Raw genomic sequence first — 131,138 nt, forward strand, 5'->3', positions numbered from 1 at the left:
CATTTGAATCTTCCTTGAAGTTTCTCTGTCGTGAAGATAGTCCAATTTCATTATATGTTATCCTTGATTTTGTACTGTGTAAGAAAAGTTTGTCCACTCCATGTATATCTATACGAACGAGAACACGTAATCGTTTGTGAATGATGATAAAGATAAATAAAAAAAATAAAAATAAAAAGAGAGAAACATGAATGAATGAACACATCGTTTGCTTTACATGTCAGCATTATTTCATTCAGACTTCCAGTAGACCTGAAAAGAGATTAAGTTAAAGAAAAATGCTAGCGATGTTATGAATGGTACTCAAATAATTAACTACTTTATTGTGTGTGTACCAACTACACATCAGCATATAGTATATATATTATAATATGTTAGGAAAGGCCAACATATATATAAACATATATCAAGTTTCACTTTTTTTTTTTTTAAACGATAGTTTCCACTTGGATGTGAACTTATGGTGTAAGACTTGAACTACACTCATGACATCTCATGAACAGTCAATACCAATTGGTTTTCTAAAACTTGGTTTTCTGCATTTAATTATTCACGTTTAAGCCATCAGATGTTTCATTACACTATTTTATTCAATTGATTTATTACAAAATTTCCCTCAAACTCTTACGCGATTAACAAAGTGCAATTCGTCCTTTGAATTTGTGACAAAATTTTACCTTAATCGCTTAAAAAAAAATAAACTTAACATGTTACAAAAATGCTTATGTATAACATGAGGATAAAATCTTAAGAACTAATATTTTCTTCGGAATCTTTCAATTTGTTATATTCTTTTTCTTCTCTCTCCCTCCAACCCATAATCCTCCCATGTTCTTCCTCACCGTCCCACCTTATTCCACACTTACTCTTCTTTTCTCTCTCACACTTCTCGAATTTGCTATCCCCAATCTTATCATTAGCTCATTTTCTTCTCCCCATCGTCCTTTTCGGTAGACTAGCTTGGCCATATTAAACCAACGGTCGACCTCTATTTTTCATGGAAATTTTGGGGTTCATATGGCATTATAGAAAAAAGAAAGAAAGATAGTTTAGATATTCGAGCTAGCTCCGTTAGTATCGTGACAGTGATGCTTATGTCCACCTTAAGCGGGTTTTTCACGACTGAGCTTCGTCGAACATTTGCAGAGAGATTTTCGGGGAAGAAATTTAAAAAAGAAATATTCTTCATTAAAATAAAAAATAATGATTACAGAGGTATTTATAATATTGTGATATAAAACAAACGACAAAGAAAGAAATAAAGGAAATAAACGACCATTAACTAGCTAAAACGACCTAAACCAAACTCTCTATTCCAATACTCCCCCTCAAGTTGGAAGGTAGAGATTTTTGACAGACAACTTGGAAATGATAGATGTCAGAGCCGAAGATGGCAGAGGTTTGGTAAAAGCATCAGCTAGCTGGTGGTGAGTTCTCACAGGCAAGAGTTTCAAGTCTCCTCGAACCAAATGATCACAGACAAAGTATAAATCGACCTCGATGTGCTTTGTACGCTCATGAAACGAAGGATTTGAAGCAATGTGCATTGCTGCCTGGTTGTCACAGTATAAGACTGGAGAACTAGGACATGGGACCTTGAGATCTCGGAGAAGTTGCTGCAACCAAACCATCTCAGAAGTTGCAGCAGCCATTGCTCGATACTCAGACTCTGCTGAGGAGCGCGAAACTGTGTTCTGTTTCTTCGACATCCAAGACACCAACGCTCCTCCTAAGAAGATGCAAAACCCAGTGACCGATCGCCGAGTGTCTGAACAGGTCGCCCAATCAGCATAAGAAAAATCTTGGAGCTGAGTTGATGAATGAGCCGGGTAAAATAAACCAAGTCCTGGAGAGCCTTTAATATACCTGAGCAAATGATGGACAACTTGTAAGTGAATATCACGAGGCTCTTGTAGAAACTGGCTCAAAGCATGAACAGTATAAGTGATATCAGGACGAGAAATAGTCAAATATAACAAACGTCCTATTAAACTCCTATAATGCTTAGCATCATCTAATAAAATGCCAGTTTCTGAGTTCAAGGAGTGTCTTGGATTCATAGGAGTATTGACTGACTTTGAGTCCAAGAAACCATAATCCTCAAGGATTTGTAAGGCGTAATGTCTCTGATTCATCACGATGCCACTTTGTGACCTAGCAATCTCGATGCCAAGAAAGAACTTCAGAGGACCAAGATCCTTCAGCTAAAACTTGGAATGCAAGTAAGCTTTCACGTCGGCAATGACCAAGGGATTCGGACCTGCAACGATAATATCATCAACATATAACAAAATAGCAACAAAGTTATCTGACACACCCTTAGTAAAGAGTGAATAATCAGACTTTGATTGAACAAACCCATGGTCAAGGATGGAGTTGGTGAAAGTGATATTCCACTGTCTTGAAGCCTGCTTTAAACCATAGATAGACTTATGCAATTTACAAACAGGTTTAGAACCAATATCTCTTTGCTCTCCCTGAATAGAACAACCTAAAGGCACATCCATATATACTTCTTTAAAAAGGTCACCATTGAGAAAATCATTATTGATGTCTAGCTGAGCTAAAGACCAATTCTGAGAAGAAGCTAAAGCTAGAACAACATTAACAGTAACTAATTTAGCACGAGGTTGAAACTTAGTTCTATGAGCCTTCAACGTAGAAGCAAACACAAGACAACCAAAGACTCTCTGTAAATCATAATCAACATCCTTTGTATACAAAATTTCATAAGGACATTTTTGAGATAAAAGAGGACTTGGAGTCCTATTGATCAAGTACACTGAGGTAAGAATGCACTCAGACCAATAATGAATGGGAACCTGAGATTGAAAGTAGAGTGATCTTGCCACGTTCAAAAGGTGTTGATGTTTGCGTTCAACCACTAAATTTTGTTGGGGCGTCTCTACACAAGAAAATTGGTGAATAATACCTGCCTTGGAGAAAAAATCAAAGAAGATTAACTCTTTGGCATTATCAGATCGAAACTGTTTAATAGTAGTGGAAAACTGGTTTGAAATCATAGCACAGAAACGAGGAATAATATCATGAACATCTGATTTACTTCTCATTAGGTAAATCCAAGTTAACCGACTACAATCATCCACTAAGGTCAAGAAATACTTATAACCTGTATGAGAAGTTACAGAGTATGAGCCCCATACATCACAGTGTATGAGGTCAAAAGTTTTATTAGCAAGATTGTTATGAGAAATAAAAGGAAGACGTCTCTGCTTAGCTAGATGACATATGTAGCAGGGTACATTTTTATTTGCAGTGGTAAAATGTAACTTGTCATGCAAGATATCAAGTCTTTTGAAGGAGAGATGCCCTAATTTGTTGTGCCAGGTGTTAGATGAAACATGGTTGATGTAATGTTGTTTCTCACTGTTTAGCACATACAGATCATCAACGGTCTCACCCTTGCCAATCGTCTTCATCGAATTGATATCTTGAATCATGAAACCAGTGTCAGAAAATGTTATGGTGACCAAAGAACTTCGTGTCAAGGCACTGACTGATATCAAATTAAACTTGAAACCAGGTAAAAACAATACATCCTTGAGCACTAAATTCTTAATGTACACATCACCATAACTATGTACAGGGATCACAGTATGGTTGGGTAGAGTCACTGTGGAATTGTGTAGAGGCTTAAAGGTATGAAAAAAGGATTTATATGCACAGATATGTCTAGAGGCTCCTGAATCAAGTATCCATGATTTATAGGAGTGTTTAGAAGAACCTGTAATGTTAGAATAACAGTATGAACCTGTAGAGAGAGTGGTCATGTTGATGTTGTTGGATCCTTCAGGTGCACTTGGTGCAGTCAGCTGGTTGGAAAGAGCACTGATCAATTGGTGAATTTGATTAATGTTGAGATTTGCTATGGCATTGGTTGTCGATCCGGGATTGGCTTCAAAGGTGTTGCCTGATCCATCAGTTGTATTTGCCTTGAATCTTGATTTGTATCCTGGTGGAAAACCATGGAGTTTGTAACACTTGTCCACGGTGTGACCAACTAGCTTGCAGTGACTACAAGTTGGTTTGTCCTTCTTGTTGTTGAACCGTTTTGGATCATCTTTGACCGCCATTGCTGTCGAGTTTGACAAATCTTGGCTTCCAAGAACATCAGTGCTGAGAGATCTTTGCTTCTCCTGTTGTGTGGCCATTGCGAAAACCTTGTTGATAGAAGGCATTGGATCCATGAGAAGAACCTGGCCTCGAACATTGCTGAAAGACTCATTAAGTCCCATCAAAAACTTCATGACATATTCATCTTGAACAAAATTGACCAAATCCTTTGCTCCTCCACATGAGCAAGGACAATCCGGCCTGAAATCAGCAAGTTCTTCCCACAGGCTCTTCAATTTAGTGAAATACATGCCAACAGTCATCTGATCTTGCGTGAGATTCATGATCGCTCTTCTCAGCTCGAAAATCCTCGGCGCATTACTCTGTTGGAATCGTTCTTCAAGATCTTTCCAAATTGATGCGGCTGAGTCGTTGTAGATCACACTTGATGAGATTTCCTTGGATACTGAGTTGAGCATCCACGCAATGATGATGTCATTGTTTCTTTTCCAAGAATTGAGGCGATTTGGATTGGAATCACTTGGTTTGGGGATAGATCCATCAACAAAGCCAAATTTATTCTTCACAGAGAGTGCGATCTTCATTGATCTCTTCCATGTCGGATAATTGTCTCCTGTGAGCGCATTTGTAACAAGAATTTGTTCAGTTGTATCGGTGTGATGCAGAAAGAAAGGATCTAGGGTTTCTTCATTGTGAAATCGTCACGATGTGATTCCCGTCGCCGGAGATTCATTCTCAGATTCTTGAGTCGCCATTGAGGAAAAGAAAACGACGAAGAAGAAGAGGAGAATAACCGAAAGTCTGCTTTAGACGGAGGTGGAGATGAACGGAGCGAATTGCTCTGATACCATTTCACGACTGAGCTTCGTCGAACATTTGCAGAGAGATTTTCGGGGAAGAAATTTGAAAAATGAATATTCTTCATTAAAATAAAAAATAATGATTACAGAGGTATTTATAATATTGTGATATAAAACAAATGACAAAGAAAGAAATAAAGGAAATAAACGACCATTAACTAGCTAAAACGACCTAAACCAAACTCTCTATTCTAATAGGGTTCAAAGGCAAAACCTTGTATTTATCATTAAGTGCTCCTATAGTATTCAACACTTCAAAAGAGGAAAAAATAAATTGGCAGAAAAGAGAGAGATATAAATAAAATAAAATAATTAATTTTCAAGTAAATTTATTCGAAGTTTTACAAAATGTGTTAAAATTTAGACAGGTGTGATCTAACTTTGGAACAATTTCAAATGTTTAAGATAATCGTTTGATACGATTACAAATTCAGGGGTATATTATTAGTATTCTATGTGGTACCCAAAAAAAACTAAAAAAAAAAAAAAAAAACCTTAAAAGCTTCAGGTTTCCATTGGTCTTTTGAGCTTATTATTATTTCTACGTAGCTATGTCGTCAGCTAGCACTATATTTATTCAACAATAACGTCCCATGAATTTTGACTATATAACCCTACTATTATATTCATATATCTCGTTTTTTTTTGTTTTTCTTTTTAATTTTTTTTTTATTTAAGCAACCCAGTTGTTGATTTTCTCGTACACAACAAAATTTTCATAAGTATGCTGTGCAATAATAATACACACCTGAAAAATAAAAAAAATCAAGCCTTTAAAACTAATTTGAGATTACTGCAAAAGTACTATTATTAAAACAATGATTTACAAATCAACAACTGGGATTTGAGCCTTTATAAGTTATAAATAAACTATTTTTACTGTTCACCGTTTCATTTAGAATAAGGGTTGCTTATAGTTGTAATTTAGAAAACTTGTATTTACGATTTTTTTTTTAATCAGTATTTCGGGAATGACCATCAAAATCGTTATCAAGAATTTTTTCTCCTATATAAAATTTCTAACTCGACTAACAAATAATTAAGAAAACAACCAATTAAAGTAACCACGGAGAATTAGAGAGTTTCTTTTAATTATAAACTAGAAATATTTTAGTCAGACGTATATCAAAACTATATTTAAAAAAAAAAAAAAAAGCACATGATGCAAGCAATTTTTTTATTTTTATTAATTATTTAAAAAATATCATCAAATTATGACGACAACTATTTATTACGTTTCAAATACAACAATACCATTCGAAGCTTCGAAGTAGTGTCTCAAACTTCCTCAAGTAAATAACAATTAGGTTTCTCTAAGGCGTACATAATTGATTATACGGTTATCCATATGTAGAGTACTGGATATATTAAATGTACACTAATATTTTATTGGTATTCCTCTTAAAAAAATGTGGACTTTTGTAAGTTTCCTCTAAATTTCTTTACGCTCTATAATTGGTGTGCAAGCAATATCAGCATATAAAAGCAGACTGCTAGCTCCTAATTCTTAAATAAACCTCAAACAATATATGATCAAAGACATGAAGTTCACAGAATCTTTTCGCCCATTATATTCTTTCGCTTTGAATCTCCTTTCAGTAATCTTGATATGTTCTTCTTTATCTTCATTTGGCTCATCTATACACGAGTTCATCGTCGCGGTCAAGTCTAACCCCGTGGCGGTGTATTTCGTCCTAAATGTCATCGTTGCGGTGATCTTCTTCGGAAGTTTTAATAAGCCATTTGATGATAATAAAGACTTCTGTGATCAAAGCTGTTATATTCCCATCTCCGGCCTGGAAAAAGAAGCGACGAACTCTGATGATCACGAAGAACACGACAGTGATTATACTGATAGTGGTGATGATGATTATTATGAGTATATTGATTCTGATAGTTATGATGATGATGATGATGGATATGATGTAGATGATGATGATGATGGATATGATGAAGATGATGATGAGGATTATGGTTATGATTATGATGATGATGATGATGATGATGATGAAGGAGAAGAAGAAGATTGGGACTTGGTAGTGAGAATTGAGGATTTTATAGCGAAGAACATAAACATGTGGAGAGAGGAATCAAAGCAAGAAAGCTTATTTCCTTGGTGACATCAAAAGGTGGATTTATATTGCAATTCCATTTCCATGCAATATGTTATAATATGTCCATGGCAAGAGTTTTACCTTGTGTGAATATATGTAAATTATGTATACCCTTTTCGTCTAGATTTTTAATTTTTTTTTAGGTGGAGCTTGATAAGAGTAGTTCTGTTGTTTTAGTAAGTACGCTTTTATTCACGACTCCGATAATCATCATGTGCTATTTTTTCAGAACTTGTGTAATGCATGTAGCTCAAGTTTTTATTTAAATGTTATGAAATGCTTTTTGACAGTCATAAACTTTTGTTCATGCTTGAATTCAGATCCTCTCTTACATCTTTGTGTCTCATTCTTTGTATATATCTAATCAAATTATGACCACTTATGTATTTTTAATCTTATTTTTTCTATTATTCACACAAACACGCACAATGATGTGAATATTTGGAATAAGACAAAAAAAATAAATAAATAAAGGATCCAAATTTTGCGTATTTATGTGACGCTCATTTAATTACTTTTGGCATTCAACCTTCCATAATACGGAATTTTTTTCCACTGCGTTTTGGCGTTTAACTTAATTTTATTTGTGTACTTGCATCTTAATTTAAAATCGTTGCAGATTAACCCATATATTTTATTATGTATCACAGTTCCAAAACTTTAAAAACTCATCACTCTCTGTCCTGATCCCAAGTCCGCGACCCATAAAATTGTCATCTAATGTGATTTCAACAAAACTTCAATCCATTGATCTTCTTATGTTTCGCTAATCAATTAAAATCGATACTTTTATAAAACTACATGAACTTGCCGCTTAACACTATTTGAGATCCCGTGTATCAAATTGTTAAAATTCAAGGACTATTTATTAACTAAAAAAAAAGACAAATTCATAAAAATAATAAATAAATAATAAATAATAAATAAAAAATTCATTACAATCAATAACATTGAAAGAGCACGTACACCCTTCAAAAAAAAAAGAAAAAAAAAAGAAAGAGCACGTACAAAAGTAAGCCTTTCATTTAACACCTATCCTCGTCAACCTAACAGTTATCCTCGTCAACAAACTAATCGCAGCAACTTAATATTGTAGCATTCATAAAAAATAAGTACTAAAACATCTAATTTAAAACGGGCTTCCTTAATTTGTCGCCACTTTCATAAGGTCGTATGTTTTCTTTTGCTTGGTTGTATATTTTTTGTGAATTTCTTTCTAAAGGTAATGGGCGTAGAAGAAAATTTCAAATGTACATATTTGTGCACACGATAACGTAAGCCGACATTTTGAGAAGAGAGAGTATATATTGACAATGACTTTGGTCTCAAATGATTTACAAAGCGGTTACTTAGCAAGTTCAAGGAAGACAGTGTATATATTATACATAATGACGTTGTCACTTGTTATATTAACTTGCTCCTCCTCCTTTTTATCAACTCTTATTCGTTATTCCCACTCCAATTCTCTTCCGTGTGATGTAAGACAATGCATTATTTTTTTTAGTTGACATTGACACAGATGAATTATTAACGATCGATGAGATTGAAAGTGATTTATGTGATGTCAATAAACTCTCCTCAAGTCCAACGATGATTTCACCCACATGGACTAAAATATTTTAGGAAAGTTATTGTTTTTTTTTTTAAAAAAAAATTTAATTTTAATTTTTTATTTTTATTTTTTATTGTGTTATAACTAATTAATATCATTTTTTTAAAGTTGTTTCACGACATTACAACAAACTCCCCCTTCAGACACGAGTCATGATAATAAACAGACGCGACAAGTCACGTCTATTTAGACGCGAAAACGTGACTCGCGTATGTATCTAAAATTTCTCACAAAATTTAGTTGCGAGATTTGTCCCCACTTTTGTGAAACTCGTCTTAGAATAGAAGCGACTTGTCACGTCAATATTATGAAAAAATTATAGACGCAATAAGTCGCGTCGATATGAAAATTTCATAAAGAGATAAAAGATCAATTTACCTCTATTTTAGCACTGAATTGCAAGCACGATAAGTCACGTCTGTTCTCTTTTGGGCAAGGACCATCAAACGCGACCAATGTCGCATATGAAGTCACGTTTATTGAATAAATAGACGCGACTTTTGGGGCATTAAACGCCATTTTTGTCGCGTCTAAAACCTCTTTATGTCCATGTGCGAGGAAAAGTTAACACTAGGTAAAATAATAATGTTAATCGCAAGCAATCTCTGCACATAAATTTCTTTGCTTGAATTTTTTAAGGTACATTTGGTCTTCATAAAAACTTCAAATGGGTGAGAAGTGGTTAACCTAATTTCCATATTAAATCTTACTACTCTAAGATCTAAGTTTTCAACAAAATGCTCGAAAGGCCCAATGAAGACGGAGAATCTATGGAGTCGATCATGGTTAGGGTCAATTCGAACACCCCCACTCCGCCTAGACACGGATTCCTCATAAAGAGCCATATAGTGTCGTAATATCGTCATAATGCGTCATAATTTTGTCTTAAAATCTAAAGATTGTCCTAAATATAAAAATCAAATTATAAATTTAAGGAAAATAATACAATTATGAATAAACCTAGCTTAGCGGTATTAACCGCTAGTCCCGCTCCCGCCCAAGCCCGGACTCCCGTTATTTGGCCAAATGGGAGCCCCGTCCCGTTAACTAACGGGACGGTAGCGGGCTCCCGCCTAACGGGATTCGGACCCCGTTAGGCGTAAAAAAAAAAGAAAAAAATTTAAAAAAATGTTTTAAATGAATTTAAATAATTATATACAAGGACTTAATTCGAAAGATTTTAAATCCGGTTTGACCCACTTGTTCCGATCATACTCTTGGATCTCCGGATGAGACCGTGTGTCGGCTGGGCTCGACCTCGTCTGACTTGTCCCAGCTTTTTGTGGTTGAGGCGATGAGCTGTAAGCGGGCGCGTTGATGAAGACATTCGTGTATTGGTGTCTTCTTGGATACTGCGTCTGTGATTGATTTCCTTGTGCTCGATATTGCGGTAGGCGTTTCGCCTCGTATACCCTGAAAATATCATAAAAAGCTTGCACGATCTTCACGAGATCAAGTGCAACGTAATCTTGGTCCTCGAGATGGTTTCTAATGTACTTAAGAAATTTTTTTAAACCACCAATTTTACATCGGTAGTCTAGAATGGCTCCAAAACCGTATAATAATGGAACCTTTCCAGCTCCCCAATATTTTAGAAACTTGGCTCTCATTGCTTGAATACAATTTTCAAAAATTGTTTCGTTTTTGTATTTATCAAAATGCACAGCAATTGCGGTCATAGTATGAAGATTGAGAAAAGAAGTAGGAGTGTAAACAGTAGAGAGATAACAAGTTTCTTTGTAAAAAACGTCAAGAAAAGAAACAAATGATGCAGCCATCCTAATATCATATTCGGTGATAGCGTCATCGCTACGTTCACTGTTAATGTAAGAAACAATAACATTGACATAATGCTCGGATAAAAAGTTGGTCAACATGAGAAATGTAGAATTCCACCTAATTTTGTTATCTAGGTGATAGGTGCGCTCTTGGAGACCGTTTAGTCTAAGGCGTCTCTTAAGCTCGTCTACTCTAGAGTTGAACTATTTATCCAACTAATGTAATTCCTAATCTTGTTGATCGAAGGGTCATAACTAGCGGCTCCATCTTGAACTATAAGGTTTATGATATGGGTAGCACATCGTTGATGCAAAAGGGTATCGTCACAATGAGGTTTCTCCTTTAACTCTCTAATCATGGCATTGTTGCTTGTGGCATTATCTAAGGTTACATATATAATTCTATCGGTCAAACCCTACTCAGCTATAACACTAACTATAATGTCTAAGATGTTTTGACTAGTGTGAGAACCTTCGATCCCCCTAAAGACTATGATACGTTTGTTGAGGTTCTAATCGTCGTCTATATTATGCACTACAACACTCATGAAATCCATCTTTGATTGACCAGTCCAGATATCTGAGGTTAAGGCTACGCTATACCTACCAGATGATATTGTGTCTTTCATTTGTTCCTTTTCTCCTTAAAACCATTTTAGGATATCGGATCTCAAGGCTTTCCTAGACATTATTTGAACGTTTGGAATTATAGAACTCATGAATCTAACGAAGCCTTGAGATTCAATATGACTAAAAGATTGATCGGTGGAAACAAAATATTCTACTAAATCACGTCTAAAGCTTACAGGATCGATGTAACTTACAGCGCTTGTCGAGGCTCCAGATTGCGTCCCCTGACAGTGCCTGTGATGACTCCACAATAACGACGTCCCGACTCTTGTGTTGTGGGCGCTGAAGATTTTGCCACAACTGTGACATTTTCCAACTTTTTTGCCGTTCGTCATCACCTCTTCAAAGAAAATCCACACAACGGACCTAGCACGACGTCGTGGTGGTTGTTGTGATTGTTGAGGTGGTTGTTGTTGTTTAGGTGGTGGTTGTTGTTGTTGAGCACCTTCATGTTGTTGTTGTTGTTGTTGTCGTGCTCGTCGTTGTCGTCGTTGTTGTGTCTTCTCTTGTTGTTCATATTGTCGAGGTCGTGGAACTTGACTTCAACGTTGAGGTGGTGGTGGTGGTGGTACGTCTTCTTTTTCTTCCTCCTCCTCTTCTTCATTTGGATTTTGGGTTTCATCGTCATCTTCTTCTTCATTTGGATTTTGGGATTCAAACACATGTTGCTCGAATTCTTGAAATGTTTCATAAGCCACTTCGGATGGCGGAATTTGAGCTTGATAGGCTTGCTCGGGATCCATTTGAGGGTAGTATGGCACTTGGGTGTTTGGAATTTCGGTGAATTCCGAATGGCCGAAAGTAGGAGCAGCATAATTTCGATCGAAAGAGTATTCGGTGTTTAGGTCGGGGGCGTTTTGAGACAAGTGCAACCAATTTTCTTCAAAACACTGCATTTGTTGACCTCGGAAAGCTCTTCCCCTTCGACCTCCTCGGTCGTGGGATGAGGATGCCATGAAAAATTGAGAGCGTTTGAGAGAATTTGAGATTAAGATTGAGAGAATTTGAGATTAAGATTGAGAGAGTTTGAGAGAATTTGAGATTGAGATTGAGAGAATTTGAGAGAGTTTGAGAGAGTTTGAAGGAAATGTGTGAAGAAAATGAATGAAATGGGGGGTATTTATAGATTTTAAAAATAAGTGGGAAAAAAATGGCCGAAATGCTTCAAACGGCTATATTCAAACGTTTAAAAAAAAGAGTCTTTTTTTTTCGGCCGCCGGGACTAACGGGATCACCGCCACCCGTTAGTCCCGCTAACGGGACTCCCGGTAGCGGGGATTCCGTCCCGCCCCGCTACCGTCAGGCCAGGATTAATTATGAACATTACAACATTATATGTAGTGCGGTACTCTTTATTTCTATTTAAAAATGTTATTTAAGTGGGAAAAATAATATTCGGTTTGGAGCTTCAACCTATTGAATTCTAAGGAATGCAGTTTGATTAGAGATGCTCTGATCATTTGAGTTTTATCAATACATAAGTTTCTTTGCTTCAATTCTTAAAATTCCTTATGCCTAAAACACACATTATTATGACTTAAACAGATCTAAACTTCATTAATATATTTAATATATTTTTATTTACCTCATGTCTGCAAGGGGTTAGACTTAGAGCAATGGGTAGATCTGTATTAATGACGAGAAATCGGTTTGATGACACTTCATCGTCTGCGAGAATTGCTCTCCTTGAATCCTCTCTTGATCTGAAGTGTGCCACAACCTTAATGGGCCAGTGCAAACTCGATCTGGCTCGGCGGCGAAGGCCAAACTTTGGCCTCGAAGCCTAATATTTTTTGCCAAGTATTTTAGAAGACGAAGCAGACCGGGTTATGATTTTTGTCCGCTGATTTTTTCATTAAAATTTAGCTTTTCGAAGAAAAAATCAAAATTATTCTGCATCTGGTGGAAAAGCAGCATCACATCCATTTTCTCGGTGAAATTTCGTCGACATCCTGTAAAAAACATGCCTGCCAATAATCACCAAATATCGAAGTTTCGACAAATTTCAGCTATCTTCGGTGACATTCTGTACATTGGCCGGTGCTTATAGTTGGAATGGCTAGTCTCAAAATAAATTCAATCATTTGGTAACAAGTCCAATATACTTGGTACAGGTTGTATCTGTCTGAGAAACCAAACCAAGGGAATCATCAAAATTGCGTTGACAAATAATGTTAGCGAAGCATTTCCATTAAAGAAAAGAAAAATATAAATATATGAGAAATGTCTTTGTCTTCAAACTAAAAAAAATACTATAGCCGTCCACTCTTAACCACCATACATAGAGTTATGAAAGCAAATGGATAAAAGAGCTTATTAACATGGCAGATTCAAAATCTGGCCATACATTTACAGTCACGGTTTCGTATCGTTGATATTCCCAGTCAACCTATAACGAAAACTAAGGACCAAAATGCCCCAAGCTTTCGGTATAAGTAACATTGTGAAAGCAGTGAAGGAAAAAACTTGCGCCGAGCACATTCCATAACAGCGAAAAATGTTGGATCAGTCATGTTCATCGTCTAGTGTTAAGAGCAACCTGACATAAATTCATAGGAGAAAATAATATGGAATTAGCACAACCCCAAAGGAAAAAAAGCATTAAAAACAAAAATCGGAGAAGAGCATGATGAAAGTGTGGATTTAGCAGCACAGTACCAAAAGAGAGAAAACACAAAAAGGATAATGAGATATCCTATCTTGAAATAGCGTATCTTTTTCTCTCGATTTATCTGACGGAAGATCTCGGTCACATCTACGAGGTATTGTCTTCGAAAGTACCTGATAATCAAGTCATAGTTCATTTCACTAGTCATTCAAAATCATAGCTTATATCTTATTATTTGAAAGCTATAAATGTTGGCTTTGATTTTGAACCCACATTTATTCCAAACAAATTAACAACAAAAGAACTAAAAAGAGACATCGAGTATATATCCGAAGCCACTCTCTAAAATCATAAACCAAGTTGTTTTGAAAAAAAATCAGCTGAATATATCCAATTGTTTTCCTACTAAGTCAAGTACATGTCGAGTCGTAAAAGCAAAATACAAAATGATCACGATATGTGAAACGGGGTATCGATTACGAGACGAAAAATTTCAAGAGCAGATTTAAGAGAGAACTCACAGGTTGGCGTTGTAGTAAAGATACGGAAGCGATAAGAAGCACATAAGCCAATGCCCGGTGACAAGGTAAATGATACATAAAACTGCTTGAGTTATAAACTCAGGCAACACCAACATGTTTATCCTCGAAGCCGTGTCGTACGGGTTTATATAATCATACTCGAGGTCGATTAAGCACACGAGCTGCGTCGATAATAAAAAAAAAATATACATAAATCATCAAAAAGTGTCTATTAAATATAAGAAACTCAGTAGTTCATGAGACTCTGCAAATACTGCCAATTTTTTTCCATCATCTCAATATCACAACTTTAAATCCCAATCCTGGTTGCTGGTCAACGAAGGGTTTCAATTCAATCATGTAATTCAACAATCAAATTGTCAAAGTATTTCCTGATAGAGGTTTGATATGAATGATTAAATATTAAATTAAGAGTTATAGGAAAGAAAAAAAAAATGAACCTGAAAACCCAGCATCAAGAGGATAGCTAGAACGAAGAAGAACGAGAAGAGCCAAGTCCACATAGCCCACATCGTGTTCTTCGAATCTATTACACCACAGAGCTTCTTTGTCTGTCCTCCTAATAAATGACTGACTCGTTGTCGTCGATCCTCTTTGGAGTTCGGAGATGTGGGTGTGGCTGTGTATTTTTTTTATAATTTTTTCGGGCAGCTTTTGCTGGTTTTCATTTCGAATCTCTGTTCTTCTTTGAGAGACCGAGTTTCGATTGTTTGGTTCGAGAGTTCAAATTTACCAACAAAAAGAAAATAAAATTATAATGAAACAAATGGAACAGGTTTTGGTTCTCGGCTGTTTCGTTCAGTTTGCTGGTACTTGTACCACGTTCGTGAGTTGACCAGAAACTAATGCACCTAGATTTGTTTCAAAAGGGAAAATCAGAGGTTTAGACTTAGAGCATCTCTCCAATGCTAATATTAAATTTGATATTAAATTTGGTGTAATTTTTACATCAAATTTGCTTATTATTCCAATGATATTATGCCAAATCTCACACTAAAGGGAATATTTTGGAAAATATGCTTTTTGATTAAATTTCTTAATCTAAGATACTTTATCTTTAGTATCTTAATTTTATTAGTTGTGGCTAATTAGATATATAAAAATGTAATTGTATTTTATTTATCAATTATAAATAACATATAGTATAAATCAATAATAAATTATCTTTGTATTTTGTATTTTATTTGTAATGTTAAAAATTTTGTGGTAATTAGTATTTGTAGTAGTATCTTTTAATTATTAAAATAAATAGATTTGATATCTATAAAATATTGTTATTAATTATTTGCTTAATTTGGTTTGATATTTATAATTTTTTAATTATTGGTTTAATTTAAGTGGTATAGAGGAAATTAATTTGGATTATAAATAAAATTTCAAACAGTTAAAAATATATTGATTAAAGTTGAATTAATTAAAATATGTAATTTTTTGCTTAAATATTTGGGATAATCTTGACATCAAATAAATAGTGTTACACTAAATTTGGTGCACCACTGTTCATTTGATGTAAAAGCTGCACCAAATATAAAGTTTTAGAATTTTGGTGTTTTTATTATTGAAAAAAAAAACTCTAAATTTGAAGTTTTAGAATTTAGCATTGGAAATGGTCTTAGTATTTCCCATTGGTTATTTTAAATTATTTCAAAATTTTTAAAGATTATTTACATTGTTTCCGTCATAAAAACTTAAAACATAAGTTTTAATACATACTATATCACATCTTCTAAAAAAAAAAAAAAAAAAGAGCTCAGGATTAAAAGCCCAAACTAAAACGTGGATATACTACTACTATTCCGAATATATATTATTTTAATTATTTCTTCTTTATTATTTATAGTTTTATTGACTTATTTCTTTAATTTTAGTTTTTTTTTTATTTAATACTTGATTTTTTTTAGCTGTTTACTATTTTATTTAACTATTACTTGGTTGTTTACCATTTTAATTAAATAACTAAAAAATCATTTGAAATTAAAAAAGAAATTGAGATATGAAATATTTTAAAATTTCAGAATTTAGGGAATTTTCAAATGAGATATCTGTGGAATTTCTCAACTAAAACTCTATCTGGACCCAGTATTCATCCAGGAACTTTGTTTTAAAGCCCATAAAGCAGCCCAATAACTTACTCCCTCCCTTTCCTTGGAGCAGAAGACAATTTTTTCTCTGACAGAAAATAGAAAAAAAGAAAATAAAGCTCACGCTCAGATTTCGAGCCCTAACTCTCTCCCAGTTCGATCTTCGCTTTACCTCGAATCGCCATGCCTAAGCAACAAGCTAACTGGTCTCCTTACGACAACAATGGAGGGTAATAACTATGTCTGTGCGTGGTTGTGTGTGTATTTTTGGTGACTGAAAGCGTTTTATTTTCGGAAATGACTTTTGCAGATCCTGTGTGGCAATCGCCGGAGCTGATTACTGTGTCATCGCCGCCGATACTCGGATGTCGACCGGTTACAACATTCTCACCCGTGAATACTCCAAAATCACCTGCTTGTACGTCAATTTCATTTCTTAATTTTTGTTTTTTTTTTCAAGTTGTCTAGCGATTTTAGGTTTAGCTTTTAGGATACTGTTCCGATTTTCTTCGTGAATGAGAAATTGGTGCTCATAAGGTATGGGATTGTTTGATAATCCGGCGGACGTATCTTATGGGTTTTGGACTCGAGAGAAAGTACTATGTAGTTTTCTCATTTCATACAGAAGTAGGTATAAGCCCAGCACTAGAAGTCTCTTTGGACAGTGATCATGTATTTATTTTCGGATATCAAGCTGTGATCTTGTGCTATTCTGTTGGATTTTTAAATAATAGGATATATGAAAAAGAGTGATTCTCAGACTTGTCTAGATTTTGGGTGTTTTTTTTTTTTAATTTTTTTTTTATGTGTTTGTGTCATTGTGTGTTATCTTGAACTTGCAGGGCTGACAAATGCGTGATGGCATCGTCTGGATTTCAAGCTGATGTTCGAGCTTTACAAAAGCAGTTGGAAGCTAAACACGCTGTAAGTGAAATCTCAAGTGTATAAGTGTCTTCAGTTAAGTAGCTAACAATCAGATGAGGTTCTGGGTATGAAACTCAGAAGCTGTTTCCTCTTCGTTATTCTCGAGTACCTCTTTTATGATATCATCGACAAGAGCTACTCCTTCGTCTATGGTATAAATATCAATATGAATATTATGTGAAGAAAACATATATTGTGATAAACCAACACTTGAACGGGTTGCCATGTGTGCATGATTTCTCCCCAACCAGGCTCATATGTTTGTAGCTAATAACAATGCTTTTCAAAATATCACATATGCTATTTTAAAAAAAAAATCATGTGTCTGCTGTGATTTACAGTCATTTGTTACACATATTTAAATATCATCAACTCACTTCAGTGAATTTTTCTCTTTTTATTTATGTATTTTGAGGGTTTTACTAAAGACTTGTGTCGAGATACTCTTTCTGATGGGCATTTAACTAAAATACTAGCTTTCTTGAATTTGATACACATTGAATATATCTCAATCAATGTAATAATTTAGGATATAGAAATGGGTTCTGATATGACACCAGAAAGGTGCACATATTTGTTTTAGAAAAGTGCATTTTCAGATATAGAATTATGGAAGGTGTTTAATCAGATTATAATTAGCCAGCATAGCAGAACATAACCGCAGTAACGTATTATCAAAGCTTCCTGCTTCAATCATTATAATGTGCTCAACTGAATAGATATTCCCTAATTTATTATTCTTGAAGAGAGAATTCTTAATTCCTTCTTTCCAGGAAATTATTGAAATATACTAAATGTTTGAAATTTTACTCTGTGGATACATTGAAAAACAAACAATTCATTTATTTCAAGAAATTTGTCACGGATCGACATTTTCTGTGATTTGTTAGAAAATGATATGTGTTATTTGAATTTCTCGGTTTTGTTTTTGTTTTTTTTCTCTTCTGAAGCTGTTTCCTATTCACTTGTATTTTGTCAGGTTTATCAGCACCAGCACAACAAACAAATGAGCTGCCCTGCAATGGCTCAGTTGCTCTCAAACACTCTCTACTACAAACGTTTCTTCCCTTACTATTCCTTCAATGTTTTAGGTGGTCTTGATAATGAAGGTTAGTTCTTTTATAACCTTTAATCTTTCCACTCAAAACAATCTACACGGTCTCATCGATGCTTATTTATTTATTTTTTTTAGAAAAACTAAGATCTTTATATAGAATGGTGTACAACCCCTAAAACATTGAAAGCCTCAATACAAAGATAGATTTGATCCCAAAATTGTTCCGGATTCCGATAGTGGAATACCAATAATGCGCACGAATCATTGAGCACAGCATCAGCTCTTTGAAAAAATCTATGTAATTGAGTGAATTCGATCAACCAAGATCAAGAGATTTGAAAGAGAGCCTCAAACCTGCATAAACCTAAATCTGACATGAACTCTGAAAATACCACAAACAACACAGGAAGAAAAAAACAATCAAAGCAGCAAAATACTTACAAATAAAGAGCAGAAAGAAATAAAGGCCTGATAAAATATATCTTCTTTCTAACAGGAAAGGGTTGTGTCTTCACATACGATGCGGTTGGATCCTATGAGAAGGTTGGGTATAGCTCTCAAGGCTCTGGTTCCACACTCATCATGCCTGTTCTGGACAAGAGACTCAAGTCTCCAAGCCCTCTGTTGTTGCCTGCTCAGGTATTCTGTTCTATAAAGAGTTTGTATATTTTTTTGTACGTATATTCATATATTACGAGCAGGTTCTTCTATACCAACCCATTGTCTAATTCACGAAATCGTTTAATGTTCAAGGATGCGGTCACGCCGCTTTCTGAGGAAGACGCCATTGATTTGGTGAAAACTGTCTTCGCAGCTGCAACAGAGAGAGACATATACACTGTGAGTTCTGCTTTATTTTTCTTCTTTCTTTTATATATTTCTTTATAAACTTTTTCCGTAACTATTTCATGAATGTTTTTTCAGGGAGACAAAGTGGAAATTGTCGTCCTCAATGCTGGAGGCATTCGGAGGGAATTCATGGAACTCAGGAAAGATTAGTCGGCTCGGAACATAACCATTATTCGACCGGAACTAGACGTCGTACTTTTTTCATTGATGGTTATTGTGAGTCCCATTCAAATCTTCTCATCGGTTTTACTCGTGGTTTTACCTTTGTGATGAGTGAATTACATCCATTAGTTACATTTCCTTTGTACCAGACTATTATAAGACATATAATGGAGTCAGCGATATCCATCCCTTGTGTACGTGCTCTAACAGTGTCTTGAAAGAGACTGGGTCCTGAAATTTTCAGGTGCTCTTTAGTGGTTTATTTATTTGGATCTCTGAGATGTTCATAACTCTAGTCGAGATAACGTATTCAAAAGTTTTATCTTGGTCATTAAAAAAAAATAATAATTATATTGTCTTGTTTTTAAGAGCATCTCCAACCTAGAGGCAGTTTTTGGCTTTTCCTTCTGGGTTGGTCTGCTACGTAGCATTTCTTAGTCGGAGGCTAATTTATCCTGAAAACTGAGTTGTGCCAATTTTGGCACAATATGATGCATTTTATTTTCTCCCCCTAAAATTATTGCATAGTTTTATTTTGTTTTATTTTGGAAATCGCAAATTTAACAATAGAAGTAGTATGGGCTTCAAGTTGAAGTCAAATATTTTATTCAGTATAATATTAGTTTATTTATTATGTCTCTTCTACATGTTAAAATTCAATAATATAGCTGATGTTGAGAAGAAGAAATTTTTTATTGTTGTCAATCCGTTGCACAGAAATCGCATGAATGCAGTGGAGATGCTCTAAATTTGCATATCACCGGGTGATTTCGAATCAATAAAAATGTGCCAATATATATTCATTTTTAAACAGTAAGGTCGAGTTTAATTGAAAACAAATAAAGATGAAGGAAATAATAAATAAATATAATCACTGTATGTTGGAATGGGGATTTTGTTAGTTTATCTAGAACTAACAACTATCTTGAGATCAAGAACAAGTCATTCAAATATTCCGAATGCGTTAGAAAGTATCTTGAGAAGTCCATCCTTTCTTTTCCAACTCTTGTCGTAATGCCTGAACACAAGCAATAACACAAAATTATTTAAATAGTTCATTTCTCCAGCCAAAAAAATAAAATTAGCAGTGAAACCGGACAATGAGTCAGTGTAGTAACCTTGATTCTCTTTCTGTTATAATCGAAGTCAAAGGAGCCCAACCGCGACGCCGATCGATACTCCACCGTTGAATCCGTTCCCGGTGGAAACCAAAACTCCACATCATCCACAAGCTTCAAAAAAAAAAAAAAATCTAGTTATAGCATATTCAACACAATGCTTAAAGATAATTTCTTATATATACTCACCCCAAGAATGGGACTTTGGTACTCGACTCGAAGATAGTCATCTTTCTTCTCCGCTATCTTCGGCGTGAACTTGTCTGGCTTTGTTGATTTTATCTGCAACAACAAGAGCATATTATTAACTGACTTATAAAGCATATCCCAATCTCAACACTGTTATAGAAAGTAGAGCCATATATTTACCACTTGGATAAGCTCTTCCATGGCCACTTCTCTGCTCACTGGCTTCTTCCTACCACTGTTGTAGTTCCTAGAACACCAATAGAATAACAAAGTCAATGGTCGGAGTCAAAGGTCAAACATAATTAGCGCACACGGTTCGTGTGTAACAAAAAGCATTCAAAATTCGTAGAAAGACATTAATTAAGATTTTAAAAAAAATATCAATAAAAAGCCGGCTTATGACCCACCACGACCATAGTACTTTTTTTATATTTACTTAGACCACAACACACGACTTTCTTTGCTTCTTTTACAGTTAGGCGTTTTGCCAAACATAAAAAAGAAAAAGAAAAAGATATAGATGCAGTTTAATCAATCAAAAACCAAAAATATATATATATATATATATATATATATATAAATAAATAAAAACAAATTGGTGTGAAGCCAACCAGGGTGGAGTGTAATGAGTAAGATCAGCGATGTTCTCAGAAGTTGAAATGCAGTTTTTAGTGGCTGGACACAGAGCCAATGCTGGTTGGCTTTTTTGTACCCCAAGATAATCAGGCTTTTTCCCACTGCAGTTTCAAATACAAAACGCACCGTTCAGAGACGAAATGAAATTACGATCAGATTGGACAGAGAAAAAGAGAAATAAGAACCTCAAGTTGAATATAGCTCCGATCACGGCCAATTCGCTGCTTCTCAGAACTAGTTCTCTGCATTGGAATGGTTTTCGTGTTATGAAATTGATAATTGATGATAAAATGAAAGCGAGGACAATTCGGGAAACGGGAAGGAGAAGAGGAACCTTCGTGTTCGAACAGTTTGATCACTGACTTTGTCGTTGTCATCATCGTTGTTGTAAGAAAGTCGGATTCTATGCGCTTTCGAAAAGTTTCTTGGCTTTCTTCGGTGGAATTCGAAGCGAGAGTTCATGCTCGAAGACGCCATGGAAGCCATTTCTTAAAGAGCTTTGAAGCTTCGTTTTCGACTGCGTTTGGTTCTTTGAGAGTTGTTCGAGTTTTCCTTGCGTATTTAATCACCTCCACTCATAAAAACTGCGCAGGTTTAGAAATCGCAGCGACGTCGTTTTGATCCACCGTCCAATATTGACACGTGGACCAGGTCGTGTTATTATTACTTTTTTATGTGTTTCTTTTAAGAAATTGCCGTGTTCTTTTTAGCAAGTGCGTTCAATGTGCGTTTAATGTCATTCCTCGTTCTTATCAAATTTTAAAGAAGGAATTGTTTAAAAGCGCAAACTTTAATCTATATCATTGACTCATCACCTAAACATAGATAGATGTCTCTATGAGATAATATATCATTGACTCATCACCTCTAGATATAATTCTTTAGGAGGTGATGGGTTGGATTGATAAGAAAGGATTGAGGTAATAGAATTAATCTTGTTAGATAAAGATTATGAAAAATAAGATGAAGATTTTACTAGGAAGGATTGATTTTCTTTGGGTGCACTAAAATTTGTCAATTGTAAATGCATTGGAAGGGACGAAAAAAATATATTGCAAATACAACCTTTATAAAATATGAAAGTAATATTGTAATTTTAGTATAAAACCTAACATTCCTCTCTATTTTTTTTATATTAAATAATTAAGAGATGAATTCTAATTTTTGGTATAAAACTATACCGATCAATTTTTAAAAAAATTATAATTCACAATTTTCCTTCTATTTATCTTTTATCAAATTATTTGGCAGGGAAGAGAGAAAAAAGATGTGGATGAATTAATTATGATGGAAAAGAAAAGAAAGCAAAACGGTGGATTATAATATTTTTTGTATAATATAAATAAAGATGATAATTTATCTCTTTGTAATTTGGTATAAATTAAATATAAAGATGAATGGTTGATTTTTTTGGCCTTAATTATTATTCGACTGATTTATTTAGGATGAGATCATTCATAAGCTATGACTTACTCAATAGTTTTGGATCAAAATCTAATATGTTCAAATTAATCCAAAACTATGACTTATCATTTGATGTAACTACTCTTTTAACCATTTTTCTTTCCCACTCATTTGACATTTCATCTCTCTCTCTCTCTCTCTCTCTCTCTCTCTCTCTCTCTCTCTCTCTCTCTCTTATTTGCACTATTCATATTCTTCTTTAATTCTTTGCTCAACAAAAATGACAAAGAACCCTAAAATCCAAATCCAAATCCAAATCCAAACTTAAAGTTAAATCTAGAACGAGTTGGAGTTAACGCTGATGCCGGCGAGCTCGGATACCCAGCAATAACGCTCCTCCGACGAGCTCAGATCTGCGACAACTGCTCCTCCGACGCCGCCGCCGTCAGCTGCTCCACCGAAAGTTTGGAAGAACCAAATTTTAGCAGCGGGAACTTGCTCGACATTGGAGATCAAGTTTGGAAGTAGCAATAATTCAGTCCAATAGTAATTTATAAAAGATCTTGGGTAAGAACTACATATCATAAATGCGCTTGTTTGTTCTTCACCACAACCATGACGAAGATCGAGTTCACTAGCTCTTACAAGTCCCAAATTGTGTGAAGATTTATTTTTATTAATGTCAATAAAGTACATAATTTATTGACATCAATATCAATAAATTTGGAAACGTGAGTTCTTTAAAAACTCAGATTTTCGTAACTTTTTTTTTTAAGATTCTGATAATTTTTTTGAAGATTTATTAACATCTAGAAATTTTATTGACAACGATGTCAATAAAATGTTCAAATGTCAATAAATCTCTAAAGATTTTCTCAGAATCGTTTGAAGATTTATTGACATTCATGTCAATAAAAAAGACAAATTGTCAATAAATCTTCAAACGAATTTTCAAATTCATTAAACAATTTTTTTTTTCAGATTAAAAAAAAAATCGTTCTTTTAGACTAGTTTGGTCTGGTTTGGATTTTTTTATCCGATCCGATTTGAAATTTTCTAGACTGTTTAAAACAGTTTGGTGCATTTTTTTTTACTGATTTTTAATATGATTGGACCGTGCACAATCCGACCCTTAGTTACAACTTGAGGACGAGGTGATTTTTTATGGAGGCATTAATGATAGGGAAATTGCCCTAAATAGGAGTAAAAAAAGGGGTTTGACTTTTTTGGACCTTTTTTCAAAAAGGTCACAAATAGGACCTTAGCCATTTTTTTTATTTATGTAATTACAATTTTACCCTTACTTTTACTTTTTAATTACAGTTCCCTATGTTTTATTTCATATTTTTTTCCTTTCCTTTTATTCATTCTTACTGTCTCACTTTCTCTCTCTATCCACCATTTTTGTTTCCACTGAGTTTGTTTCCACTCAAGTCTTGCAGAGCAAGTTGGAGGCAGCCTATATGCAAATAAATCAAATCAACCACTATACAACTCTGTATGTACAAGATTGCCTACACTCTCCTTGCTCGCCCATCTCCAACCGTCGGATCAAAGGGTTTGTCCAAACATCTGGCTACCGTGACGGTGTTCCCATCGGACAACCGATAATATATACATCTCACTCTCTCTCTTTCCCGTCATCGTCGATGTCCGCTCGAGCTCCATCTCAGGATTATCTCCCGGGTCGTCGCGTCGGAAGACAGAGAACGCCGCCGATCCATTCTTCCCTCGAGAGCGAAATCCCACCGTCGGATCGCATGAGGCACCGATCGTCGCCGCCGCCACCGCCGCTGATGGCTTTGTTTTACGATGACGCGAACCTGCCGCCGATCTCTGCCGTCTACGAGAGCGGAGGGCCGATGGTGGGCCCGCTTGGGGTGATCTGGCCCCCGGGCTGGGCCGAGATGATGCACCGAACGAGCATCAGCGCGTGGGCTTCGGAACCGCCGAGAATGTATGGTGGGGACAGGAGGTTCGAACCGGGCCCGGGCGCGGGCACGCCACCGTTGGCCTATCCTCCGGGCTCGTACTCGCGCCACGGTTCGGGTGGTTGGTTGGACTATCGTCCTCCGGGTTTTTAGGCTCAAACCAGCCCTTTTTTTGGTAAATCCAATCCAATGCTCTTTTTTTTTTGTAGTATCTACAAACATAAGACCATTGTGAAGAATGACTTGGACTAGACCCTAGCATTTTGAATTAGCCTATTGTTTTTTGTGGAAATGGTGATATTTGGCTAGTAGCTACGATTTTTTGCTTCTAGCACTTGGTGAAAGATTGTGTCTTTTGTCATTTGCTAGACATGTTTCCTTTTGCTCTTTTGCCAAAGACGTCACGAATTCTCAGTCAATTACGTGAAACATGCTGTCTTTTGCTCTTTTGATCTCGTTTGTTCATCATAAACTTGCTTCTAGACTGTTAAATGAGTTGATTTGGAGGACTAACAACGCTAATACATGAGTTATCAATCAATTTCCACGTTAAGGATAAGTTAGAGGGGAAAACGACATGTCGGACGACATGACGTTAAACCTCATTAACCTATGTTCATATGTTTAGACTACTTGACATTCTTTGTCCATTTGAAATGATGAAATTGTACAAATTAATGTGTGTCAACAACACTTCACAATAAAGGACACTTATGTCCTCATAATCTTCTAGGTAAGTAAACCTCATTCACCTATGTTCATATGTTTAGAGTATTAACATTCTTTTCCCATTTGAAATGATGAAATTGTAAATATTCTAGGTAAGTAAACCTCATTCACAATGTACTGTTTCGTGACTTGAAGAGTTTTTTTCGCGACAGCTACGTCACGAAATCCCAATGTTTCGTGACAGAAAATTCATGAAATCCCCATTTTTCGTGACAGAAAAGTCACAAAATCCCTATTTTTCGTGACAGAAAAATCACAAATCCATTTGTTTAGTGACAGGAAAGTCACAAAATTTTATTGTTTCGTGTTATTATTTATTAAAAAAATTATTTTAAAAAATAAAAAATGTGTCTATTTTATTAATTATTTATGTGTGTACTTTATTATTTTAATGAAAATTAACACAAAATTATTTTAAAAAAGAAAAAATGTGTCTATTTTATTAATTATTTATTAAAAAATAATTTTATAAAAATAAAAATAAATGTATCTATTTTATTAATTATTTATGTGTGTACTTTATTATTTTCAAATTTTTATTTTTATATTTATAATAACCATTGGTCTCTACGCCGTATTTAATGAAATAAACAAGAGTTTTATCATTAAATTCCATCGAAGTGTCACGAAATTCTAATTTTTTCGTGACAGTCACGAATTCCCATTTTTCGTGATAGATACGTCACGGATTCTCAGAATTCTCAGAATTTCGTGATAAAAAAATGTGTCTATTTTATTAATTATTTATATGTACTTTATTATAACATATAAAGACCAATAATAGAGAGAGAGGGGAGTAGGTAGGGATGGCAATTTGACCCGTTACCCGCGTTCCGGCCCGTTACCCGATTTATTCGGGTCGGGTAATACCCGTTCTTTTTGGGTAAACGGGTAATAGCCGTTAAGGTTTTAACGGGTCCGGGTACGGGTAACAGAATAGCCATCCCGTACCCGGTTACCCGGGACCCGACCCGTTAACTTTTAAATATTTAAAAATATAATAAATCATATGTTTACATAATTAGATGATATATTTTAAACATTGTTTTTAAAAAAATATAATAAATCATATGTTTACCTAAAGATGATATATTATTTTTAAACTTTATATTGTTGATAGATTTTTATTTTATAAACGGGTAAGCGGGTCTACCCGATCCGCTACCCTTTTTTTAAACCGGGTAAACGGATAACGGGTCCAACATTTTTAACCCGTTTACCCGGCGGGTATCCCCGTTACCCGGCCCGTCTCAAAATCCGGGTAAACGGGTCCGGGTAATGGGTAAAAAATTATAACGGGTACGGGTAACGGAATAGGTGTACCCGGCCTTACCCGTACCCGTTGTCATCCCTAGGAGTAGGTGAGAGTGGGGTCCATGAGACATTGACATTTAGAAAAAGTAAATAAAGAAGGATATAATGGTAATTACATAAATGAAAAGAGTGTCAGAGGTCCTATTTGTGACCTTTTGAAAAAAAAATCCAAAAAAATCATTTGCATTTTTTTTACTCCTAGTTTTGGAAAACTCCCTTAATGATACGTGCACGACACCTATGGTGGAGGAAGAGCCCATCCCAACAGACAAGCCAATCTAGCCCGAAGAAGTAGAATTGGGCCGTGGTAACCGAGAGTCCAAGTAGCCCAAATGGTTGTAGGAGTACATGTATTGAAGATCTGTCATTGACTGAGCATAAATTATTCTAGAAGAATTTTTAATTATCATAGTTGACTATTTAGTAACAGTAGATTTGAGAATTATGTTAGAAAGTTTTGTCCATTCCGAGGAGTATGTAATGGACATGAGGTGAAACGTTTGAGCCAATTTATAAAGATTTCATCATCTTCTTGAATGCACTGAGATATTTTGCATCTCATAATTTGAGTGTGATTCATTTTATAGCTACCAACAGTCACCGAGTTCATCTATGTTCGATTCATTTACCATCATATTTTGCTTGTAGCGTTTGAACTTTTATTTCGAATTGAACATAGGCCTAGGTACTATAGTTGCTACTTGAAGGTCTTTTAGTAATAGGTCATCGTGTATATTTTATTAATGTGTGATTCTCTCAAAACTAAAGTTTGGAATTGTTGTTCTAATTCTTCTACATCTGCACTATTGTAAGTTGAATTATCACATTTTTCATATCAATATGTTGCCTGAAATAACTAGTTTCGGCTATTAACTTAAGCTTCGTTAGTCTGTTTTGAATTGATCTATTTATTATTATTATTATTATTATTATTATCAAGTTTAAAAGCAGCGGTAGCAGAGATTTCAAAAGGTTTAAACTTTAAACTTTGAATAAGGTACTTGGTATTCAATACCCCTTTCCTGGGGATAGAAATGGAAGCGAGAAGATTTGGCTGAATATTATAAATAACTATTCATCCCTCAAAGCACGAGAACATTTCTCAGGATTTAATTCAAAGCATGATTTATTAAAAGAATGAAGTAGCATTTAATTTCTCTAGTCTTGTTTGTTGGCCATAGCTTTGGGCCGGGATTCCTTTTATTTTACAGTAGGCAGTAGTGTAATTATTTATTGGGGTTTTTTAAAATCTATTTAATCTTAAACTAAAAACCGAAGTTTACAAATATGGATGGGGATGTAGCTCAGATGGTAGAGCGCTCGCTTAGCATGCGAGAGGCACGGGGATCGATACCCCGCATCTCCAAATGCTTTTTCTTTCTTTTTATTATTTATTTATCACTGCCGTTATTGTAACGGAACCGTAGCTTGAAATTATATGCATAGATATTTTTTTAAACAGTGTAGCTTAAGACTATATATATACAACTATTATAATGCTGCAACAACTATCATACCTCACATTTACTTTTGGAGTTTGTATACCGCAAAAAATACATAGCTATAAAGCATTCAAAATCTAAAGATTAATTAATTTTTTTAAAATAATATATATTTAACGCCGCAAATAAAATGTCAATTATGCTGTAAATGTTATAAATAATATCGAACTTCACGCGGTTAATTATCAATTTTTTCCAAGAAAAGAAACAAAGTATTTTCAACCATTTATATAAGTAAATTCTAACATGGATATATGTAACATATTTTGACGTTACCCAGCAATACAAACTACAAAGTATAATACATTGTAGAGGATAATGTCACTTTTGGATGTATGTATGTATGGAAACAATTATTTTTAAAAATTTTGAAATATATGTCGATATATAATTTATCCGGTCACCATTTTTTTTTTCCAAATTAAGTGATACATCCATAAAGTCAAGAGGTGACATATCTGTCGGTAGAAGAAGAACTCAAAACTTGATTTTATATGTAGGTTCGGCCACAAGAGGCGTCTGTGTCACTAACATCACTGATTGATTCGTACCATTATGTAAATGGTATGTACAGATCATGGGTATATTAATTAGTTGTTGAATCAATCGCAATAAAATATCACAATGTTATATCGGATATTTACTACTTAATTAGTATTTTATTTAAAAATATATCGAATATGCTCGATGTGAAATTGTGAATGGATCACCCATTGTTACTAATTTCATGTTCTCTACTATTTTGTGGCTTATTGGACATTATAAGTTATATGTTTTTGTTTCCTTATAAAATAGTGGTGGTATGCGTGTATTTTCGTCTTCATTTTTGTTCTGGTAAAAAAATATAGAAAATAATTATCAAATGCCAGCTTAATAAATCTTCTAGCTACAGAGAACAAAAAAAGAATAATAATACTTATGATCTTGACATAAAAAACTGATTACATAAAAATATTAAAGTTTAGGTGTCTCTACAATAGATAAATCTGATTCCAGAGAGAAAAATATATAAGCTACGAAAGAGTCTATGATAGATGATACTAAACGGCGAGGGTTGTGTGTTCTTTGTCTTTAGTTAAGTCCTTATTTTCTTTTATTGTGGGTTAATATTTAGACTCACGATTAGCATTAACATGCTGATAAAATGTCATATGTGTGATTTTGTGCTATCTTTTGAGTTATGATTGTGACTTTATGACCTATACTTTATTCACGAGTTCGTGGTCGTGTTTTGATATTTGTTTGACTAATCTGTATATATATAGTCGTCACTTCTCCGATATTTTTTTTATTACGCTTGGTGAAATGCTTGTTCTTAGCTTATGAACTAGGTTTGTCTAATATAAATTGTCATCCTTGCCTTATCTCATATATCTTTTAGCGGTATATAGCTGAATTGAATCAAATATTAATAATTTACCATCGTAACATATATATATATATATATATATATATATATATATATATATATATATACTAGATAGTAACACGTACGCACGTGATTAAAAAAGATTTATTTAGTGTGCATAATGCAATTTTTTTATTAACAATCGAGGCACAAAAAATAGATTCAATATCAATAATAAAACAAATTAACTACAATTTCAAAATTGAAGATATAACGTAAAAACAAAACGAATGCAATATTTGAAGATTGGGGAACCATCTTGATATCTGATAAATAAATCGCAAAGACGATTAAAAAAAATATGTAAAAATGTACAATATAAAGAAGTCATTGTGTACACACTAAACATCAAGAAAGTTGGACCCCCGAGATCAATAGGTAGAGGAATGGTAACTTTAAATATATAATGGCAAAGTTAATTAAAAATAATACATATTTGTTATTGAAATTACCTAGTTCTGAGTAATATGTTTGCAGAACTACATTTGAACGAGTTTTAATGTATTCATCAATATATTAACGCAACAAGAACCTTACAAAAGAAAAGAGCATATAGAAATTTCATTAGCAATCTACGACCTCAACACCATCGCCTGTTTCATGCCTCCCTCGCTAAAGAGCCCTCCTCTCCTCCCTCGCTCATATTTCGCCTCTTCAACGTCGTGGCGTCTCATCTCATCCCTTAAGATTATAAGTGGCATATGTATACCAGGGGAATCAACTGTGAAGACGACACTTAGTAATGAAGAGAAAAATCCAACCAACAAGCTGCACGCAACCGAACAAGATGGAAATTTCGGTACTTTGCTCCTCAACTACTTTACCCACTTAAATAACTGCAGTTCACAATACTCTACCGATTAATATAGATAGATGTTCTCGACTATATATATATATATATATATATATATATATATATATATATATATATATATATATATATATAAGCTATCCTCGTGTCCATGTACATTCTCTCTTTTTTTCCCCTACGTGAATGCACTCTGGGCATACTATATGATATAGTCATTCATTTCTAAATTTTCAAGGAAAGTAATAAAAAATAGGACACCGAAAAAAAGAGAGGCATAAACTCACATCAGTCACATGTGGATTGGACATATTAAATAAATTAAAAAGAGAGAAAAAAAAAACAAACATGAATTTGCAGGAGCTTATTTAGAAAGTATATATATATGACTACATTCTCTATCAATTAAGCAATGTTATCATATATTAAGCAATGTTATCATATATATATGATAACATTGCTTAATTGATAGAGAATGTAGTCATTTATTTAGTAAACGATAACAAAGAGTGAAATTTGGGTCATGGTGTTAGTGTTTATCAATTGATGTAATTTTAGGATCTTTTCCTAATAAAAGTTTATACTTTGAGCATAGGTATTCATATAAAACTTTATGTTGTCTAGGATGGTGCTTGATTGAAAGAACGATTTGAAGCGTAAAGAGTATAAATTTGACCAATTTTGTAGTAAGAAACAGAGGGCAGTTTTGAATACGATGACAAGACTTAGTTTTAAATGTGGTTAGTTTGCTATCATTGTTTTTGAAGCATATATCTACTACTTTTCTTGTTTCGCACTTGACATATGTTGAAAACGAGTATGTGATGTATATATTTCAAGATATGTTTTTGTTACTTGTGGATACTTGCAAGTGTGAATGATAAGAACATATTTCTGTTTCCTTTTGATATTTGTTGTATATAATTAGCTTACTTTTCAAGTATGTTTATCGATTATAAGCTTTGAAAGATACAATTTGATAAAAAAAAAAATCTGAAATGATTCTGCGCAACTGTTTCATAACAGGTGGTATAATAGTCGTTGAAATTTAGAGAGCAAAAATATTCAAAATATTTTGCAGAAATAATAAATAAACACTAAAATCGATAACCCAGTTCGGCAAGTCATGTCTACATTTTGAGAGCCTTTGGCTGTTGGAAAATAATTTACTATAGATGGCGTGGTCCAATAAAAATTTACACTCAACGACTCTCGCTAGTTACTCAACCTACGTCTATTCTCTTCAACAGCAACTTAGACTTCTCATAAGCTCGAGATCCCCTCGATTCCCACAGAATATCTCTCCCGAGTCTTCTAAACGCGTTTCCCAAAAATTTAAATGGAAAAATCTAACCTCGTGCTTCTAATACAATCACTCGAATATAGGCAACAAAACAAAGGTAAAAGAAACATTTAAAAGCTTGAACACATGTCGTTTTAAGTTCAGCTAATTACTAATCACTCGAATAAATCTCTCAAAAGGCGTCATGTGATAAATGTGTGGTTCTGACCCATTTATTAAAAAAAAAGTATGTCAAAATGAATCTTAAATTCGGATTAAGAAGCTCCAGCTCATTATCTGATCATCAATTCACGTTGTAATTCTACTTTAAGTCGAATAGCAAAGCCCATAATTTAATGGGCCGAAACTGTTGCACAAACTGTTACGACGCTTTTAGCGACACATCCATAATCGTAATACGGCCCAAGGTTTTTTGAATATATAATCCACGATTATTTAATTATTTTGCCAATATTAAATTGCCAATTAATGTAACAACATAAATATTTATATCTGTTTGCTTTTACAAGACAGCAGTAAATAATTTTAATTATTTTTGAAGAAAAAAGAGCAACAGTAATTGTTTCCGATTGGACCCCAAAATTTTAAATATAGGTACAAGAAAAATGGCTCCCAAAATTCCGAAATTTTAGTAGAATTATTTTTTATATTTAAATTTTTATTATTATCAAATTGGTGCCTCTATGTATCCATGCTGGAAATGGAACTTGACATCAATGATTTACACAAGAGCTGTAATCGTATCCAAATCTTACACCTCGCGCTGTGGAAATCATTGATTTTGTGGACCTTTATAATAATAACCGCACAAGCGATCGAGTTTTGACGTCGGGACATCTCTCATGGGCTTGGTCAGGTAGTGCCAAACAAGCTCTTAAGCTTTCAGTCTGACACTCTGACTCATGAATAAAATCCTGCCGTTTTCATATTGAATGCTTTTATCTTTCAATTTCATTACAATACGTGTCATAAATATTAATTATATATATATATATATACTAGTTTTTTACATCGCGCTACGCGCGAATGATTTTAGCATATTATAATGATAATAACAAGTAAAATTTGTAGAGGTTAATTTGTGTTGTCAAGATTTGTAAACAATGGACACCAAAGAAACCGGCAATTAAGAAAAAATCTTTAAAAATAATAAACGAATAATAAAATGCAAAAAATTTATTTTGTACATTGATTAGACTTTCATGGGTAAATAAGATTTGCGCTCGCTTTCCAATGAAATATGGAGACACATATAAGGTGAATGAAAATAAATATCGAAGAGAAACTAATAAAGAAAATATAAAACTGTTGTCGCTGTTTTTCGTACAACGATTTAGGAGTCGTAGGCGGTTAGACCCGAGGCCGGACCAAGTGGTCTCGCCTCGACTCGAGCGTGTCGGACTCGGTGTCCCGAGTCTTCCCTTAGCTGTCAGTGGTGTTTGAGCTCGCCGGCCCACCTGGAAAAGATGAGAGAACCGTGAGCTAAGAAGGGAAAACAGAGGGGGTGCCTCTGTTTACCTCTCCGACGCTCAACATTAGTGGGATTGAGGTGGAGTATAGAGGATTTAGAGGGTGAGAGGCCAAAGATGAGTGAAACGAGAGAAATATGAGTTCTACAGTGTTTCGGGACTCAAAAATGGGTTACCTTTTGAAGACGGTGGGCTTCTTGTATTTATAGGCGACCAAGGGGTCATTGGTGGGCCCCTTGGCCGAGGATAACATAGGCTCGGCCATTGGCCAAGGATAGCCTAGGCTCGGCCGAGGATAGCATATGGTGACCGAGGATAACATAGGCTTGGCCGAGGATAGCATAGGATGGCCGAGGTCGAGCTCGTGAGGCCGAGGTCGAGCTAAGACCGAGGTCGAGCTCATGAGGCCGAGGTCGAGTTGAGGCCGAGGCCGAGCTCATGAGACCGAAGTCGAGCTCATGAGGCCGAGGCCGAACTCATAAGGCCGAGGTCGAGCTGAGGCCGAGGTCGAGCTCATGAGGCCGAGGTCGAGATGAGGTCGAGGGCGAGCTCATGAGGCCGAGGTCGAGCTGAGGCCGAGGCCGAGCTCATGAGACCGAAATCGAGCTCATGAGGTCGAGGCCGAACTCATGAGGCCGAGGTCGAGCTCATGAGGCCGAGGTCGAGCTGAGCCGAGGTCGAGCTCGTGAGGCCGAGGTCGAGCTCGTGAGGCCGAAGTCGAGCTCATGAGGCCGAGGTCGAGCTGAGGCCGAGGTCGAGCTCCTGAGGACGATGTCGAGCTGAGGCCGAGGCCGGGCTCATGAGGCCGAGGTCGAGCTGAGGCCGAGGCCGAGCTCATGAGGCCGAGGCCGAGCTCATGAGACCGAAGTCGAGCTCATGAGGCCGAGGCCGAACTCATGAGGCCGAGGTCGAGCTGAGGCCGAGGTCGAGCTCGTGAGGCCGAGGTCGAGCGCGTGAGGCCGAGGTCGAGCTGAGGACGAGGTCGAGCTCATGAGGCCGAAGTCGAGCTCATGGGGCCGAGATCGAGCTAAGGCCGAGGTCGAGCTCATGAGGCCAAGGTCGAGCTGAGGCCGAGGTCGAGCTGAGGCTGAGGCTGAACTCATGAGGCCGAGGTCGAGCTGAGGCCGAGGTCGAGCTCGTGAAGACGAGGTCGAGCTCGGGAGGCCGAGGTCGAGCTCGTGAGTCCGAGGTCGAGCTCGTGAAGTCGAGGTCGAGCTAAGGCCGAGGTCGAGCTCATGAGGCCGAGGTCGAGCTGAGGCCGAGGCCGAGCTCATGAGACCGAAGTCGAGCTCATGAGGCCGAGGCCGAACTCATAAGGCCGAGGTCGAGCTGAGGCCGAGGTCGAGCTCATGAGGTTGAGGTCGAGCTCGTGAGGCCAAGGTCGAGCTAAGGTCGAGGGCGAGCTCATGAGGCCGAGGTCGAGCTGAGGCCGAGGCCGAGCTCATGAGACCGAAGTCGAGCTCATGAGACCGAGGCCGAACTCATGAGGCCGAGGTCGAGCTCATGAGGCCGAGGCCGAACTCATGAGGCCGAGGTCGAGCTGAGGCCGATGTCGAGCTGAGGCCGAGGTCGAGCTCGTGAGGCTGAGGTCGAGCTCAGGCCGAGGTCGAGCTCATGAGGCCGAAGTCGAGCTCATGAGGCTGAGGTCGAGCTGATGCCGAGGTCGAGCTCGTGAGGACGAGCTCAGGCTGAGGTCGAGCTCATGAGGCCGAAGTCGAGCTCATGAGGCCGAGGTCGAGCTGAGGCCGAGGTCGAGCTCGTGAGGACGAGCTCAGGCCGAGGTCGAGCTCATGAGGCCGAAGTCGAGCTCATGAGGCCGAAGTCGAGCTCATGAGGCCGAGGTCGAGCTCGTGAGGACGAGCTCAGGCCAAGGTCGAGCTCATGAGGCAGAAGTCGAGCTCATGAGGCCGAGGTCGAGCTGAGGCCGAGGTCGAGCTCGTGAGGACGAGCTCAGGCCGAGGTCGAGCTCATGAGGCCGAAGTCGAGCTCATGAGGCCGAGGTCGAGCTGAGGCTGAGGTCGAGCTCATGAGACCGAGGTCGAGCTGAGGCCGAGGCCGAGCTGAGGCTGAGGCCGAGCTGAGGCTGAGGCCGAACTCATGAGGCCGAGGTCGAGCTGAGGCCGAGGTCGAGCTGAGGCCGAGGTCGAGCTGAGGCTGAGGCCGAACTCATGAGGCCGAGGTCGAGCTGAGGCCGAGGTCGAGCTCATGAGGCCGATGTCGAGCTGAGGCCGAGGCCGAGCTCATGAGACCGGTCTTTGGCCCCTCGGCCATGGGACCCGCGGGCGCCCGCGGGCGCCGTCGACTCGGAATGGACCGACAACAAAAACTAACATACACTCAAAAGAATGTATGTTATTGATATAGGCTACGTTTGTTTGAGATTAAAAACCCTTGTTTTTGTTTTTAGAAAAAACAAAACTGGTTATCCGGTGATTGGCAAAACTGTTTTACAAAAAATTTCAAAAACGTTTTTAGATTTTGTACATGAGATAGAAAAGCTAGGATTCTTAACTTTTAGAAAAAGTGTTTTTAAGTTTGCTATATAAATTACTGTAATATCATCGTACAAAATATTATTTATATATATATATATATATGTATATAAATAAGCATATCAGTAATTATTATTTAATTATTAAGAACATGTCTATTTTAGTTTTTTTACTATAATATATTTATTTTATCAATCGCTAAATCAGTTTTTGTTACCAGCAACAACTGTTTTATAAATAGTTTACCAAACACTTTGTCATTTTTTGAATTTTTATTTTTATTTTTATAAAAACACTTTTTTTAAAAACAAATCTATGTCAAACGGGGTCACAGTATAATATAGCATTAGTAATTATGATTATAAAATACATAAAATAAATTACACAAAATATATTGATGAGAGGGGGAGGAAAAAAAACAATATATATATATATATATATATATATATATATTACAAAATAGATTGGAAAAAAAAACGAACCAATGAAATATGGAGACACATATAAGGTGAAGGAAAATAAATATCAAAGAGAAACTAATAAAGAAAATATAAAACTAACATACACTCAAAATAATGTATGTTATTGATATAGACTGCGTTTGGTTGAGATTAAAAAGATTTGTTTTTGTTTTTAGAAAAAACTAAACTGTTTATCCGGTGTTTGGCAAAACTGTTTTTACAAAAAATTTCAAAAACGTTTTTAGATTTTGTACATGAGAGGGAAAAGCTAGGATTCTTAGCTTTTAGAAAAAAATGTTTTTAAGTTTGCTATATAAATTACTGTAATATCCTCGTACAAAATATTATTTATATATATGTATATAAATAAGCATATGAATAATTATTATTTAATTATTAAGAACATGTCTATTTTAGTTTTTTTACTATAATATATTTTTTTTACCAAACGCTAAATCAGTTTATGTTACCAGCAACAACCGTTTTATAAACAGTTTACCAAACACTTTGTCATTTAAAAAAAAAAAACAATCTAAAAACACGTTTTTAAAAACAAAGTTATGTTAAACAGGGCCATAGTATAATATAGCATCAGTAATTATGATTATAAAATACATAAAAAAAAAATTATACAAAATATATCGATGAGAGAGAGAGGAAAAAACCAATATACATAAATTTTTTTTTACAAAATAGATTGAAAAAAAATTTAAAAAAAAGAACCAATGAAATATGGAGACACATATAAGGTGAAATGAAATAAATATCAAAGAGAAAAAGAAAGTATATTATAACATTAGTAATTATGATTATAAAATACATAAAAAAAATTATACAAAATATATTGATGAGATAGAGGGAGAAAAAAAAAACATTAAAAAAGGATTTACAAAATAGATTGAAAAAAAAAAACCCAACGAAAGGCAAAGTAAAAAGGAAAAAGAAAAAAAAAAAAAAACGAAAAGGCGCAGGGCCAAAAAAAAAAAAAAAAAAAACCGTAAAGGCACAGGGCAAAAAAAAAAAAAAAAAAAAGGCCGCCACGTGTCGCCGCCTGGCGACGCCACGTGGCGGCGTGTGGATGAAAGTTGAAAATGCTCTCATCTTTATTATCTATGTTATAGATATGTACACATGTGCGGAGGAAGGTAAAAAATTATACTCTACCTCTATTTATATTATCTTTGTTTGTATTTTTAACTCATATAATATTTTTATATTTCCTCCTAAAAATCAAATTTCTTACACACCCCTGTTTTTTTTTATTATTTTTTTTACATTTTTTTATCTGATAAGCCAAATATATATTATTAACCATTAAATGTATCATATAAACACATTATTGAAATAGAGTATACAAATGCAAAATTTTCAAATAATTTTGAACGCTTGTTTAAGATTTGACTTAAAAAAAAGAAAAAAAAAAAAGAAAACGACAACCCATGCAGTCATGCAGAGACTTAGCGTCCATGGTGTCTCTTTGGCCCATTAATGCACAGATAGAAGAGAAGCTAATGTAACCACACATTTCACGCCTGGTTTACGTCGACATCTATTTTCTCTATCTTTTTTTTATATATAAATGATATATTCATTATTTCACCTTCAAGCTCTCTTTCTTTTTCTTTTTCCTTTTTTTTTTCTTTCTTTTTCGGATTAAAGATCGATCGTGACAGACTTTTTAATAAACCACAGGAGAGAGTGATCAGAACAAAGAAAAATGTTGCCCTATCACACTGTAGAAGAAGCAGAGAGAGCTCTGGGAAGAGCTCTCAGTGTCGCTGAGAAAGTGTGGGTGAAATACACGGCTCAAAAACCAGACTATATACTTCACTGCCACAACACTCTCTTCCTTTTCTTATTCTACACGCTACTTCCTTTGCCCTACGTTTTCATCGAGCTCTATTTTCCTAAGGACGTCACTCGGAAATATAAGATCCAACCAAAGTTCAGGAGGACTTTCCGTGACATGTTTAAGTGCTATAAAGCTACTGTGTGCAATTTCGCTCTCTCAGTTGGTCCGCTTCAAGTTCTCTCAGCTCCCACTATGAAGGTACGTACGGTACATACTATCTGTATCTATGTATTACGAGTTTATTTTCATATATTATTTGATAAAATTAGGATTCATCTATTAACGAGAAAAAAATGTTGCACTATGGTTTCATATATTCGTTGTTCTGGTCTTTGTGAAAGTATAGACAACTAGCAAGCATATCAAGCCCCCTTTATTTTCCATTATATATGTATAATATATATATATATATATACACACACACATAGGATCGAGCACTGTGGAACCAGGAACTTCAAATCACGGTGGCAACGACGTTTTTTAGCGTCGTTTGAAGCCTGTGATGTTAAAAATATTACTCGGTGCTTTTTAAAAGCGTCGTCTATTCTTACGCTACGTAATATTTACGTAGAATAAACGACATAAAAATATAGAAGGCGCTTAAAAGTGTTGCCTATAGATTCTATACCAATAATGACTCTCTATAGGTATAAATTTGGTCATTTTTAACCTGCCAAATTCATAAATTAGCTCCTATGAACTTCTTTGTTATTTTTATATTAGCCTCCTCTAGTTTAGATTTTTGACTACGTCCCATGTGGACAATGCCTTTGCTAATTTTTCCTACAAAAATCTATGGTTATTTTACCACTCTTTTTGAGCCACGATTTCTCACAACACCCCTTACTTTCAATTTTGACAGATTAATAACTGAGTTTACATGTCTCACGGCGATAAATAGAAATCCGGTTAGACCATTAAATTTGAATGTGTGAGTGAGTCCCACACGAATTATAACCCCAAAGCGAGCTATCATTTTGAACACTAAACGGCTTTTTTATTGTAAATTTTCCCTTACTCTGCCTGACCATACAATTGCTCTCACACTTTTTATGTATGCAGACTTATAAGTTATATATAACAGAGATTGACGGCACATTTTCTTTGATTTTTTTTTTTTTTTTTTAAATTTGCAGTGGCCAGAAATTCGGACTGATTTGCCCTTGCCATCCATTTCAGAGATAGTTTGTCAAGTATCGGTGTACTTGATTATAGAGGACTTTATCCATTACTGGCTCCACAGGTTGCTCCACTGTAAATGGGCATATGAGAAGATCCACAGAGTTCACCATGAATACACAGCTCCGTTTGGGCTTACTGCCTCGTATGCTCATTGGGCCGAGCTTATAATTCTTGGTTCCGGCTCTTTTGCTGGCCCAATCATTGTTCCATGTCACATGGTCACGTACTGGTTGTGGTTCATACTACGCCATATGGAGGCTGTAGAGACTCACAGTGGGTAAGAGCCTCATTTTAATGGTCATTTGCTTAACAATTGGATGAATTTGTTAGTAAATAACAAAAGTTCTAAACTACTTATTTAACCATTGTTTTGTATATTAGCTATTGATTTAGCTTAGCAAAGTAGCTCTATAGAACAAATTGGTTAACCATTAGCTTATAGCAAATAATGGGACCCGTTTTTTTTCTTCAACCAATGAAAATTATGTGATATGATAAGTTAATATGACATTTAACTTACCATTAAAGATGCTCTAAGAAATAACAAGCGAAATGGACGGATCTATTAGCATTTGATAATCTATTTTTTTATAACCAATTTTATTAGTGGGTTCAGTGTACATATACGATTTTTTTTCTCTGCTTTTTATTTTCTATCTTTCTCGCCCACACAATTGGTTTCCATCGTAAAGCTCGCGAGTATTCGGTTTCTAATTCGATCTGTTCATTTCCCAAATAATAATGCACAATTCTCAAATTGAAGCATATATTAAAATGTGAGACAAATGTGAAATGTGTTTTTTTTTTACTTTTATTTATTTATATATCTGCAAGGTATGACTTTCCATGGAGCCCCACAAAATACATCCCATATTATGGAGGGGCAGAGTATCATGACTACCATCACTACGTTGGGGAAAAAACCAAAAGCAACTTTGGCTCAGTTTTCACATATTGTGACTACATTTATGGAACTGATAAGGTGGTCATGAAAAACCAGTAACCATGGTCCATGCCTATCTCTATTTATTTTAATGGATAATCCATGCCTATACATTAACTCTATTTATTGCATTTCCAGGGTTATCGGTTCCAAAAGCAAACGCTAAAAAAGGTAATAATGACAGAAAATCACATCGCCTTTACTAGAATATTCTAAACTAGTAAAAATAATTCAAACTGGTTACATTTATAAAATGTAGGTCATATACAGATAGCTAACAATGGCCATCCGATTTTGCGCTTTAACAGATAAAAGAGGAGTCACATCGTTTATAAATGCTTTTGGCTTCGTTTGGATCATGGAGCTGCATGAGATCTTCCAACATGTGATTTAATTTCTAGCTACAAAATATAAAAAATAATGCCATGCACCGAAACTGTTTTCCAGTTTCTACGTGCGAAGTATGTAATCCGTGGAGTAGTGTTGCATATATCTGAATCATAAAACTGATGTATTGTAACGATTATTTGTTTTTGAGAATAAGACAGATATTTTTATTTCATTTTTGAAAGTTATACAAAAAAAAAAAAATCATTGCATCTATTGGTTTTTCATCCACAAGTATACAAACTTTCTTGCAACAATCTGTTAACTAACACGGAGTTGTCCATGTTTGAAAAAAATTGCAAGTTGTGGGAAGGCAAAATTTAATGAGATTTCATGCAAAATAGCCCAAAAAAGTATTTTCCAAATAACTAGTACGCCAATTTTGTTAGCTAAATAGTTATAATTACATTAATATATATATATATATATATAGCATAAATTCATTATAGAGCATTATATATATATATATATATATATATATATATATATATATATAGCATAAATTCATTATAGAGCATAAGAGATTGTCAACACAACTCGTGTTAATAGTGATATCTGCAACACCAAAATATGGAGATAACCATTGAGATCGTGAAACACTATAAATCTCTATAAATTTGTGTTGTTTTGTTCTTTGAGATTATAATTGTTTTTCTGTTCAAGTTGGATTTGATGTTTAAATCCTAATAATACCATGTCCTATAATTGTTATATTCTTTTCAGGGTATGTTTTTCCGTAGAGTCCCACAAAATACATCCCATATTATGGATGGGAAGAGTATCATGACTACCATCACTAAGTTGGAGACAGAGCAACTTCGCCTCAGTGAAAGTCCCACCGGAATTATAATTATGTTTTGTTTATGACCCATAATCAAAATTTTGTTTTTAGTCCAACCAGAACGGAGATTTCTGTTCGGTGAACAGGTGGCAGAACAAAACTTCTTGTTCGGTTTTAGTTATTTTTATAGCATCAGAACGAATGTTCCGTTGCTGTTTGTCCTTCACCCTTTGTAAGATTACGAGTACTTTACTACTACCACATGAGATAATACAAAGCTATCCGTTTATTATTATTATTATTATTATTATTATTATTATTATTATTATTATTTATCTACGTGACCACAAATTTAAATTTCGGTGGAGCTTCACAAAGTGATGATATTTAGTGGTAGCGCCGTTCAACTATTCCTCATCGGTATTGAAAATGGCATTCTCAAATAACACATCTTCTAGTATATCTAGTTAAACTCATCAAATAGAGAAAATACATAAATATATAAAAACCTTTCACTTTCACTATCATATATAGGTATTCAACGTTCCCTCATCATGCATATGTTGAATATTAGATAGAAAAAAGAAGCAGCAAAACTCAACTCTGTTCCATGCAAAAATTGGGGTACTCAAGAAGTAAAAGCATAGAAGCTGCTTTCACATTTGAACCGAGTGTAACGAGAGTTGAGGTTTCTCACCGGTATTGGCTTGAGAGCTCTTCCATATTACAAGTGATATGAAGAGTGCTCTTATGAGGAGGGTGATGGAGGGGCCCACAGCTTCACCTTCTTGTCGACGCTCGATGTGGCTAGCAACATGGTTTGAGTATCACCTGTAGATATATATATTATGGGGAGCTCGAAAATTAGGGAAACTGTTCAAGTGGGCCCCGCTATGCTCATTCGCTATTTGAATTTCGGTACACTGATTTCATGATTTACAATTACCACTTTTTACTATCACAACGACCATTCGAACATTAAACCAGATTACGGGTAGGTTATGTTCATTAGTAAGAATCTTAAAGTCGTTTCTCATCTTAAAGTTGGCTTTCTGAATACCTAGACTTGAAAATTTTACATTTTTGGCAGGTTGGTTTTTTTTTCCCAGTCTTGACCGTTCTTTGGGTAGAAATAGAATCTAGTAATGAACCTTAGGCCTAAGAAATTTAACATTGACTAGGAAACAGTCTAAATATAAAGATAGCATGAGCAGTCTAGGATTTCAGACCTCGAACAAATGTTTTCAAACACACGGGTGAAGAATTTAATTGAATATTTGAATGTGAAAAACGTGACTTACCCATCGGGATCTTCCTGGGTGCCCATGAAATGGCAGTGATGTCCCCTGAGCAAATGTACCAAAGAAATAAGTACTGAAAGAATCTCTAAGTCGTGGCAAAATGTTATGAAGATATGATATCACATGTGACAGTTATGTCATGTTCTAGAGCCAATTTATATTTCCATTTGAAAAAATGAAGGCATACCATCATGTGCCTTCTCAGCTGTGTCTAAAACTTCACCAGTTTCTACGGATAACCACTGCAATGTTGAACCATGGGTCGCTGCAAGAACTTTACCATCGGGGGATATACTGAGACGGTCGTATTGCAAAACAGCACCATTTGAATCATGAAGTGGAATTGGAAACACCTTCAGTGTTTTCGGATCCTCATCCATTTGATACCGAACTTGAATGGAATCAAAAAACAAAAGATGCAGAATCAGAACAGGAAAATAAAAATTGTAAAAAAAGAATTATCCGATGTTATAAGAAACAGACTCATGAACTATACCATTTATATTCCAGATTCTTATTGAGCCATCTTTTGATGCCGTGATTATTTGCTCTGAGTTCGGAGCAAAGCACAACCAAGTGACAGCACTCTAAATAACAAAGAGGTGAAGAAAAATTCAGAAATCATGTCTATCAACAGGGGAAACAGAGCATGATGAAGAAGCAGAATTTCAAAAAGCTCTTGAGAGGAAAGAACTATGACCTTATGCCCTTTAAGCTGCATAACTTTTGTAACCTCCTTGACTGAGCCATCCTTCGAATACACAATCTCCCAAACCTGCCAGAAAATTTGAACAAATGGGGGGGTGGGTGGGTGAGAATAATACAGATTTTTTATAAACAAAAATCATACAAAAAATAGAAATTAAAAAAAAACTCAACGAAATACATGAAAAAAATAATTAAAAAAAAACCTTCTCTTTTATGTTTTCAAGACAGTAACTGAATAAGACTTTTATATCCTAAATTCCTAATATTTTACAGGCCTGCAGTACGGGCACATTTATCCTAAACAGGCAAATATCATCTAATGGAGAAATTATTAGGTTTTCGTTTATACTAATGGCGATAGGGGGGGTTTTCACCTTCACATCAGCAGTAAAAGCTGCTGCTGCAACAAAACGACCATTCGGTGAAATAGCAGCCATGTTGTTTTTCAACTGGTTTGTGTCGACATTTCCAACAATTTTGCCGGTTTTACCATGCCAAAGTATAATGTCGGTGCCTGAAAGTAACAAAGCAATCAGATTCAGACTTTATAAGTAAGAATCTATATCAATTTGGACATGCTTATACTGGTGAGAATATAACCATACAAATTTGGACAGTAGAAATTTATGGGAACTCCAGAGTTAAAAGGGAAAAGAGAGTCACTCCAGGTCACATGTATGCCTTTAAGGGTAAGAAAATTAATAGTTGGATGCTCTTAAATGTACACTGCACAATATTGCTCATCAATCCAGTTTTACTTTCCCTCTCCCCAGCTCTCGTTGGTGATTTTGCACATCAATCTCACATGATCTCGGAAAGACCTTTACTAGTTATCTAGATAAGCCTCTGAAACGCATAATACTCAATTCACGAACATCTAGTTTGAACAGCATAAGTATTAGCAATACCTTCAGAACAGGAAGCGATGATCGTACTCCCATCAGCACTGCCATAAGTGGCGGTAGTTCCAAACATATTCAGGATACCCTGTTTTCCGTGGACTTTGTGATGTTGCCACTTCATTTCCGGAAGAGGAAGCTTGGTTTGTTGCTTGTTCCCATCAGAATTGTTGGGCTTCTCTTCTGCGTACATGTATAAGGAACCAGTACCCGCCAGAGCTTGAGAAGCCACCACAACAGAGGACGAGTCGTCGGTGAACGTAACCCCCACAGGATGACCTCCAACAGGCAAATTGATCCTCAGAAATCTGGAAAAGGAAATCACACAAAATATTAGGATCAGAAAAAGGAAAGCACATAAAGCCAAAAGACAATCCATACTTGAAACTTTTGCTTGAAGCATCTTCCATCTTAAACACTCTGATGATCCCATCGGCACAAGCTGTTTCGCAGGAAAGAAGCAATATAAAAAAAATATATAAAACAAAAAGAATAATCTACGAAGTTCCGGATTTTCCATTACAAGTTACGAGAGTTCGTCCATCGGAAGAGAAGGACAATCCCGTCACTGCATCTCCGTGGCCTTTCAAAGTATTCACATCCAACGGATGGTGTCGCTTGTTTTGATCCTGCAAAACGCACGAAATTCGGAATAATCGCGAGTGCATATTTCAACACTCGAAAATGTTTATCGATTCATCAAAAAACTGACGAATTTTAAATTTCCATCACTTTCTTAGGAATCAAAGGATACAGAAGCCTAAGGCCGTACCTTATCGGCGGCGTGGGAGTGAGATTTGAGATGAGACTTTCTGGCGGCAGCGGAGTTGTGAGGCTTGGAGGAGCGTTTCTTCGGATCGGGGTGGAGCTCCGGCGGGGAAATGGATTGGACCTCCGATCTTCTGTTACGGAAGTAGTTGGCGAAGAAAGCGGCGGCAATGAGAGCTCCGAGGACGACGGAGATCGCCGGTATGAGAACATTCGGATCCATTGCAAGAGACATTCACGGCGACGAGAGAGAGGGAGAGAGAGAGTGATTTTGGTGAAGTGAAATTGCTAATGAATGGTCAAGTACAAAGAAAATTAGAAAATGGACCGGTGACGATGAGAGAAAAAACGACACTGATCATTAAACGACGAGTCTGGTTGATCAAGAGAATAGTATACTAAAGTAGAAAATTGGCATTTATGGTCCCTAATTTAGAATGGGAAACTTGATAAAGCATGTGATTTGAAAACCAAACCATGTTTTGGTTCTCTTAGGAAAATCAAGCATCTCACCATGTAAAATGTTCAAATTATCCTTAAATGAATTTTTTTTTTCAAAATCAATCCTTCACTCACTCACTCCCCTTCCCTTCCCTTCCCTCACGTGTGGTTTTTCAATTCTGAAACAAAAAAAATGCACAGCCCTCCCATACCTTCCATTTTCAATTCAAAACCCAAAAAAAAAAAACCCCGCTCATCCCGTCCCAAACCCCCACGCACGGCCAACCTCCACGCACGGCAAACGGCAAACCCCCACGCACGAATGGGTAAGTTTCGATCCCTAATTCGACGATTTTTTGTATTTTATGTGTTTGATTTCCTGAAAAAAAAAAGAGTTTGAGTTCGTCATGTTGGATCCAGAAAAAAGTTCGAAATTGTTGTCTGTAATTTCAAACTTTATAGCTGTTATTTCGATTGCATTTCGAACTTTATAGTTGTTATTTCGATTGCATTTCGAAGGTTACGATGCCCATGCCCTAATTCGTTTAAACTCAAATTTTTTGAGCCTTCTATGTAGTTAAACAGTTGAGAGAAGAAAAATGGGTAAGTTTCGATCCCTAATTCGATGATATTTTGTAAGAGAGATGTTTGATTTCCTGAGAAAAAGAGTTTGAGTTCGTCAGGTTGGATCCAGAAAAAAGTTCGAAATTGTTGTCTGTAATTTCGAAGTTTATAGCTGTTATTTCGATTTTATTTCGAACTTTTTAACTTGAAATTGTTGTCTGTAATTTCGAAATTTATAGCTGTTATTTCGATTTCATTTCGAACTTTTTAACTTGAAATTGTTGTCTGTAGTTTCGAAGTTTATAGCTGTTATTTCGATTTCATTTCGAACTTTTTAACTTGTACAGATTTGACTTCTAATGTATACTTTTTAACTTCTTAACAGGTTCAAACGTTAATATATGTTGTTTATTTCATGGTACTTGGGTGAACAAATGTACAAAATGGGAATATACTAATGAATCGCGATTCGAACTGCGTGCACTCGCGAAAGACATATCTCGGGCGGAGCTATTAATCGCTATGTACGAAGATTTTTGTGTCGATGAGTCGTTATACGATTTGAAACTTGAAGCTGCGTATGTTTGGGCTGGAAGACCAATGCCTCCTCTCATTTTGGCATCGGACGCTAGTGTGACGTCATTTATGTTAGAGAATTCTGGTCACTCCAAGCTGAGGATTTCCTTGTGCGTAACACCCGTGAATTTCAGTAATTTTTTGTCAAGGATTTCAGAGTTTTCAGTTAGTTTATGTGCTTGATTTCAGACATTTCAGTTCATTTTTGTAATGGATTTCAGACATTTCAGTAATTTTTTGTCAATGATTTCAGAGTTTTCAGTTAGTTTATGTGATGAATTTCAGACATTTCAGTTATTTTATGTGTTTGATTTCAGAGTTTTCAGTTAGTTTATGTGATGGATTTCAGACATTTCAGTTATTTTATGTGTTTGATTTCAGAGTTTTCAGTTAGTTTATGTGCTTGATTTCAGACATTTCATAGTATTTTTGTAATGGATTTAAGACATTTCAGTTATTTTATGAGTTTGATTTCAGAGTTTTTAGTTAGTTTATGTGTTTGATTTCAGACATTTCAGTTCATTTTTGTAATGGATTTCAGACATTTTAGTAATTTTTTGTCAAGGATTTCAGAGTTTTCAGTTTGTTTATGTGATGAATTTCAGACATTTCAGTTATTTTATGTGTTTGATTTCAGAGTTTTCAGTTAGTTTATGTGCTTGATTTCAGACATTTCAGTTCATTTTTGTAATGGATTTCAGATATTTCAGTTATTTTTTGTCAAGGATTTCAGACATTTCGGGTTATTCATGTATACATTACAAACCAAAATATCATCAAAAAAACTAGTCTAAAAAACTACCAAAGTAATTATCAAGAAACATTACAAACCCAATTTTCATCCAAAAAACTAGTCTCCAACACTATCAAAGTAATTTTCATCACCCTTTTTTCAGGCTTTTCAGTTTGGTTGTGTTCAACGGAGTGTAATCATCATGCTTTATGGGCCGCTTGCTCTTTCTCTTCGAAATTACACAATCCAACATAAAATAATTAAAAAACACATAAAAGTATACATTAGAAGTCAAATCTGTACAAGTTAAAAAGTTCGAAATGAAATCGAAATAATAGCTATAAACTTCGAAACTACAGACAACAATTTCAAGTTAAAAAGTTCGAAATGAAATCGAAATAACAGCTATAAACTTCGAAACTACAGACAACAATTTCAAGTTAAAAAGTTCGAAATGAAATCGAAATAACAGCTATAAACTTCGAAATTACAGACAACAATTTCAAGTTAAAAAGTTCGAAATGAAATCGAAATAACAGCTATAAACTTCGAAATTACAGACAACAATTTCGAACTTTTTTCTGGATCAAACATGACGAACTCAAACTCTTTTTCTCAGGAAATCAAACATCTCTCTTACAAAATATCATCGAATTAGGGATCGAAACTTACCCATTTTTCTTCTCTCAACTGTTTAACTACATAGAAGGCTCAAAAAATTTGAGTTTAAACGAATTAGGGCGTGGGCATCATAAAGTTCGAAATGCAATCGAAATAACAGCTATAAAGTTCGAAATTACAGACAACAATTTCGAACTTTTTTCTGGATACAACATGACGAACTCAAACTCTTTTTTTCAGGAAATCAAACACATAAAATAAAAAAATCGTCGAATTAGGGATCGAAACTTACCCATTCGTGCGTGGGGGTTTGCCGTTTGCCGTGCGTGGAGGTTGGCCGTGCGTGGGGGTTTGGGACGGGATGAGCGGGGTTTTTTTTTTTTTGGGTTTTGAATTGAAAATGGAAGGTATGGGAGGGCTGTGCGTTTTTTTTGTTTCAGAATTGAAAAACCACACGTGAGGGAAGGGAAGGGAAGGGGAGTGAGTGAGTGAAGGATTGATTTTGAAAAAAAAATTCATTTAAGGATAATTTGGACATTTTACATGGTGAGATGCTTGGTTTTCCTAAGGGAACCAAAACATGGTTTGGTTTTCAAATCACATGCTTTATCAAGCTTGCTTTATCAAGTTTCCCTTTAGAATCGGTAAGCTTCTATTAGGGCTGAAACTGGATCGGTTCGGTTTCTTACATTTTTTATATCCGAATCCGAATATTCGATTTTCAACAATTCGGTCCAATATCCGGTCCAGTTTAATATAAAACCGAAATTCGGTTATCCGATTTCTTAAATCAAATATCCGGTCCAATATCCGTTTTTCAAAATTCGGTTATCCGATTCTTTAAATTTCGGATCCAGTTTTATATCCGGTTTAAACAAACCGGTTATCCAGTTTTTAAAATACATATCTAGTTCTAAAATTATTACAATAATTTAAGTACGAGTACAAAACGAGTCATATAAAGCTCTAAAATAATAATTCATAGTCTAAAAAATAAAAAATAAAAGTTAGGTAAAAAATGTTTTGAAGTTTTTTTTTTTTTTTTTTTTTTTTTTTTCTTTTCAAAATCATGGTCTAGGTGGTTGTGAAAGATCTATGTTTAATTATTTTTAATTTAATTTTTTAAATAAAAAAAATTCGGTTATATAACCGATATCCAAATTTGTCTAAAATCAAATCCGATATCCGGTCCAGTTTTTGAAACCGGATCGGTTATCCGACTCCGAATTTCGGTTATCTGACGTGGCTCCAGATTTCGGTTTCGGTTCGGTTTGGATATCGGTTTTATCCGATTTTCAGTTCGGTTTTGTACGGCCCTAGCTTCTATGCCCGCTCCATTTTTTTCTCTTGAAAATGCCCTATAGTTGTATAAAATTTTAGACTAAAAATTAGCATTGATTTGAAAACAAATGTAAAATAGAGCTCATGCTGTTCAAAAAAATGAGGCAATCCCTACTGTCCTTATTTCTTCTTATTTTTTATTTTTATTTTTTTACGGAGGCCTTTTTTTTTCTTTCTAAAAAAGACATTATTTGCTATGAAATTGGTAAGTCTATATGCCATTTTATATGTTTTTATTATTGTAAGTCTCATATTTATATATAATTTTACGACATTGATTTGAAAATAAATTTGAAATGAGTAAATAGTGAATGGGACATTGTGTCCATTTCACTCTTTTTTTACGCAGATTTGGACGCGGATGTCATATTTTTTTTTCTTTAGTATTAGGTTTTTTTCTTCCTTTCCAAATATCTCTTTTTCTAAAATCAATATCAATATTTTGCGTTAAATTATATGTAAACGTGAGTCAAAATGAGAATAATATGAAAGGAGCATAAAAACTAGTGTTTAATGGTGCTAATTGCAAATAGACCTTAGGAATTACCATCTTCAAGTGTTTATTTCACAGTAGTGGTTAACTGGTCTAATTTACCTAGTGTTTCTCATTTGAAATTATCAATATTATAAACGTTGCAACTATACTATACGATCCAAAAAACAAAATATTATAAAATCAACAACGGTCTTGTTGAGATGTCTACTAGATAGATTTTCGGGGTCAAATTCGTGACGGAAAAATATATTGATCTCTTTAATCCTCTAACCCGGATCCTTAGAAGAACCGGTGGGAGATGCATGGGCTTCAAGAATTTCTTTTAGAAAGTATTGTCGCTTCTCTTGATGGGTCGAGCGAATTCTTTTAACAAGTTCCGACCGATAAGCCTATGCAATTTTAGCTCGAAAGTGATCACGGGCAAATTTATTGAATGGGTTCAGCGCTTCCTTGACTCGATGTGATTATTGGAGAATACTACTCCTGCTAGAGAAGCGATAGATAAGCGGATGAAAAAGAAAAAACGTGGAGGACTCTTAGGGATAAAATTTATACGAGTAAAACGTATGATCGAACGGAGTGAGGGCTTATTTTTTTAAGTGTTTGAGATGGTTTTGGTTCTCAGAGAATATGTATGAGATCATAAAAAAATGTGTGAGTTGGCCTCTCTCAAGACGTCAATCTTTTGAAACCTTAATCCATCTCTTCTTGACGTGTAAAGCCGTGGCTCGGTATTGGGACTTCTCAAGCATCTCTTCATTCTGCCCAAATTGGGAACTTATACTCTTTATTTTCTTCAGTTTTAGCTTTGGTGTTTTGTTTTTCTTCTATTCATTTTGTCTATTAACTAGTTACATCTCAAGGTTTGTAACATGGACACAAAGAATCATTTATAGACAGTCGATAGTCATTTTCTGTTATGATATGTAATACATATAGTTGATACAATTTAATACACTAACATGAGTTTCGTAAATTTCCTAAATCAATCGTTACAGTTTCTAACTTGAGTCCTTGATCATTACATAAACACAAAGCATATGTCAAGCTCTAGAGAGCCAAGAGCTGGTTTCTGATCTTTGCTACAAAAGTTCAAATTTTGAGGCCGTTGAGCAATAGATTCCCATCCAAGAGCATCTTCAATTTCTGCAACACAAAATTAAATCATAATATTAACGATAAGTGTCCCAATTATTTGAGATCCAAATAATACCAGAATGATAGATGCAAGGATAGGTGTAGTTCTTCTTACTGTAATGTACTGTGGTGGGTCATCGAAACTCGAAGAGCCCAATATTACTTCCCTTTTCAATTTCGCCGTAAGCTTGTGACAAACTCGAAGCTGATAACATATATATATATATTTTTTAAATGGATCAAAAATCAGTAAACCTGGACTAAGAAAAAAAAACACAGGGAGTATATAATAATACCTCAGACCGAGTTGCCCCGCCGATGACGAACACGAAAATGCGCTGCCCCAACTTACTAATATCCGCTGACGTATTCTTCGAAGTCATTTCGCTGAGAAAACATTATCTCATTTTTATTTTTTTCAAAACGGGGTCCTAAACACGCCCTTTAATACCGCGCGTTACTTCTTGTTTTATATATATAAGCATAAACCAACTCGCAACGAGATGAATAACACGTGATCTTATTAACTTTATAAGTCCTTTTTGTTATCCTTGACGAAAAGGGTTATATACCTTGTGCTTCCATTGGTCTCAGCGTTTCGGGAGCGAGCCCAATTGGCTGTACGCCTCGACCTACTAGAGTGAGGGCCCACGGTCTGACCTGGCGGCGATGGTGAGCTTTGGGTGCTAATCGTGTTTTCTTCCTTAGCCTTCGTCGTGTTCTCTGTAGGTTCGTTCACACACGAATACTCGCTTTTCGGCAATTGACCTTTGGAAAGATTCTCAATCACCTCCTGTATAGTGTTTGCACTAAATTATGATAAAAGTCTTGAACAAAAGAAATATGTAACAATTAAATGAAAAAAAAAATTAAATAGAGAAAATCAATCATAATTCATGCCTCTATCATCGGGTAAAATCTGAAGAGTTGCCACGCTTCTTCCTCGCCAGTGCGATCCTTTCTCGCGGATGCGGTTTTCTGTAATTACTCCAAATGTTAGGACTCACTAATTATTTTGTTACTAAATAAGTGTTTTTTTTTAATTTATTTTGTGACCTTATGGGCGTCGAATTTGAGAGAGAAGCTGCTGGCTGATTTCTTCTTCGAAGGTGCGCCGAGTAGCCTCATATTATGGATGATCTTCATGTCGTCGCGTGATAATTTGGCCAACTTGTTTAATTCAAAACAAAATGTCATAATGGAAAGCAGATGAAAGAAACATGATCATATAATATTGTGTGTTCTTCTAGCTATATAACTTTTTGTTTACCTGCATCAACATGGTGGCTTTGTCGCCTTCAAACTTCTCAGGGTACACCGACGCGAAAATCATCAGTAGTCGTAGCTTATTCTCGGGACTCGTGTCCTGTATAAGAACAACAATTATATTTTTTTTCATATATATATAGATTTTTTTAATGTTTTTCTCTTAAAATAAATTTCAAATAATGTAACTTGCTTCGCAAGTCACCTGCTTTGTCCGCAGAAAATTGATCACTTCCTTGGCTCCAGCGTCTCCAAAAACAAGATCTTGTTCGAGTTGCCCTAGTTCTCGAAGCCCCGTATCCCTAATTATTTTGTTGATTTTCCCAGCTATCTAAATATATAGAAGAAAAAAATATTGTACATCTACTCATTTTTTTGTCTATGGCAATGTGTCGCAACATGGCTCAAGATAGAGAGAGAACTACCTCTACATGGAGAGAGATCTTCTCAACCTGCTCTGTATATTGAGGCAAAGCTTGAACCATTTTTTGCAAGTCTCGCGTAGATAGTTCGTTACCCTCTCTGCTCACTCGAGAAAAGCGATATTGAATGGCCAAAATGTTTTTTTTTTTAATTATAAACTAAAATTCAATGCAGTGATTATGAGACCAACCTTGCACTCTGTTGCAGTTTTGCAGCTTTGTTGTTTGATACAAAGTTGGTCATCTTGTCATGCAATCTTTCACTAGCCTGATTTTTTTATACTCATAATATGCATAGTGTATATCGCAATTGATCAAAACAAAAATTACAAACTAGAAATCATACATCTGCTATGTGAGCATGTCTAAGTTCAAGCCAAATTGAATCGTTCTCTCCCAGAAGCACCTCTTTTTTCTCAGGCTTACCACCTGTTTTACTTGGAACCTAATTCGAAATATTTTTAATGTATAACAATAATAGTTATTACAATGAAAGCAAGAGAAGGAAAGTCATGGAAGACATACCTCAACAAAGTATTTGTTTCCATCGACGACGTCCAATAAGTCGCGAATCATGGCATCGTAAGTCCATTCGTGTATCACAGGTGCGATCTGTGTCAAAATGTTTATTACTCATTTCAAATTCAGCTGAATCAATTCTAGCATGACCAATATTTTTTATATCGCAAACCTGATCGATAGACCTATCCAAGATAAGGAGTTCACAAGTTTTTGTCTTTGGGAAATTTGGAATAGTGGATTTGTACTTGGAAATACAGTCCCAAACCGCGGAAGCGAGTTTGCTTGGAACTTGATCGCGTAACATCGCTGACGTGGACTCATCGACTCCCCTGGCTGCACGAAACCTTACACATGGAAGCTCCTGAAAAGTGGGCCCAATTTTGTTGTTTTTTTTTTTTTTTTTTTTCTAAACTGAGAGTGTTAAGTATCAAGATGGCGACTCTTTCAGATCCTCGTCATCTTTTACTAGTTCTCGTTTTAGGTTTGTGGGTTTGTAAACTATATTTAGTATCGTGAGGTTCTTATACAATAAGCCTCGTTAATTAGTTCATTTAGAGAAGAATAATAAATATATAATTATACCTTCAATGAAGCAAAAACCGTAGCGATTCTGCTAGCCATCGTGTTCAAGCAGGCATCGAGTTTTCGTGTATTCTCAACGTCGCCGAATAGATCCTCCAATGCCCTTTCATGGTCCGTGACAAAGGCCTGCGTCGATAAAAATATATTACCTTATTCCTAATGAATATATAATCAAGAGATATTAAGTAATTAGTCAAGTACCTGGCTATCGATCGGAAAATACTCCAAGTTCATCTGCCAAAGGAAGAAGGAAAAGAAATCAAGCAAGCTAATCAAGAACAGAGCTACTAATACTAGAGAAATGTAGTGAAAATAAAATTCTAATCATACCTCTCCCATTGCTCCGATTCGGGGCAATACGCTTGTGTCGCTCTTGATGCGATTCACAAGTTCCTTCGGCAAAGGCGAGCTGAAGAACAAGAAGGCCCTAAAGCAAAAAAAAAAAAAAAAAAGGTAAAAATAATGACAACACTTGAACAAATGAAAATCTTATTACTTTTTTATTTTTATTTTATTTTATAATATTTCTATGTTCTTATCCTTTACTTTCTGTACAACGGCTCTCTTCCGGACATGTCCGACAAGAACATGACAATGCTGCACATGAAGCACCAAATAATTTATGAAGAAGAGTTAAGTTAAAGCGCGGAAAAAAAAAATATTGAGCAAAGAAAAATATATATATATATATATATATTATGGTACTTTTCTTTGGATGGTTGAATGTAATAGACAGCATCCATGGACGGCAAAGGCTCTCTGCGCCGGAAAAGGTCTTCTACCACTGTAAGTACAAACAGAATATCTTTATTTAATTATTAGTGAAATTCTATTAATCATTTAGAGCCTGATATATATGAAATTGATTGAATTTTGTGACTGAAATATATGCATACATGAAACTCCTTGGTCTGTAATATCTGACATTTTGCATGAATGGGACATGACTTTCACTGTAACTTTATCCATGATGAGTACCTACATAAAACAAAATATATTAATCAAATGTGTGTTGGTGCAGACAAAAAAACCTATCTATAAATTGTAGTAATGCTTATAGGTATACCTTCCAAGATCTCGAGTCTCCTTTTTTGGTCGATCCGAGCATTTCAAGCAATAGTCCTGTAATATTTACAGGACCAAATTTATTCCAAGAAAACGAATATATAATTATAATGAGAGCAAGAGAGAGAGGGATATAGAGCTCACGGTCGCGACTGAATTGACCAAAGATTTTGTAGTCTGTGGAACCGCCATTAGAGGAGGCATCGAACTCTGAGGAAATAACAAATGCTCTTATGAAGAAATGGGAATAATACAGAAAGATGATGTTGCGTACGAGTTAAGAAACGAGAGAGAGGTCTTCGTATTTTGACACGTGGATAACGGTAACGAGACCCCACAAACTCTATATATTTTGACCAAAAAAAATATTAATAAGGGTCTTGGTTTATTAATAAGGATCTATTAGCTATATAGTCATATTTATTGTTGGGTCTTTTAGCTATATAGTCATTTGACTTATCGCGTTTTGTATAATAGCCAACCTTTTGTTAATTTTCTATATATAGCCACCTCAACTTATTTACGGAACTAAAAAAGACAAAAAAACCCAAAATATGCGGGAATGTTTTTGGGTATTTTTGTCTTTTTGAGTGCCGTAAATAAGTTGAGGTGACTATTTACAAAAAATTTATAAAAAGTTGGCTATCTAGCAATTCTTATACTTACGGTGGCGTATTTGGCTATTTTTTTGTTTATTGTTTCACGTTGTTATATAGTCAATGTTTCGTAAATCTTAAGTAAATAGTCACATTCATATATTTACACGTGTAAATTGACGTAAATACCCCACCATTTTATTTCAATGAAAGGATAAATCAGGAATGTCACGTCATCTTCATGACTATTTATCTAAGATTTATGAAACGTTCACTATATAGCAATCTCAAACGTTTTAGTGGACTAACTACCTAATTTATTGCATTAATAATCGGTGTCATGTGGTACCTAGTTAAGGGTCAAATTGGTTATTTTTCTTACATCTCCCCCCAAGATTCCACGTATCATATACATCCTAAAATAAAACTTTAAATACTAGAAGAAAAACACCTATACCTAACAAGATTAATGAAATACCCAAAATTGTAGTCATTTTATTTCTATCTTTCCATACGTAACCAAACAAATGAAAAAAATTCATCAAGAGTTTAAGGGCCCATAAGTGCATGATAAATACCACCAAAGCTTCGATGAAAATAAAAGATTTTTTCATTTATTTTGGTCGATAATTCTACACTTCAAGGCTAGCCCAGGCATATATATTGTCGTGCGCAAATCTATTGATGAGTTTATTTGAAATCTTAAAATAAAAATTTAACGTTGGTAATAATTTAATTATAATTGATGAATTTTTTTCCCCCATGTAATTAGTAACACAAACACATCCTCTATACAACTAGCTTTGCGTGCATCAAAACTATTCTAAATCAACATGGAATTGCGCAGAAGGTTTTTAATGCACAAACACACGAGATATTTTTCACGATGACTATTTTGCATAAATGTCATATACGAGAAAATCAATTGCAAGGAAAATAATCCCAACGATATAAATTATACATAAATTGAATTCGTTAGAGATAATAAGCAATAACATTAATTCACTTAATAAAAAAAAAATCCAGAAAGCCGAGAAACACATACCTCCGGACATAATAATCAAAAATAAATTTTGTGAAGGATCACCCAGACTTTCAAAACGATTTGTTCTAAGACCTTAATCCATGCAACGATGGTATTGACACGGTTTCGAATTTGCGTTTATTTCTTGTAGTTTTTTTTACTTTTCTTTTCGAAAGAAATAAAAATTAACTTGACGTGGGTGGTTAACTCTAGTTCCATGTGTCACAAAATCCACAACCTAAGGGAAATTATTGCCACAAATAAAATAAAATTATACTTAAATATATCAGAGGAGAAAAGGGAAAAAAAAGCTTAATGTGTTTTTCGGTCGTTTGATCACACAAAATAAATGGAATTTGGATAAAAAATAAAAAAATTAAAAAAATAATGAAAAAAATTCAGTGAGTTCTCGATGGATGGAGTTCAATTTTGAATCTTCTTCCCATAAAAAATGAATTTTCATGAAACAATCAGTGACATTCCAACAAAAAGTGTCATTTTTATTTTTATTTTTTGAAGAAAGAATACTTTTATAAGCAATGGGTATTTTTCATATTGATAATTTGCTTCCTTATAAATAAGCGACAACTAAACTCCTAGATATGTAGACAATGTACTAGTTGCATCCAAACAAAAATAAACGGAACCAGACTCATTTTATTTTTGAGTGTTTATCAAGAGCTTGCATAACAACCTTAGCATATTTGATTCCACAAAACAAATAGACAATTTAGATGTTCATGATAAACTACGACGAAGACGTAAGAGACTCGACTTCTTTCATTGTAACTTTGCCTATAAGGTTTGACCCAAGACAGTCATGACAAAGCTAGATGAGTTGTGAATTTTTCGGGTTTGAACATTGACGTTGAGCTTGAAATAATCACAACTTGGTGTCATCCATCTTTCTTGGGATATAATTGGTACATGACCTCCCTCCAAACTCAGAGTATATGCTGCCTAGTTTCGACATATTGATATTTCGCTCACTTAGTGATTTGATATGGCTCCTTTTTGGCTTCAACAATGATTCTCTAATTCTTAACATTCCAAATACACCCATAATTCAGTAGCGGAGAAAGTATTCATCAATGTTTTCTTTACGATCTTGCTCTTTTTTATGTGGAAATTCCACAAATTCCTTGTTTGAAGATGGTGAATATCTCGTATTTTCAAACCTTAAATAAGCACCTCGTTTTATTATTTTCAGTCAATTTTTTTCTTATTATAAATGAAACTATATACAAGGAAAAAGAAAATTAAATGAAGTGGTAGCTAGTTTGGTCTAATGGTACTCCCATATATCTTGGTTGAGAGGTCTTGGGTTTGAACCTCATGGGCTGCAGAAATACATGCCCCTTTACAGGTGGAAGATTTATCCTCTTTCAGTTTAATGATCCCTAAATCATGTAATCGTGTTTAATAGTACTACATACGCTTGCACTACTAATATATCATGGAAGGTGCCAACAATGGTACAGTAAAGATACGTGGAAAGATAAAGGAACATGGAAGGTGCCAACAAGGGTACAAAAGAGTCCAAGCCAACAATCATCATTCGCAACGATGTACGTTAAACTCTTCTTCATAGCAATTATATCATTAATTAAAGGATCCCTTAATTAAACCAAATTAGATTACTAGGGTTTCACTAAACTGTTTTCAATAATAATCTCTTGCTTAGATTGGAAGAATACTGCTTAATGCGTTTCTCTATTTGAGAATCAAAGTAAATACGCAAAAGGATTCCATTCTCGCAATATTCCATACCGCGGTATATTATATCTCGATCCTGGTTACATTTTTGTATTTTCTTTTTTCGAATATTCATTGCACAAGCGATTTCTCTTGGTAATTTAATATAGGGATATGGTGATGGGAATGACATGTCGCTCGGACGTTCTTGATCTGAATGAAATCTAAGGACGACCGTAATAAACTAGCCACGAGGATTCAAGAGGATGCACCATCATTAAGAGAATTTATAGCTTAGGCTTCGCTTATGTACCGATAGGTAGCTTGGGATTTTTGCAACCGATATATAAATATATTTATTTTTTGTTTCGGAAGAGAATTTTTGTTTGATGTTATTCATAGCTTCATGTGCTATTATGAGGTCTCTATAAGGGAAATTTTTTTTTTAAAAAAGGTACTTTTCATGGAAATTATTCATTATAAAGTTCATGTATGTTTTTGAGAGCCTACTGATCTTTGTTTTTGCATGTAATAATAATATATAATTAGCACTCAGAAACAATTTACCTATCTCTATTGTGATTTGCTTTGATTTATTCCAGCAATGATATTCTTTTCTCCTTTTAACCAAAGTTATGATGATCGAAATCAGTAGACATGTCTTGTTTTCTGATATTGCTTGTTTGATACAATACATCTATAGAATCATTATAAAATCATATCCAAATACAATCTACTATCGTAACAATGTAAGAAAACACATTAAATTGAATATTTACATTACATATCTTATAATTTAATTTATCATTGGATGATAGAGACCAATTCCGTGATCACACAATCCTCGGCCTCATGAGTACTCAATTCGAAGTAGTCTTCACCCCTTCGACTCTCGTATCAGTTACGTCCATTGCATGTGAAACTTTTTCTCTGTAACTAGTCATGTCAACCGCAAGGCGATATATATCCTAAATAAAGAGCAAGTTGATAATGTCAAATCACTTGTGAACATGAGCAACAAAAACAAAAAGAAGCTATTGTAATGAAATATATAATAAATAAACCATATTCAAACAATAGAGTAAAGGATACTCTTGAAAAATGTCCAAACATATATAATACTTTTTTATACACAACTTATAAGATAATAAATCACCAAAATTTCTAATTTTTTTTTACAAACAAACAAAATCACTAAGAAACTGAACATAACTTCCAAATCTAAAACTCGTATTTTTTTAACAAACATCAGGGCGTTAAGTACAATTAAACAATAAATTGAACCTGAAAATATTTTTGGGTGTAGTAAAAAAACAATATTAATGTTATCGTCAAACAAATTTAATGCTACTTTCAAACAATTTATAAACACGGATAATATGTTATTTATATATACAAGCATATATAATAAATCACTAACAACTCTATTTTTCATAAAACAAAAACAATAAGAAGCAACTCACACCTTCGGAATCATCAAACCACACTTTTTATGTACACAAATAGGGAGTATTAACCAATAAACAACAAATCGAACAATACACTTTTTGTAAAACCAAAAAAAAATAAAAATCGTTAAGACTATTGTTTTGACTACATCGAATGTCCATTAGGAGGTTTGAAAGTTATGGGTTATGCTTGCGTTTTTATATGAAAAAATATACTTTTATTTTGTGATTTTTTATGTTGATCTTAACAATCAAACAATAAGCTGAAACTGTAAATATTTTTTTGGGTCTAGTCAAACAACAATACTAATGTTACTTTCAAACAATATTAATGATACTTTCAAACAATTTTTATGAACAAGCCTGTTATTTCATAGACAAACAAAATAAATAAGAAACAACTCACACATTCGAAATCATCAAAATACACTTTTGGTACACAAATAGGGAGTATTAACCATTAAACAACAAATAGAACACGACAATTTTTTAAAACGAAAAAATCGTTAAGACTATTGTTTTTGCTACATCTAATGTTCATTTTTTTTTATTATTAAAACAGGGTTTTGGAGGTTTGGAAGTTGTGGGTTATGCTTGCGCTTTTATGTGAAAAGTACACTTTTATTGTGTATATTTATGTTTATGTTTGTGTAGAAAAATGTAGTGTTTATGTTTGGAACTCATAGATTGTTGATTTTAATAACAAGTTTAAAAAAATGCGGTCAATTGTTTTTTATACATTATTTTTTTTAAAGGTAAAAAAAATTAATGTATAAAAAATAATTGGCCATGTTTTTTTAATGCATTATTGAATCTCAAAAATGTTTAGAATTGGTCATTGTGAGCTAAATAATAAGAACAAAAATATAAGACACCAAACAATAAATTTTTTGGTCGCCAAACAATAAATTTTCTGAATATTAGTATAAAAAAACGTTAGATACGTATCAGCTAATAAAAAAAAGGATTGATTAAAAAAGTCAACATATAATTGTAGGCTGAAAATTCTAACAATTAGAGCCACAATTATTTTTAAAAATAAATGCATAAGCAAACAATTAGCATTAAAGTTATTAGTTGTTAAAAAAAATATAAGCTACAAAGAAATATAGTCTCACATACCTCACTTCGTAATTGAAGATTGTCATAAAAGGGGTGGGTCATCATGTTGAAGCACAATGCTCTGAAGATGAAAACACCACATATGACCCTGAAAGAGCGTCGATCTCATGGTTATTATATCATTGCACATTATTATTATATGTAAAAGTGGTAAAAAAAAAACTCACCGGAATCGGACTAGCAACAGACACTTGGCCCAAACGACTAGTGTACATGAATGAGAATGCAAAGTAAGGCATAACATTATCTCGAGCGTGTTTTCCAACAACTTTTATATCATTATTGAGGCGTTTGGATATGTCCACACCAAAAGTGTCCACTAGCGTTTGTGGCGAAATAGCTGGTACATCGTCATGTAATCTACTTGCTTTTATCGTTGTTGCGTCCGCTGTCACTATCGCCCAACAAATAGAAAGTTGTCGTTGATGGAAAACATTGGTCGTAATCTCATTTCTAATGCTCACATAATACTGCAATAAATGTGGCTAAATAGCTGGTACATCTTCATGTAATCTCCTTGCTTTTATCGTTGTTGCGTCCGTCGTCGCTATCGCCCAACATATAGAAAATTGTCGTTGATGGAAAACATTGATCGTAATCTCATTTTCAATGATCACATAATACTGCAATAAATCAACAATATTGCCTATAAAAAAAAGATGAAAAAATAAAGAGAACATAGGACTAGAAAAATGGCGCTATTGGTTGAACTAAAAAATTACATTAAAAAAAAATTAAAACCACCATTTATCTTATAATTATTCCATACCGTTCTTCATATGGAAATATATTAATCACTATTTAACATGTCTAATAGCCCTTATTTTTCTATTCATATAAAAAAAATTAAAAATAGACTCTTTAAGTAGCTTTATACTTAAGAATCATGTTAAAAAAATGTTATTTATTTGGTAATAGATAGGGTCTAATGTTATTTATACGTGACCTCATATTTACATAATATATATTATAAAGGTACGATATATGATATATAACTATATTGCGGTTAGTTTTTTAATGTTATATAACTATATTGCGGTTTGATCTTGAATCGCTTGTTTTGTGCCTTTAATGTGTCGAGAAAGGATCGGACCGTTTAGGACCATTACGTAGGGGTGAATGATACAAATATATGGATGAGTTCCGAGTTAAAGTGCATTGATCATTCTATTTAATTTTATGATGTCTAATGGATGAAAATAAATTAAAACGTTTCAAAATGGATCTCTTGAATACGTCAAGTATAAAGTGTTTTATAGCCGATCATCTTTGAGACAAATGACCTAATTAAGTTGAGAATATACTAATCTTTTGACGAGTAATGAGGTGAATGAAGATCTCGATGTATATGTTACTTAGTTGAGTTGTGTCCAACGTTATAAGTGTCAACAAATGATGACTTGACCATGTCGATCAATTTTACTATTAATTGGTAATTTGTTACGTTGTTACTTATATGGCAAGAGATATTGCACTAATCGGAAAAAAAAACAATGCACATAAATACATAATATTAAAAATTATTAGATCTATAAATATTTCAATGTTTAAAATGGTGTCGATTTACGTCGAAATTGCATAAAAGTGTCATGTTGTTTGGCGCTCATCGTTATTAAAAATCAAGATCTTTCAGTGACGAGGAAGAAGAAAATGAAGCCGTATAAGATAAGAGTGAGAGAAAACTTTGGAGACGGGAGAGAAGACAATAATATTCTCCGACGACATTAATATGAAGATAATTTTGTAACTGCAAATAAGAGAGGAAATAGAGGAAAAAGCCTTTACTTTTCTATATTTTATTTGCTCATCAATTACAGTAGCATTTTCTAAATTTCTAAATGTATACACGTACAAGATAACTTTTGGGAAAGTAATAAATGACCACACATAAAAGTAGAATTGACCAATCAGAATAGAGTAAAAAATAACACAATTTCTATTGGACGAGCCTGTGATAGCGGTAATATGCTGGTATTAATCGCCCAACGGATTCTTTGATAGAAATTTTGGCTGTCGCCAATTCATCTCTTTGGCTATTTTCTTAAAAATTTGTAAACGTTGGCTACATCTAGTTTAGTTTTAATTACAAATCTACAACGCCCCGTTTATAATGTGATAAAGCCACATGATGGTTCAACCGTGTGTCGCTCGAATTTTTTCAAACCCAAAGTCCATTTTGTATGTTATGGCTTCATAACCAAATAAGAGTATTATTTATTTAAAAGTAATTTTTAAGTTTGCACATGCCTATAAGATAAATTTTGCTTCCATGTGTACCTATATAATAAACGAATTATGTAAAAACCTATGTAATACTAGTATGCTATAACATCCAGAGAAAGTGAAATGTCTACTAATATAATGGTGTAAAATAATCCTATGAATTAAAATTAATTAAATGAAAATATTAATGCTTAATATATATAATAATAATTCAACTGATAATATTATGATCAAAGTTTACAACAATACTTTTTGGGTAATTTCTTAATCAACAAATGAGCATGACAACAAAAGATCACATAACACTTATCTATTACTGTGAATAATGGTATAGGGGTTCTCTAAACTTTCTTTGTGAATAGCTACCGTGAATAAGAATATGAAAAACTTATTCTCAAGGTCGAGCATAGGTTGCACTTTTTTTATTGCATAATTTTGTGTTCATAAAATCCTATATCCTAATTGCGTATCTGTTTTTATAAATTAAAAAATAAAAATAAAAACTCTTGAGCATGGATTCTATTAAGCTGAGAGTATGTAAATTTTTTTGACATTATCATTAAGATTTTCGACAATTTATATAAATAATTTATCGCTTTAAAAAATTTAATCACAACAATCATTTTTTTTTTGTTTTGAAATCTTTACTTGCACATTTGAGCTATTTCATTAATTTTAGATAAATCTTCGAACAAAGCTCATGGTTCAAAAACTTCTCAGAGGAATCATATTACACTTTAACAAAATAGAATTCTACAAAGAGCACTGTTATTCGTCCCGATTCACGAGTTCGAACGATCTACTCAGGGATTGACAAGTGTACAATTTTAAACAGTGTTTATCACTCTGTGGGAAAGGATCGTGAGTCGTAATTCGTGCCTAAAATCATTTCCGTTCTACAAATAACCCTTTTCTTTGCAGCATTTTATTGCATCTTCGAACATCTCTTCAACGCCATGCTTGAATTCGAAACCCGAATCCAAAAGCTTCTTTGACGAGAGCGATGGAAATTTGAACGGTCTTTCATTCTCAGAACTGCACGAATGAATAAAACAATGATGAATAAAACAATGATGAATAAATCAAACAAAGCATATATCAGAAAATAGAAGATGAGTAGTTAAATGGAGCAAGAACTAACTTTTCAACAGGAATGTTAAGCTCTGGGTATTTGGCGCCAAGAAACGCAGCCACGCTTTTGACCGACGTGGTTTTAAATGCACAATTGTATCTCCCTTTTGCGTCGCCGTGCTCAAATAAGAAAATGTGAGCTCTTGCCACATCGTCCACGTGGACTATGTCCATGTCTGTATGTTTACCAAACACGTCATCATTTTTACCTGCACAAAGAAATTAAAGTCCTATGGTTATATAATCATATAGAAATTTTAACCTTGCATGATAGTCAACGTCTGTTTAATTATAGTTAATTAATTACTGATTCTATCAACAACAATCAATTGATAAGTTTTCCTAAATAATCCACTGTCATTGACAATTAACGGGAGGAAATTATTTGAACAAAATTGTCAATTAATTATTATTAATATAAACAGTAGCTAATTAATTATAAATAATTAAACGTTGGCTATGTAGAAAATAATAAGTTTGATATCGATTAGTTGCTTATAAATATCAAGAAATTAAACGATTCAATCATATAAAAGAAAATTATAATAAAGTTGTAGAACAATATTGGATTTATCATTTTGATCATTAAATTAATGAAAAATAGACGAATATATATATTAGCATTTACTAAACTTATTTTTCATAATCAACTAAAACCATAATTTGGACAAAAGATAAGATAAAATAAAATAATATTTTCACATTGGACATACTAATAAAATTGGTCAAATTGTTATTTCAATTTATTATGGAAAATGAGTTATGAAATTCTAATAGATTCGTCTATTTTCCTAAATTCATAGATCGCAAAATATATTTATCTCTGTCATTTTTATTTTATTTTTTTGTCTAGTTTTTCATCGATTTTTAGACAGTGTGTTAAGTGTGCAGCTGTGCATGTGGCTTTATTTTAATATTTTTTTGTGGTAAAATTGTCAATTTTTCTAAAAGTTGATGTAGACATTGATTGAAAAAACAAAACAATTTGACAAAAAATAAGACGATCGACAAGTTGGGGATACAAAGTCAAAGAGGTTGAATTTGAATACAATTTTTTTAATTTTACCCTAAAATAAAGAGCAATGCTATTTGTCCCTATTCACGATTAGTGACGATCTACTCACGTGTTGACACGTGGCAGTTCGTTGTCACGTGTCAACACGTGAGTGGATCGTCACTAATCGTGAATCGGGACAAAAATCAATTCCGTAAAATAAATATAGCACTCATATTCTGTTTGATTAATAAAAATTAGAAAAGAAAAATAAATATAAATCTCGCAAGTAATCATACCTAAAACAAAATTCAAGGTTGTGTGGACTGAGCCAGGAAATTTGGGGCAGATGAAAGGACCAACCACCAGTGAAGGAATGAGCGTGACGACTTCAAGTCCATTCTTCTCCGAAAATTCCAGAACCGCCTTCTCCGTCAGCGTCTTCGAAAGCGAGTACGAACCTCTCATATGCTCAACATCGCTCCAGAAACTCTCGTCCATCACGTCCGTGCCGGAATTTCCGTCGCCGTTGATCACCACCGCCGAGGCGCTCGACGTGTAGACCACGCGCTTCACCGTCTTCGAATTCAGGCACGCGCTTAGTATCGACACCGCTCCGTCCACCGATCTCGCGACCACCGCTTCCTGAGAAAGAAGATGAAAAAATAAATAAGCTTCTAATTTTCTCATTACTCCGTGGCTTCGTGTCTACCTCCGGCTCTTTGCCCTCCATATCCACGGGAGTTGCCACGTGGAAGACTCCTACGCAGCCTTCGATGGCCGCGCCGAAGCTCGCCGGATCTGTCAGATCGGCGGCGAAGATCTCGAGATTCTCCGATGCTCCAGGTAGGTTTGTGAGGAAGCTTAGGTCTCTCTTCTTCTCTGTCACAGAAGATAAATGAAATAAAATAAATTAAATTAAGAAAATTATAAATGTTCAACATTTGGATGAGTTTGGTGGATCGGCGATGGATCACCTGAGGAAGATCGGACGGTTGTGCGGACGGAGTAGCCGTGATCGAGAAGTCTCATGATGAGCCATGATCCTATGAATCCCGTACCACCGGTCACACAGACCGTTCCTTTCTCTGCACAACTCATTTTTCTTGGAATAGAGAGAGAGAGAGAGAGATGGTTGATTTTGATGGAATGTGATCAGGAAATAATATCGCTACGCACTGTAAGTGGTGGCTGGTGAATTGGATGGTACATTTTGTGAACATACTGACACGTCATATATTCTGGTTGGTGGGATAATTGTAAAGAGCTAAAGGAGCTTAGGTAAGGAGTAACTGTTTTTTTTGTTTAGAGGATTCGAAAAAAAAAAATGATCCAAATACTAATACTGAGATTCTAATTATTATCGGGTGCTATAACCGCTAAACTAGTACCGTTTGAATATGGGAAAATAATACATTTATACCCTATGTTTTAGTGAAATGCCGAGTTTAACCATCGGTTTTAAAAAATGTCGAGTTCATACCATCTGTTTAACTAAAATGACGAAATTATATCTTCTGTTTCACTAAAATGACGAAATTATACCCTGAAATGAATAACAGCGTCACAAATCTCCTTTTCATTGATATTAACTCTTATATAAGAAAAACCAAATCAAATCTAAATCAGTGCCCTAACTTCAAAATTCTCAATTTTGAAATAAAAATAGCCTTAAATTGAAATTAAATAATAAAACTCATACCTCCTAAGAAATGACTTCATCATGCGTGTTCGAATTGTAACTTTAAATCCTGAATTCTCTGTTCGAATATGCGATTTTGATGACTATCAACTATCGATGTTTACCAATTTGCATCTTTCTGTGTTCTTCACGATTAGGAAATTGTTGTTTATTTTTTTAGTTTTTAAATAAATTACATATATGGCGCGAATGAATAAAGATAATTGGTGTTTATATATAAATATTATAGTCAACGTCAATAAAAAGAATATTCGTGACGTTGTTGTCTATTTCAGGGTATAATTTCGTCATTGTAGTTAAACAGATGGTATAATTTCGTCATTTTAGTTAAACAGATGGTATGAACTCGATATTTTTGAAAACCGAAGGTTAAACTCGACATTTCACTAAAACACAGGGTATAAATGTGTTATTTTCCCTTTGAATATTGATACCAATTCAAATTTGCTAGTTTATCTAATACCCAAGAATATACCGACATATATTCTATTTTATAGTAATAAAAACAACTTACATACATATATATATATATACACATATATATTCGTTAAAAAAGTTTACATCTTATTTATCATCCCTGAAAAAATTTGCCTCCATATATTTTTAAATTTATATTTATTATTTTTATTAAAAAGAGTAACATATGACTAATAATGATGTTATTTGGGCTTTCTTATGTCTTGAAAGCATTTATTGGGCTCATGCCCTTTTTTTCTTTTCTTTTTTTGCTTTTATTACTTTTGGCCCGATACAGTATATATGTCCTTCTTTTCTTTTCTGTATTATGTGACTTTTTAAAAATGATGACCCACCTTAAAAATTCTCCTCACGTTTTGGGGAAGGAAGTTTGATAGAGGAAAGAATACCACTTGCTTTGTATTAAATACAGGCTTTACTCATATCCATATTTTGATCCATTCCATACCCTTTTTTCTCTTCGTCTTATGTAGTACTTCTCCTATTTCCAAAAAAAAAAAAAAAAAAAATGTAGTACTTCTCCCAGAACAAAAGGTCATAGGAACAACAAAATCAGCTTATTGAGCACTCTTTATAGCCTTGCCACGGGGTAATAATATTGAAGCTAAATTAAAATTATAAAGGCTAACATTATAAATTTCTCAAAAGTTTCCGCCCCCTTAGTTAAAGAAATAAACACAATATGCGCAAAGCTCATTTTGGGATCAAGCATTTCTCCTTAAAATAATTACTGATAAACTCAACTAAAGTGTACCAATAGCGTTTGTAGAAAATGCCTCGAACGTCATCCAGTCCTAAAGGCTTCAACTCATGCATATCTCACATGGTGTTCCTCACTTCCTCCATCGAGAGAATTCTCTCAAGCTCCATATTTTCATGAAGTTCATTAGTCGGTTCGATGAGAAATATGAAACCTAACATGCCCGTTATTAACAAAAATTATAATAAATTATAACGGGATACCACATGTTGCCCATTTGCCAATTTTTGTCAAGTTTGACCAAATCTAAACTATGCGACCACTTGTGGAGCCAAAACTTCAATTTAGGGCCAAAAATCATATAAAAACTTCAAGAGGAGCATATTAATAAATAAAAAGATCATATAGATTTGGACTAAAGTATAAATATAATAAAGTTATATAAAGGCAAATGTAAATATTTAACTCAAGAGGACACGCCCCCTTCTCCCTCCACTAGTGTATGCAACATACATAACCAAGTGACTTTAGCCAAACAAATTTAGAAACCCCTTTTTCTCTGTGTACAACAAGAGACAAAACCCTAGTTTTTCTCTTTATGCAGTCGGCCCGCTCACCACCTAGGGACTGGAAACACCGATCTCCGGTGAGCTCCGACCTAGGGGGATTGGACCTTCGTCTGTCCTGCTATGTCCTCGTTCGAGTATTCAACTACGTCCTATTCTCGGTCCCGCCTCCTCCGTCGGCATCCAGATATTTCTCCGAAAAAAGGCCTCAAACATGTCCCCTCCGTCGCCGATGTTGGCCGTCTTCAACATTGTCTAGAGTGGCGATTTGACGACATCTTCTTCGGAGTTGGCTACGTGATCATCACCCAGTTCAGTCCCAGTCGTGTAACTCACGACGTTGAGGTCGTCGCCAAGGCTCATGCTCGTGGCTTCCGTCTCTCCGGGCACCCAAAGTCTCGTGCTCGTGCCCACCGTGTCCTATCGAGCTCTAGGGATGGCTGATTGTGCTCGGGGATAGGCAAATGGACAACATGTGGACAAAAAGTATAGATTTTTGTGCTTGTTATCTTTTTTAGTCTAGATTTTTTCTTGCACTAGGATAAAAAGTACTTTTAGATGCGCATATTGTCGCATTCGAAAGTCCAATAGTCGCATCCAATAATCAAAATAGATGCGACATTGGATGCAACTTTTTCACATCCAATAGTCCGCATCTGTTGACCATGGATGCGACTTTTTAGATGCAACTTTTCGCATCCATTATCGCATCAAAAGCTATTCCGTCGTATTCACTTTGGTGGGATATTAGACTATTGGATGCGACTTGTCGCTTCCAATGCTGTTCCCGCCAAAATGCGAGAACTTTTTGGATGCGACGAGTTGCATCCAATAGTCTTTCCCGCTGCCGGAGAAGACGATGGCGGAGGTCTGGTGGTGGTCAGATTGAAGAGAGAGAGAGAGAGAGAGAGAGAGAGAGAGAGAGAGAGGTCTGATTATTTTTTTTTACAGAGAAGTGAAAATCGAAGAATGAGGCGGAAAAGAAGAGTTTAAATGGGCGTGACCTAATTTTTGGATGCGACTAATCACATTCGAAAGTAATTAAATTCAAATAAATCCACGTCATCAAATGAACGAAAATAAATGAGAAAAATATATCCCGCTTTAAATTTGGACTAATGGATACGATTAGTCACATTCATTAGTCAATACTCGAACTTAATGAGCAAAAATTTGTACACTAGGACAATTTGAACTATTCGGTTATGAATGGTCTATTCTTACTAGTCAGCTGATTTTTTTTTTCTCTTTATTGTGTGCTATTCCATCGAGGTTATTTTGAAACAATCTCAAGCACGCAACACTCGAGAAGAAGATGGCGGGTTGTTTCCTGACTTCATGTTTTTGAGTGCTTGCCGCAAATATTTGCTTAATCTGCAGGTGTCGGCCTGGTGGTCCTTCTTTTGGAGGTTGGAAGTCAGTTATTGGGTTGTTGTTGCTTGGGTAACGTTTCACGTTCTCGTCTTTTGAGTTTGTAAGAATTTATCCATTCCAATGTGATGTGGCTCACGTAGGTCACAACTCACAAAGGCAATACTGTGGCTCATTTACTTGCTCATGAGTATTTTAAATTTAATTCCAATGTTTCTTGGATGCTTTCGATTAAAAAAAAATGTTTCTTGGATGCTTGAAACTCCTTCATGTAATACTGTGATTTTCCCAAACTGATTTAATAAAGAAGGCATGTTTCCGCTCAGAAAAAAAAAAAAAAAATTACAATTTAGAAAATATTATTTCGCAATGAAACTTTGGATACGCTATTGTTGCGACTATAAGAAAAAAAAAAGGATTGTATTAAAAATAATAAATGGCTGTGAATGAAAAGCCATATTATTAATATCTAGGGAGAGTTCGTAGCTATCTTGAAATAGATACATAATTTTCTAAAGAGAAATTTCATTTAGTATCACTAGATTTTATATGCTTAAAATATTTCCAATTGCACTTTTGAAAAATGCCCTTTACATCAATACGTTTAAGATTCTTGAAATACCTCACTAGCTATTGGCATTTGGCTATTTGCTTATTTTTTAATTCTCTCTTTTTAAAAAAGGAAAAAATGAGCACATGAGCTGACAGACAAAGTATGTAAGCGCATGCATATATGGATGAAATTATAGAAGATGTAAAATGAAGTAAAAGAGAGAAAAAAAAATGATGAAATTATAGATACCGAAACCAACGAATTTGAGAAGATACAAACATATATATAATTTATAACAACAACAACAACAAAATATATACTGTACATTACAATTTATCTTCAGAAGCAGTTGAATTTCGAGATACTACAGACGAAATAAAACCCCTCTCTTTGCAGCACTGAATAGCATCGTCCAACATTTCATCGATCCCGTACTTGAACTTGAACCCAGCCCTCAACAGTTTATCCGACTTGAAGCTAATTAATCTCTTACTCGGCTTAATCTCCTTCAACTCATCACTGAAATAAAACAAAAAAAAAATATATTTGATTTTAAAAGAAAATAACTTATTATAATGCACGAGAGGAATATATATACAGTGAACTTACTCAGGCAAAGACACATGCAATTCTGGGTATTTTGTGGATAAAATATCAAACAACTCATGAACGGTTAAATCACCGGCGTTACAAATATATCTTCCTTTGACGTTGGGACATTCAAAGAGGAAGATGTGTGCACTTGCCACGTCATCAGTGTGTACCATATCGAACTTGACCACATGCTTGTATTGAGCTTGATCGCCTGAGTGATAAATATATATAAAAATAAAAATTCAAACACTGTAAGGTTATGTTTTGAATCAGTATTTAGAATAAACTAGTTTGAAATTAATATAATTATTCAAATATTAAAAATATATCTCAATTTATGTTGGAACAATTAAGCCAGTAGCACAATAACATACAATCTTTTTTTAAAAATAGTTAAAGTTTTATTTTATTAAAAAAATAGTCGAAATAAATTAAATTAACTAAATCAAATTAACTGTTTTAGTTAATTTAATTTATTTAGACCTGACCAAAGTAAATTCATTTAACTGTTTAATTTAATTTAATTTATTTCGATCTAATGAGCTATTTTGTTACTAAAATGAAACTTTGGAGCTAAAGATTAATCAGTTATAACAAATTCGTTTAGTTAGTTAGACTAAAATTTTAACCTATAGGATCTAAATATACTATATATGTCTAACTCTATCTTTAGAAAAGCCAAAATTTGAAGGGAAAAAATGGAAAATATATGTAAAGAAAAATCAAAATTTTCTATTGTTTTTTAAAGTCGGAAAATATATTTGTGGGAACGGAAAAATTATAAGGAGAAAATGAGAAGAATAAAATTACAAATATACCCTCACAAAGTATAAATTTTCATTATCTACTTATTTTTTCCGATTGAAAAAAAAAAAAAAAAAATTATCAAATATTTTTTAGTTATGCCTTTTTTTTTTCCTAAAATTTTCTCTCAATAGTTTTTATTTCCCAAGGTTCTAAACACAACTCTTAACCATATATAACTTGTGTGGTTGATTGATGAATGTAATTGAAAAGTGTACCGAAGATCATCGCTAAAGGGATGTGGATGGAAGAAGGGAGATTTGGAGAGACAAAAGGGCCAACAACCAAGGGAAGGACGAGAGTGACGAGCTCTAACCCATGGCTCTCCGCGAACTCCAGGGCCGTCCTTTCCACCACGGTCTTCGACACAATGTAGCTAGGGCTTGCCACGTCAGCGAATCCCCTGCAGGCCTCCACGTCGCTCCACGTGTCCTCGTCCGCGGGACCCGCCTGGCCGCTGAACAGCACCGTCACCGCGCTGGACGTGTACACCACGCGCCTCACCGAGTGCCTCACGCACGCCCTCAGAATCCCCAGCGTCCCTTCCACGGCCCGCCTCGTCACCGACTCTTCCGGCTCCCGCCCCGTCACGTCCATCGGGTGCGCCACGTGGAACACTCCCGAGCACCCTCGGATCGCCTCCTCGAAGCTCTCTGGACGGCTCAGATTCGCCTCCACCATCTCCAGCCTCTCGCTCGCTCCCGGTAGGTTTGTTAGGTAGCTTATATCTCTTTTCCATTTCCACTCTACACAGAGAGAGAGAGAGAGAGAGAGAGACATAAAATGAAATTATACACCTTATAGAGAGAACTTCATCCCTATATTTGCAGAACATCATATACATTAAGAGAGATAGAGAGAGTTTATGTTGTTAAAAAAAAACATAAAAATAATTAGAAATGAACATAAATGAAATCATATAACACCTCATATACAACTTTTGCAAGCAAAAAAAAAAAAAAATCAGAACAAGAAAAATGAACGAGTCAACATAAAATTATACACCTTTTATAAAACTTCATCTCTATATTGGAAAAAAAAATAATCAGTTTGAGCCCTATCACACAAACACACACACATATACATATTCATACATATATGTGTGTGTATATGTGTATGATATAAATTACCTGTTTGGTTTGGTCTAATTGTGGCTCGGATAGAGTAACCATGTTGAAGGAGTCGTTTGATGAGCCAAGAAGCTACAAATCCAGTTCCACCGGTGACGCAAACTGTTCCTTTGGGTTCTTGATCCATGTGTGTTTAATTCTCTGAATTGATGTGCTTGTCTTGATTGTAATTCTAGAGTTTCAATATATATACATGTTTTATTTTTATTTTTTCTGGCGTAGATTAAGCTAACAATTGATGTGTGGTTTAAAAAAGTCAACTCCAGCGAATACAACTATCTTCTATATATATGACTACGATTTCTCCTATTTACATGTGTACTTTATTTGATTTTTCCTTAAAAAAGGAATATAATTCGTTATAGATCCAAAAATAGAAGGGAGTATCATTTCCTTTTTTTTTTTTTTTTAAGAATTAGTGAAATTTCACTTTTATGAAAAGCATGAAATGGGGTAACGGAAGACCCACAAAATCCATATATATTTGCGCATATAAAACGATCATATGACCCAGAAATTGAGCGACAAGCCGACCAGAAACCATGACTTTGTGTGTACTCCTATATGAAACTGAAAAAAAAAAAAAAAAATATAAACATATTCTTTAGCTTCAAGAAAAACATGCCAAAAGTTGCACTAAGAAACACTCACACTCACACGTCCTTTTTACGAGTCATATTTCATGATGTATAAATATACAGCTATATGTTGTTGTCGAATGTTACAATATTTCCGCTATCATTTATTAAGTAGATGTAGTTAAATCATATTAATGCAGAAAAAAGTTTTTTTTTTTTTTTTTTTCTTTCTCATCAAATATCTGTGTGTGGAAATGGATTTAGTATAGTTTTGATGCACTTTATGAATTTATTTTCCTTTTAGTTTTTCACAGTTCATGTAACGGTTTCAAATGAATATATTTGTGATGTGTACGTCATAACAGCTAGATGTGTGGCATCAAAACACATGCCAATTTTCCCATATAGTTTGTATAAGAGTTTAGCCATAAATATACATTGATTATTTTATATATGCAAGGTGATATAAATACCTAATTTTTAGGCTTTTTATTTATTATTTCAAATTGCAGTCTAGCTGTCATGACAGCTTCGACAATCCTAAATACAGTCTACAACTATATTTATATACGTATATATATATATATAGAGTCATAATCCAACACGTCAGTTTCCAAATTGAATAACATTGCGATTAGCTTCTTCATTAATCACACATGTTGCAATTATACGCTATTTTCGGGTCATCAAACTTTTTTGTTAATAAATTTAACATGTTAGTTGAGTATAACTGGACAGGATCATAACATGTTCTTTGATTAATAATTATTATTGATTTTTTTTTATATAGAAAAGCTACTTTCATTAATTATTGATCTTTAGAAATCAGGTAGGCGTAGAATTTTTACTTTCACCTCATTCCGTGAGGAAAAATAATGAAGTTACTTACCCTCACTCCTTTTTTTTAGAACAAGTGAAATTTAGCTTAATTATTCTAGAACAATTTTTTGTTATTTATTAACTTTGCCTATTCGGGCCTCCTATACTATTCCAATTATAATAATTTAGCCATATAACTAAATTAAAAATTGAATATGGGTCCATGAACTATAGCTCTTTACCAGAGTGGGCATCGTGCAAAAAGTCTGGCGAGTTCGTAGCATCGAGCTTTGAGGTCCTAATGTGTTTGTTAATAGGTTGGTTCTCACCTTGCTTGTTCTCAACATACTCGCGGCTCTCTATACAATGGAAGCATTACCTTCTTTGTTTTATTTATCTACTTTGTATTCATAGTTCTATGTTGTATTTGGTGTTGTTTGTTTATGTTTCAAAGATGGATTGGCCATATCCTTCAATCTTCCTTAATGGAATTTCTGTTAGATTTATGCTTATGTAGGTCTAAAACTCTCATTTGAGGTCTTTTATAGCTGATCGGGTTTACTCGTAACTACAATAAATATTGCCAAAGTATGTTGATGTGCTCGATTATTTGTGTTCCTTGTTGTCGATAATTTTTTTTGGGGTTATATAGCTATATAGCCACACGGCTATAGAGATTTTGGATTTGACCAATGTTTTGTTAATTTCCTGTTAATAGCCACATCAACTTATTTACGGCATAAAATACCAAAATGTCCCCACATAATTCCCGCCCATTTACACACCAAATATTAAAAAATTTAAACCAAAATATTCGGCCATAACTACTCCCATTAATTCCCGCCCAATATTCGGCCATAACTACTGTCATTAATTCAAATTGGAAAAAAAAAATCGGCCATAACTACTCCCACAAATTGAGGGAGCTTTTAAACTCCATTAATGCAGATATCTATACTCTCTCTTTATCTCTACAAAACCGATAAAAACAAAAATCAACGAGCGCAACATCGGCTGACGCTCCACCCTCTGCAACATCGGCTCCGACACTCGCCCACCCTCTGCAACATCGGTCGAAGCTTGTCGATGGTGACGGAAAACGGGTTGTGCCTATCGGATTGGATTGGTGGAGGGATTACAGGATTTCTTGTATTATGATGATCCTTCATTTTTTTTTCTCTCTTCTTCTTCTTCATCATCGGAATTGCTGGTGGTTTTGAGTGTATGACATTTGTTTCATTGATTGTGAATTTGCTGAAATTTTGGTTCTGGTGAATTCTCAGTATTGTAAATACGACGTTGATTTGCAGTTAATACCAATTGTTTCATCAAAAAATGCATTGTAAATACAAAGATGATTTTTTTTCTCTCTTCTTCTTCTTCTTCATCGGAATTGCTAGTGGTTTTGAGTGTATGAGATTTTCTTCAGTGATTGTGAATTTGCTGAGATTTTGGTTCTGGTGACTTCTTATCTAGTATTGTAAATACGACGTTGATTTACAGTTAATACCAATTGTTTAATCGTAAAATGCATTGTAAATACAAAGATGATTTACAGTATATTCGTGTAAATAAACTGAAAAAAAATTCTTGAAATATTTTGGACGTTCTAAAATTATGAAAATAAATAACAAATTATGGACGTTCTAAAATTCTAGAATTAAAAAACACGTTAAGAAAGAATAAATTTTGAATGTAAAATTGGATCAAGAAAGATCTAGTCAAAATAAATAACAGATTTCCAATAAATTGAAAATATTCTCAAATTGAAATTTAATGTTATTTACCGAAATTAGAAAACAAATCAACAATAAAAATGCGCTGGAAACTTTCAAAATCTGCTGGAAAATTCAAATTTCAAATTTGAAAACTTCCCTATTCGGTTTCAATATTTGATTCAAATTTTTTTTTAAAAAAAACTGCCTAATTAAAAATAACGGCCAAATTAAATAAAGGCAAATATGTACAATTAATTCAATTAATAAGCTGCCACTTAAGCAAGATGACTATTTACGGGAAATTAACGAAAGATTGACTAAAATCAAATTACTAGTGTTTAAGATGGTTACGCAACCAATTATTTGTTTTTTTTTAATTAGCCGCGACATAACAATATACAATCGCAACTTGTCATGATTATATGTAGTTGTGTTGCAAATACCTAGTTGCGGCTAGTCGCGGCTAAATCCGTTTTTGTCATGGCTGTATGCCGTTATGTCATAGCGAAATAGTCACGCCTAAACCTGTTATGTGACTATCTTCAGTAGTTGTTAGTGTCCACCATTGGAACTCGGGACATATTTAGAACCTATAAACGCTTTCATCTGATTATATTGATTTGTCCGAATCAGTTTGAGATTAAATTTAATTATCTTTGTATTGAGACTCTCAAAGCTTGTATTTGTGATTGTACTTAAAAACTAATGCGAATAGAAGATGATGGTTGTAATTTTTTGAAAAATTGTACAAAACTTCTATTAATATAGGGATAAAACTTCTGTTGATGCAAGTGAGTATCATCTTATTATAAAGCACAACAAATAATTAGATCGGGATGAATTGACTATAGATTTTCACTCATATTGCACAATTTATGAGACAAAAGAATAATAATTATAATAATCATGTACTTTGTCTGTATTAAAATAATTATTTCCTAGCTAATATTTTTGGAAGTAACCATCAATTTTTAGTTACTTAATTATCATTTTATTATTATTTGTACAATTATTAAATAATTTTAGTTTTAATATATATATAATAATAATTCTATATTAGAAAATATTATGTCCAAAGTAGCTTAGCCTAACTTATTTTTTGCACTTTTAGAATAATGAAGCTGAGCATATTTTTTCTTTTCTTATCTTGTGGATTTATCGGCTTCTATAATAAATTAAATTTAGAAAGATGATATGAAATAGCTAAATAACTATCTTTAATTAAAATTTATAGCCCAGCTAAAAAATAGTATAATTCATATCTACGTCTCCATTATACAGTGCATGTCTCTTGTTGAGTTTGGGCTATTTTCTTAATTTTTTCGGCTAGAATTTTAACGCATGTGATTAATTTAAATGGACTATATGTCTAACTCTCCCATAAATCTACTACTTAAAAAGCACGTAAACAATTCAATCACGTCTATTTAACTTAATGGTAGAGTAATAACGCAACGACAAGGCATAATTTTTCGGTTCAAATTCGAAAAGGGGTTTCGGTTTTTCATAAAATTTCCACCACAGTTTTTGTATTTGAAAAGACAATAGAATATATATGTTTAGAAGAATAAAAGTGATTTTTTTTATTTAGTTAGGAAGGAGATTTTAATTATTCGTTTATTCCTTCTTATTAACCCGATAAAAATAGAGAAACTATATTAATTTTTATATCTCAATTTCTCTTACTTTATCTCTCTACAATCTAGAGACGAGATGAGATCTCTCATCTCACTTAACTCTTCATATTAACGTTGAGCGTCAGAACATGCATCGGGGAAAATCTCTCAACGCCCTCTTAGCTCAAATATTTCTCATCTATCTTAGGTGACGGAGACTAGAAATCTAATTTTTTTTTGAAGTAGTAGATCAAGACCAACGTTCATCACTCTCGTTTTATAATATCAAACAAAACAAGGGTGTTACCTGGAAGTAAATATGGGCATTTTCGGGGGCATGATTATTGTTTTGATCGAACCGAAATTTTGTTTTGACCGAACCAAAATTCTGGTATTTAAAGACTAGAATTTTCCGATATGAATAGTGGAGGAGTTCCGACTAAACCGGAATGAAACATTCCATCCTAATTCATGCGTTATATTTTACCTAATGAAAAAATATAATTTGTTTTGAATTCTAAAAAAAAAGTAATTTTGATAAATAGCACATAATAGTATTGGAATTTTAGTTCCGTGAATATTATCAAAACAAAATTCTATACCATGAACAAAACGGAATAAAATTTTGGTTTTATTCAATTTCGGACGCCCAAAATGAGCGGCATGTCATGAACTACCGTTTCTTTACAACGATGACAGAATATTAGGTGATACATTACAATCATGCAATATCCAATTTCCTTTTTCGAAGACCATCAGCGAACAAAATGTCAAACTCAAGCTAGGCAAATCAGCATTGAAACACTCTTTCAAAAAAAAAAAATATATATATATATATATATATATGTATATATATATATATGTATATCAGCATTGAACGGACCAAATAATAATAATATTATTTTTATTTAAAATGTCAGACAAAAGTCGATCAAACACTTCTTTCTGTTTGACGACTTTTCGTTTTTTGGTTGGTACTTGGTGGCGCTATGAAGTTTATGAAACGAATAAATGGTATCATTTGTTTTTGTTGCTTTACTTTAGTTGCCTTGTTGCTTTATAAGAAACAATTCTTTTTTATTCTACCCAAATATATCATGAATTGTATATCGGAGAACAAGGCTTATTTCGCGTTAAATTGAATGTGATTGTGTGCCTCACATATGTGTTTGTGCTATCTAAGTTACATATTTCTAGATTAGTTAGGACTTTAATTAGGAAACACGCCACATATTAGTTATAATACGACAAAATTGTGCCTGCTAAAAGGGAGAAGTATTGAAAGACGCTCTAGTTCACAACTCGACAGCCCACACTATTTCATGCGTATCTCAATAATATCCTAAGAACATGGTAGAAAAAATTCGTTCGATTCTTAAGTTTGAATAAATTCTTTGATATAGTCTCATTTCTTAAATATTATAAACATAGTTCCATTCATGCCTAAGTTTCTTATCCCATTTCTTTAAAAAAAATTAAAAAAAATAAGTTTCTTCTCCCACGTATTGTCTTAATTTTTATATTAATTCGAGTATCTTTTAATTATTATGTAGTAATGTTAAATATTTAACACACATAGTCCAAATTGACCATATGATTAACTATGATCACTTCAATAACTTATTAATTTTATAAACTAATTATATCATATCTGATGCTAAAAGAAGTTGATAACAGTTAAATAATTTAGATCGTGAGAGTAACAAGAATGTGTTCTAATGATACTTGATAAAAATGTGAACAAGTTTGTATATATATCTTCAGTTTTATTTTTGTGTTGAATTTTATTACACTTTTACTATGTAAATGACAAAACAAAAAAACAAAAAACAAAAAAAAAAAAAACTACAAAATCAATAGTTTAACAAACATTTTGATCACAATATTTTTTTTTTTGAAACGGTACTAAATTTTTATTACAAATTTATAAGTAACGAAGTTACTAAAATTTGGAAATTTGTTGAATTTTTTTTATAAATTTTAAGTAAATATCTTTATGCTGATGAGGCATTCTTTATACGTTTTTAGGATTTCATTTATGACTTTGTAGTTTTTTTTTTTTTTTTCTTTTTTTGATAAAATTTATGCCTTTATAGTTTGATGCTTTGTTTACAATTGTTCATGATTATTTATAACTAACGTCTTTTGTGTTTTATTAATAAAATTTTGTGATTATTTTACTTAAAATTTATAAAAAAAATTAATTATATCGTAAAATTTAAATTTTCATATGACTATATATATTGAGAAGTATTTTTCTAACCCATCATCAATTGAAACATTACGAAAATATTTAAAGGCTAAAATATCACCGGCATAATATATAGATCAATCACTATTTCAAGGCGATATAAATTCAAGGGTGGTATAACGAAAGAGAAGCAAAGATTCCTGAAAAGTTAGTTTTTAAGATTTTCATGCTAAATAAATTTCAGTCTTAAAGGTAGTAGAATACGAACATATATAGGTTAGTGTATAAAATTTTAAAGAAAAATATGTAACGAACATATGTAAAATTTCAACATATGCAATCTTAAAGAAAGTAAATTACAAGAATCAACAGATACGGCAACTACAAATGTAGTTGCGATTACATATAAATGTAGTCGCGGTAGACCAACAACGGCTGCACCGGTGACTACTTTTGTAGTTGTCAATTCGCTGTCGCGCCTACAAATATAGTTGCTGTTTTTTTTCAGTGGCAGTACTGTGAACCTGATATTCATTGACGCTTATAAAATTAAATAATAACATACAAAATTCTCAAAATAAATATTGATGCTCATTCAAAGTTTAAAAAATCCAACAGTCTAAAAAATATGATATAAAAAAAAGTATCAAAAACATATTTTAAAATGTAAATATCAGAATTTAAATCAGCAATGTTTGTCAAAATTGAAACAAAGAAAATTTAACTAAAAATTGTAGCAAACTATAACCAAATCCGAACCTAGCTATAAACCCTAATATGATGATCATCTTCCTCGTCATCGTCCACTAGATGATTTTGAGGTGGGCAAATAGTTTGCTCGATATCTATTGTTTCGTATTGAAAATTTGTGTCAATCGACTTCAAGTACTTTGCCATCTTGTCTACCGTTGTTATTACCTTTTTGAGACCTTTGACCACGTATGATGCATCTTCATGTGTCGGTATAGTACGCGACGTGGAGGCTCCCTCACGACGCGTATGAAGAAACCTTTGTTGGTATCGTTGGTCTGATTTCCCTGGTGTACCTACGGTGTAATATTTGACTCATGATCTCTTCATCTGTGGTGTGATCATTCAGATCAGCATCTCGTTGTTGTCGAGCCTTATCCATGAGTTCCTAAAACAAATTCAAAATCTATTTCATAGCATTATCTCATTAAATGATATATATTTTAACTAATTTACTTTATAAATACATAATAATAACAATTTTATATTGTAACTTACATAATTTGTGCGACCAGCAGTCGAAGTCCACGTCATTCTTTAAAATGAAAATTCCTCCACACATCGATTGGGCTTAGCCATTTCTCTGTCTCCATATTACGCTGGTACATATGTTTGAAGTCATAAAAAATATAATAAACAAAATTTAATAGACCAAGACATGTGTGCAATCACATATTGGTTAATATATAGTATAACGACATGCATATTTAGCCTACAAAGTCAAAAGATGATTTTCTAATATATAGACATAGCTATAGAAATTACCATGCAATGTCGATAATATGCAATTGACTGGGACCCGTGTCAACGTTCAACGGCCACACATGAACAATTTTTTGAATAAATTTCCGACATTGTCTTCATATATATAGAAATGAATCGTGTGTTAGACTATATTATTTGTATTAAAAATTCAAAACTAAATTAACTAATATAATTAACCGAGTTCTAGGACTGATAAGTGCATAATTTTTGTTATTTTGTGATCATTCTTCACCACGTTATTCATCGTAATCACTTAAAATCACGTTTACAATTGAACATCTTATGATTTGAATGTTTACATGTGTTTAGGTGAATCCGGGGGAGTTCGGAGCTAAAATGTCAATTTTTGGAGGCAAACGGATCAGCGCACTGAAGAGGAGCAAAGCAGTAGCTGTACCGCGGTACAGCACACGGGTACCGCGGTACAGTTTCGTTAAAAGCCCATACGACTCAAGTAAATGGGAGTCCAATTAAAAAGGGATTTCGGGATTTTGACCTAGCACAGGGAGACTACGATTTTCAGAGCAAAAGAAGAGCCACAAAGACTACGAAGAGAGAAGATGACTTTCGGCGACAACTGAAGTACGGACGGTTTCCCCGTGGAGACCGTCCCGACTCCAAAACTCGTTCTATCTTCTTTCTTTTTTCTATTGCTTGTATTGTTTTTTTTATTTAATTATGTCTAGTTAGGTTTTGAACGGTTAAGGGGAATTTCAATCCCAAAACATGAATTGAAGATCTTGGTGTAGACTTTGCTTTTTACTTCTTATATTGAAGTTGTTATTTCTTTTCCAATTGTTCAGTGTTCATGAATTGTTGTGTTTCTGTTTGGATTGATCACCTAGATAGGAATATAATTATTCATAGTCATACTCGCAATTTTAATCCGTAATTGTTAGAATTGCTAGTAATTAGTGGTGCGACTACGGGTACGGGTTTCGCAAGGATCTTGTGCACGTAGTGAAAAGAGTAATCGGAATTAATTGAATCACGCGTGTTGAATTTATATTGTTCTGTTCGTCTCGTTTTCTGAATTCATTGTTGTTGTTAGATTAAATCTATGCGCGTGTTCATTAGGTTGTTTAACAATTAGGGCTCTTTATAGGCGCAACGTCATGATTAGCTAATATCAAAGGATTGCGGAGATTATTGACCGTGTGTGTCGATTTTCTATGGACGTTGATTTCAATAGAGTTGTGCGAGTATTGTCGAACCAAGGTTGGATAGGATTGTTGCGGGAGCGAATGAAACCTTAATCGTGTCTTTTTCCATTTGATTTTCTCAAGTAATTTTAATAATCTTTCAAAAACCCCGATTCTCTCTTCTTTTATTTGTTTCTCCTGATATTAAGAATCAATTGATTACACTAGGTCCTTGTGGGTTCGACTCTTATTTATCGCTATACGTTAGTATGATTTAAGGTTATTTTTTATCGCGGTACGACACGCATCAAGGACTCTCCATCCATTTTAAGAATGTCTCCCACTGTTCCTTACTGCAACACTGGTCGGGTTTCATTTTATTAGGAAAATAGTTAATCAGGCCGAAGTTAATTAAATTAATTGAACAATTAATCTAATTAAATGAACAGTTAATTTAATTAACTTCGGTCTGATGAACTATTTTTTTAATAAAATGAAATTTGAGCTATTTTTTAAAAAGATTGTGGGCTATTGAGCTACTAGACTAATTGTCCCATAAAAGAATCCATTAGTTAGTTCAATTATTGCTTATTTCTTCAACAACCATGGATCTTGGATAGCATAATCTATAGTGCTCATTTATTAATTTGGATTAGTTAAAACTAAACATGTTAATCCAATGAAGCTACATATTCAACTTACAATACAAATGCATATGTAATGACCATGATCGCTCAGTTCCTTTCCACGGTTCTAATTTATATTTTGGGCTTTCTATATTATGATAATTAATAAAAAAAAAATAACAAAACCACAAGTGATATAATCTTTTAAAGTATTTATTTTCCTTGACAATTATACTTCCACCTAACATTATAGCAAACCTTTAACTAGTTCGATTGCAGAAGTTAAATAATGTGTTGAACGAATATATAAGGGTAGTGTAGCGAAATAGCCAAAATGAAGCTATGAAATTTGTTTTTAGCCTATGTTTCACAATTTTTTGGGAAATAGCCAACAGACTTATGTGACAATAATTAAGGTCTGATTTACCCTTATTTATTAACAAATTCGTCACTTTATCTTTCCTACTTTTTTCCTACACTTTTTTTTACATAAAAACTTCAAAAAACCATATCTATCTCATATGAATTCAAAATTGAGTGATTCCAAATCCTACGGATTCATGACGCCGAGATCTTCAAAAATAGATTCATTGTGTTTGATGAAAAATCATGTTTAATACCATAGATGTAGAAAAATCACGTTACTACTTTAAATATGGAAATAACTGGAAATTTTTGAAATTATAAAAAAAAATGGAAACGTAACTATGATACATTAAACATATTTTTTCATCAAACACAATGGGTCTATTTTTGAAGATCTCGACGCCACGAATTTGTAGGATCTGAAATCACTCAATTTCGAGTTCGTATGAGAAAGATACGAATTTTTGAAGTTTTGATGCAAACAAATTATTTGAAAAAAAAAATAGGAGAGAGAAAGTGACGAATTTGTTAATAAATAAGGGCAAATCAGACCTTAATTATTGACACATAAGCCATTTGGCTATATCACTAAAAATTGTCAAACATAGGCTAGATCCAAAATCACATATTTAAAGTGGCCTAATTACTTACAAATCTCAATATATAATCAACGAGTTGAATTCATAAAAACCTTAACAATTATGAATATTATTTTACTTCTTATATAAACATTACTCTTGAATTAAAAACAACAATAATTAATTCGTGAAGATTTTTTTTATGAATTGTGGACATTAATATTTTTAAAAAAATTTGTAGACATTAACACATAAAATACAATAACAGTACATATTTTTCAATTTTATCAAGAATTAAAAAAAAATGAAGAAATAGCAACAAAAATACATAATGTTTTAGGTTGAATACACTTTACTACTCATTCTTTTTTTTTTTCATCGACCAAAATACCTATTATTACGTTTTGGTTCTGTCGTTACTACAACAACGGACGGTCTAGATTTAGCAGTCATTATTTCAATAATTATTTAGTATTTAAAAATAAAAATATATATATGATAAAAATTAGATAACCCTTTCACTATTCCCAATCACTAAATCAAAAGATACTTATTCCCAAACACTAAATCAAACGATGAATCTATAAAATTTGATGTCCAATCACTAAATCAAAAGATCCCTATTCTCGAACACTAAATCAAAAGATGAATCTATAAATTTGATGTATGTATGTTCGGTGAAGCCTTTCTTCTTTCCGCCGGACGCGATGCTCTTATTATACCCTCGCCCCAAATAAAAAATTTCCTCCATGACTAATTATTTCTCTATTAAGAGGTTCTTTTGATGCTTGACATCATAACCTACTCAAATTATTTTTATGACACTATTTGATCAAGCTTTCAAAATCATGGGATAAAAGAGTTTTTAGAAACTCGTAGTTTCTAACATGTCGGAGTTCTTACTTTCCAATTACCTTACCTTGTCTTCTTCTTTTTACCCACCACCATCGAATTAGGATTCACAGTTAAAAAAAAAAAATCAATGTCGCCGATCTTCTTCATTCGATACACGAACGAGCTGACAGCAAAGGATATCTTCACGAAATTTTTTGATCTATGCAAATTCTTGATAACCCTTGGGGCGCGCTCGATCTAGCTTTACAGATTCTAAAAAATGGCGGCTACGAGAAAATGAATCAATCTCTGGGCGGTGATGTATATTGTTGAGATGGACGACGACGTGCTAGACCAGGACCCGTGATCCATTGGCTGGAGGCTAAAATGGCAGCGCAAGGGACGCTAGCATTGTTGACGACGACATGCCGTCTCTACTCTCGAAACTCTGAAATTTTAATTTATTTTTCTTTTCTAATTTCTATTTCCTTTTTTATTTCTTAATTTGTTTTCTTTCGGTTTATATACATTCTGAATTGTTTTAACTTTTTTTTTATATTGACTATTTTTAAAATCACGTAATTACAAGATTATGACACGTATACTTCTTTAAAAAATAAGAGATATGTAGTAACGGTGGAAATAAAATATAAGATTATGTATTTTTGCCGACAAAAAAATAGATAATAAAGCGTATTCAACAAAATATTTAGATATTTTTACCGTAATTTTCTTTAAAAAAAAATAGAGTCAAGTTGATCTATTTTTTCCTTAGCAGGAATAAAAAAATAGGCAATCGATAAGGTATTCATCCAATTTAGTGAATTTGTCAACCTAATTGGCAAAATTGGAAAAAAAAAAAGAAAAAAAAAAAGGAAACCCTCGAAGCTTTTCTTCGTTATTTTCTTATCATTTTTTTTTTTTAAAGGTCGTTTTCTTATCATTTGTGATAGTTGAATATGAGAACTCATTCAAAGTTCAAACAATACAAGTTACAACGCTCAATTGCTAAGAAATCTTCTTAACTTCTAGAAAATCAAAAAAAGGATTGACTTAATTAAAAGGCCTATTTTGAAGAATAGCATATGTTTCATTTTATTAAGTAAATAGCACAACTTTAATAGACTACCTAAACTACCCCTATCATCCACAACCCCCCTTAACCCTAACTCCTTCCCTCCCACCGCCGCCCTAAACCTCTCCGACGACGACTACTCCACCACATCCACCGCCGCCACGCCCTCTTGCTCCGGGATCTCGAAGCTCCGGCGAGTCCAAAGACTGGATTTCTCGCATAACCGTTTCACCGACGAGATTCCGGCGACCGAGCTCGCTCGTCTCCCGAGACTGCTGACTTTCCGCCTCGAGTCGAACCGGTTCGACGGAGGCCTCGACGAATCCTCGCCGCAAAAAAAGAAGAAGAGAAGGAAAAATCTCTGATTTTGTTGATTCACTGTAAATTCGCGAATATGTTAATTTAATTAACGTACTGTAGTGAATTAGGTTAATTAATTAACTGATTCGGGAAAGATTTGAAATTAACAAAAAATTTACAAAAATAAAAACTTAAGTCAATTGATATTCAAAGCATTCAATTAATTAACATAATTTCTAATTCAATCATTTAGTAAATTAATTTTACTCACAAAAAAAATCAGAACCTAAGCTAATATTCAACCAATAAGTTAATTAATTAACATAACTCACTCCAGTACGTTAATTAGAGCAATCTATTTGCGAAGGAAGTGAGGGCATTATGGTCTAAGCCGAATATATGAGCTAACTGTTTAATAAAATAAAACTTAAGTTATTCTCCCAATAAGAATGACAAACTTGATTAGTTACAACAAATTTCACTAATTAAAATCATATTTCCATTATCATTCAACAAAGAAAACGAAATTCATGTTTTTACGAGATTAGACCACCATTTTTTGGGAATATTTTTCGTTTATAGCAAACAAATAAATTCGCTTTAATTTGTCATGTAGTCCATATTTCTGTTATACTTATATATCTAGTTTATCTTATTTAACAAACATATTTAACCATAAAATATTAAATTAGTAGAAAGTACAAACAACTGGGGAAAAAGTAAATCCTTGGGCAAGAGAAAGGCTCTCTCTCTCTCTATCTCTCACAACATGGATTGAACACGAACAGACAAAACCAACCTGAAAGGAAAAAGAAATCACAAAATCCGAAGAAACTAGAAACCCTAGATTTCCCTGCCCAATTTCCATCCCTCTGTGGAACAGGAAGCTTCTCTCGAACTCACGAATCCGAATTCCATTTTGTTTCTTTGCACAAGTTCGGCCTTAAACCTCAGATCACCAACTGGTTTCCAGAGAGATCTTTTTTGGGCAGTGGTTTGGGGAGACTTGAGGAATGCATAGATCTGGAGCTGCCATGGCGTGGAATGTGTTCAAGTTCTGTACCGCTCTTCGAGGCCTGGGATCGATCATGATCCTTCTCGTTCTCGGCGTCGTCGGTGTTACTTACTACGCCGTCGTGTTGACCAATTACGGTCCAGCACTCACCGATGGCAGTCTTGATTCCCTTATCGCCTTCGCTGTCTTAATTCTGTTCCACTGCTTTGTAAGCCTCGCAAAGATCTCAACTTAAAAGAAAAATATATCTATTTATTTATTGCTTTGGTTTCATTGATTGATGATGTGTTTCCCTGGCTTTCGGTTTGATTGAAGTACAGGACTTCTCATTTAGTAATGAAAAACCTATCTAAATAATTCAATGAAAGAAATTATGTGATTTGTGAACACTCTTCTGAAATTTTGGTGGAACTTGAATCTATAGGGAGGTCAAGTTGAGTATCTGCTCTGAATTATGAGGATTAAACTTTTATCTGTAATTGTTCGAAAAAATGAATGTTGACGAAAATCATGCAGTTAGTGATGCTACTATGGAGTTATTTTTCGGTGGTATTGACCGATCCGGGAAGTGTCCCACCGAATTGGAGACCCGCGGTGGATGAGGAGAGAGGAGAGGCTGATCCGTTGAACGGCTCGGAATTCGCCGGCGTGTCCTCCGATCAATCTAATCAGAGGGTTCGGTATTGCCGCAAGTGCAACCAGCTGAAACCGCCTCGTTGCCATCATTGCTCTGTTTGTCAGTTCCTTTGTCCTCTGAAAGCTTTTGTTGGATTGTTTCATAGCTTAATAGTTTGTTACTGCATATTTACTATGATTTAGAGGATTAATAAAAGAAAATTTGGGTGCCGGGAATTTGTTTCAGGCGGGCGTTGTGTGCTGAAAATGGACCACCATTGCGTATGGGTTGTTAATTGCGTGGGGGCTCTTAACTACAAGTATTTTCTTCTTTTCTTGGTGAGCTTGCTTTACCTTTTTTTTTTTTTAATTTATATATATATACATCATGCCAATTGCTTGATATTATTGTTCTCTCTCCGTGTCATGTTTGAGCTATGCTTGTGGGTGTCGTTGAAGTTACTCATAATGTTTATTTACTAAAGCATCGCAAGGATAATGTATGAGCTCTTTACTCGATGTTGCCTTGATTTTAGTTGATTACTTAGGTGGCTTGAAAGGCAGATTAGCTCTTGAAGATTTGGATACGATGATGCATTAAGTTAATATGGGGATACTAAATATGGAGATACTGTGCGAATGAAAACAAAATTCAGTCTAGATTTTGTTATCTAGTAGTGTCTGGCTATACCTTCTGGTCAAGACTGTTCTCGCAAGTTGGGGTTTTTCAAACCTCATTCAGTTGACTATTGAACAAACTATGGGTTTTTGTTTGGATTCAGCTATTTGAGGTCTTTATAACTGTTTAACATTTTTTTTCACATCATTAAGCATGTTGTTCCTAACATCAAAAGGACTACGACTAAATCTAGTTTCGAGTCCTTTTTTTTTTTTTTTTTTTTTCGTGAAAGAACCTATCAGGACCGACGTGACACGCCGTTCTGTGCCATTCTTATTGCTTTATCAATGAAACGATTGATACAATTGTGTTGCCTTTGCGTGCCAAAATGATGCCAAGGATGATTGATTATGTTTGTTTGATCTCAATGCAGTTCTACACCTTCCTTGAGACGAGTCTTGTGACTTTGTCGTTACTGCCACACTTCATCGCATTCTTTAGTGATAGAGAAATTCCTGGGACGCCCGGGACCCTTGCCACGACATTTCTTGCCTTCGGTAAGAATCCGCTCGGCTACTTTCTCATTAATTTTGTGTATGCATTGTCCATGAGACTCATTCGTTCTGAATTAATTTTCAGTCTTGAACCTGGCTTTCGCATTGAGTGTCATGGGATTCCTGATCATGCATATATCGTTGGTCTCTGGAAACACGACAACTATTGAGGTATTCAAATCTCGTGTATCTCGTTTTCCTGGTACTCTGTATATGTGTCAAATGTCTAAAACCAGTGCGGGTAGACTTGTTACATATTCAATTCATTTGTGTGATTAGGCTTATGAGAAGAAGACCACTCCAAAATGGCGATACGACCTGGGACGAAAGAAGAATTTCGAACAGGTTTGCACCGTCTTAACAATTTCGCTTATTTATGACAACGTGGCCTTAAATTAATAACTATTGCCTTGCTATTTGTTTTTGTGTCTATTATTTTAGGTGTTTGGGACCGACAAGCGGTACTGGTTCATCCCTGCATACTCAGAAGAAGATGTGCGGCGAATGCCTGCACTTCAGGGACTCGAATACCCGTCAAAGCCTGAATTCAATTCTCAAGACTTCTGAGATAGACCCACGTATGCAAACACAGAAACTTTCCTTGTAAATTTGAAAGAAAAAAAAATGGAGCGCCGGGCAAAAAAAAGGGGTTCCTTTACATGACTGATCCAACAGCTCACAGTTCTTCGAATCGCTGATTCCCACGACCATGTTTACAACTTTAGAGAGAGGCAGAGAGAGACAATCGCTACGGTGAGTAAGAACACGGGACTGACATGACGGGGAAGCACTTTGTAGGGATGGTTTGAAGTTTTTCTTTTCTGTTGAATTTTCTTGAGATAGTTGGTTGGAAAGAGTGAAACAGAAATGAAAGTCTTTCCAAATGGGTGGTTCTATGCCTCTAGATTAGAACACGGGATCAATTTCTGTCGCCTCTCTTATTGTTGTGTGTATCATATATCTCCTGCTCTTAAGTGCTAATTCGAAACCACCTTACTTCCGTTTCTTTGCTGTGTCGATTCTCGCTTTTCCATCGTTGTTTGAAGTTTAATGTCGTTTGACTCAATTTCAGTTCCCGGCGTTCACTGTGTATAACTTGTAAAAAGAATACTATTTTTTAAACGAATTTTCAGTTCCTCATCAGTCTACTCTCGTTTTTAAAGGCTTTAGAAAAATAACGGACACATTATAGAAAGGACAAAACAAAACTTAATAGAATTTGGATACAAGTCTATTTACCAATGTTTACTTGGGTTATTATCCACCGATTCTTTAAATTAAATAAATGTCTATAATCTCCTTAAAAGCTAAATATAAACGGATGCATAATTCATGATCTAGACTGATTATAAAATAATTGGTACAAATACGACTCTTAACAAGATGATTAGTTTGATACCAGAGAAGACCTCATTATAATACGTGATATATATTGTTTCTATTAACTATGGTTAACAAAAAAATACACGGCATTTGAAATTTAAAAGAACAAATAATTTGAGTTTTAAAAGAACAAATACTTTTGAGTTTAATTTTATCTTTAAAGTAAGTGTCTGTTTTTTTTTTTTTTTTACCTCTAACTTAACACTACTTGGTCCAACTTGGAAACACCTGTAGACTATATTTCAGAAGAATTTATGCAGATAATGCTTTTATTTATGCTCATTCGAAGTATAGCCACTGCCACAAATATCTTATTTATTTATTTCTTGACATTGTAGACAATCCTTATTCTAAATGCAACCGTAAACAGTTTAGAAAAAAAAAAAAAAAAAAAAACTAAAAATAAACTACTGTGTTAGAAAAATAAAAATCAAACACTAGGGGCCGTTTGGTTTAGTTTTCTAAACTCGTTTTCTGTTTTTAAATTCTGTTTTCTGATTCTAATTTTTAAATTTAAAAAACAGATTTAGAATTATGTTTCAGAATATTTTAAATGTTGTTTGGTTATGTTTTCCATTCAATTGTATAAAGATAAAATAGAAAATTTTCTGAACAAATTTCAAAGAAAACAGAAACATGATTCTAAATCTGTTTTCTAAAAACATAAGCAAACAGTTTTTCTAAAACTGTTTTCTAGAATTTAGAATCAGAAAACAGAAAATGGATTTGGAAAAGTAAACCAAACGGGGAATTTTTTTTTTGTTTTTTATCATTATTGAGAAATAATTTTGGATATGTCGCTTGATTTTTAAAGGGAGAGCTAAGTGCATGGCACATTTAGACTCTCTATATTAAAATTTTAATAATTAACTTGAATTATCACAAAACATACATGTAGTATTGTAAGATAGCTAACCATAAATTGTGCAAATTACATGAATAGTTTTTTTTATTTTTTTATTTTTTATAAATACAGATAGAGCCCTAAATGGTAAATAAATTTTAAATAAAATTAGAAGATGGAAAATATAATAAACTAATATATATTTTTTTATTATCATTAAGAATAATAGCTCAAAGCTTTCTATTAGATAATGGGAAAAATACTTAAAAGTACAAATATCCTACATTTTTCAACAAGGAATGAAGCGACCTCAAGACAACAGAGATTCACACCTAGAATCAGGTGATAAAACAACATGTGTGGATTTCCAACAAACGAAAGATACAACACACTAAACTTCAGAAGCTAAATGGCTCTTTTCAATTAGTCTCATAGGTTAATAGATGAACCAATGCGCTCAAGGATCTCCACCCGTGGAGAAAGACATTCAAATATATGTACTCCCAAAATTTCAACAGAAAATTCGAGATAAAAACTTAAAGATGGCTAATTCATATTCAAGACACAAAAGCCACGATAACAATGTAGACCGCTCGATCAGACTTGAACATATTAAATTCAAGAGGCAATTTAAACTGGGGAAAATATCAACAGTATCCCTTCAGTTTAATCGAAATGCGCGATTTATACCTCCAGTTTTTATAAATATCAGACATATCCTTTCAGTTTAATATAAATGACATATATCCCCCCTAAAATATGTTATATTTCAAATACCACCATTTCGTTTATTTTTTTACAAAAAATTATTTGAATTCTTCAAAATACCCCTAATAGAATAAATATTTATTTACTATTTTATTTATAAAAAAATTAAAACTTCTCTTATAAATAAAAATCCTTAACTTTTTATAAAGAAAGTTTTCAATTTAATTTTTTTTATATATATATAATATAGAAAATAAAAAATTATTTCATTAAGGCTATTTTGGAGAATTCAAATTATTTTTGTAAAAAAATATACGACAAGGGTGGTATTTGAAATATAACATATTTTTAGGGGAAACATATGTCATTTATATTAAACTGAAAGGATATGTCTGATATTTCTAAAAACTGAGGATATAAATCACGCATTTCGATTAAACTGAAGAGATATTGTTGATATTTTCCCTTTAAACTGAGCAAAACATCAACAAAAATAAAAATCATTACAACCAAATTTAGAAAACAAAATAGACCACTAACATTAAAGTAAATAAAATCCTCTGTAAAATACCATCCAAGCAACGGCAGCTACCACAACAAAGAATAGAAAAATGAAGAACTTCGTCGGCTATTTAACTTTAAAAAGTTAAATGACACACACATGCAATTTAGTATTAGGGTCCAACGGCTATCTAATCATAGTAGCCATATGAAATATTAAAAATTTTTAAATAGTCAACGTTTTTTTTAATTTTTTATAAATAGTCACGTAAATTTATTTACGATATCAAAATGATAAAAAAATGCTGAATAAATTTTTAATAAATATGTATAAATAATATTGATTATGTCAATTTTTTATTATTTATGAAATATTTTGATTATTTACGAAAAATTTATAAAACGTTGATTAAAACGCAAACAATTATGTTCGATGCGACTCATATAGCTAAATTTGTTAATACTAACTACTATTAGTCGGCTTTGGAATGCAAAATCACAAAGGAGGACAGCGAACATTCTAGCACGGCTCCGGAAATAAAAACAGACACGTGGCAATTTCTCACTGTCTCGATCAGCGGTATAACGTCTCAGCAAACCCACAATCACACATGTAAATTCTAGTTCTTTCCACAGCTCTCTCCTCTCTTCGAGTTCTGAAGAATCACTGTTTTTTTCTCAGGTACTCTCTTTCTCTTCTCTTCTCTCTCTCTCTCTCTCTCTCTCTCTCTCTCTCACACGGTAGATGACGATTTGGATGTCTGTTCTGTTCGTGTTCGATAATGTAATAGCTTCAAGTACTTTTATCGTCGTTTATCGAGAAAATTCTAACAAACCTGGGTTTGGTTTTGCTATAAATCGAGTTTTATAGTCAATCGTTATTTATTTTTTTCCTGAAGTTGATCACTCTGAAATATCACGTTGATTCGTCAACAATTTATACATTAAAAAAATAAACGTCTCTTACTCTCGCCTGTTTAATCATCAGCAGTTTTTTTATTTTACGGATACTCGAAACCAAAACATTCTTGAATTGAAACGAACATGATTGATTGACTGAAGACAAACTATACCTGAACTCATCTATATATGAACACAACTCAACGAATTCTGAAATTTGACGTTCATTTCGTAACTTGTCCATTTACGTGTTGCACTAGAAGAGACAACACAAGCTACAGGAATTATGCAGAGGGAAAGAGAAGGAATGAGCGATTTCTCCGGAGGATCTAGTTCTGGCTCGATGTTCAGCAGTCTTTTCGGCGGGAGAAACTCATTTGATAACCCGTTTTTCTCTCGTCCTTTCGGCGGCCTGTTCAACTCTGGACCCCGTTTCGACTCTAGCAACGCCCAAGAAAATAGAAAAGAAAAGGGCATCATGATTGAAGAACTAGACTCCGATTACGAAGGAGACGATGGAAAAGAGGAATCGAAGTCGAGCGAAGAGCCCTCTATCGAGTATCCCGACGATGATCTTTCCGGTAAAATTAAGCCATATTTCGCTAGGTTTTAGCTCTGGTCTCGCTACGGTGCGACTCTCTTAATTAGCTGCTGTCGTGACAGGTGAAAAAAGCGAGGGAGTTCCCGTAAGTGCAAATAGAGAATTAAGCAAATTACCTTACAGAGTTGAAGCGGAGAAGCCTCTGAATCGAAGATTAAGTGTCCATGCTTGCAAGGTCACGTACGGTGGCGTAAACGGAGCGTATTACACTTCTACTAGAACAACGAAATCCGGTGCCGATGGTGTTAGTAACGCTCCGTGGTTGATTGATTTGGTCATTTGCGTATTGGTTTTTCTGATGATTTTCGTTTATGATCAGGTAGTTATCGAGGAGACTAAAGAGGCCGATAAAACCACGGGACAAGCTCAACATAGGATCTCGAGGGGGATTCACAACAAGGTAGAGTAGTTCTTAGTTTTATTTGTGCTGTGTAATGCAAGTAACTAAACCTGAAATGAAACGTTATAGTGTTTCTTTTTACTATGCTTATGTTTAGGGACACTCGGTAACAAGGAAGCTCAACACGGACGGTAAAGTCGATACACTGCAAACCTTGCACAATCTGAATGAAGATGAGCTTGCTGGTTTTGAAGAAGCATGGAATTCGAATAATAAAGGTGAGTTTCCCTGGTCGGGAATCATGGAATGTTGCTTTATATTAGTTAGTATTTAATCAATTACGGTCAACAAACTAGAAGCTCTCATGTCAGTCAGTGCATCTCCAATATACTCTCTACTTTGGTTACACTGTTATGCTTGACACGAACGTAGGTCAATGGGGAAGGGAAGAACAGAGAGGAGACACACTCTCGGGAAATTGGTTCCGTCCTTCTATGGAGGAAATGCCAAGGGCTAGATGGATGAGACCAGCGAATGAGGCTAGGCCTAGCGTCGGCGCAAGAGCTAAAAAGATAGTACGAATCAATATCGAGTGAAGTGAAGCCAATTCTCAGTCCCTGCCCTTAAGTGTAAGTGTTAAGAAATAGCCTAGTATTGTTGGGCTTGTTAATATGTCCCACTGTTATATGGAGTACCTTGATCAGCCTTGATGCATATTTGACATTGTTGTTGGGGATGTTTTCATAGCCATATCCATATCCAGTTTTTTGTTACATTAATTGGCGAATTAGTGTTGTCAAAATACTTATTGAATCGTGGAATATAATTTCGGATAGGATTGAGCTTCGTTATAATTATTTTTTGGAAATGTCACAGCTTCTATTGTATTGTGCGACAATTATGGCCAATTCACTTTTGAGCTTTTCTATTCCGAATTGAAGTAAGATTTCAATATGGATTGATAATATAATGGCTGGTGCCCCTAATTCGACTTCAAGATACGTTTTGACCTAGCTTTTTCCAATAGGTCAAAATCACATCATCTTCACTGACGTCTTTTGAGAGATTTATTCGAGCGATTATCTGAGCTTAGAACGACCTGTGATCAAGTTTTTAAGGTGTCTTTTACTTCTGTTTTGTTGTTTATATACGGGTGATTGTATTAGAAGCACGATGTTAGGTTTTTTCATTGTATTAGAAATCGCGCTTGTTTAATCTTTGTATTCAGCTGAGTTGGAGTGGTTTAATAGCCTTTTATTAGCTTTCTTTAGTTCTAAGTAATCTTTAAACTTCAGTTATAAAGATTATTGTTTTACCTTTTTGTCCCTAACTTAATCTGTTAAGTGAGGACATTTTTGTAATTTACTTATCCCTGTATGTTTAAATTGGGGCTTCGTTCCCAATTCGAATCAATGAAGAATTGTTTTCTTTTCATTCTTTTCTGAGATTTCTCTCATTTGAATTCTTCTCTCTCGCGATCTGGTTCTTGACATGGTATCAGAGCGATATTCCGCGAATCGCATTCTGATCAGATCGCCATAGAAGATCATCTTTCTTTCTCTCCTTTTCCTCTTCATCTTCTGCAAAATGTCGTATGAAGAAGCTTTGAGCGGAGAAAAATCTGTGACTGGAGTCACATCTCGAAAGGCATCGATCGATGAAGCGATTGATCCTTTTTTCTTGCATCATACTGATTCACCAGGAATGGTCTTGGTGACACAACAGATGACTGGCGAGAACTTCCATTCTTGGAGTCGATCTATGAAGATGGCTCTCCAAATCAAGAACAAGCTAGGTTTTATCGACGGCTCAATTCCGAAACCTGATGATTCGAATCCTGCACTTCTCAACTCCTGGAGAAGAAACAACAACATCGTGATTGCCTGGATTCTGAATTCTTGCGCCAAAGAGATCGCATCAAGCGTTACCTATGGAGATTCAGCGATGGAAATTTGGAAAGACCTGCAAGAGAGGTATGAACAGAGCAATGGTCCAAGAATCTTCGAGCTACGTCGAGAAATCATGAATCTGGCGCAAGATCAAATGACGGTTGGAGTGTACTACACAAAATTGAAGATACTCTGGGAAGAATTGAACAATTACAAGCCGTCTTGCACCTGTTCTTGTGGAGGATCGAAAGAGCTCATCAGCTTCATGACTGGCGAATATGTGATGAAGTTTTTGATGGGACTCAATGACTCCTTCAGCACTGTCCGCGGTCAAATCCTCCTCATGGATCCTTTACCACCAATCAACAAGGTGTTTTCCATGGTTTGCCAGGACGAAAAACAAAGATCTGTGAGTTCTGACTCTTCTTCAAATCAAGACCAGTCCAACCCTATGGCAATGACTGTGAATGATCAGAAGAAGAACAACAAGAGAGATCGCCAAACATGTACTCACTGTAAGATGACAGGTCATACAGTTGACAAGTGTTACAAATTGCATGGCTATCCTAATGGATACAAGCCTAAGTCGAAGAATCAGGCTAATGTGGCTGAAGGATCTCTCATCAATCAAGACTCCAAAGTTGGATCAACACCAAACCTGACCAACGATCAGATTCACCAGATCATCAACATGTTGTCTAATCAACTCACTGCTCCAACAGGATCAGAAGGCCATACCGACATCAACATGACCACCTTCCACACAGGTTCATGCCTTTATAATAAAGGATCAGGTTGTGTCTCTAATTTTAGCACTAGATGGATTCTTGATTCAGGAGCTACTCGTCACATTTGTTCAAATAAGTTTCTACTTCAGAATGTGAAAATCCTTCATAATTCTACTGTCACGCTGCCTAATCACACAGTGATCCCTGTCTTTCATTGTGGTGATGCCTATATTAGTACTGATTTTGTGCTTAAGGATGTCTTACTGGTGCCTGATTTCAAATTTAATCTGATATCAGTACACTGCTTAACACAAGATCCTCATATTAAAATATCATTCTCACAAAACCTGTTTGACATTCAGGACATCTTGAAGAAGAGGATGATTGGCAAGGGTGAGAAACATGGAGGCCTGTACATGCTTGCAGATCATGAAGAAGCTCAGATCAACAATGTCACATCTCAAACATGGCATAACAGGCTTGGACACTTATCTTTTAAAAGACTGGAATCTTTGAAAAATAGACTGTCCTTTATCTCTTGCAATAAACATGTTCCCTGCTATATTTGTCCTCTTGCTAAGCAGCGTAGATTGCCTTTTCATAGCAATAACAATCTCTCGGAAAAAGTCTTTGACCTTGTACACTGTGATATCTGGGGACCATACTCAGTAGATTCACACATTGGTTTCAGATTTTTTCTTACTCTAGTAGATGATTGTAGCAGATTTTGTTGGGTATATCTCATGCGAAATAAATCAGATGTTCATAAGATCATTCCTAGATTTTGTGCTATGGTTTCTAATCATTTTTCTTGCACTATCAAGCATTTCAGATCAGATAATGCAAAAGAACTTGTTTTTAGTGATTTCTTTTCAAAGCTTGGTATTTTGCATCAGTTTTCCTGTGTTGAGACACCTCAACAAAACTCTATGGTTGAGAGAAAACACCAGCATTTATTGAATGTTGCTCGCTCCTTATACTTTCAGTCTCAGATTCCTATCTCTTACTGGACAGAATGTGTGATGACTGCTGTGTTTTTGATCAACAGGACACCTACACCTCTCTTATCTCAAAAGTGTCCATATGAACTTCTTTTCAAAAAACCAGTAGATTATCATTTTTTGCGAGTCTTTGGGTGTCTTGCCTTTGCCTCTACCTTACAGGGACATCGAACTAAGTTTCAACCACGCGCACGAAAGTGTGTGTTCATTGGCTACACACCGGGGATCAAAGGCTACAAATTACTTGACTTGAACACTCGAGAAACATTCAACTCTCGAGATGTGATATTTCATGAGCAAATCTTTCCCTTTCATAATATTCACACTAAATTTGTATCTGCTGATCCTTTTCCAGATATTGTTTTTCCAATGCCAAATCTTGATCATTCAGTCACTAATGCTTATGATCAGCCTCATTTTCAAGAACTACAGCCAACTGTTCAGGACATTCCAGCTCCATGTTCCTCAGATGAGCTGACCACACATGAGACTTCAGATGCCACAGCACCCCAATCATCTGAACTTCCTGTCACAGCTGGAACACTTACTAGGAAGTCTGGACGTCCACGTGCACCTCCAACACGCCTCAAGGACTATCACTGTAATGTCATCAATTCCCAAACAGGTGTACACTTTCCCTCACCTCACCATATTTCAAACTTTTGTGGATATGATGGCTTATCCACAAATTTTAAAGAGTTTATTTTGTCTGTATCTACTCATTATCAGCCACAATATTATCATCAAGCTTGTAATTATCCTCATTGGAGACAGGCAATGGCTGATGAATTAGCAGCTATGGAAGAAAATAAGACTTGGTCCATTGTTACTTTACCACAGGGCAAGAAGTCTATCGGTTGCCGATGGGTTTACACAAATAAATTCAATGCAGATGGATCATTAGCTCGTCATAAAGCACGCTTGGTGGCAAAAGGTTATAACCAGAGAGAAGGGATTGATTTTATTGATACCTTCTCTCCGGTTGCAAAACTGATTACTGTTAAAGTGCTTTTAGCTTTATCTGCCTCACAAAAGTGGTTTCTTGCTCAACTAGACATTAACAATGCTTTTTTAAATGGTGAATTGTTTGAAGAAGTGTACATGGACCTACCTTTGGGATATGACAAACAGGGGGAGCTAAGGAACAGTGTGCCAAAGCGTGTCTGCAAATTACACAAGTCCATTTATGGGCTTAAACAAGCCTCACGGCAGTGGAATATTACTTTCACAAAGGCTATCATCTCCTTTGGTTTTTCTCAATCTAAATCAGATTATTCACTTTTTACACGTGGTGCAGGGAATTCCTTTGTTGCTATCCTTTTGTATGTCGATGACATTATTTTGGCAGGTCCAAACTTGGAAGAAATTGCTCTTGTTAAGCAATTACTTCACTCCAAGTTCAAACTGAGGGACTTGGGTTCTCTCAAGTATTTTCTTGGTATTGAAGTCGCCAGATCTACCTCAGGCATTGTCATCAGCCAAAGACAATATGCCTTGCAATTATTAGAGGATTACGAGTTCCTTGACTCCAAACCTGTCACAACACCTATGAATCCTAGTGTTTCCTTGAACTCTGACAATGGGGCTCTTTTACAGGATGTGACTCATTATAGGAGTCTTATTGGTCGCTTGTTGTATCTGACTATTACTAGACCTGATATCACATATTCTGTTCATGCTCTGAGTCAATTCTTACAGGCTCCTCGTGATACACACTTGCAGGCAGCTCACCATTTACTGAGGTATATCAAGGGTGCACCTGGACAAGGCTTGTTCTATGCAGCAACATCTTCAACTCAGATCAAGGGGTTTTCTGATGCTGACTGGGGAACGTGCACGGATACTCGGCGGTCAGTCACAGGTTTCTGCATCTTTATCGGCGACTCTCTCGTGGCATGGAAAGCTAAGAAGCAGAGCACTGTGTCGAGGTCTTCAGCTGAGGCAGAATATCGAGCACTGGCTTCCACAACAAGTGAACTGATTTGGTTGCAGCAATTGTTGGCTGACTTTCATGTCACTTGTAGCAGTCCAACAGTTCTTTTCTGTGACAACCAAGCTGCTGTGTACATTGCCTCGAATCCAGCCTTCCATGAGCGGACAAAACACATAGAGATTGATCTCTACTTTGTCCGTGATCATGTGCAGCGTGGGAATATCAAGTTGCTACCAGTTCGCACTCAACATCAACTCGCTGATGCATTTACTAAACCGCTTTCTGCTCCAGCACTTCGGTTTATCATGTCCAAGCTGCAACTCAAGGATATCTTTCGTCCACCTTGAGGGGGAGTATTAGAAATCGCGCTTGTTTAATCTTTGTATTCAGCTGAGTTGGAGTGGTTTAATAGCCTTTTATTAGCTTTCTTTAGTTCTAAGTAATCTTTAAACTTCAGTTATAAAGATTATTGTTTTACCTTTTTGTCCCTAACTTAATCTGTTAAGTGAGGACATTTTTGTAATTTACTTATCCCTGTATGTTTAAATTGGGGCTTCGTTCCCAATTCGAATCAATGAAGAATTGTTTTCTTTTCATTCTTTCCTGAGATTTCTCTCATTTGAATTCTTCTCTCTCGCGATCTGGTTCTTGACACATTGAAATTTTTAGAAAACACGTTTAGAAGTCTCGGGAGAGATCTTATGTGGAATTCGAGGGGATCTCGAGCTTAGAGGGAGCCTAAGTTGTTGTTAAAGCGGATAGATGTAGGTCGGGTAGTTAGCGAGAGAGTCGTAGAGTGTAAATTCTTATTCTAACACGTTATCATAGTAAATTGATTTCCATCGGGTAAAGGCCTTCCACATATAGGCACGACTTATCAAACAGGGTTACCAACGTTGGTATCTATTTATTATTTTCGCACTCGTATCGTTTATCTTTCGATTCTCTAAATTTCAGCAATTATCGCACTTTCTACGACATCTGCGTAGAATCAGTAATTTCACAAAGTTACGAGGTTCTTAAGCTAAAGTAGATTTCTATCTCAGAATCGATGCAATTGTTTGATTTGTTTTTAGTTAAGAATGTAGTTTTATTAGTAACTCTCTGTGGTTTCAAGTTCTTCGGAGGAGCAGAGTGGTTGGATAGAAATCGTCCTACAATGTCGTAGTTGGCAAAAAAAAAAAAAAATTGTAACTTTTTACTTTTGGAGAGTTTTGAGCTTCCAAAGATGTTTCCACATCAGTGAATAGAAACCAAGGGGCCGAGAAAAATGTCCGTTCTCAGCCCTTATCTTATAGCCTCAAATGTCCGTTCCCAATACACGCCTCAAGAAGCGAGCAATTGGGAAAATAACGAACACTTTTAAATATCCCCACCAGGATATCACCTAAAGTTGAGAAGCCTCTATCCTTGTTTCCCAAATAGTTCGATAAATCTCATTTAATATTATTTTTATTGTTAGAGGAATTGTGACATAATTACTTAGTATTTTCAGGTTTATATACTTGTATACTCAATTTTTTTTTAAAATTTAGCATTCACATGTCTTTTAATGGAAGTGTTCTTACTGACGATAATTTTAAAACGTAACGTTAAGTATTTTTGTGATAAAAAAAAGTGATATTTAAGTGTATTAGACTTCGCTATTAATTATATTTCTGTTGTGGGAGTTATTATTTCGTCAAACGTTGATATAGTTTGTTAATTATATATTACAGATAATATAATTCAAAGACAACGTTGCATTTGACATTTATTCTTTTTTGGTGAAATATACATGCAAAATCAATTATTTACATAGAAGATCATATACAAATTGATATTGTTTTACAAATATACGAGTACATATATACTTTATGTGTGTCACGTGGATCTCAAGTTAGAGACAAATGTAGGTATCGGAGTGATTATCCCAGAATACACGTAAAACTCATATTCTTCGACGAACTTTCATATCACGTTACATATGTGTTCATCAAAGGTTGTCGAATCATTTCATTGTAATTAGTCGCTATTTTCAACACGTATGACTTTACATTGTGATGACGATGCACAAGAGTTACACAACAAGATGTCAGTGTCGCGAAAATAGCTAATAAAAAGATGATAAAGGCCACAAAAAGAATACATGTATTGTTTTGGAATCTGATTAAGCTTTAAAATATATGAAAACTATCAATATTTTTAGCATCAGTTAGTTAAATCCGGAATATTTTTCTGGTAGAAGTTGGTTTCAAAACTATTATTAAATTTGAAGCGATAAGGCATATTTCTGGCATGTACAATATACTCATAAGAAGGGATACTAATTTTTATTATAAAAAAATATGGAAACAAAAAAAGCCATATCCTAACCGTGTCGTTCTGCTTATACTAAGAGAATAGATGCTTTCTATTTCTGTCAAAGGTTTTCACTTGACAAGAAACTGGAAAATATGAGGTCCATTGAATTGAGAATAATTCCTTCATGCTTCACACTAATATTATCAATAGAAATACTATCTTTTGTTTGCATTAAGAAAGTACTAATTCTCCGTCCTTTCTAGGCTCAAAGATAAGATAAAAACCATCAATTAAAATATCTGGAATAGTTCAAAATCTAATCGTGTGGTTTGGTAACCAACCGTACCTTGACAACTTATCTCCCAAGTACATCTATTCAAACATTATCTAATAGACTTACAAGAAGACACTCCCAATTAAAAAATTAATTAATGACATGATATTAAAAACAAAATTATAAAACATAATAGCTTCTAATGACTTATCCGCTTATTCATTATTCATCATCAGATACTCGTCAAATATTTCGCTCCTTTTCATTTTTATTTAAGGGTCCCAAAGTAAAATGAATGTTATCAATTTTTTTAAGCTCAATATTCTTATCACCCCCGGACATTCGAAGTGCCGGATATCATTGCATTGATTGAAGTTAACTGATATATACACGAAGTTATTAACTTGATTGTTTAACTAAATACACTTCCAAAAAAAAAAATCTTCACATGAAACCCTATATTGTTAGAGACTGCCTCAAAATTGCAAAATTCTAAAGCAGTCTAACAACCGTACAGCTAGTTCCAAATCAAGATTCAATTTAGAAGAGTAAAAAAAAAAAAAAAAAAAAAAAAAAAACCAATTCTTACATATTAGATATTACATGATCTCTAAGGTCATGCTCTCTTCTCTACGAAATATATATATATATATATATATATATATATATATATATATATGTATGTAGTAATTTTTTAATCACTCCCGGAACACGTGTTCCTCTCCCGACCTTTGATCAACGCGCGTGATCCAACGGCTGGGACCACCCTTCCCCGGCCCAGCTGCTCCGCCGCCGATGTGCGCCACGTCGACACCCTTCCCGACCGGGAGCAGCACCGACCGCACGACACGTGTCTCCTTATGAAGCGCAGAGTGCCACCGAAACCCCGAAACGTTTCGGTGCCATGCATTCTTGCATGCGAAAACGGCCCCTCTGCCGCTCACCCTCGCCGCCCTGAGGACCCTCCCGAAGTCCCTTCTCCGGCAGTCAACGACCAGAAAGTCAACGCCCTCGAGGGCGGCCATAGCCGGCTCAGCCTCTCCCACCACCACCTCCGGCGCCGGCGCCGAGGCGGCTCTCATGGCGCTCCTGTACTCCGACGCCGCGCGCTCGTCCGGGACCACGCACACGTGTCGTCCGCACGTATGGCGCGCCGCCACGGCGAGGCCGACGCTGGTGGCGATGTCGCCGCCGCGGTGCCACGCTTCCACGATCGTCTTCGCGTTCCAACCGCCGGCCATCGCCGCCAGTAGCTCCGACACCCCGGATTCCTTGAAGATCTTCTCACACTCTACCTTCAAGAAATAAAATAAATAAAAAGGAGCTATTGTTAGAAATCCAATAGATTCATAATTAGAATCACACAAAACAAAAAAAAATATATGAGTGAGTGCTATTTACTTGGGTCACTTGTTTGACGGTTTCGAGGTAAGCTTTTGAAGCAGTTTCTGGAGACCAGATGAGCTTCATGGTGAAAAGGATGATTGTGGATAATGATCCAGTTTTTTTTTTTTTTCTCTCTCTCTCTCTCTCTCTAAAGGGGTTTGAGAAAGAGATTTGAAAAATGAAGGATTACTTTGTCAGATTTCGCTTGCTTTAAATACAGGTGATAGAAAGTGATATATATGCAAAAACCACTAGTTTATGTTTTGCCTCATAGCGTTGACATTTTGCTCACAATTTATGGTCGTAGTAACTTCATACAATAGTGTTTTTTTTTCCCTATAAGAAAATAGTTGTTTTTATTTATTTATTTATTATTTTTTTTTTTTGGGTAGAAAACATTGGCTATTGGTTTGAAAATAACAAAAAGAAGTATGTGATTCAATATGTATTTTACTTTATTAATGTTTAAGAGGATAATCTACTATCCAGTTTAGGCCGATATTTGAATTAAAAAAACCCCCCCTAGGGCCATTGATAACACCACTTTGAACCATAATTTTATATACCAAAGCTGTAGAATTATTTTATACGTGCTTACTTTACTTCTTTATTTTAAATTAATCATAAATTTATGAATTACAGCAACGCGATAATTGATGATTAACTAATACGACATAAACGCTTTTTGGGCCAATTGATTGCCTTACTAAAGAGAGATAAAATATTAACTTAATTATTCTCCGTCCACTAGCATCAAAATAAGAAACAATTCAATCGAAAATATTATGTCAAATGTTTACTAGGTCAACTACAACATTTGAAGTGTGCTCATTCATGGATGAGCATATAACAAAAAAGAAAATATTATTATATATATGAGTACGTATTCTGTACAATATTATGTTTTTTATAATAAATATATAAAGTATGTGTATGTTAATATATATATATATATATATATATATATAATATGTGTGTTTGATGAAAAAAAAAGATTATGTATAGTACATATACGAGAGAATATTCTTCAGACAGCAAAATATTTTTTCAATAATATAATTCATAAGAAATTTATGGTCTTGTAAAGGTGCTATATAATACAAACTTTGCTTCATATCTCTTAACATACTTCATCAATTAAACTTATTAATGTAGAAGATATTATTGTTCGATTAATAATAACTATGTGGTACCTAACTTGATCAAGTGATATCTACATTACCTTGAAAGTGGAGATTGTAAATTCAATCTCCACCGTTAACAAATGCCTCTAAAAAAATTAATAAGATATATATTTTTAAAACAAGTATATTAAAAATATAAATATAAGTATATATCATATCATATGTAATATGTTATTCATTCGACGAGGTAGCTCAAGTAGTTAGCCCTTCCACCCGCTTGCGAAACCTTTTTCAATTGAAGTATGACGGTAAAAAAAATGCAAGGGTGAAAAATAAAGAATTACAAAAAGTACAAAATAAATTGTATGTAATTATATATATATATATATGTATATATAACTACAACACCATCTAGCCACATATATATTAGGGTAATTAAGTTAAATAGCCTCCCGAAAATAAGTAATTTTTTTTAGCCCACCTTTCGTTAATATGTTGTAAATAACCAGTGTCATTTATTAACAGTCAAATTTGGACGGGATTGCCCTTTGTTATTCCCGCTCATTATTTTCAGCGTAATAATTCAAATGGAAAGAAAAAATTCGACCATAACTACCTTGCATAAATCAAGGGAGCATTTAAAACTCCATAAATGCATTAACAAACGAATTTAAACATCACGCACCACAAAATCGTCTCCTTCATCTCCTTCTCCTATCTTCTATTTCATTCCTTGCGCGCCATCAATGGCCGAGACCGAGCACCACCCGCGCGTGTTCCAGCCGAGAAAGCGAGGACAGCCACGAGCCGCCGAGGATGCCGGACCGAGAGGAGATACAGGAAAACGACGCAGAGAGCACTGGAGAGTTGATTTCACAGCCATAAATGGTTCTGGCCGTGCGTGCGTGTGAAATGGTTCTCCCCGCCTCCAAGCTCTGCGAGAGGCAGCACCTCCTTCAGGCCGCCGCCACCACTAATAATCACGACCACCACCACGTCACCACCGCCGTCAAAGCGTCACTTCGTCCTCCTCTCCGCGATCTGCGTCCAAGGTCCCGATCTGTGAGACCGCGAAGAACAGTTTTTTTTTTTTTTTGGTTGTTGCTCATAGAAAACATATTTACAGTATATTCGTGTAAATAAGAAGCATATTTGCAGTATATTCATTGTAAATACAAAACATATTTACAGTATATTCATTGTAAATACAAAACATATTTACAGTATATTCATTGTAAATACAAAGCATATTTACAGTATATTCGTGTAAATAAACTGGAAAAAATTCTGGAAATTTTTGGACGTTCTAAAATTATGAATATATGGAAAACAAAATTAGATCAATAAATGAAGAATATTTTCCAAATCCACACGTCCAAAATTCAAAAAACTAGGTTAACTACTTTCCTAATCGGTTTGATTAAAAAAAAATTTAAAAAAAAAAAAAAAAAAACTGCCTAAATGAAACAAATTAGTTAAGTCAACGCTGAAATTTCTCCATATCCACACGTCCAAAAATTCAAATACTTGCCGAATTCATTTTCAAATTTTAAACAAAAAAACTGTCTAAAATAATAAGTTACTAATCCGAGTATACAAGGGCAAATCTGTAAAAAAATCCTTCATAAATGTGCAGCCACGTAAGCAACTAGGCTATTTACGGATTATTAACAAAACGTTGGCCAAAAATAAATTGCTACACATTCTATGGCTTAAGCAGCCAATTATTTGTATATATTATATATAACTACAACACCATCTAGCCACATATATATGATTACATACAATTACAACATGCTATCTAGCTTAGTGCATATACATATATATATATATATATATATATATATATATATATATAACTGACGATGGCGTATCTCGTATTTGGATCAAAGCATCTTCATCTCACTTCATAATAGAGTGAGAAATGACAAAATGGAGTTGAATTTGCTTCAATCCAACTTTATTTTTCATTTCATTATGGATTAGGAGAATAGTGAAACTCCAATAGAGTTTAGAGTTTCACTTCATTCTACTCCATTTTAAATTTAGACTTTATTAATATAAATTTATTTATTTAATTACAAATCAACGACAAAATTTATTATAATTATATATTTTGTGTGTAATAGTATTTATTTTTCAAAAAATAACATACGAAATCATTTAAGTTTATTATAATTTTATATAAATAATCACTACTACAAATTCACATTTCTGGTGCGGAAGGGTATTAGGTGAGACATGTCGCACTTAAGCACATATTACACTAAAAGTAATTAAAAATATTAATCTTCTTTGTAAAAACAAACTAAAAAATAAATAAGAAGACATACACATATAAATAAATAAATGAGTATTTTTGTACGATGTTACTATTTAAATTTTGAATTAAATAAATACATGTTATATGTAATGTGTATTTATTTTATATTTTCTAAAATATAATGTTATTGGATGCAAAGTATACAAGTTAAATAAATATGAGTTGTAGTGTAATATATAGAAAATTGTTAAAATTATTAAAATAATAAAGTTATGAAGAATATGTTATTTGGTGTTAAAAATAGAGTATTGAATTAAAAATGAAACACTATTTGATGTGATAGAAACTACATTTTGGAGTGCAAAAAATTGCATTTTATTGTTTTGAGTTGTAAATGGTCTAATGTGGTTCTGTCACTATCTTTATCCATACTAATTGTGGTCATGTCATTATTAAAAAATTATTATTATTATTGTTATTATCATTAATATTTGCGAGGTGAGTGCTAAAATTTAATGATGTACCCGAGTCTGCCTACCACTCAATCTGCAGTTCATATCAGTGATTAAATTGCTAGCGATTTTCTCCGACAATCGTCGACAATGTCGTTTTCGGGACTGAGACGGCGAAGAAATGATATATGTCATTTTCCATCTTTATGTCGTTCGAATATCGACGACATCGACATGTCGTTTCTATGGTTAATAGCCGGTCATTTTCGTCCTCTGTAAAGAGAAAAATGAAACACATTTCAGTCAAAGAAGAAGAATATCGGACGAAACGAACAAATTCCAGAATATTTTTGGCAACTGTGTTGACGACAACCACTTTCGGCGATTCCAACGACTTTCTTCCTCGATCGACGACTTTAGGAGGACCCAAGTCTGTTTTCCACAATATTTCGGCGAGAATCGGTGAGGAAATTCAAGAAAGTCGTTTTCGGTTTGAAAACATAAACCTAGATTTTTTTTCTTGATTTTGATGATTAATTTGATTATTTTTCATATAATAGCCTTCATTAATTTTGTTTGTATTGTGACTATCTATCATATATTTATTTCAGATTTTTTTGAGGACTTCCGACAAACCACCATTTTTTCCGGAGAACCACCAACATTTCCGACGACCCACCACTTTTTTTGGCGACACAAAAATCATATTAATTTTCAACTATTTATATATGTATTTTTAAGTAATCTTATATATTTAAATTACATGTACTTAGATTCTGAATTGAAATTGTTAGATTATGAATTAAAATAGTTTGATTATGAATTGAAATTAATTTGTCATTTATGCCAGAAATGAAATTGTTAGAATAGGAATTGTTACATTTTGAATTGAAATGAAATCGTTATAGTTTGAATAGAATTTATTGACTTGTTGAAATGGAATTTTGTTGACATATTGAAATGAAATTGTTAGGGTTTGAAATGAAATCGTTAGAGTTTGAATTGAAATTGTTACATTTTGAATTGAAATGAAATCGTTAAGTTTGAGTTGAAATTGTTATATTTTGAATTGAAATGAAATCGTTAGAGTTAGAATAGAATTTATTGACATGTTGAAATGGAATTTTGTTGACGTATTGAAATGAAATTGTTAGAGTTTGAAATGTAATCGTTAGAGTTTAAATTGAAATTGTTACATTTTGAGTTGAAATGAAATCGTGGAGTTTGAGTTGAAATTGTTACAATTTGAATTGAAATTAAATTGTTAGAGTTTGAATATAATTTATTGTCATGTTGAAATGGAATTTCGTTGACATATTGAAATGAAATTGTTGAAGTTGAAAGTAATTTAAATGAAATTGATTTACATTTTTGAAATGACATGGATTGAAATTTTGAATTCAATATGCAGGTATATCGAAGATGAGCGACGAAGGAGTTCGTTAGCATTGCACACCAACTACAACAAATCCGAACCATTTCACGTGAAATTATTTCCGTAACAAGGGGGGGGGAATCACACAGATGAAGTTTCACTAAAGTCGAAACGATCCGAAGAAAAATATGAAGAAATGTCCGAGTAGTCCTACAGAACTAAGGAACGAGATTTTAACGTTAGTGCGACTGTTTAAAAGAAGAAAAACAAGTCCGTTCTTGATGAAACCGTTGACGAGCACTTGGTCAGACGCTCCGGTCTTACTCACGAACAGTTTAACCCCGACCAACAATACGAACAAGATATGTTGCAAGCTCTTAAGAGAAGCCAACAAGAGACACAGCCGGGTGCTTGAAGATCTGGCCCTGGTGGGATACGAGCATCTTATACGGCGGTTACAGAAGTGTTTAAGCAGCTATTTCCGATTGATGAATACGACAACATTGGAAACAAAATTCTGGCATTCCACGACGCGAGAGGCATGTTCGCTAGCAAAACCGCAGTTGCGGGAAAAACGAAGATGGCTTCCGGTAATAGCTATTTCTTTGAACCGAAGTAGTAATATTTCATAGCTTCATATTTACGGAGTTCCATCATTTTTGTAGGAGAATGGTGGGCCATGTTTGGATTCAAAACCCCCATGTTGAGAAAGTCGCAATTAAAATCTTGTCTCAGACCGCATTCTCATCGGCGTGCGAGCGAAATTGGAGCACGTTCACACTTGTCCACACTAAGCAACGAAAATGAATGGCGTATAAGGGATTGGAAGAACTCGTTTTTTGTAGCTACAAAATGAAGCTGCGATTACGAGACATCGAAAGCGACATCGCCGACATGAACGATCTTTTGGATATGATCCAAAGATCAATGGAGGTAATGGGTGACAACGTCGACGATGATGAACTCCTGCAATGGATCTGATCAGTTCACCTCGACGATCAAGAACGTAACCGCAACCCATGCGTCATCTCACAGGCTCGGGAGGAAGGCGTTGATGTGGACACCTTATTGAGCGAAGACGTTAGTCAAAGTTCGCATGAATGATCAGACGATGAACGTGGTCCTAACGACGGTGACGATGACAAAGACGTGGTGATTTTGGCGGGTATCCTGCTAGTCAAGATGTTGTTGATGGTAGTGGTGGAGGCCAACCTTGCGATCCGTGGACTATGGAGTAAGGCTATCAAGTCACAGAAGATTCAGATCACGGGTCACGTTGTCAAAGATCTGACAAGTTAGTGTACTTAAATTTATTTACGTCGGAGTTCTCAAACAATGTACATATGCTTCATATGGAAAGTAATATATTAAATGTTTCACAGGCCCGGAGACTACTTTGACTTTAAGACCGGATCGTATTACGGCGGTGGAACATAGAGAGCGCCGGCGCAGTACATGTCTTCTGATAGTGATTACGGCAGTGACTTTCAACAATGATATAGAGCGTACATGTCCTCTGGTAGTGAATACGGCGTTGACCACTTGATGTTTCAGTTTGACACTATGTCATTCACTACGTCAGACACACATAGTGACAATTTGTATATTTTTTCTTCTTACCGCTACCCAAATCCGATAGGAGTGCCACAGCCACAGGTGAATTCGCAAGGAAATGGGCATCGTACATTCGGTGTACGCGTAGATCGGTTCGGTGCCGAGCACATATAGTCTGTGCACTAGGTTTTCCACTAATAAGTGAAGTTGTGGGGTACGATCAAACCGACTACGATAAGCATGTACAAAACTTCCAACAATCGTACAAGGGGCATTTCACTTGGTGCCAATATTGCAAGCTTCAAGAAACTCAACCGAGTTTTATCCAACCGGACGTCCATCGGGTATCTATTGATACATTTCAATTTCTATGATAACTATATGTTGGTGCTTTGTAGAACGTATTTATTTCATTTTCTATGCTAGATATGTATGATTTGAAGTATTTCAAATTTGGACTATATTTACAAATATATATGTATTCGTTTGTTTCGCCACATTATTTCCGTTCGGTTTTCCGTCGGCACATTGATTTTCCATTGAAAACGGCTTTTCATTTTCCATTTTCCACATTTTTTTCATTCGGTTTTTCGTCGGTATAACGATTTTCCGTAAATCAAGATACTCGAAACGGCATTTAAATCATTGGTTCATATATATAACTTCATACATATTAAGTGTATGGTTTTGTCTGTCATTCGTTTGTCAAATCTATAACATTGTTAATAAGTAGCACCTCCACTCTCATATGTATCTTTAGGCCGCCACGTGGCGTCGCCAGGTGGCGACACGTGGTGGACTTTGTTTTTTTTTTTTTTTTGCCTTCAGGCCTTTACATTTTTTTTCCCTTCCGGCCTTAAAATGTTTTTTCCCCGGCCTTTCGGCCTTTATTTTTTTCCCTCTTTCATCAATATATTTTGTATTTTTTTTTATTTTACTTTTTTTCCTCCCTTTTCATCGATATATTTTGTATAATTTTTTTATGTATATTATAATCATAATTACTTATACTATATTACACTATATCAATAACATACATTATTTTGAGTACATGTTTATATATATATATATATATATATATATATATATATATATATATATATATATATATTCTTGGAAAAACTATGTGCTATTAATATTACACGTAGATTTTGTATAATTTTTTTTTTTTATGTATTATCATAGTTATTGTTGAAATAAGTAGATTGAAAGACCATAGATACTGAAAAAAAAAAAAAAAAAAAAAAAAAAAATCTTACATGATCTACGAGATATGCCATATATAGAAGCTATGATATTGGCTCAATAATTTAGAAAGCCGGATGTCTTAACCATGACATACAACCCAAATTGGTGAGAGAGGAGCAAGCAACGATTATGCAATGTAGAATCATAAAAGCAGTTTCTTACCTTTGTAATTTTGTTACGTATTACTTATCTTTAAATAGTTTTATATTTTTTTTTTTATTAAATTCTCTTTCGTTTTCTCTTTCATATTTATTTCTCTTCACCTTATATGTGTATCCATATTTCACTGAAAGCGAACGCAAGTTTTATTTACCCATAAAAAGTCTAACCAATGTACAAAATAAATTTTTTACATTTTATTACTTATTCATGATTTTAAATGGTTTTTTTTTCTTAATTACTGGTTTCTTTAGTACCCATTATTTAAGAAACTTGATAACACAAGTTAACTTTTACAAATTTTACTTGCTATTATCATGTATAATATCATAAAATCTCGTTAAAACTAGTATATACAGAAGTCTAATCACTAACACGATTATGAGATAAGCGGTTAATGAAAAATACGAAGTTATTAATTTTCACACTAAAGTCACAGCCGATCGAATTTGAATACTTTCAAACTTTCAACTTTCATCTGGTGCAATTAAATTAGCCAAAAGTCTTCGCCACAATTCACAATCCATTTTCTTCTTGTATCCCCCATATTTTTAAGGGATAAAAAAATCCTATATATTTTCCTCACAAGTTTTTAGTATTCGTTCATAACTGGATATGAACAAATCCGTTAAGCAAATATATCCCACGTCACCCTGTGATAATAGCAACAAAAAAATAGTACAACTATTTCATCGATTAATTGTCAATTCAATTAGCTAGGGTTATTAAGTGCACAAATGAGACAAGTGGGCATAGGTATTTCAGTTTGGTGACAGTATAATGACTACGACTTATCTAAAGTCAATGAAGCAAAACAAATTCTATTTACTCTCTCTGTATAGGACGAAGAAGAAAAATAAATTGCTTGCCTTTCTAATATTTCTATTGAATTTTTTTTATTTTTCTTATTTGAGGTTAATTTAAATAATACTTTATGTGGGCGATATACAAATACAATGTATTTAAAGCGCTGATTATCAGTGAATATTTATATACACTTTATAGTCAATTAGATTGGTACTAGTACTACTACCACCTCAAAATCAAATGTACGGCATTATGTATTTCGTCTCGTTGTTTGCTTATTCGTTGGCTGTTTATTATATATATTATATTTTAGTATTTGGACCTATTTAATCCTACAAAATGTAGTACTTCATGTACAATTCATGATCAACGAAAAGGGTTTGATTTTTGAAGTTGTCAAACCTTTCCTCTCTTTTTCTTCCTGCCAATGCTAGATTTTATTAGATTCCATAGTTCTGAAGTATACGTAAATATCCTGCTTAAAATATGGCAGTTTTATTAGGAATTAAAAAATGTCCTTTTATTCTAATCGACTTAATATATGACCTTGAAAGTGAAATGATGTATCAAATTAGATTTTAATTGACTATCAAATGATGACCGGCCTTGAATATTGGTAAACCGAATTAATAAATAAATAAATAACCGTCGTTATTGACAATCATATATCGCAGACTCCGCTGTTTACCATTCGTGATCAGCTTTCGTAATACAAGCTTTGTGACATACTGACATTGCTCATTTTTTTTTTTGGTGCTTTTAGATAACTTCTTCTTTTTTCTAAGGTATTTTTTTTACGTACACACTTTTTTTAATTTTTAAACAAATATTTTTTTATGTCAGCAAAACTATGATTTATTTTTTGCAATTTATAGACGCGGGCTTTAATATATTTTTTATTGAACTACAAATATCTTATAACTATTTATCTATATCAAATAGAAATAATTATTTATCATAATATATAAATTAAATATCTTTTTATTAATTCTTACAAACACCAAATTTGGTTCTTCTTAAACAACAACAATTGTTTTATAAATATTTATCAATATCAAATACATATCTGTTAGAGTAATAGTTTTTCCCAACAATAATCTAAAGCATTTTTTTTTTTTTTTTTTGAGGAAAAAGCATTTTTTTGAAATCCATTAATGTCAAACTAGAACATTATCTTTGAGTTAACTAAATAACTATTTTCTTTCTACCACGGTTTAAATAGTTAAGAAATATTTGTTTTTCTACCACATCACTTTATTGAAACAATTTCATTGTTTTCATATAATTTTTTTTTTTAAGGGAATTGCCTTCTCTAGCATGTCAAATTCTATAACACACCATTTAATGTAATTTTTATACAAATGAAAAAAAAAAATCTTATTTTAACACCAAATTTTAATTTTCTTCCAAAAGTACATCATATGTTACACTAAAGAGAATATTCTAAGATTATGTTTTTCTATTATTTTAACTTCTCTAATTTGATTATCTACTAATTATCTATATATTTAGATAAGTATAATATTTTTATTAATTATTTCTTGTAACATATTGATCTCTTTTTTAATTATTGTATTAATATGTTATAAACTATTATTAGACTCAACGATTTTAATAACATTAAATATAAAACTTTTGTGTTATTATTGAAGCTCCTTAACTTCACAAATGGATCTTTAAGTCGTGTACTTATATTTTGGGCGGACTAATAAGACAAAAATGACATCATTCAGGATAATGACAAAAGGTATATTAATTAAGAAGATAAAAGAAACCAATTCCAATCCTTTAGATAGCAAAAAACATACATTATTCTATTATCTACTCTATGGATTGAAACAAAAGAAAATTAAGCATTTCAATCAGATGAAATGATACCTAACTTATATGTTATATCAGATGCTTTTCGGCGTTAAGGATCATTTTAACCAGGATTGAAGTTTCGGATGGTCGATTTACTGTCTATAGTCCCAAAATTCAAAAATTACGAAATTACGACAAAAAATTATAAAAGTTTAAGAAAATGTGTCCATAAAAATTGTAACGGCCGACGAAAATAGTATTGCATAACTTATTAGGTTTCAAGTTCAAACACATTAATTTTTGAAATTTAAGCGCACATAAGATTTCAAACATACATAATTAAATTTTTAAATACACATTTCCAAACACACATAATATAAATAAAACATTCTTACTCTGTTTTATATTATTGACAATTAAATCTACAAAAATGATTTACATCTCAATTTAAATAAATCATTCTTAAAAAATAAATTACAATTTAATAATAAGCTCTTCAAAACCTACAAACTCAAAAAATTAATTTAATGATTCATAAATCTCTATAAATTTTCAAATATTTAAATAATAATAATAAGGGAATATGAGTTTTCAAACAAAATTATCATTCAACAATAATTTATAACTTACTTATGTTCCTTGAAACTTATAAATTCTGATTTTGAAAGTCGCCATAAAAGTGTGGTGGCTTGCCGTAAAATTTGGTGATACGCCAAAATATGTTAAAATATTTGAAAAACATATGTGTTCTGTAGATCAAACTATTACCCACAAGAATGAAGTAACAAATAAAACAACGTTATTCAGCAGATATCACTTAAAAAAAAAAAAAAAAAAAAAAAAAAAAAAAAAAAAAAACACACTTAATTTTCACGCAAAATATATATGTTGTTAGCAATATTATATTAATATTGACGGGAAAAAAAAAAGACAATTTGCATGGAAGGAAATTACACGTAAAATAACAAAATACACATAAAACCGGTTCAACCTTAGAACCAGAAAACCAAATCCGAGAAGATGGAAGGAAACAGTCGAGGCCCGTTGGACGGTTTCCTTAAAGCTTTTTATCGCCCTCCCTCGGATGGTGGAACTCGTGAGCGAAAGCCTCCCAGGATACAACGACGACAGAGGCAAGCTTAGCACCAATACACTTGACTCTCGGCGACCTAGAACCTGCGCGAACCTATCACCAAGACAGAAAGAAGGAAAAAAGTTTCTGGAGAGGGGAGAGATTGGAACAGTAGGAGAGATGGATTTCTTCTGTATATATTCGAATGAGAGACCTAAGCCTTCTTTATATAGGCCGAGGTAGAGTGAGGTTGCGAATTTGAACCACCCAAAACCGCCCAGCCTTAAAAGCTTTTATTTCCATTAACGCGCTCATAAAGCTCAAAAACCATTGCGTTTAAGCATACAAACCAAAGCCCGAGCCCGGCCCGGCCCGGCTCGGCGGCGGCGGCGCGCGTGTGTGTGTGTGCGCGAGGGGTTAAGAGATAACCCACCCACACTCTCCTCTCTTGCACTTGCTTGACCACTAAAGAAAGAGGATAGTATTTAAACACTACCACAACACACATCCCCAACCAATGTGGGACTCTTGGTTTTCACTTCCACAACACAACAACAATTGTGTTTCTTTAGCCTACTTTGAGCATCGATTTCTCATTCATTTTAGGTCCGATTTTGGCAAACAAATATTCAATTTTATAGCCCTCGTTACGAGGAATCCGTATCACTTGGAATTATTAAATTCTGATGAGTGGAGCCCACTCAAATTGTTGCCACAAATCAGCCATACACATGTTAATAAATAAAATTTATTAACTTTATTCCAACAATCCCCCACATGAATGAAATTGAGACGACAATTATAAAGACACGACTCGATGTGGTGATAGATTCTATCCAATGCAACAAACTCAGATTTCATCGTGGATCTTGTTATCACAGTTTGTTTGGAGGATTTCCAAGATATGGCCGCACCTCCCAGAGTGAATACATAACCACTCGTGGCTTTTGAATCTTGAATATCAGATATCCAACTTGCATCAGTGTACCCTTCAATTACTTCAGGATATCTCGTGTAGTGTAGACCATAATCACGAGTGAATCGTAGATACCTCATTACTCTTACGATTGCTTTCCAGTGTTCAGCACTTGGATTACTCATATATCGAGCTAGTCTACTTACGGTGTAGGCTAAATCCGGTCTCGTGCAACTCATCAAGTACATGAGACTGCCTATCACTCTAGCATATTCAATTTGAGAGATGCTTTCACCTTTATTCTTAGACAAGTGTTGACTAATGTCTATGGGAGTTCTCGAGACTCCAGAATCGTCCTTTCCAAACTTGTCTAGAATTTTATCAACGTAGTGTGTTTGATCCAGTACAATCCCATTGGGTGTTCGGGTAATCTTGATCCCCAAAATTACATCAGCAATTCAGAGATCTTTCATATCGAACCTTGAGTTCAATATATCTTTTGTGGATTGGACCATACGATCATTACTCCCCACTATGAGCATGTCATCTACATATAAACACAGAATCACATATCCATGTTCAGTGTTTTTAATGTACACACATTTTTCACACTCGTTGATCTTAAATCCATTTGACATCATAACGTTGTCGAATTTCTCATGCCATTGCTTTGGGGCTTGTTTAAGGCCATAAAGCGACTTGACTAGTTTACAGACTTTCTTTTCTTGTCCAGGTGCAATACAACCCTCAGGTTGATTCATATAGATCTCTTCTTCGAGATCTCCATTAAGAAAGGCTGTTTTTACATCCATTTGATGAATTTCAAGATGGCGTAATGCAGCAACTGCAATTATCAATCTAATAGATGTTATTCTCGTCACGGGAGAATAAGTATCAAAGTAATCAACACCCTCTTGTTGTTTATACCCTTTGATTACCAGTCGTGCCTTATATTTATCAATTGAGCCATCGACTTTCATCTTCCTCGTAAAGATCCACTTAGATCCAAGCGTTTTACTTCCAGGAGGAAGATCAACCAACTCCCACGTGTGGTTTTGCTTGATAGAGTCTATTTCACTTCTTATGGCTTCTTTCCATAAGTGACCCTCAACAGAGTTCATTGCCTCTTTATAATTTAGAGGTGGAGCCTCCAACATATAGGTGAAAAAATCAGAACCAAAAGATTTTTCTACCCTCGCTCGCTTGCTTCGTCTAAGTCCCTCAGACTCTATCTCTTCTTCGGACTCTTCATCATTATCTTGAGTTATTTCCTCAATACCCTCAAGAACTTGGTTTGATGAACTCGGTTCAACTTCCTTAGACTTATAAGGAAATACATGTTCAAAGAACGAAGCATTTTTGGATTCCATAATTGAATCGTTGTGTATATCGGGGTTTTTCGAGTCATACACAAGGAATCTATATGCATTACTATGATGTGAGTACCCAATGAAGATACAATCTACAGTTTTTGGTCCTATCTTCATTTTCTTTGGAGCGGGAGCCATTACTTTCGCCAAGCACCCCCACATTCGCAAGTATTTATAGGAAGGTCTCTTTCCTATAAATAGCTCAGACGGAGACTTGTCCTCATTCTTTCGGGGTATCTTGTTCAGAAGATAATTTGCAGACAAGATTGCTTCCCCCCATATTTCTTGGGGTAACCCAGAACTTAACAACATCGCATTCATCATCTCCTTGAGAGTGCGATTTTTACGTTCGGCCACGCCGTTTGATTGAGGAGAATAAGGTGGAGTGACTTCGTGAATAATTCCATGTTGTGCACAAAAGGCACCAAATGGTTCAACATATTCACCTCCTCGATCACTTCGCACTTTCTTAATCTTCTTATTAAGTTTATTCTCAACTTCCAATTTGTATATGGCAAATTTCTCAATTGCTTCATCTTTGCTTTTAAGCAAATATACGTAACAATATTTTGTACAATCGTCAATAAAAGTCACAAAATATTTATTACCACCTCTCGTGAGCATGAACTTTAAATCACATAAATCGGTATGGATTAAATCGAGAGATTCATTACTTCTTTCAACACTATGAAAGGATGTTCTCGTTAGTTTTGCTTCAACACAAATTTCACATTTATGATTTGAGTCAATATTAAAATTTGGAATACACTCCAAATTAATCAATTTTCTCAGTGTGTCATAATTTACATGACCTAATCTACCATGCCATAAATTAGACGACTCAATCATATAAGCGGAAGAAGAAGTTTTATTCATTTCTTTTGCCTTGATGGCCATTACATTCATTTTGACCATGCCATTCTTGACATAGCCTTTGCCCACATACATACCATTTTTAGACAATACAAGTTTTTGAGACTCTAAAACCATCCTAAATCCATGGTTATCCAGCACAGTCCCAGAAATAAGATTCTTCCGCATATCAGGCACGTAGAGAACTTTGGTGAGCTTTATCTCCTTCCCAGAGGTCATCTTCAAAAAGACTTCACCTTCCCCCTTGACTTCAGAGGTAGCAGAGTTGCCCATGAACAACTTTTCTCCATCTCCTAGCAGCTCAAGGGTGAAGAAGGAGTTCTTGTCAGCGCAGATGTGGCGGGTTGCTCCAGTGTCCAGCCACCACTCCTTCGGGTTCGAGTCAATCATGTTGATCTCGGAGACCACAGCGACGAGGAGGTCATTATCATCCTCCACGACATTGGCCTCCTTCTTCTTCTTTGGCTTTCTACAATCGGCAGCTCGGTGACCAACCTTGTCGCAATTGTAGCATTTACCATTGAGCCTTGTCCCACAGCCACGGGGATTTGGCCAATGTTGATCAAGTTCACCGGGTTGTTCACCAAGGAGGGATTGTCATTGACGTTCCCTCCAACATTCACGTTCATCGAGTCGTTCACGTTAGTCATATTTCTACAAAAGAAATTCAGAAATTAGTAATCTTCAACACAAATCCGGGAACATAAATAATGGAAAAATAAAATATTTTTCCTTCTTCGCAACCTGTCTTAAACTTATAAAAAGCTTCAATATTGTTAGCAATATTATATTAATATTGACGGGAAAAAAAAAAGACAATTTGCATGGAAGGAAATTACACGTAAAATAACAAAATACACATAAAACCAGTTCAACCTTAGAACCAGAAAACCAAATCCGAGAAGATGGAAGGAAATAATCGAGGCCCGTTGGACGGTTTCCCGAGACTGAGACATTCCCCGAAGCCCGAGCCCGGCCCGGCTACGGCGCGTGAGGGGTTAAGAGATAACCGACCCACACTCTCCTCTCTTGCACTTGCTTGACCACTAAAGAAAGAGGATAGTATTTAAACACTACCACAACACACATCCCCAACCAATGTGGGACTCTTGGTTTTCACTTCTACAACACAACAATTGTGTTTCTTTAGCCTACTTTGAGCATCAATTTCTCATTCATTTTAGGTCCGATTTTGGCAAACAAATATTCAATTTTATAGCCCTCGTTACGAGGAATCCGTATCACTTGGAATTATTAAATTCAGATGAGTGGAGCCCACTCAAATTGTTGCCACAAATCAGTCATACACATGTTAATAAATAAAATTGATTAACTTTATTCCAACATATGTTACATAGATTTCTATACGTGATTTAAACACACCGGTCAAGTTTTCAAAATTCAAAAAATAGTACTTTTATTAAAAAAAAAACGTCAAACAATAAGTATTCAAAACTTTAGCAAATTGAACAAAGGATTCTCGGCCCCTCTCCTTCGACGATGATACTGATTCTTATTTACTACGAATGGTCTCCTTCTTCAGATATTTCATAATTGATGACAAATTCTCATATGAACTATGACAAATTTCTTTAATGAACAACAAGATAGATTATATGTAGATTGTACTTGCTCGAAACATAAATTATTTAAGGAAATGGAACATCGAGTCTCAATCTGCATATGAGATTAGCAAAATAGACAAAAAAAAAAAAAAAGTTAATATTCAACAAGTGATCGTAAAATTCAATAAATTAATATTAAAAGAAAAAAATACATTAAGTTAATTAAAGCAATTACCGATAATCAACAAGTAAAAAAATATGAAATAAACAACAAAACCCCTAAAGTAGAGGGCACATAAAAAAAAATAAAAAAAATAAAGCGTGTTTTGAGTCCGTAGCTCTTCATATTTTGAAATTCAAAGTTCTTGAAACTTAAAATTTCTAAACAAAATCTGAAACCACCAATTTATAGTTGTTATTATCTAAATGTATTATAGATAAGCTTTATTAAACTAGTTAATATCATATATATCTAAATCATCTAACCACCAATGTGATTCTGTAGTTAGTAGTAAAAACATGAAGAAGAAGAAGAAGAAAACAACTGCATACAAATTTATGACTAACTCGAACTTAATCGAAGGTATGATCAATTTCAATTGCTAATAAACTTACAAAACATTAGCCATAAAAGAGAAAAGTGATGAAGGCAATCATAAAAATATGAAGATCTCAATTAAGGCAAATCAATAAACGACATGTCGTTCACAAATCACATGCAAAATTTGTAAGGATAAGCATCGGAAGTACGTACACAAACAAAATATCCAAACCTTCAGTTCTTTCAAAGGAAATGTGTGTCTCCAAGCTCTTCATCAGAAAGTTTGGTTTTTCGTAATACAATTTTGGATGTTTCTCTGCGCAAACTCAAACCGGCCATGGAAACCGAGCCTCGCCTCAACCCTAGCTCTTCTCCAGAGATGCAAGACTCGGAGCGACGTGAATCAGTTTCACGCCAACATCATAACCACCGGTTTGATCAAGAGCAACGCTCTGACCGCGAACATCGTCCGTACGTTCGCTTCCTCGCCCCACGAACCCGTCGCTGATTTCGCTCGCCACGTGTTCTTCTCTCGCCACGCCGCTCGGACCCGACGGAAAAACCACGACCCGTTCCTCTGGAATGCTCTCATCAAGTCTTACTCTCATGGGTGTGATCCGAAGCAAGCTTTGGTTATGTTCTTCTTGATGGTCGAGAGCGGTGTTTGTGCCGACAAGTTCTCGTTTTCTCTCGTCCTGAAAGCGTGTGGTCGGTTGGGTCTGGTCAAGGAGGGTTTACAGGTTCATGGGCTGTTGAGGAAGATGGGGATTTGTCGGTCGGATTTCTACTTACAGAACAGTTTGATATCTTGGTACTTGCGTTGCGGGTATGCTGAGTTCGCGCGCCAAGTGTTCGATAGAATGCCGCAGAGAGACTCTGTTTCGTACAACTCAATGATCGACGGCTACGTGAAGTGTGGGAGGGCTGAGCTAGCGCGTGAGCTGTTTGATGGAATGCCTATTGAGAAGAAGAACTTGGTCACTTGGAATTCGATGATTGGAGTGTATGCTCGGTCGAAGAACGGGCTCAGGCTCGCTTGGGATTTGTTCGAGACGATGCCCAAGAGAGACTCGGTTTCGTGGAACACGATGATGAATGGGTGTATCAAGTGTGGTGAACTAGAAGATGCGTATAGTTTGTTTAATAGAATGCCCAAGAGAGACAAAATCAGTTGGGCGAATTTGATCGATGGATACTCAAAGTCGGGAAGCGTTGACTTTGCCAGGAGTTTGTTTGACCGGATGCCGGAGAGAGACCCAGTTTCTTTTAACTCGATGATGGCCGGCTATGTTAGCAATGGTTATTCCATGGAAGCTTTGGAAATCTTCTGGCAGATGAAAGCATGCAATATCTCGCCTGACATCACAACATTGTTGATTGCCCTCTCAGCTGTCGCCCAGTTAGGAAAAATTGAAATGGGTCTAGAAGTTCATCGGTATCTAGAGGAAAACAGGTTTCGTTTGGATGGTAAAATCGGGGTCGCCCTCATTGACATGTACGCAAAATGCGGTAGCGTAGAGAAAGCGGCGAAAGTGTTTGAAGATACAGAAGAAAGAAGCGTCGATCACTGGAACGCCATGATTGGCGGGTTCGCGATCCATGGCCTTGGAGAATCGGCTTTTCTTCTGCTCATGGAAATGGAGAGGCTTTCCGTGAAACCGGACGATATCACGTTCATCGGAGCACTCAACGCTTGTGGGCACGCGGGTTTGGTCAAGGAAGGGCTGTTGTGTTTCGAGCTCATGAGAAGGGTTCACAAGGTCGAGCCCAAGATGCAACACTATGGATGCATCGTTGATATCCTCGGCCGCGCAGGGCAGATCGAAGAGGCTCGGAGATTCGTCGAGGAAATGCCGATCGAGCCGAACGATGTTATTTGGAGGACGCTCCTCAGCGCTTGCAAAAATCACAAGAAGATCGATATCGGAGAGCCTATAGCCAAGAATCTCATCGAGAGGGACTCTTGTAACCCGAGCTTCTACGTGATTCTATCCAACATGTACGCGGGCATCGGTGAGTGGGAAAAGGTTCGGAAGGTGAGGTCGATGATGAGAGAAAGGAATGTCGAGAAGCTTCCCGGTTGCAGTGCGATCGAGCTCGAGGGAAGCGTTCATGAGTTTTTGGTCCAAGATAAGTCTCACCCTCAATTTACCGAGATTTATTCCATGTTGAATGGGTTTCGGCCGTCAAACTCTGGGGTCATTTCTGCCTCATCACAAACTTCTTAGGATCTTTAACCTCTTTTCCATGTAAATGATTGTAGTAACCCAACAGAGAAAGTTAAATGTATATTCTTGGAAGAAGCATAAGAAAATATCCAGTTGTTCAAGATAAATAATTTGAGCTTGGCATGTATTCAAAGTTGTTGTCTTTTGATCTTTGATTTCTGGGTTTTCTTTTCTGTCATCATGGAATGAGTTGCTAAATTGAAACTCTTGGCAAAAGATACATGATCAACAACTTTCTTTCTACATAACTAAAGGTTCAGGAGATAACAAAATATGAAACAACAAACTTATGATCTTTTGCCTAATATATTACAACAAAAACTTGCGATCTTTCCACTTTCCCCGTCCTTTGAAAATCGAGGAACACTACTTCGTTACAACTTACAAAATCAACCACTGACTAAGAAACCCAATTCCTGCATGACATTTTCCATCGACGGTCGGTGATTAGGTAATTCGTGGGTGCAAAGAAGCGCCAACTTTCCGAGTCTGTCTGCCTCGGATTCCGAAAATCTCTGCTCGAGATTCCGATCGACGAAGTCTTCGAATCTAGAAGCCTCTGCCCCGAGCCGAGCAGTCTGAGTGACTACTTGCCTTCCCGTAAGGATTTGAAACACGATAACGCCAAACGCATATACATCGCTTTTTCCCGTGAATCGGCCGGTGGTTGTGTACTCGGGAGCCAGGTATCCCATCGCAGCACTGGCTTTGAGCATCGAGAAGATGACGTCATCGGCCAGGAGTTTGTGAAGACCCGAATCGGAGACGACGGGCTTATAGTTATCGTCAATGAGAACCTTCTCGGCCGATATATTCCTGTGAGCCATGTCGTGTTTGTTGCTTCCGTTGTTTCCGTGCAAGTACGCAATACCTGATTCCGAAAAAAGAAAAGAAAACTAGAATAAATAACAATTGGACACTACTAAACAATATATCGTCAGAATTCGATCGTAACTACACCGACCTTTGGCGATTCCATGGATGATCGAAACTCTCGTCGACCATTCAAGAACGGTCACCCCGGTGCTCTCCTTGACGTCAAGATACTGCAAGAGGCTTCCGTTCGGTACGTACTCGTAGACGAGAAAACACTCTCCGCGGCCTCTCGAGCAACAAAAGCCTCTCAAGCGGACGAGATTGTCGTGCCTCAAGCACGTCAATACCTTCAACCCCTCGAGGAACTCAGCCTCGTCGGACTTGCAGCTCGTCTTGGCGATGCACTTCACGGCGCAGGACGACCCGTCTCTCAGGACTCCCTTGTAAACGGCCGAGAAACCGCTTTTCCCGAGCAGATTCGCCTCCGAGAAGCACTGCGTCGCACGCTCGACTTCTTCCAAGTTGAGCATGAAGCTCTCGAGAACCTCCTGAGAGAAGCCGCTGGACGAGCCCTTGGCCACCGGGTCCCACCCGTTCGAATACTCTATGCTTATGAGCGGAGAAGCGCTCTTCCTGTAGACCTCGCCGGCTCCGTCGGTGCTGACCCGGCTGCCCGACGGGTCGAAGGCGCTCCCGACCTTCTGTTTTCTCCGGCGGTACCACGAGAACGTGAACAACGCGGACCCCGCGAAGGCCACGAAAAGCCCGAGCGCCCCCAAAACCACGCCGATCTCAGGCGACCTACTCGACGGTTTCTTTGTACAGTCGGTTGCGCTGCAATCGGGATGCAGATCCGCCGACTCGGGAAGATCTGCTGTGGAACGGTTCTGCGCAGGGCTCGGAAAATCGCCGGGAGAAAGATCGTGCGGTTGATACGGCTCTGGCCTGTTCGGGTCCCACGAGTCGTTAGCTGTGCATACACTCAGGTCGGGGAACCCAACTCCGCATAAGTGTAGGTTGTTTTGGTACTGGAATCCTCTTTTGAGTCTCTTAAAAGCTTCATAAAGAAGAGGAAATAGACAAAGACATCAATTCACATCTCTGGCATCACATCTCTCTTGAGTATTTATTTGTTGTAATTGAAGTGAGCATTGATTACCTTGTGGGACGGAGCCGGAAAGGGAATTGTTTCGGATGTCGAGGACTTCTAAGAGTGGAGCTTCGGCTAATTTCGCCGGAACAGAACCGAACAGGATGTTGAAGCTCAAATCCAACCTTGACAACATCTTTAGGTCACCCAAACTCGCCGGAATCGCACCACTCAATTCGTTGTACTGAAGAGCGAGAACGGTGAGGCTCTTCATGTAGCTTAGGTGGTTTGGTATGCTTCCATTCAATCTGTTATAGCACAGCTGCAAAACTGTATAAAAAAAAAATATATATATATATATAGCTCAGCCAGTTAATATCCGGATTATGTTTCAAGAACGTGTGACAAGTAATAAATATCCCTCTTTGGAAATCCATTTTGACAAGGAAAAAGAAAGTGCTAAAGACGAGATACTAAAACGAGGATTGCCAACAAGAATGAAGCTTTTTTTGGTTAAAAAGTAAAGCTTTAGTGAGCTTTTCTCTTCTTTACTTTTTTAGGAATAAAGTTTAGGCTTTCAATAGTTATACATCGACGTGAGCTGGTAAAATAAATGCACAAGCATGAATGCAATAATGAGAGAACCGAGTTAAATAAATGCTTGTTCAAACTCAAATCTGTCACACAGACAAAGTGTTGGGAAAAAAAAATGATAGAACAAGAGAATAAAAATGCGAGCTTTGAAACAAAAAGAAATGTGACCTTGAAGATTAGACATGTTCCCAAAGGAACGAGGAATCTCTCCGGAGAGGTTATTGACATTGAGATACAAATCGGTCAACTCGGTCAACGCGGTGATCTCGGGGGGAATGTCTCCGCTGAGAGAGTTGAAGTGCAAGTAGAGACCGGTCAAGCTCTTGAGCCCTGCAATGGCGCTGGGTATTTGACCGGTCAAACCCGTGCCTTGGAGCGATATGTTGACCACGCGTCCGAGGCCGTCGCAGGCCACGCCTTCGAATCCTCCGGAGCAGGGATCGGAGTTCGGAGCCCAAGAGCTCAGGACTCGACCCTCCGGGTCCAGAGAGGCCTTCAACGCCATTAGAGCTCCGAGCTCCGAGGCCGATGAGAGAGAGACGAAGAGGAAGAGGGAGAGGAAGACGATGAGAGTCATTTCCGTTTGGTTGATTGAGAATGAAGTGAAAGGAAAGAGAAGTACAGGTTGGGACTTTTCTCGAGAGACACAGTGAGTTTTGGGTTTGAATGAGAGAGAGAGAGAGAGAATTTGAATCTGACGCGTGAACAATGGTGGTAGTAGTAGTAGTGAGCGAGATTATCGATATATAAACAGGAGAGTTTGTGGGTCCCACTTGCATTATTTTGTGGTAGAGACTGAGAGAGACAAATACCATTATAGATTAATCATGTGACTGACACTGATTAGGTGATTATTTTTTTTGTAAATTTAATCAGTTCGTAGTAAAAGTGAGGTTGAAGTGAGGTTGTGACATTATTTTTTAACGTATAGTTTCCATGTTAATCCCGTGAACTCACACGTGCTTCTTATATTCTTTGCATGTCTTTTATTTTTTTACGTGGCTTTTTTTTTTCCCTTTCAATCAAGTAATTATATAATACTAGTACGCTTTTAAACGAATTATAGAATATATATAGTATTGATACCTGGTTACATTCTTACCAGTAAATCCGGACGGACATGTTTGATGTTTCGATCCGGTCGGAATTCTACAAAATCAAATGTTTCAACCACTTTTATGTGCATTAATTTCGCTCAAAATTCCGTTTCCAAAAAGACTAACTACTTAAACAAAAAAAAATTGAACATACAAATTTTTTGTTTAGAAAATTTAAATATTTGGATAGGTAGCTTTCAAAACGTGCCGAATGTTATCGTGTTTGTTCCAAAAGCTCGAATTTGCACATGCGAGAGAGAGATTTCAAAATAAATGATGGTAAATAACATATCTCTTCAGTTATGAAAAATGGGTGTGATTGTACTTTTATATGGATGGGATGCAAAGGATAAGAGTGTTTTAAGAAGAATTTCATGCTCTTTTACTTTTATGTAGGTTTCGTTGTGGGCGGATTTATCGAAACCTGTTTGTTTTGGGTGTTCTAGGCGGTGTTAAAGAACTTAAGGTGTGTGGTTCTTGTAATTCCAGATTTAAGCATTGGTTTGGTAATGAGTGAATTGTATTGGCGAAGAAGATGGTGTAACTAAACGATACTTGGCGACAAGCTTCTCTGTCGGATATCAACACAAGTAGACCAATTTTTATGTGATGAACCTCGATAAATATTGTCTCTTATAATTTCCGTTCAATCTAATTTTTTGTTGCCGGGCTGTAATGTACTCTCTGTTCATGACTTCATGTGAACTAATTTTTGCTTTGCTTTTTTTTTTTTTTTTTTTACATATTTATGGTTTTTAGCAAAATTTGAGTGGATAAACAAGCACACATGCATGTGAATACAATGTTGCATTGTCGTTTATGCAGAAGTGGATTGCGAATCTTTTTTACTCGAGTAAACACTCAATATGGGAGTCATATCACATATGTGTAGGGACATCGTGTGATATAAAATATTTTTCATAGATCAAGAGCTAATTCAACCATTTCAATTAGTCTTCTTTTGAGGACAGCTTGTTGCAATCTTGAAAGACTAATTTCGATAATCCGAGCAACTCGAATAATGAGCTTGATAAATGACATGGAGCCCATTCAACGGACTGCTTTAATCTCTTCGTCAACTAGCTCCCTCATTTGGGATTGAGCAGAGATATGTTTTGCGAGTTGGATGGAGAATACTAATTCAATGATAACGTGACATCCCCAATAATAAATACGCATTATCCTTGATTGTATTGAGCTCAGAGCTCCCCTCCCCTAGGGTATTATCGTTCAATTTGAATAAAAACCTATATCATATTTTGCAATCAAAATGTTGTTTGATTTAATTTAGACAAATTGAAGCTAGTTTATTTAGAATATTTTTTTACAATATCATTCTTCTTTGAAATTGAGTGAATTGGACTTATAACGAGAATAAGAGGCACAATAATAAATTAAATTGAGTTTTATTTTCAGAAACTATATATTTTTTGGGGTATGTTATGCGTGAACATCTAGTTAAAAAAATACTCCTCACATAAATACGCCTCACAACACATATTCCAATATATAAATTATTAGAACATACGCATATTTTCATAACACAAATCGAGTCATTGGCTTTCATAACCCATAAATTATTGGGTTCTCTAGATATATAGTCATTGGCTCTCATAGTTCTTGCGAAGATTAAATCTGCCTTGTCTACGGAGGATTTTGATGGCTTCGTGATACTGAGCTGGAGCTGTTGGAATCGTCGAAATAACCTTATCTTCTCAAGAAATTCTGGGGCTACAACAAGACTTATTAACTGGATGCTACAGTTCCTCGACGACTTCTGTCAAGCGGCTAAATCAAGTTGTGTTCGTCGCTCTACGTGAGTTTTCCATGAACGTTGGACTCTACCTCCGACTAGGCTTATCTCCGTTACCCATGAACGTTGGACTCTGCCTCCGACTAGGCTTATCTCCGTTAGCATTAATGCTAGTATCACGAGGGAAGAAGATAGATGTGGAGTGATTAGAAACTCTAGAGTGGCTGTGGGGTCTTTCGCAGCTCCGTGTCTGCGTCCTTTCTCGCCGTCGATCGTTGAGCTCTTTGTGATGGTCCAGGGAATTCAAGTGGCTCGTGCGTCAGACTGTGCGCGTGTAGTGATCCAATCTGATTGCAAGACTGCAGTTGGCCTAATCAACAACAGGACTCCTCAGGCCACAGAGGCGGGATTGCTGGTGGCGAAAATTCTCCAGGATGGTGAGGCTTTTTCAGAGTTTTTTTTTTTTTTTTTTTTTTTTTGTAATTTTATTCCTCGCTCTTGTTATCGTATAGCTCACAGCTTGGCTAGGAAGGTTGTTGTTGCTGAGAACATCACTTTTTGGAACTATGTTCCTTCTGATGTAATGAGTTTTTATTTGGCTGATAAGCCATAATGCATTCACTGGGTGTTTTCAAATTTTTCCCTAAAAAAAAACTTGAATTTTGCCATATATAGTCGACACTTGATAAATTTTAATTAAATAGTCACGAGACTTTAAAATAAAGCAAAAAAAGTATTAGTAATTATAAATAGTCGTTTATAATTGTATATTAACCATTAGACTTCAATGGCATAAATGAAATGTTAAAATGATCTTTTACCTATATAGCCATTTGACTTATAGCGTTTTGTATAGTAGCCAACCTTTTGTTAATTTTCTGTAAATAGTCACCTCAACTTATTTACATCACTCGAAAAGACAAAAAAAAACCCAAAATAGGCGAGAATATTTTTGGGTATTTTTGTCTTTTTGATGGCCGTAAATAAGTTGAGGTGGCTATTTACAAAAAAAAAATTACAAAAAGTTGACTATCTAGCATTTTTAGACTTCCAGTGGCTTATTTGGCTAATTTTTTATGTTAAAAATACTTAAGTAATGTGACATGACTATTTACTTAAAATTTACAAAAAATTAATTATTTAGCCACTGTTTGGTTTAGTTTTCCAAATTTGTTTTATGTTTTCTAATTCTAAATTCTAGAAAACATGTTTGGTTATTAATTTAGAAAACAAATTTAGAATCATGTTTCTTTTTCTTTGAAATTTGTTTAGAAAACAGAAAACAATGAAAAAGTGTTTTCTATTTTATCTCTCTTATATTTTAAATTAAACTCTAAAACAATTGAATGTAAAACATAATCAAACAACATTTTAAAATATTCTGAAACGTAATTCTAAATCTGTTTTTTAAATTTAAAATTAGAATCATAAAACAAAATTTAAAAACAAAAAACAAATTTAAAATACTAAATCAAACGGCACCTTAGCAAATCTCTGAATTTTTGGGGCTTAGTTGCTTAATATTTTGTAAGTTCTTTGAGTTATGGCATTTCATTTTAAAAAGTTTACTTTGGAATGTTGTTTGTTTTGGTGAACTTTTGAACCTGAGTTGTAAACTTTCCCATCCGGTATATATGTTTTTTTTTTATATAACTATAATTTATTTTATACAATAATGAGAAATTTGCTAAATCACATGTAAGAGTTCAACTGCATGGCAATTGATTGGCCATAAGAACTGAACAGCAAACCACTCATTTGCAGATTAAAATAAACAAAAACAAAAATCACTTATTTTGATTTTAGTGATCATCATCAACTTATATATATATATATATATATATATATATATATATATAAGTTGATCTTTTTGTTACTTTTATTGCATCACCACATTCGAAATTTGAACTTGTACGTAGCTACATAGTCACGGCTCACGATGATTATATTTTCATTATTATTTTTATATTTAAAGGAACTGGCAATAACATAAAAAGAAGTTTCGTGTTTTCGTTCAAATGTCTCCTCTCTCATCATGAATAATGATGAATACTTCAGCTTTCTCACTATGCATATATAGAGTTCGAAATTTCAAATATTCACTAGATGTTACAAACATCTATATTCTATACCACTAAGGCACTAATGCTCTAATTTTCTAAATCTCGATCGGCTTTTTTTCGTTTTAGAAAAAGAAGTATCATGATGCAAAAAAATTACTATTAGTTCTAATAAAATATTATATAGACTATCATGCTTCTAATATAACCTTTTTTTTACGATAAACATGTATTGTCTTCCCACCAAACCAATCTAACTGTAGAAGCATGAAGGAACACATCAAGACATGCCAAGCTTTAAAAAGAAGAAAAAAAACTCACTTTAGCATTCATAATTCATATCAGAACTAACAACACCAATAACAAACAAAATACATGACCTCTCTCTCATCCCAAATCTCATGAATGTACAAAATATAAACAATGCACGTGAATTAGAAGGATTCAGAAGATCGCTGTATTGTACCTCTCTGGTTATTATTGGTTCTAAAAGCTTTCACGTTTTGTTTTGTCTGATTGGTCTCCGGTGCTCTTAACTGGTGGTGTAACTTTTGTTTTTAAATTGAGTAAAGATTATTCGATCAAAATTTTTTTTTTAGTGAAGATTACTAACTCATATCTAGTTAACTCGTGTGACTATTTCAAAAATAAAG

The 131,138-nt window shown here is 34.8% G+C and overlaps 14 protein-coding genes and 1 non-coding gene across 19 annotated transcripts; 7 read left to right on the forward strand and 8 right to left on the reverse strand.

Annotated features, from left to right (window-relative positions):
• Positions 1–6,484: 6,484 nt before the first annotated feature.
• LOC149400471 (uncharacterized) lies at positions 6,485–7,377 on the forward strand. The gene has a single exon (XM_089613617.1). It carries the CDS (start codon positions 6,485–6,487, stop codon positions 7,073–7,075), a length of 591 nt encoding a protein of 196 aa, XP_089469743.1. The 3' UTR covers positions 7,076–7,377.
• A 5,886-nt stretch (positions 7,378–13,263) lies between these two features.
• On the reverse strand, positions 13,264–15,095 carry LOC149400472 (protein cornichon homolog 4-like). Its single transcript, XM_089612539.1, has 4 exons — positions 14,680–15,095; positions 14,219–14,400; positions 13,748–13,870; positions 13,264–13,628 (listed from the first exon to the last, which is right to left on the reverse strand). Exons 1-4 carry the CDS (start codon positions 14,749–14,751, stop codon positions 13,595–13,597), a joined length of 411 nt encoding a protein of 136 aa, XP_089468665.1. The 5' UTR covers positions 14,752–15,095; the 3' UTR covers positions 13,264–13,594.
• A 1,283-nt stretch (positions 15,096–16,378) lies between these two features.
• Positions 16,379–19,586, forward strand: PBF1 (N-terminal nucleophile aminohydrolases (Ntn hydrolases) superfamily protein). Its single transcript, XM_089612267.1, has 7 exons — positions 16,379–16,550; positions 16,631–16,738; positions 17,163–17,244; positions 18,224–18,353; positions 18,798–18,940; positions 19,055–19,141; positions 19,226–19,586. Exons 1-7 carry the CDS (start codon positions 16,504–16,506, stop codon positions 19,298–19,300), a joined length of 672 nt encoding a protein of 223 aa, XP_089468393.1. The 5' UTR covers positions 16,379–16,503; the 3' UTR covers positions 19,301–19,586.
• A 494-nt stretch (positions 19,587–20,080) lies between these two features.
• LOC149400474 (DUF1499 family protein) lies at positions 20,081–21,794 on the reverse strand. The gene is made up of 7 exons (XM_089612268.1): positions 21,590–21,794; positions 21,441–21,497; positions 21,231–21,356; positions 20,800–20,866; positions 20,620–20,712; positions 20,431–20,544; positions 20,081–20,330 (listed from the first exon to the last, which is right to left on the reverse strand). The coding sequence occupies exons 1-7, from the start codon at positions 21,739–21,741 to the stop codon at positions 20,277–20,279; spliced, it is 663 nt and encodes a 220-aa protein (XP_089468394.1). The 5' UTR covers positions 21,742–21,794; the 3' UTR covers positions 20,081–20,276.
• A 6,132-nt stretch (positions 21,795–27,926) lies between these two features.
• On the forward strand, positions 27,927–27,999 carry TRNAA-AGC (transfer RNA alanine (anticodon AGC)). The gene has a single exon. It is a non-coding gene; the product is annotated as a tRNA-Ala (tRNA).
• A 9,714-nt stretch (positions 28,000–37,713) lies between these two features.
• Positions 37,714–40,615, forward strand: LOC149400476 (methylsterol monooxygenase 1-1-like). Of its 2 annotated transcripts, none has more exons than XM_089612714.1 (5): positions 37,714–38,126; positions 39,065–39,387; positions 39,945–40,092; positions 40,192–40,224; positions 40,313–40,615. In XM_089612714.1, the coding sequence occupies exons 1-5, from the start codon at positions 37,794–37,796 to the stop codon at positions 40,325–40,327; spliced, it is 852 nt and encodes a 283-aa protein (XP_089468840.1). In that variant the 5' UTR covers positions 37,714–37,793; the 3' UTR covers positions 40,328–40,615. The 2 variants fall into 2 exon arrangements, with proteins under 2 accessions (XP_089468840.1, XP_089468838.1); XM_089612712.1 differs by having other exon boundaries at positions 40,362–40,615.
• Positions 40,616–41,644: 1,029 nt separating this feature from the next.
• LOC149400477 (Transducin/WD40 repeat-like superfamily protein) lies at positions 41,645–45,217 on the reverse strand. The gene is made up of 10 exons (XM_089613714.1): positions 44,902–45,217; positions 44,653–44,758; positions 44,511–44,571; positions 44,139–44,437; positions 43,605–43,744; positions 43,223–43,297; positions 43,019–43,109; positions 42,710–42,913; positions 42,523–42,567; positions 41,645–42,052 (listed from the first exon to the last, which is right to left on the reverse strand). The coding sequence occupies exons 1-10, from the start codon at positions 45,130–45,132 to the stop codon at positions 41,970–41,972; spliced, it is 1,335 nt and encodes a 444-aa protein (XP_089469840.1). The 5' UTR covers positions 45,133–45,217; the 3' UTR covers positions 41,645–41,969.
• Positions 45,218–50,734: 5,517 nt separating this feature from the next.
• LOC149400478 (protein transport Sec1a-like) lies at positions 50,735–54,720 on the reverse strand. Of its 3 annotated transcripts, none has more exons than XM_089612207.1 (20): positions 54,665–54,720; positions 54,495–54,576; positions 54,304–54,382; positions 54,145–54,195; positions 53,929–54,025; positions 53,800–53,832; positions 53,599–53,724; positions 53,186–53,377; positions 53,020–53,106; positions 52,841–52,939; positions 52,693–52,762; positions 52,498–52,601; positions 52,278–52,403; positions 52,077–52,172; positions 51,863–51,976; positions 51,707–51,784; positions 51,379–51,599; positions 51,103–51,193; positions 50,922–51,011; positions 50,735–50,815 (listed from the first exon to the last, which is right to left on the reverse strand). In XM_089612207.1, exons 1-20 carry the CDS (start codon positions 54,704–54,706, stop codon positions 50,762–50,764), a joined length of 1,932 nt encoding a protein of 643 aa, XP_089468333.1. In that variant the 5' UTR covers positions 54,707–54,720; the 3' UTR covers positions 50,735–50,761. The 3 variants fall into 3 exon arrangements, with proteins under 3 accessions (XP_089468333.1, XP_089468335.1, XP_089468334.1); XM_089612209.1 differs by having other exon boundaries at positions 52,498–52,594; positions 52,686–52,762; XM_089612208.1 differs by having other exon boundaries at positions 52,498–52,597; positions 52,686–52,762.
• Positions 54,721–63,475: 8,755 nt separating this feature from the next.
• Positions 63,476–66,125, reverse strand: LOC149400479 (vestitone reductase-like). Its single transcript, XM_089612999.1, has 5 exons — positions 65,874–66,125; positions 65,609–65,778; positions 65,196–65,541; positions 63,913–64,111; positions 63,476–63,806 (listed from the first exon to the last, which is right to left on the reverse strand). Exons 1-5 carry the CDS (start codon positions 65,995–65,997, stop codon positions 63,668–63,670), a joined length of 978 nt encoding a protein of 325 aa, XP_089469125.1. The 5' UTR covers positions 65,998–66,125; the 3' UTR covers positions 63,476–63,667.
• A 4,376-nt stretch (positions 66,126–70,501) lies between these two features.
• On the reverse strand, positions 70,502–73,045 carry LOC149400480 (vestitone reductase-like). The gene is made up of 4 exons (XM_089613226.1): positions 72,794–73,045; positions 71,882–72,409; positions 70,875–71,070; positions 70,502–70,784 (listed from the first exon to the last, which is right to left on the reverse strand). Exons 1-4 carry the CDS (start codon positions 72,918–72,920, stop codon positions 70,592–70,594), a joined length of 1,044 nt encoding a protein of 347 aa, XP_089469352.1. The 5' UTR covers positions 72,921–73,045; the 3' UTR covers positions 70,502–70,591.
• Positions 73,046–86,825: 13,780 nt separating this feature from the next.
• Positions 86,826–89,985, forward strand: LOC149400481 (DHHC-type zinc finger family protein). Its single transcript, XM_089611648.1, has 7 exons — positions 86,826–87,374; positions 87,683–87,902; positions 88,029–88,120; positions 88,834–88,957; positions 89,040–89,125; positions 89,234–89,299; positions 89,396–89,985. The coding sequence occupies exons 1-7, from the start codon at positions 87,165–87,167 to the stop codon at positions 89,519–89,521; spliced, it is 924 nt and encodes a 307-aa protein (XP_089467774.1). The 5' UTR covers positions 86,826–87,164; the 3' UTR covers positions 89,522–89,985.
• Positions 89,986–92,903: 2,918 nt separating this feature from the next.
• On the forward strand, positions 92,904–95,129 carry LOC149400482 (myeloid leukemia factor). 2 transcript variants are annotated; one of them, XM_089611649.1, is made up of 6 exons: positions 92,904–93,072; positions 93,551–93,871; positions 93,954–94,135; positions 94,211–94,291; positions 94,389–94,509; positions 94,664–95,129. In XM_089611649.1, the coding sequence occupies exons 2-6, from the start codon at positions 93,577–93,579 to the stop codon at positions 94,825–94,827; spliced, it is 843 nt and encodes a 280-aa protein (XP_089467775.1). In that variant the 5' UTR covers positions 92,904–93,072; positions 93,551–93,576; the 3' UTR covers positions 94,828–95,129. The 2 variants fall into 2 exon arrangements, with proteins under 2 accessions (XP_089467775.1, XP_089467776.1); XM_089611650.1 differs by having other exon boundaries at positions 92,995–93,072; positions 93,554–93,871.
• A 7,532-nt stretch (positions 95,130–102,661) lies between these two features.
• On the reverse strand, positions 102,662–103,926 carry LOC149400483 (ankyrin repeat/KH domain protein (DUF1442)). The gene is made up of 2 exons (XM_089612912.1): positions 103,741–103,926; positions 102,662–103,634 (listed from the first exon to the last, which is right to left on the reverse strand). The coding sequence occupies exons 1-2, from the start codon at positions 103,807–103,809 to the stop codon at positions 103,038–103,040; spliced, it is 666 nt and encodes a 221-aa protein (XP_089469038.1). The 5' UTR covers positions 103,810–103,926; the 3' UTR covers positions 102,662–103,037.
• Positions 103,927–121,081: 17,155 nt separating this feature from the next.
• Positions 121,082–123,253, forward strand: CRR4 (Pentatricopeptide repeat (PPR) superfamily protein). Its single transcript, XM_089611615.1, has one exon. It carries the CDS (start codon positions 121,156–121,158, stop codon positions 123,073–123,075), a length of 1,920 nt encoding a protein of 639 aa, XP_089467741.1. The 5' UTR covers positions 121,082–121,155; the 3' UTR covers positions 123,076–123,253.
• On the reverse strand, positions 123,228–126,285 carry LOC149400485 (Leucine-rich repeat protein kinase family protein). Its single transcript, XM_089611614.1, has 4 exons — positions 125,744–126,285; positions 125,051–125,311; positions 124,040–124,948; positions 123,228–123,946 (listed from the first exon to the last, which is right to left on the reverse strand). The coding sequence occupies exons 1-4, from the start codon at positions 126,150–126,152 to the stop codon at positions 123,465–123,467; spliced, it is 2,061 nt and encodes a 686-aa protein (XP_089467740.1). The 5' UTR covers positions 126,153–126,285; the 3' UTR covers positions 123,228–123,464.
• Positions 126,286–131,138: the final 4,853 nt, after the last annotated feature.

The sequence above is a fragment of the Urtica dioica genome, chromosome 4, assembly GCF_054948205.1.
Source record: "Urtica dioica subsp. dioica isolate 48M chromosome 4, U.dioica_male_clone48M_v1_H2, whole genome shotgun sequence".
Lineage (NCBI taxonomy): Eukaryota > Viridiplantae > Streptophyta > Magnoliopsida > Rosales > Urticaceae > Urtica > Urtica dioica.

Coding starts and splice junctions, on each gene's coding strand:
- LOC149400482 (XM_089611649.1), top strand. CDS start 93,577: ATGCAGAGGGAAAGAGAAGGAATGAGCGATTTCTCCGGAGGATCTAGT. Junction 94,292..94,388: donor CGAGGGGGATTCACAACAAG/GTAGAGTAGTTC, acceptor GCTTATGTTTAG/GGACACTCGGTAACAAGGAA. Junction 94,510..94,663: donor ATGGAATTCGAATAATAAAG/GTGAGTTTCCCT, acceptor ACACGAACGTAG/GTCAATGGGGAAGGGAAGAA.
- LOC149400477 (XM_089613714.1), bottom strand. CDS start 45,132: ATGTCTCTTGCAATGGATCCGAATGTTCTCATACCGGCGATCTCCGTC. Junction 43,745..44,138: donor CATCGCTTCCTGTTCTGAAG/GTATTGCTAATA, acceptor TGTTACTTTCAG/GCACCGACATTATACTTTGG. Junction 42,053..42,522: donor ACCCAGGAAGATCCCGATGG/GTAAGTCACGTT, acceptor ATATATCTACAG/GTGATACTCAAACCATGTTG.
- LOC149400485 (XM_089611614.1), bottom strand. CDS start 126,152: ATGACTCTCATCGTCTTCCTCTCCCTCTTCCTCTTCGTCTCTCTCTCA. Junction 125,312..125,743: donor GAACATGTCTAATCTTCAAG/GTCACATTTCTT, acceptor TTTTTTATACAG/TTTTGCAGCTGTGCTATAAC. Junction 123,947..124,039: donor CATCCATGGAATCGCCAAAG/GTCGGTGTAGTT, acceptor TTTCGGAATCAG/GTATTGCGTACTTGCACGGA.
- LOC149400479 (XM_089612999.1), bottom strand. CDS start 65,997: ATGAGTTGTGCAGAGAAAGGAACGGTCTGTGTGACCGGTGGTACGGGA. Junction 65,542..65,608: donor TGGAGGGCAAAGAGCCGGAG/GTAGACACGAAG, acceptor CTTCTTTCTCAG/GAAGCGGTGGTCGCGAGATC. Junction 64,112..65,195: donor AACCTTGAATTTTGTTTTAG/GTATGATTACTT, acceptor TTCTTTGTGCAG/GTAAAAATGATGACGTGTTT.
- LOC149400474 (XM_089612268.1), bottom strand. CDS start 21,741: ATGGCTTCCATGGCGTCTTCGAGCATGAACTCTCGCTTCGAATTCCAC. Junction 21,357..21,440: donor GGAGCTATATTCAACTTGAG/GTTCTTATTTCT, acceptor TTGAAACTGCAG/TGGGAAAAAGCCTGATTATC. Junction 20,331..20,430: donor ATAACAGAAAGAGAATCAAG/GTTACTACACTG, acceptor GCTTGTGTTCAG/GCATTACGACAAGAGTTGGA.
- LOC149400472 (XM_089612539.1), bottom strand. CDS start 14,751: ATGTGGGCTATGTGGACTTGGCTCTTCTCGTTCTTCTTCGTTCTAGCT. Junction 14,401..14,679: donor TCTTGATGCTGGGTTTTCAG/GTTCATTTTTTT, acceptor TTATCGACGCAG/CTCGTGTGCTTAATCGACCT. Junction 13,629..13,747: donor TTTGTGTTTTCTCTCTTTTG/GTACTGTGCTGC, acceptor AATTTATGTCAG/GTTGCTCTTAACACTAGACG.
- LOC149400478 (XM_089612208.1), bottom strand. CDS start 54,706: ATGCTCGGATCGACCAAAAAAGGAGACTCGAGATCTTGGAAG. Junction 51,194..51,378: donor GAGACCAATGGAAGCACAAG/GTATATAACCCT, acceptor ATGTTTTCTCAG/CGAAATGACTTCGAAGAATA. Junction 50,816..50,921: donor ACCCACCACAGTACATTACA/GTAAGAAGAACT, acceptor TTTGTGTTGCAG/AAATTGAAGATGCTCTTGGA.
- LOC149400480 (XM_089613226.1), bottom strand. CDS start 72,920: ATGGATCAAGAACCCAAAGGAACAGTTTGCGTCACCGGTGGAACTGGA. Junction 72,410..72,793: donor AATTAGACCAAACCAAACAG/GTAATTTATATC, acceptor CTCTCTGTGTAG/AGTGGAAATGGAAAAGAGAT. Junction 71,071..71,881: donor CCCTTTAGCGATGATCTTCG/GTACACTTTTCA, acceptor TTTATCACTCAG/GCGATCAAGCTCAATACAAG.
- LOC149400481 (XM_089611648.1), top strand. CDS start 87,165: ATGCATAGATCTGGAGCTGCCATGGCGTGGAATGTGTTCAAGTTCTGT. Junction 88,121..88,833: donor AGTATTTTCTTCTTTTCTTG/GTGAGCTTGCTT, acceptor ATCTCAATGCAG/TTCTACACCTTCCTTGAGAC. Junction 88,958..89,039: donor CACGACATTTCTTGCCTTCG/GTAAGAATCCGC, acceptor ATTAATTTTCAG/TCTTGAACCTGGCTTTCGCA.
- LOC149400471 (XM_089613617.1), top strand. CDS start 6,485: ATGATCAAAGACATGAAGTTCACAGAATCTTTTCGCCCATTATATTCT.
- CRR4 (XM_089611615.1), top strand. CDS start 121,156: ATGTTTCTCTGCGCAAACTCAAACCGGCCATGGAAACCGAGCCTCGCC.
- LOC149400483 (XM_089612912.1), bottom strand. CDS start 103,809: ATGAAGCTCATCTGGTCTCCAGAAACTGCTTCAAAAGCTTACCTCGAA. Junction 103,635..103,740: donor CCGTCAAACAAGTGACCCAA/GTAAATAGCACT, acceptor TATTTCTTGAAG/GTAGAGTGTGAGAAGATCTT.
- LOC149400476 (XM_089612712.1), top strand. CDS start 37,794: ATGTTGCCCTATCACACTGTAGAAGAAGCAGAGAGAGCTCTGGGAAGA. Junction 38,127..39,064: donor TCTCAGCTCCCACTATGAAG/GTACGTACGGTA, acceptor TTAAATTTGCAG/TGGCCAGAAATTCGGACTGA. Junction 40,093..40,191: donor ACATTTATGGAACTGATAAG/GTGGTCATGAAA, acceptor TTGCATTTCCAG/GGTTATCGGTTCCAAAAGCA.
- PBF1 (XM_089612267.1), top strand. CDS start 16,504: ATGCCTAAGCAACAAGCTAACTGGTCTCCTTACGACAACAATGGAGG. Junction 16,551..16,630: donor CCTTACGACAACAATGGAGG/GTAATAACTATG, acceptor TGACTTTTGCAG/ATCCTGTGTGGCAATCGCCG. Junction 16,739..17,162: donor TACTCCAAAATCACCTGCTT/GTACGTCAATTT, acceptor TTGAACTTGCAG/GGCTGACAAATGCGTGATGG.